The sequence below is a fragment of the Chenopodium quinoa genome, unplaced genomic scaffold (assembly GCF_001683475.1).
Source record: "Chenopodium quinoa cultivar QQ74 unplaced genomic scaffold, ASM168347v1, whole genome shotgun sequence".
Taxonomy (NCBI): Eukaryota; Viridiplantae; Streptophyta; class Magnoliopsida; order Caryophyllales; family Amaranthaceae; genus Chenopodium; species Chenopodium quinoa.
In genome coordinates this window covers 669983-814161 of record NW_018745068.1, presented here as the reverse complement: position 1 = coordinate 814161, position 144179 = coordinate 669983, and the positions used below count along the sequence as shown (strand labels likewise).

The window sequence follows — 144179 nt, the reverse complement described above, 5'->3', positions numbered from 1 at the left end:
AATAATAATAATAATAATAATAATAATAAACCACATATTTCGTAACATACTAATAACAATAATACAAAACAACAACAACAACAACAACAACAACAACAACATCAACAACACCAACAGCAACAACAACAACAACACAACAACAACAACAACAACAACTACAACAACAACAACAACAACAACCACAACAACCACAACAACAACAACAACAACAACAACAACAATAATAATAATAACATTACTATTTTAGGCGGATCCACCTTGGTTCGTTCGGAATTTTTAGGCGGATCCCAACTTTAATTTTTTTTTTTTTTTTTTACGATTTTTAAGGGGAACATCGATCGTACCTGCTCGCCTCCAGTGCCGCCGCCTTGACCTCCGTAGGTCACCCGAATTCGCCGCGGGATTGCCATCGCCGAACTTCTGCCCGGATTTCTGCTCGCCTTCCTGGATTGGTGGCTGTCGGTGGTGGGTTAAGGGTGTTTCTGTTATTTTTTTTTTATATTTTTTTTTACTTTTGTAAATTTTAGAGAGATGAAATGAAAGTGAAGTTATTAGAGAGTTGTGATTTCACAAATCAGTGTCGTAAATGAGTGTCGTGGCTATTTATTTACGAGGGGTAAATACGGAAGTTCATATTAAAAATGCGAGCGGTGCCTAGTAAAATGGGAGCATTGTTTAACAACCCCCAAAAAAAACCCTCCCTCCCTTACCATCGGTTGACCTCTTCTTCCCCCCAACAACAACCCCCCGGCGGCACCAACCCAGTTATCTCGCCGGCCATTCCTACCTCTGTTGTCGTCGCCGTCACCCTCCTCTCCCTTGAACCACCATCACCAAAACTCCATTACCCTCCCCTCAAACCACCAACGAAATCTGAACGTTGGAGCAATGGTGATTGATGCATTGTCGGAATTAGGGTTTTAACTCGCCGGAGTATTGACGATCGTTTACCTTGATTTCATGGGGGAAAAATCATCATCGTCGCCAAAGAAATCATCATCATTGTGACGTTTCCGATTTGAGTTCCGGCAGCGAGTCGTGCAGCGGTGACTCTGTAACACCCCAATAATTCTCTCTTAAAAACCTGTAAATACCTTTATCAATTTGCAAGAGAATTACTGTGCTACCGCCACGTGTTCAAACGTTAAGGCTAGTTTAGAATTTAGCAGCGGAAAAACTAACTCAGTTATAAATAAGTTTCCAAAACCAATAATCAAAACCAAATTTAGTCTTTCAAGTTGGAACCATTAAGGCCCTTATTCAAACCCAATTAAAAGTAGTAAATAAATCAAACCAGAGTTTAATTAAATCCAAACTTATGAAATGTAATAAACTGTGGAAATATTTAACACTCCACTCAAAATCCCACCACCTTGATGCAAGTTCTGATTATATATAAACCTGTAATTAATCTGCTCCCCAATATTACAAGTGTAAAAATTGGATCATTATAGAGTCATTAGAAAGGCGAAGGCCATGACCAAGAAAAAGACATACAAAAGCACGCAATCAGCAACGCTGAGTACATACAACCTACGAAATATAATAAAGAATTCCTTGTTTACTACTAATAAGCAATCAACACACACAATATATTTACTTACTCAGGCACATGTCTCAACTGTTAACATTACTAAGACTTCACTAATTAATAATAAATAATTCATTTCATTCATTGATTGGATTATGCAATAGACCAGGTTGTCCCCCTATGCTCCATCTCGGAACATTAATAAAAGAAAACCCTATGCCTCCTTTGGAAACATTAATAAACATCCAATGGCAGACGGGCGCGACTCCGTGGCCATAGCTAGTATGAGATCTCATCTAACTCCTTATAATTTAAAGAAAACATTTGTAAACAAGAGACTCGTGGATCAGACGGCCTCTAGAAAGTACACGGCTAATACCCCGTGTACCCCAACCCCTGTTTGTCATTACTCTAGATGTGCACAAATCCAGAGTTTTATTGTTCATCCTTCTTGCACTTTACGTGATTTACCAGTTTAAACTTGGTGATGACTCAATGTAAAACAATACAACTAACCATACATCAATCATTCAAACAATCCAAGCTTCCAACACAATTCTTAATTTATTAGTGACAAATAATTATTTATTATTGAATCTTTTAACTAACTCGGTGTATAAACACCTTAAGTGCATAAGGCACCTCAAATCAGTAACCTCGTCTAATAAGACTTTAGTTCTCCATTCGTCTAAAGATGTTTATAGAGTATGAATGACTCTAATTTGAAATGTGATTTGGTTGGGAATAGTATGTTTATAGGTGGATGACTTCATTCGAGGTTCTTTAATGGCATTAGCTGACTATTACTAGTAAATTGCAATCTCAAGTGTCTGGTTATTACTGTATGCATTTTGTTTGATGGGTTTTCAGAGTGTAAAATTATGATTGCTAATATTGGGCTTACAAAGATTGTTCAAGATCATTGCATTGTAAGTTTTAATTCCAGAGTGATTAGGGTTATTAACTCTGTTTTTTTTTATGGTTTAGATTTCGTCCAGATGGAAGACCTCCGTAAACCACTCTTAGACCTTCCATCTGACGGCATGGATACAGTTTTTCCTCCTAACACTACTGCTACTTCCACTTCATCTCCTCCTCCTCCTCCTCCTCCTCCTCCAACTCCTAACACCCACGATCATAACACTACCACTACTACTACTTCCATTTCATCTCCTCCTCCTCCTCCACCTCCTAACACTCACAATCATAACACTACCATTACCACCACCACCACCACTACTACTACTACTTCCACTTCATCTCCTCCTCCTCTTCCTCCACCTCCTAACACCCACGATCAATACACTACCACTACTACTAATACTTCTATTACTACTACTTGTCCTCTTTCCACTTCTTCTACTATTACTCACATTCCTCCTCCTCCTCCTCCCCCTCATAACACTACCACTACTACTATTTCCACCTATGTTGCTAGTACTGCTAGTATAATATCTCCTCTTTTCACTTTTTCTACTGTTACTCATATTCCTCCTCCTTCCCCTTATAACCATTGGCGGAGCCACATTAGAACAAGGGGGGACAGTTGTCCCCCCATTTTCGAAAAAAAAGTTTTTTTTTTAAAAAAAAAAAAATCAAGAAAATACAGTAAAAGGCTATAAATATCATATACTTACAGTAAATATCACAATATTGAATATGGTTTGGTGGTTGAGTCCTTAGTAAGGCTGTGCCTTGGTCTTAGGTTCGATTCCCCACTCTACTATTTTTCAGCTTTTTTGTTTTTTTTTTCCCCTACTTGTTTTTTGATTACTCTAATTTTCAATAGTCTTTTTAATTTTATTTTTCATTTCCTATTTCTTGTTTTAGGATTTTTAATTTTATTATGTGCTTAAACTCTATTTTTTTACATTTCTAATAAATAGATTACTATTAATTAATTGTTTGTAACTGTGTTTTAACTTTTATTAATACATACGAAATACATATGTAATAATATGATTGATTTGAGAAAGTTGAGTTTATTTTTTCGAATGTAACTCAAACCCAGACCCTTCATATCTACCATCAATTTGTTCTAACGATAATTATTTGACTTTATGATAAGGTAATTAATTCGTATATATCAATTATGTGATTACATAACGGGATTTACAAACATAAATTTATTCATTTTTGTTGGATAATTTTCTTAATATACAATAAAACTTTTTTATTCCTCTTTTGCCATATAGAAATAATTGGCATATGTGATTTCAAATAAATATTAAACAATTTAGGTGATCAATTTTTTTCTTGAGATTTTTGCCGAAACTTTAACCTCCAAAATTTGTCCCCCCGAATTATAAATCCTGGCTCCGCCACTGCTTATAACACTACCACTACTACTATTTCCACCTATGCTGCTAGTACTACTAGTATAACTTCTCCTCTTTTCAGTTCTAGTACTGCTCCTGTTTTCAGTTCTACTACTCCTTTTTACAGTTCTGCTACTACTCCTTTTTACAGTTCTGCTACTACTCCTTTTTACAGCTCTACAACTCCTTTCAGTTCTACTACTCCTTTTTCCAGGTCTTCTCTTTATAACACTACCACTACTCATGCTAGAGCTACTACTCCTTTTTTCAGTTCTACTACTTTTTTCAGCTCTACTACTCTCGTGCAAACTCTTGTCTCTAGTTCTCCACATTACACAAATAATGAACCTGCGTGGGAATTCGAACTCACATCTTTTGTGCATTTGCACAATGCTCTACATGTTGAGCTAGTAAGCTAATATATACTACATATAAAACATCATAGCATTCAAGGAAATATCTTAGTTATCTACTAGCTAGTAACTACTAATACGGTAATACCGGTATAAGTTGCTCAATACAAATATTATAGCCATACTTTAGAATGTCATGAAAAAAAAAAAAAAAAAAAAATTGAAAAAATTGAACCAATCTACTACCTCCGTTAACAATTATTTGCAACGATTAGACATTTTTCCTCTCTGCTTTATGTCAAATCGTTGCAAATAACCGTTAACGGAGGTAGTAATAGACATAGACAGAACACAAACACAGAACTGACACAAGTTTGACATGTCACCGAAATGCAAGACAAAGACCAAAAAAATTTAACAGTGCTCAATTGCTCATCATGACTCATGAGTACTCTTGGAAGAGAAACATGTTGAAAGAGAAACTCAATTAGATGCAGAGATTAAAAGTTAGCAGATTTATATATGAATGAAGAGCATAATGGAATTCCTTCCTTACACTCAATGATACCACCATACCTTCAAGACCAAAAAATCCTCTGTTTGTATGAAAAAACACTAAATCTCACACAAGCATGAAATCACAAGCTAGGCTGATTATGCACCCCCATACTGCTAAATGCCAATTTTCCAATAAATGTCAACATGGTGTACCATAATCCTTCTCTCATAACAAAATGTTTTCAACAAAAAAATCGTAAAAGAAAACTGCCAAGATTATAAATCCAAAGAAAATCAAATTAGTTGCTCTTAATATAAACCACATAATCACATAATATCCTCAAGACAATTAAACCTCTTTTCCTCAATAGAACATGCAAGTCACGCCAGAAGCCACTACATTGTGTCATCTATAGTAGCACTTAATACTTGATGGTCGTCTTGTTTGATACACTTAACTCTGATTTGTGGGAAACATCTTTTAAACCCAAGTCTCAAGTGATTCCTTATTCACTGCCCTACTCCAATCTAGCTCTTTAATCTAGCTAAAATATACTTTACTTTAAACATTAGGGACTAGGCTAAAATAATTTGTTAAAATAAGGTTTTTTTTTTCCCCTAAATCATTTCTGCTACTTTTGCTTGTACTAGGAGGCAAACATCTTGTACTAGGGACTCTTAGTTACTAGGAGGCAAATCAGTATATTCAGCCAATATACATTGAAACATGGACACTCGTCTTAGGTGTTGTCGGGCACCTAGCTCTGTATAGAGGACATATTAGATAACACATACAGAAGATCCTAAAATTAAAATTGATAAATTTGCCAAATAAAATCGAAAATTAAAAATCTGAAATCTCGCAAAAAAAAAAAAAAAAAAAAAAAATATCCAAAAATCAATAATATGAAGTCGCAATAACAAAATTGATCTTAAAATTAATGAATTTACAATCATTTATGGGGAAGTTGAACAATAACTTCCCTAATAATTTCTTGATGGAAATCATAACTTCTGCCAGAGTTGAGGAGAGAGAGAGGAAGCTTAAAAGGGAAGTTGATGAATTGAATTTCTTAAATTTTCCCTTTGAGCAAAGTTAATATAGGGCTGAGATTTATCCTTGGTACTACGAATTATAGTTTTGTTAATAAGCCTATTAGTTCAAAAGGTCAAACACTCTATGATTTCATAGAGGATGTAGGTTCGAATCCGGCTATTGGTTGTATTTTGTATGTTTTAAAATTTACAAATATTAATTCTAACTAAGGACAAAAGTGACCCTGGTCAAGGGAAAAAAAATGACCATAATTGAGGCAAAAGTGACCAAAACTAAGGAAAAAATGACCCTAACTAAAGGCAAAAGTGACCTTACCGGAGAGGGAAAGTGACCCTAACTGAGGGGAAAACTGACCTCCACCAAGACAAAAGTGACCTTGATGATTTACGTACTATAAGGGAAAAGTGACTCTAACCAAGGACAAAAGTTATCGTAATTAAGGATGAAAGTGACCTAAGGCAAAAGTAATCCTACCCAAAAGCACTTAAGGCCTTGTTTAGTTCACCTTATTTTTACTTATTTCAGAAAAAATAAGTTCAGATCAGATCAAATCAAAAAAAATAAATTCAGATCAGATTAGATCAGAAAAAAAAAGTTCAGATCAGATCAGACCAGAAAAAATAAGTTCATATCAGATCAAAAAAGTTCAGATTAAATACAAATTATTATTATTATTATTATTATTATTATTATTATTATTATTATTATTATTATTATTATTATTATTATTATTATTATTATTAAATAGCACAAACAATAAACGATAATAATTAAAATTTCATTATAAGCTCCAAATCATAAACGTTTACAAATATAATTTTCATTACAAGAAGTTCCAAATTTCCATCGCTATATTAAGTTGTACTTCATTCATTACAGCTTTACGATTCTCGTTAAACAAATCATAATCTGCTCTTGGTTCGATTTCTATACCACTATCAATGGGTATATCCAACTCATGTAATCGAATAAAATTGTGAAGTGTGAATGTAGCAACCATAATTGCCAATTGATGTTTAGTGTCCATATTTGGCATTATGGTCAATATTTTCCATCGAGATTTTAATTGTCCAAAACATCTCTCGATCGTTGTTCGAAGTGAAGAGTGAAGATAATTAAAAAGTTCAAGTATGCCTTGAGGTGGAAAACATAATACTTTGCTTTTTCCTATAAACACCCTCTTCGGATCAAACCAATAATACTTGATCAAGTGGTTTTAACAAAAATATTTGAATATCTTCTTACAAAATATTACTTTTTTTCCTAAAATAAAAAAAATAAAAAAAATAAAAAATAAAAAGCAATAATAAACGAGCCTAACGTTTCCTATACAAAAAAATTAATATCTTCGTACGACATATTATGTATATTTTCATTTTTTAATTTCATATTTTTGGTAACAAGCCTAACGTTTCCCATAAGTAAAATTTTTTAAATTTCATATTTTCTTTCCTCCTATTCTGTCAAATACTTTTGCTTTATACAATTTTTTATTCTTCCACTTACCTCACAAGCTCGATATATTATTACGTTTACCAATTTTTCCTAAAACTCCCCACATGTAGAAATGGAGAAGGTATTTAAAATCGAAGGGAGTATACGTATAAGGTTTTCAATAATAATAGCTACGCATTACTTTAATTAAAATTAGTACAAAATGACATAGAAAATGTTGCTAGTTCAAACAAACGATAAAATCAAATCCGATACATCATAAATCCCTATTATTATTTAAGAATTAAGGTATTTGAAAACAAGTCAAATCTCATTTTTCTATATAGAAAAAAGCTATGATAAATTTAATCTGTAATTTAGTTTTTTTAGGATCCCCATTTTAATACTTTCTTATAAAAAAAATTCATTTCTGAAGTGGGATATTGTAAATAATAAAATTATCAAATATTCCAATTCTATTACCTTATACTATCTAGTAATTTTAAGACTTATAGGTTTATTTAAAAAATTTGTAGGTCTATACTACTACTACTACTACTACTACTACTACTACTACTACTACTACTACTAATAATAATAATAATAATAATAATAATAATTAAACATTAATATTGATTAACATTAAAAGTAGAATATTGAAATAATTAAAATAAATACAAATCAGATCAGATCAAAAAATACAAGTTCAGATCAGAAAAAATAAGTTTAGATCAGATCAGATCAGAAAATATAAGTTCAGATCTGATCAGATCAGAAAATATAAGTTCAGATCAGATCAGCTTAAATCAGGTGAACTAAACAAGGCCTAAGTGATCCTAACCAAGAATGATACACTTGATACAAGTTATTCAAATGGCCAATATTACACCAACAATAGGACCACACACCAATATGCAAGTGTTATTTAAGCTATGTGGGGCTTGAACCCACACCCTATACACTAGAGTACATTGCTCTACCATTTGAGCAAATAGCCTTGAAATTAGACACTTCATTATATCATAACCATGGCAACACAATCACCATTTAAGATAATATAAGTAGTGGTAGTAAGCTCATTGAAAGAGGGAGAAAGAGATTTCATCATTAACTTTGGCATTATCAGAATAGCTTTTGTCATCCAAATCATCGTCTGAAAATGATTTAAGCACTTTACATAGTTGATGTTAACATCTCATCTATATCTATATACTAAAGTAATCCTCGTAGTTATCCTTAAGTACTCATGTCTTCACCTCATAAAAAAATTTCCACCAATTTATTTTATTTTTTATTTTTTATTTTTTTTTTAATGAAGTTTGTTACTATATCTCATGGAGAAGTTTTGACCTTATATCTAGGGAATGATGCCCAACAATAATAATTTAAATAAAAATTAAAAATATAGTCGTAAAGAATAAGAAATGTTACATGATATAGTAAAAATACTACATGGGATATTATCAAAAGGTATTATTATTATTATTTTAATTTTTTTGTTATCAACAAGAATAACATGAATAGTGAGTACTATTTGATTAATTAAGAAAAAGAATATGCTTTCATATTGCGAATACTAAAAATTCATTACTCCTTCTATCTCACATTAATTGTACTATAAAATTAGACATTAAGATTAATCTTAGGAAAAATTGACAGAAATAATCCCAACTTTGCTCGATTCACTCAAAATAATCACTACTTTTGATTAATTTTTAATAATCCGAACTTTAATATGAATTTGCTTCTAATGGTCCCAACCGGTCATAAAACTTGTTATAAAAAGTCAACTGACACGTGTCAAGATATGATTGGTCAAAAAAATAAAAATAAATAAATTAATTAAAAATTAAAAAAAAATTAACTAGAGTAAAAAAGTAAAAAAAATAATTAAAAAAACTTTAAGAGAATTTTTACAAAATAAAAAATAAAACCTCCACCGTACCAGCCTAGCCAAGCCACAGCTGCCACTAGTAGTGGATAAATCAGTCGTTGGACAATCACCCTAAGCCAAACAATATTTCTACCTAAACCAACCTAAGACAAGTTTAGGGTAAGTAGAGGATCGTATCCGCAGGGAATGGGTAAAGATTACCAAGAGTATGAAACGATTATAAGCTAGTCCGGTTACAAATTAGGATTTTGATTAGTTAACTTCTGTAGAGACGAACGTTAGGGGAAACGGGATTCAACACTAACCAAACCAAATAATCAATGGGTGATAGAATAGGAACTTAACATTGTCTTCTTTCAAAGTCACAACATAAGCATTTCCTAGATCAAACACTAACATGATAAAGAGTAAGTCTCAATGATAGGAAGTGGGTTTCCCGCTCAAGTTTGTCTCTCGATCGTTCCGGGCTAGCATGAAGATAGTCATGATAAAGAGTAAGTCTCAATGATAGGAAGTGGGTTTCTAGCTCGAGTTTGTCTCTCGAGTTTGTTTCTCACCTAATTACCACACTAAAGAATCCTAGTCATTAAAACCAAACATCCATAGTCATGAAAATAGCATAATCCATTTGCAAGGAAATAAACACATGAGCATGAAGTGGCCACCAAAATACACATGCAATAATCAATTCAAGCACAAAGAGACATCAACCCAAAGTAAAACATGAAGAGATCCAAGTCAATCAACCATGGCTTGGTTAGGTTTTCACCCAACCCCTAACTAAGGAACTACTCACTAAATATGGTGGAAAACAATCTAACGATTAAATCTAGGGTTATCATGAATTCAATTAAACTAGGAGAGGGATAAAACAAGGATAGATTGAACATGCAAGAATAATTAACAAAGATCAAACAAGAACTAGAATCAAACAATGATAGAATTCAGAAAATTAATAAACAAAGGAAAGAGAAAGAGGTTACTAATTAATGCTTCAAGATTGAGAACAATTGTTGAAATTGATAGAGCAAACTTCAATTAATTCTTACAAATGATTGAGTTTTTGGAAATCTAAACTAAGGGAGAGAAAAACTATACACTAACTATAAGAGTGAATCTAAGGGAGTTAGGAGACAAGAAGGTTCGTATAAATGAAGCCAAGGGTGGTATTTATGCCCCAAAAATTACATAGGAAAATCCGTCAAGAAAATCGAATTTACAGTGAGGAGCGCCCGCTCCTATGCTTGGAGCGCCCGCTCCTGGTCTTCCTGCGCGCCCGCTCCTCACTGCATTAGGGAAGGCAAATTGTTGGAGCTTGATTAGGAGCGCCCGCTCCTTGAAGGTTGCGCCCCGCTCCTTCTAATGCAGATGGAAGTCAGTTTGTGGCAGCTCGGGGAGGAGCGCCCGCTCCTCCTGTGGTGCACGCCCATTCCTCCCTGAGTTCCTTGAATGGCAGGAACTCAGCAAGATGGAGGAGCGCCCTCTCCTCAGTGGTTACATGCCCGCTCTTCTTATGCTTTGCTTCAATAAAGTTCTTCAATGCCTTAGTAAGTTTGTCAAGTCTTCTCTTACACCTACAAGCATGAACACACACAGAGAGGTACAGGAACAACAAAGACTACGATTATATACCAAAGGGATTGAAGTGGGAGAAAGAGTACAAGATTGTTTTAAAAATGTCGTGATAAGTGGACAAATAAAACACTTATCAAATTCCCCCAAGCTAGCCAATTGTTTGTCCCCAAGCAATTCACTTGGCGCAAAAGAAATTGATAGATTAGTCCGTTCAAAGAAAAGCACATGTAAAGATAAAAGAATCCTTAAGCAATAAAACTCGAGCATGAGGTATATGCCTAAGATCAACCACGCCACCACGGTCATGACTAGCCAAAGCCTAGCTAACCTTTCCTAATGTACTCAACTTTGGTCCATTCAACCAATCTTACCACGTCCCCAACACAAAGTTCAAATTCCCCCTAATGGTAGTGTCTCATGACTCCTTGAAGGAGCAGGAAGAAAAATAGACAAAAGAAGGTTTTAGAACACTCGACATCTCAATGATAAGTACCTTTTCCATATGCGTGTGAACCAACTCCCTCCACCGGCAATGGCTTCAACTACTCTTACTAACATTACACAACTTGAGGATTACGACACAAAGTTAAGGCATAGGGTAAACTAGAAGTATTTGCATTTAAAGTCAAGCCAAGATGTACAACGTTAAGAGCAAACCTAAGGAGGCTTTTAACTTTGACCCAAATCACAAACCATGAATAAACTCGAAACAAAAACGCACCCCCAAGCTTGTTTAATTGCTAGGGTGGTGGCTATTCATCACTTCTTTTTTTTTTCAAACTTGAAAATTTACATTACAAACTACTAATTACAATAAACTAACGCATGAACTAAGGAAACAAGGACGATATGCCTTAACTTTTTGTGAATAAACAATACATAACAACCTTCAACAACACTAAGTGTAGTTTAGGCCGCGATCTTGGGAGTTGGGACTCTAGTTCTCGATATAGGTACTAAATCAAAGAGGATCCTTGCCACTCATTCAAAATGTAGGAGGCTTGAAAAATATTAAAACCTCACTTTTTGGGAACAATATAGGATCAATTACTACCTTTCAGGGTTCAAATCCTTTCGATATAGGCGACACCTTCTTACCACAATCCTAGTCTTTAGGTATCGTAAATTCGGTAAGGTTATTCTCACACTAGCCTAAACTAGCCGGTTCTATGTTCAACCAAGGGCATCTAAACCATGCTCGAAATTTTATTACCAAAAGAAAGCAAATATCCACCACAAGAAATCCAATATCATCATTCAGGACCAATCTAAAGCAAAAAGATAATTCATTTTTCATTTTTTTTAAGGGGTGGGGTGGGGGGGGAGTAAACTAATGAAATAATTTGGATATTAGGGATAAGATGGGGGAAGAAAGAAGAAATTTGGATATTAGGGATAAGCGAAGGGGATATAGAAAAAAAGATTTGGATATTAGGGTTTTGGATTATTAGGGAAAAGAATCACCAACTCATTAATCATCACAACCATCATCATCATAGATATCATCATCAAAGAGAGACCAAAGGCAAACCAACCATGCCATGCATTCAGCCATCAAGATAACCAACCTCAAAGTAGACCAAAGCTAACATAGAATAGGGACTCTCTAATGCACACATATAAAAGAGAAGGTAAACACATCAACATGCAATCATTCTAGCCTAGACATGTCATATAATCATGAAAGAACAACGACCAGCCTAAAGTAGGCAAGCAATCTAGAACATATTACAATATGAAACCAACCACAAGTGTCAAAGGCTAAACTAAGCCTCACATGCCAAACAATCCACATCTAAACTCAAACTTCTCAATATATGCACAAAAATAGCGTCACAAATAAGCACACATACTATCAAAACCAAAAACCACCCCTATGCACAAATACCTAAGACCTCAAGACCCCCCCCCAAGCTAGACATTTGTTTACCGTTCCCATACTAAATTGTACACAATGGGAAACATCTCCCCCCCAAGTAAGAACTCGACACCGGCCTCGGTGTTACAAATGACGGGAAGGAAGAAAGGGAACGACAACTACAAATGTCTACATATCACCCTCATCATCCTCTCTTGGCGGCAATGGCAAATAGTTGTAGTTTGGATCTACATCGCCGGTATAAGAGGGATGATCAACATATGGAGGAAGATCATAGTTGGGGCGGTCCCAGTTAGGGGTGTTCAAAAATACCCGACCTGATTGACCTGATGACCCGATTGATTTAACCGGGTATTTTTTTTTATTTATTTGAAATTAGCAGGTCGGGTACCCGACTCAAGAAAATCAGCATGTTTTTGGGTCGGGTCATTGGCCGACCTGTGAGGGTGGCGGGTACCCGCTGACCCGATAAATCAGTTTTTAAGGGTTAAGGTTTTTATTTCCAACCACCCACCATATTCTCTCTCCTCTATGGTAGCCGACATTCATCCTCAATTCCTTATCTCTTTCTCTCTCCTTTTTTTTCAATTTTTATCTTTTAATTGTCTTTGTTCTTCAGAATTTCAATTCTCCTTGTTCTTCTGAATTTCAATTCACCCATCTACGAGACCACCACTCCACTCTCTTCTCACAGCTTGATCTATAATTTTCTCTACATCTTCACTCCAATGCATGCAAGTAACAAGCAATGACAACATCGCAACAATCGACACCTCACCATTCATCAATTGCAATTTCTTCTCACAGGTCGAAGTGTGTTCGTTTGAGTTGGAGGTTGATTTTGTGGTGGCTTGATGAGGGATGAAAGAAGCTATTTGTGCGAGTGGAGGTGTTTGATTTCATGTCATAATTGATTTTTGGTTTTATAGTTCAATTTGTATAATGAATAATTGAGGTCTTTTTGTGACCTTGATATGGGATTTGAATGTTACACGGTACGAGTAATGATTATACGAAACTTTAACTTAGAAATTTGGATTGTATTATATTAATTGGAGTTGGAGTTACTGAATTGCTTTTTAATTTTCTATGCCTAATTACTCCAAAAATAAAATTTTAACCGGGTATTTGCTAACTCGACCCGGTAAATTCGGGTACTCGATTTTCCAGCGTTGGGACATGGGCCGAGCTTTATATTACCGGAAGATCCGGGTACCCGAAAAAGCGAGTACCCGGATCTGAACACCCCTAATCCCGGTAGTGACCGAAATCCGGTGCACTACTCACGCCCCAACCACCATCATACCCGGGTGGGAACCCAAAGTATCCCCTTAAGGGGTGGTTATCGATCTCCTCGGGAGTCATATTACCACAAGTCTCGGGGACGTGATTATAAGAAGGGTCCCCCTAGAGTCACAACCCCCAGGTTGTGTATAATCATAGGGAGGATAGAATCGTAGCTCCGAAATGGAGCTACGAGGGCCTTGCCAATAGGAGTAGGTGGGTTGGTTGTTGTTCCACCCCGGACCGGCCCTTCTTGAACGGGGCGGTTTGGATAGTTGACATAGGGAAGAAAGTCTCCCCTCTCAACTTGGTTTTGATAAGACATCTCTTGAACGTAGCTTTGGTATTCGTTTTCTTGTAAAATTCGTTAGTTGGTTAAGTTAAGTTGTTGAAAGCCGATTCTAAGTCGAAGGAAGAAGAAGAGGAGGAGGGGCCACCCATAAATCTAGGAATGGTAGAAATGCTATGGCGGCGTGGTTGGGATGGTTGGTCAAGGTCGGGAACACCTGCGGGGAGTGGCTCAATTGGAACTTGCCAAGTGTTCCCCACGGTGTTCATCACCGCCGCATTGGGAAGCATGCAACGGTGTTTACTCTTGACCAACCAAGAGTATTGGGTCACATGACATTTGATTTCAACAAGCATATGCATTGAAGAAAGTCCTTGAATGTCAAGGACATTGGAACCGTTTACTGGGGTCAATTGTTCAAGGTAGTCGGTAAACCCCAATGCCTTGGCAATAATCGTGATCATACCCCCACACTTTATCTCCCCCCTCAAATCCGTACTCCTCTTTATTTCCAAACACCTCTGTATAAACAAATATCCCATATTAACATTACCCTTGAGATCCCCCTAAAATCGAGAAGCTACGAAGAGGCATTTTATCTCCTCTTTAGTTAGCATCCCAAGGTCTTGCTTCGAAAAGCAAGCGTACCCCATAATTCTCATGAATATACGGAGTACGGGGTGGATGATGTGGCTAGAATGACTAGACCAGGTGATAAAGTTGGGGTACCCCTCTATAGTGTTCCACCAAACTTGTTCCTCGTAACTAGAGAGGTAGAAACTATCAGGATCGTAGATTTGGTTGAAGGTCGGCCATTCAAAGATTAATCTCACACTCAAGAGACTCTCCTTCACCATTAATCAGGCGCATGGAAATGGATGAAAGGAATTCTAGAGTGATCGACTCGTAGGTTAATTCCCTTTTTTTAAGGAAATTTAACCATCCGAAATTGTCGGCCACACGTCGAATTCCTTCATCGACCCCTAATAGCTGGCATGTCTTTTGGTCGTAGAATCTTGTTGGAAAGATTTTTCGTTTTGAAAATTTGGTATGGTATTTTTTTTTTAATTTTTCTTGGATTCTAATAGTTGGTGAAGCGGTGTTTTGGTTTTGTGTTTGGCCCTCATTGGATTAGTTTTCATTTATTCGGATTCCGGCATCTTGAGTCTTTCTTTTCTTTCCTCCACCTCTTCTAAGTAGTCTCAAAACCATTTTGACTAGAGAAAGGAAAAGGGGTTTCACTCAATTACACCACACCACACCCACAATTACCAAAATCACTACACAACAACCTCCTTAACTTTAAACCCCCAAATTAATCCAAGTACCTGTTTCAATCAATCAAGATATATAACAACACAACCAGCAAAGATTTCCAACACACAATTACACACAATTAAAATTCACAAATTCATCAAGCTTATGAAATTTTCAATCATACATTAACTACTCCAAATATCATTCACAATTTTTCACCAAAAATTCTGAATAAGCAATAATATTTGTTTAATTTCAACTAATCATGCAATTAACTATACAATTCATATGAAATAAACAAAGTTAAGAAAATTGAAGAAAAACCCTAAGGTTCAAGAGGGGAAGTGAAATAGAGATGAAGATTATACCAACTAGAGTATGAAAATACTCTAAATTCCTCCATGACTTCTCAAATTGCCCCTCCTTCCTCAAGATTTCACCAATTTATAACTGTTCTTGCTATGGAGAGTTAGTGGGTCTTCAGATTCTTGTTCAAAATTGTGAAAATTTGTGATTTTTAGAGAGAGAATTGGATGGAGATTCCGGATTTGTGAATTTTGAGTGAAAAATATGAAGGATTGATGATGTTTTTGAAGTGAGAAGGTAGAGGGAATAAGGGTTTTAGTGTGAGAAAGATATGGGAAAAGAGGAAAGAGAAGATGAATATGGGTAAAATGAGAGGTGGAGGATGAAAGAGGGTGAAAAGAGATTAAAAGGGAATCTCGAAAATCTACCCGGATTGGGTTGGAGCGGGCGTGCAGGCAGGCGGAGTGGAGTGCCCGCTCCAATCGTTTAAAATTCTCACTGAATCCTCTTCGAAGACTGGAGCGAGTGTGCAGTGGTATCCAAGCTCCCACTCCAAATCTGAACTCCAAAACTGATTCTGTTTTCAAACCCAGGAGCGGGCGTGCTGTGTAACTGGAGCGCCCGCTCCTAACCAACTTTTGAGCTTCTGATTATTTCAAAATCCCCTTCTTTTGTTTCCGAGAGTTGATGAGAGGATAGGAGCGGGCGTGCACTCCACCAGGAGCGCCCGCTCCACATGCAACTACAGTTACTGCCTTGTTTGAAGGAGTCTGAAGCGGGCATGTAGTGCCTCAGGAGCGACCGCTCCAAATTAGAATTTAACTATGGCTTATTGACAGAGCGGGCATGCAGGCTTAGAGGAGCGCCCGCTCCTATTCATGCATTTGCTACTGATTCTAAACCCAGAAAGGAGCGGGCGTCTAGCTTACTTGGAGCGCCTACTTCAAAACTTGGCTGGAGAATTTGTCTTGTTTCTTTTCTTCTAGGAGCGCGCATCCAGATTGTTTGAAGCAACCACTCCTAGCCTTGTTAAAGATCCCGTTACCTTTGGCAGTATGGAGCAGGCATGCACTCTACCCGGAGCGTCCGCTCCAAATTATAATGGTGAATCTGCTTAGCTGCTTGAACAATCAAGAGCAGGCACGCACTCAACTTGGAGCGCCCGCTCCTGCTCTTTGCTGTTGATTCTATTTTAAGCTAGCTCAATCAAGAACGGGCGTGCGACTCTTGAGGATTGCCCGCTCCTAATCTGGCTTGTGATTCTGCTGCATGTTCAGTATTGGAGCGCGAATGCACCTCTATTGGAGTGCCCGCTCCTTACTACTATTTCGAATCTGCCCTCCTTTCTCTTCACATGAGCTAATCAACCTACAACAAAAGAAAAATGCAAATAAACACCCAAAATTGTTAAGTGTTAGTTCAAATTCTCTCATCATTTTTTTTTCTAAGGTAAAAACAAAAATACACGGATTGCCTCCCGGGAACGCTTCTTTAAAGTTATGATACGTGTCGTTTACCGTATAAAATTAAATATTTATTTACCTAACTTATCCTCCAAAAATATTAACAACTAGTAAAAGGGTAAGCAAGGGTCGATCCCACGAGGAGATTTTTAACTCTTAAATCAATGTTTAACTAAATTACAATATATTACGGAAATTTACATAGTATACATTTATTCACATATGTACGTAAAATGGGGGGTTTGTTTAAGATAGTACTAAACTAATAAAACAAATACGGACTAAACTAAACTAAACTATTATTGACGACACAACTAACCACTCCATTATATAACTCTTACTTGATTTAGTTATTATTAATGACATACAATTCACCTTGAGTACCACCAATTATAATTACTGACTAAGTGTAGAGCCTAAGATAACAAAGACTCTCTATCATCCCTTAATTTTAGTCAATTACGAACTAAGCCAAATTGACTCTAAACCAATCTAACTTATACAAGTATGATCGCAACTCACATAATTTAGAAGTGGAAGCATTATAAACTAGGAGACATCATTAGTCCTAAATAATCTAATCACATAAATGTTTAGAATAAGTAGATTGAAAATACTCCTAACTTATACGATAACCATAATCGCAGATTTAACATAAGAAGGGGCTACTTCATTATACGATGTAAACTAAGCTAAACCATATAACTAGCAAACATTCACAATCACACACAACGATAGATAACAATCAACCATGTAATTGTAAAATTTATCGCTAATAACAAGCATTTTCAATAAATAATTAAATCGGTAAAATCACTCAGAGTATATTTAACAATACTAACCAAAGTAATATGCTAATAATCAAATCAAAATAAGTCAAAAAGTGTAGTAAAGGAATTAACAAGGTATGTAATTTAAACAATTGAGTAAGAAGAAGAACTTATAAAGTTGTACTCAAGAACACCCGTATGATACTTGGCTTTGACCCCGCGATCCACCGTCGTTCTTGCTCGACCTTGAAATTGAGACTAAGCTTCCTTCAATGGTTGTCTTCTCTTCCAATTGCTCCAATTCAGGGACCCGATCGAAACCTTCACTCTTAATTTCTCAGATTTTTAGTTGTAGTTGTGCGTGTTTTTGAGATGATTGTTTTGGGGTTTTTTATAGCCAAAAACAACGGCCTCCATTGATTTTCTGGGTTGGAAGGATAAAATTTAATATAGAAATTCATCTTCTATTTGCTTGAACTTCGGATGATATTGTTGAAGATGAGCCTTGACGAGATTTTGGGATATCTTTGGTTTTCACGTAACTCCTTTCTTTTCTTTATCTGTTGTAGTTGCTGCTTTCTTATCTTTTCTTTTGTTTTCTTTTTTTTTTCCTACCAAAAACACACAACAAAATCTTAAGTATCAATTATTAAAATAAATATAGCTATAAAATAAAATATTGATTAAAATAAAATCTAAAATAACTACGGTTAATAAATTCATGAAATAACCAATATAAAGCGGCCATTTGACTAATATTAGGGACTAAAAATATAGTATATTATACACTTATCAAGTTACTAGCTTGACGTTCTTCCGATCACATTAATTGGAGTCATTGAATTCTTTCACCTTGATGGAGTGAACCACACCTCTTTTGTCACCCTCATAGTACACCTTGAGGCGTTGACCGTTCAACTTGAACGTTTCAGTGCTTTCACTCCAAACCTCGATTGAGCCATAAGGAAATACTTTCATTACTTGAAAAGGGCCACTCCATCTTGACTTAAGCTTTCCGGGAAAAATCTTTAGTCTTGAGTTGTAGAGAAAAACCTTATCACCTTCCTTGAAGTCCCTCTTGATGATATGCTTATCATGAAATTCCTTTGATCTTGCCTTGTAAGAGCTTTCACTATTGTATGCATTCATTCTCCCCAACTCAGCTCATGCAAGTCTAGCATTCTCTTTTCTCTGGCACTCTTGAGATCAAAATTCAAGGCCTTAATTGCCCATTGAGCCCTGTACTCCAACTCTACGGGTAATGACAAGACTTTCTATAAACCAACTTGTAAGGAGTGGTTCCAATGGGAGTCTTAAAAGCCGTACGGTATGCCCACAAGGCGTTATCTAGCTTTGCCGACAAATCCTTCTTGTTTCTAGCCACGGTTTTCTCAAGAATGAGCTTGATTTCTCTATTAGATACCTCTGTTTGGCCGCTTGTTTGAGGATGGTAGGATAAACCAACCTTATGGTGAACTCCATACTTAGCCAATAAAGCCTTGAATGTTCAATGAGCAAAATGAGACCCTCCATCACTTATCACAGTCCGTGGAACGTCGAATCTTGGGAATATGATCTTTTTAAACATCTTCATCACCACCATTGAGTCATTTTTTGGTGATGCAAGAGCTTCTGCCATTTCGACACATTATCCACCGCTACAAGGATATAGAGTTTACCATAGGATGAGGGAAAATGACCCATGAAGTCGATCCCCCAAACATCAATCACCTCCAATTCCAAGATCGGATTTTAAGGAATCCCATTCCTCCTTGAATTGTTCCCAGTTCTTTGGCACTTGTCACAAGTTTTCACAAAGACCCATTCATCTTTGAAGAGATTAAGCCAAAATAGCAAACAATGTAACACTTTTGCCGCCGTTTTGTTTGATCCTATATGGCCACCACATTGTGATGAGTGGCACATATGAAGCACACCTTGAATTTCATCGTCGGGAACACATCTTCTCAAAAGATCATCCACCCCTATCTTGTACAAAATGGGATAATTCCATATGTACTTCGATTCATGCTTTAGTTTCCTTCGTTGTTGAGGGGTGAACTCCGGTGGAATTGCTTCACAAGATAAGTAGTTCACTATGTCGGCGTACCAAGGTAATGACTTTGCTTGGATGACATACAAAACATCATCTTTTAGCTCATCATTGATCGAAAGTTGATCAATGCCCTCATCTCGGATCTCCAACCTTGACAAATGGTCCACTATTGAATTTTCCGACCCCTTCTTATTTTTCACCTCAATATCAAAATCTTGCAAAGCAAGCACCCATCTCATCAATCTAGGCTTAGAATGTTTCTTGGACATGAGTGAAAGGAATGGTGTCCTTCCAACAAGTGTATTATTCCAATAGAGGGTTCGGAATTATTGGAAACCTAATTCTTCAGTGAGGTCAAGTGATCGGAAGGCCTAGGTGGAGGCCAATTCCGATCAGTAATATTAATGCATCATTAATATTACGGCTTAATCTTAACTGAACCCTTCGGGTCGCACCCCAATCGAATAACCGATCTAAATCAACGAATCAATCTGAAGGATTAGATGAGTCATTAGAGTATTACGAACAAAGACGTCGGATATCGAGCTTAGAGTGACGAGACCGAGCGTTGCAAGTCGAGTCGAATTTAGAATTCGATGAGACGAGGAATTAAGCAAGCAACTAGTTCGAGCCTAGTCGTAGCCTCGCATTGGCCTAGCCATGCGAGTGCTAGGCTAGGCGAGGTCACTAACCTATGGGTTCCTAGCATCTCCTAGCACACGCACATCGCATGGCCCAAGCATCGCAAGATGCGTGCCATGCGTGTGTGCGTGTTGTGGCTGTGCTAGCATGGTTGGGCGTGCTTGCTAGCATAGCAGCACCAGCCATCGCAACATGCTAGGCATGGCCAAGCACAGCCCGCAAGCATCGCAAGGCCAGCAGCACACAAGTGCTTGCTGGGCCTCGCTACCGCAAGCAGGCAACACATAGCACACGCACCGCAGCTTGTTATGCGTGCTTGTGCTATGGGATATGCGTGATAGGCAATGGCACGCACCAAGCACCCTAGGCCTCGCCTATCGCACATCATCACGCACCAAGCAGCAGCGTGCTAGGCATGCTAGGCTGTGCGTGTGTGTGCTAGCAAGCCGCACCAAGCAGCAGCGTGCTAGGCATGCTGGGTTGTGCGTGTATGCTAGCAAGCAGAACCAAGCACCACGCCACTCGCACAGCAGCACGCACCAGGCAACAGCGTATGCATGTGCTGGCTGGCTGTGTGTGCTAGCTGGCTGCGCATGTGCGTGGGCAGGTTAGCCAGCAGCCCAGCCTTGGTGCTAGGAGCCACCTGGCAGACTACAGCCAGCCAAGTGGTGAGTTGGTCCGATTTTTGTGTGGGGACCAAGGGTTGGTGCTTGGCTTGGGGAGCAAGGTGATTTTGTCTCCCCCTTGGGTGGTCCTCACCTACTCTCTCCCTCCTTGTGACACTTGGAGCTTGTTGATTGCCTTGCATTTTTATTTTGTTTTGGATTAAATTAAAATAGAGGAAAATGCAAATCTCCCACATTGATGGGAGAAGGGAGATCAAGTCTCCATTCCCTATAAATACCCAAGTTTTGGGTTTGGGAAAAAAGACTTGAGTGGAACTAAAAGGCATCTCCTTAGCAAAGTGAGAATACCTTAAGTTTTTATTGGTCAAGTCCCGACTAACCTTCGGGATTAAGACCGTTCGGGTCCGATCGAGGGTGCGAGCCGTAGAAGGTCGTCGCACTTGCGAGGCTCGAGCTTTGAAGTAAGAGCTCGTGAATCGAGCGAAGCACGCGTCGAGGGTAAGAATGTCTTTTCTTTTTCTCTTTCTTATGTTATTAATTATGTGATTAAATGTTTAGTTGCTTTAATTACTGAGCGGGTCTTGGGCAGGTTTCTCTTTCGCGTAGCGTTGGATGCTACGAAACCCAACAGTGATTTTGAATTAGTTTTAATCTCGTATTTTACTAATTTTGGCCAACGAACCCAAATTTTAACTCAAAAATAGTGATTTTTGGGTGGAATCGATGTTCTAAATCGTTTTGATTCTTTATAAGGGTTGTCCAGAAGCCAAAATCCACCCAGAAACATGTTTTTCGAGGGGTTTTTCGTTTTTGACGAAAATTTTTAAATCTTTAAGCCTTGATTAATTATAGCATGTTAAAAGTAGATTAAATGTATGGTTGCATCACTAATCTACTGCAATTATAAACCTTATTAAGCATGTTTATGAAGTCATAATTGGTGCTTAATTTGGTGAGTTCATTTTTCACATTTTTGCAAATAAATTGCTTCAAGTGTGAATGTTCATGGTGAACTTGTAATTTTGAAGTCCCTAATATGTTAAAGATCCAATCTTTAATTGTTTATTTGGTTGGAACTTTGATTGCTAAATTCCATGTTGAACTAATTTTTGGATTTAATCATTTTTGAGTTGATTAAAGTCCTAAAAGTTCAAAACTTCTTGTTGAAATTTAATTAATCTTCATATTGGAAGATGTAATTTTTCAATTATGCACAAGTAAGAGTTGGAAATTTTTCATTGGATGAAAGGGTTTAATTTTCCAACCCCTTTAATTTTGTCAAATCTCATTATTAATTTATATTTGGTTAAATTAATTATGAGTGTAGCCCTTCAATTTTGTAGCATCAAGATAGACCTAAATTGATTTAAAGAATGGTTCTTGAATAATTTAGGCTTGTGCACTATTAAAATTGAATTTAATTAAGTTGGACTTGTTTTATTTTCATTTTTCTCTAAATTGGTTCTTAAATAAATTTAGAATTAATTTTTATCACACATAAATCGGGAATTAGTATTAAGACAAGCCAAAGCATGCTTAATCACTTTTTGATTTTTGGGATCTTGGAATCATTTTATTCTCGCCTAAAAGGGACAAATGTTGATGCGTGGATAAAATGCTCAATAAGATTGAAAATTTGCATGAATGCTTTAAATTTCAAACTTATTGGTTTATAAATGGTTTTTCCATTTCAAATTCTTTCAATTGTAGAGAAATGTCTGCAAATAACTCAAACAACCAGTTTTCATTACGCTCAATTTTCGACAATGAGAAGTTGAGTGGGCCAAATTTTCTTGATTGGCAAAGGAACTTGCGTATTGTTCTCATGCAAGAGAAAAAGGAATATGTCCTTGATGAGGAAATGCCCGACACTCCCAATGAGGAGGTTACTCAGGCTGCCCTTAACTGATGGCAAAGTGCCAATCGGGATGTCAAGTGCATCGTGCTAGCCACTATGTCTCCGGACCTTAAAAGACTTTCTTTGAAAAGGAGACGACTTTTGAGATCATTTCTGAACTTTAGAATATGTTTCAAGAGAGGGCCCGAACTGAAAGGTTTGAAACCCACAGGCAGATCCTTGAGAGCAAGCTCAAGAAAGGAAAGCCAGTCAGCCCGCATGTTCTTAAAATGATTGGATTATTTGAGAACATGGAAAGGCTTGATGTTGGGTATTCAACCAAGATGGCAATTGACATCATTATCCACTCGCTGCACAAAGTTATGATCAGTTCAAGATGAACTATAATATGCACAGCATGGAGAAAACTCTCACCGAGCTTCATGGTATGTTGAAGCAGGCCGAGCAAACCTTCAAGGATGAGGGGAAGCATGACATGCTCATGGTGAGAAAGGGCAAGCCATTTAAGCGCTCGGGCAAGAAGAGAAGCTTTAAAGGGAAAAAGAAGAAGAATTTTTCGCCTAAGTCAAATGCTGCTAAGAGCGGCAAGGACAAGAAGGTAGCCTCTTCTAAATCCGATTTCGAATGTTTCTACTGCAAGAAGAAAGGACATTGGAAGCAGGATTGCCTCAAATTCAAGGAAGATAAGAAGAACGGCACCTTTGCTTCTGTATCAGGTATTTTTGTTATAAACTTAAACTTCGCTAGCAAAACAACATGGGTATTAGATACTGGATGTGGCTCACACCTTTGTTCCAATGATCAGGGACTAAGGATAAATAGAAGGCTAGAGAAGGGAGAGGTCGAGCTTCGGGTCGGCAATGGAGCCAGGATGTCTGCCGTATCCGTTGGAACTCTCAGTTTGTCTTTGCCCTGTGGGCTTGTTTTAGAACTTGACAATTGTTATCATGTACCAAGAGTTACCAAAAACATTATTTCAATTTCGGCGTTGGACGCCAAGGGATTTGAATTTCGAATTAAGAACAACAGTTGTTCGTTTTATTTCGATAATGTTTTATATGGTATGGCATATTTAGAAAATGGTCTTTATGTGCTTTCTCTAGACAAACAAGTTTATAACATTAATGATACCGCCAAAAGAGCTAAGACCATCGAGTCAAATCAAACCTACTTGTGGAATTGTCGTCTTGGCCACATTAACATCAAACGCATCAAGAAACTTCTTCATGAAGGTATTCTTGATTCATTCGACTTGGAGTCGTTTGAAAATTGCGAAGGATGTTTATTAGGCAAGATGATAAAGCAGTCATTCTCCAAGTTGGGAGAAAAGACAAGTGACTTATTAGGTCTAATACATACGGATGTATGTGGACCAATGAATTCACCTACAAGGAATGGTTGTCGATATTTCATTACCTTCACGGATGACTATAGTAGATATGGCTATGTCTACCTTATGTCGAACAAATCTGAATCATTTGAGAAATTCAAAGATTTCAGAGTGAAATTGAAAATTAGCTTGGCAAGAAAATCAAAGCACTTCGATCGGATTGAGGTGGCGAGTATTTGAGCCATGAATTCGACGATCACATGAAAGAAAATGGTATTCTTTTACAGTTGACACCTACCGGAACTCCACAATGGAACAGAATGTCCGAAAGGAGGAATCAAACCTTGTTAGACATGGTTCGATCAATGATGGGTCTTAGTGAACTTCCTATCTCTTTCTGGGGACACGCGCTTCTAACCGCGGCACTAACACTGAACCGTGCTCTGTCATAAGCTGTCGAAAAGACTCCATATGAATTATGGACGAAGAAACCTCCACGGTTGTATTTTCTTAAGATTTAAGGTTGCGAAGCATTGATAAGTGGCATTTATGCCACTATTTAGATCCTCTAATCGCGGTATTTTTCTACGTTTGTCCCTTGTTTGTACCCCTTTTGCTCCGTTTCTCCCTTTATTATGTTTTTGTGCTTTTCCTCGTGTTTTGTAGGCTTTTGGAGTTAATTTTAAGAGAATGAAGAGCTTGGAGAATTGGAGTTCATTTGAAGAGCTACAAAGGAAGTTAAGGAGCAAGCAAGCAAGGCCATGCGGACAGCGCGGGTCGCGCTTTTAGAATGGCGCGGGCGCGCCAAACCCAGCGCGGGCGTGCCTAACATTGGGGTCGAAAATATTGGAGGCAGAATGTAGGCGCGATTTGGGCGCGGCTTAGGCGCGGGCGCTCAAGGGCCTGAACTCCAAAACTGACCTTTGTTCACTCTTTTAGCCATAAATTTTGATCTACAAATCGGATTGAGGTGATTCAAGTTGCATTGGAAACTATACTTGAAGAGCTTTCCAACGGTAGGTCGTACGCCCCCAGAAATCTCCTAGAACAGAAGTTATGGCCGTTTGAAAATGAATGTCGCTGCCAGGCCAATCCCAGTGCGCGGGCGCGCAGGCCTCTATCGCGGGCGCGCACGAGCAGCTACGGGTCTTTTAAATGCTTCTTCATCTCCTCTTTTTGGCCAAGTTTTTATGGTGGGTTTCTTTGGGGTTTTCTCTCTACTCTTTGAGGGGTTAAACCCTAACATCTCTCCATCAATCTTCACATAAATTAGGCTTAGATTTAGTTTTAATCTTTGTTTTTATACTTTGTAATGTAGATTAAGAGTAATTTAGGGTATTTTAGAGAGAGAAATTGAAGAGCTTCAATGGTGGATTGAAGAAGATGAAGATGCAAAGTGACATTGTTTTGGATTCCTTTTCAATACTTCAATGAGCATTCTAAACTCTATCTCATTTATTGTTCTTTCTTAATTTCTTGCTTGATTAGAGTAGTTGTTTAGTTTAATTGCTTCTCTTTGTTCTTCTTGTTGGGTTTTGTGTTAGTTGTTCATGATTAGTGAGTAATTCCCTTTACTAAGGGATTGGTGATAGCATGTGGTGAATCTTGAATGTATTAGGCTAGACAAATGTTGGTTATATGTGATTAAATATACCTTGTAACCATGTTTTACTAATTACTCCATGTGAATGGCCAATCATGTGTTGTAATTGGGTGGATTGAACTAAGTTATGACGATAGTGTAACTTAGGGATATCCATTAGGTGATCGATTCTATGAAAAAACCTTAACTTTCACAGCTTATGACGATAGTATGAGCATGTGTTAAGTTCGGAAAGCCTTTGACCCCGATAGGTGGTTAGATGGTATTGTTGGTATTGCCTTATATGAGATATTTGGTTTGCATGTAAACTCATTTCCATTGCCTAACTTTATTGAAGATCATTGTCATGTTTGACCCTCTCCCTTGGTGTTAGTTTAACTTAATATTAATCTCATTTTGTTTATTGTTCTATCCATCCTATCTCTTTAACCTAGCTTAATTGGTGGTGGTGTTGATAGTGTTTATGTCGTCTCCGTGGTTCGACCCTCTACTTACCACTAAACTTGTTTAGTGTAGGTGTAGGTTTATAAATATTGTTTGGTTGAGGGTAGTTAGTCCAACGACCTAATTATCCTTCACCAAGCATATGTCAAGAGATTAATTTCTGACAAACTTCACCTAGAATCTAACAAGTGTATCTTTGTGGGCTACCCAGAAGAAACCAAGGGGTATTACTTCTACAACAAATCCGAGAACAAATTGTTTGTTGCTTGCGATGGTGTCTTTTTGGAGAAGGAACACCTTTCCAAAATGACAAGTAGGAGGAAAATCGAACTCGACGAAATTCGAGAGGTCGAGCAACAAAGTCAACCTGACAAAATTGACAATCAAAGTGCTTTAGAAGCAGCTAATGACATTGGTCAGAGTCAAACCGACAATGCAAATGCTCAACCTATTACCCTGCGTAGGTCGCAACGGCTAAGATATCAACCAGACAAATACCTTGGTATTGTCTTAACCGAAGATCAAGACATCCTAGTTATGGATGGAGATGAGCCAGCGACATACAAACAAGCTATGACGAGCCTCGACTCTGCAAAATGGCAAGATGCCATGAAATCCGAGATGGATTCCATGTCTGAAAATCAAGTCTAGGACTTGGTTAATTTGCCCGAAGGTTACAAACCTATTGGTTGCAAATGGATTTTCAAGTTGAAAACAAACAAAGATGGAAATGTATCTATATACAAAGCTAGACTGGTGGCAAAAGGTTATAGGCAAATTCATGGAGTTGATTATGATTATAAAGGAGAAATTTATTAAAATTAAAACCCACAATAAATTGAAGAACCCTAACAATTTACTAATTCGCATACAACAAATCAGACATCAATTAAACTAATCAATTACCTGTTGTTCGAAATAGTGGTTAGAATACCCCAAACATTTAAATTAGAGAGAAAAGTTGTGCGATTTTAGAACCGTAGGTAGCTGTAAATTGATGAAATCGCCACAAATCCAGCATCAACCCATCAACAATAGAAACTCGAATTCCAGTATTCGACATCGATCAATAAAAAACAAATCAACCCAATTCATGAAATCACAAAACATAAACAAATTACCGAAGAGGGGGAGGAAGAGGAGACAACAAAAATCGCAAACCCTAGACGATGAACAACAACAACAACAATAGCAAGGAACCACAAATCTCATTTAATTTCGAATATTAACACAACAAATCAACTTGATTCACAAACATTAAAACCCCCAAAATCAGAATCAATTCCGAATCAAGCTTCAACTCCGCGCAACCCAACGTAAAATCAATTCGTGAAAGACAACAAATCAACAGATCTTGAATGAACAAAGAATACAAAGCAGCAGATTAAACAAGATGAGATAGTAAAAATGGTGGGATTCGAGCCTCAAAATCGGCTCAAGATTGCAGCCCTCATAGAAGATGAAAAAGAATGAAGGAGGAGAGAGAAGCTAAGGTAGGGCGAAAAAAAAAACGAACAAGTAGGAAACAGAAAGAAAGAAGAAGGGAAAGAGAAAGAAGGAAAAGGAGATCGAAGGAGAGAGAAGGAGTTTGAGGCTCCATTGTTGTAGATGAGAGAGACGGAGAGAAGTAGATGAGAGAAGAGGAGATATCGAGGAAAGAGAAAGAAAGAAGATAAAGACCGTTTTTTTTTCATAGCATTCACACCGATTTGGTTCGAACCAGTGCGATTAACTCATTTTTCGCACCGGTTTGGTTCAAACTAGTGCGAAAACTCTTTCCCTCAATCCCGCCTATTTTTTCGCACCGGTTTATAAAAACCGGTGCAAATTATGAGATTCTCATTTAACTTTTTCTACTAGTGGAAAGAAATGCACATTTGACTCATAAATAAGAACTAAACAATGTAAATTACACGACTAACTCATAAAATAAACACATATAATATGCATCAAAACTTTTGAAGTACATATAGTGCATAAAACTTCTCAAATAAAGCATGAAAATCATTCCTAATGAGTCCTCTGATTCTAGTAGCCTTTACCCTCTTAAGCAGTTAAGCATACACATCATTTCGATAAATATAGAAGCTGAAAGTTGAAAATGCACTAGCAAGGTGAAACAGATTCTGATCGACCCCAATGTCCTCCTACCCCAAAATTGCACATGAAATACCTCCAAGTTCCTAGTCCACCACCCAGTCTGCGAGGTCGCCAGCTAGAAACAGTTCAAACATATGCACAGGTATAAAGCTGCCCACTTCAAACATATTTACATAGAGCAACCCGTCTAGGTGTAGAGTGTGGCATTGACCTGGCATGTCCCATAAATTATCAAATTTTCAGTCATGCATAGTACCTGATCCAGTTTGTTTCGCAGCTTACCTTCCAATTCTTCAATAATTTTTCCTCATTGCCTGCCTGCACACTGCTCCCCTCCTCGCCTGCCCCCTTACTTGCACACTGCCCCTTCCCCTTGTGGCACACCTGCTCTCTCCCTGCCTACACACCTTTCCCTTGCTTGCACACTTAACTCATCCCCAAACTAAATAGCAGCACGAACAGATTCTACACAAAAATATAATCAAAGTAATTACTTTTTACAAAAATCGAATTAAGCTACCATACAAAATTATTAATATTAAACAACACGAATCTGGGAATGAGCTACCATGCGATGTTGAAGCAGAAAAATCGCAAAAATAAAATCTAGACACCACAGCTCAGAATCAATTTCCACAACATTAACACTCTTTTTAAATATGCATGCATTGTCATAAAATGATTCAAAAACATCAAAATTGCATAACTAATTTCATCAGATCATCCAAACCAACAACAATTTCACAGAAAATTAACACAAAAATCCTTTAACCTATGAAAATACAAAATTGACACAAAAATCCTAAAAAAGCAAAATAAAATCCACAGAAAAATCAAAAGAATCACCAAAAAAAAATTAAAAATAATTAATTGACCTATAACCTTGAGATTGATATGAGTAGCTTGATCAGGAGCAGGCTTCTTATCTTCATTAAAAGCGTTGTTACCTCCATTGTTGTTGGTATCAGTTTCTCTAGCCATCTTCTACAAATTTTGAACTATGTTACATCAATTAAACCCAAAATTTAAAAGCATTTAACATGAATAATTGGACCAAAAGACCAAAATATAATGTAAAGCTAAATAACCCAGAAACCCTAACCTTGAATTTCTGATTTTTGGTTTGAAATTGATTTGAATTTGTTGTTGTTGAAGACGCACGCACATCGAATTGATTCAATATAGACGAACCCAGAAACCCTAACCTCCAATATTGTAGAAAGAGAGAAGGAGAAGGAGATCGAAAGAGAGAAGAAAGGAAAGGGAAAGTGGCAGTTATGGAGAAGGAGATTGAAGGAGAGAGAAGGAGTTTGAGGAAAGTGCTGAGAGAAAGCTCAGAAGCCCCTTCAATGGAGAAATTTAAGTACGCTTCAATGGAGGAGAGAGAGAGGAGAGAGAGGCAGATGAGAGAGGAGGAAATATCGAGGAAATGAAAGAGAAAGAAAGAGTGTATCCGGGTTTTTTTTTTTATTTTACAATAGATTTCGCACCGGTTCGAACCGAACTGGTGCGATTAACTCATTTTTCGCACCGCTTTGGTTAGAACCGGTGGGAAAACTCTTCCCCTCAATCCTGCCTATTTTTTTTCGCATCGGTTTTTAAAAACCGGTGCGCATTCTGCGGTGCCTATTCCATTTTTTCTACTAGTGATACCCCCAAAAATTACATAGGAAAATCTGTCAAAAAAACCAGATTTACATGATGGGAGCACCCGCTCCTGTGCTTGGAGCGCCCGCTCCTTGTCTTCTTGCGCGCCCGCTCCTCACTGCATCAGGGAAGGCAGATTGTTGGAGCTTGATTAGGAGCGCCCGCTTCTTGAAGGTTCCTTCTAATGCAGATGGAAGTTAGTTTGTGGCAGATCGGGGAGGAGCGCCCGCTCCTCCCTGAGTTCCTTGAATGGCAAGAACTTAACAAGATGGAGGAGCGCCCTCTCCTCCTATGGTGCACGCTCGCTCCTCCCTGAGTTACTTGAATGGCAGGAACTCAGTAAGATGGAGGAGCGCCCTCTCCTCAGTGGTTGCATGCCCTCTCTTCTTGTGCTTTGCTTCAATAAAGTTCATAAATGCCTTAGTAAGTTTGTCAAGTCTTCTCTTACACCTACAAGCATGAACACACACAAAGAGGTACAAGAACACCAAAGACTACAATTATATACAAAAGGGAGCTAGAAAAAGGGATGAAGTGGGGGAAATAGTACAAGATCGTGTTTAAAATGCCATGATAAGTGGAAAAATAAAACACTTATCAACAACCAACGCCTCTCGGCTGCCGGCACCTAACCCACTCCCCGGCTAGCGGATCTCGCCGACAAATAACTCCTCCCCCGCCGGCGAAGCTCGACCACCTTACCCCTTTCCCCTTCCCACGAACAACCCCAACTCCCCAAATTCCCCTACCCCGACACACGTCGCCCTCCTCCCATTTCCCTTAAATCAAACTCAAAACTACCCAAAAAACCAAAACGAAGCCTATGTTAAACAACCTAGAAAAACCAAATTGGACGGGGAGAGGAGTGAGGTGAGATTCGTCAGCGGGGGAGGGGGGAAATGAGCTAGCGTGATGGGCACTTGCCAGCCAAGGAGCTCGGCAAGGCATCGGCCGTCGGAGGTGGGGATCAGGCTAGGCTAGCGGCGGCGGTTGTTGCGTTGGTGGTTTTTTTTAATATTTTTTTTAAAGTTAATTAATTAAACTATTGAATCAATAATATAAATTAAAATTAAACTTAAACTTTTTTTACCAATCATGCAGTGACACGTGTACATTAAACTTTTTTTAAAAAAAATTACCTATTCATCAGGTTACTGGTCACCGGGGACCATTGAAAGCAAATTCATATTAAAGTTCTGATTATTAAAAAATAATCAAAAGTTGGGATTATTTTGGACGAATCAAGCAAATTTGGGATTTTTCTTGTCAATTTTTCCTTAATCTTATGGTATATCACAATGTTTATTGTACTTTTTTTTTTATGTTTTTTTACCGACAATGTTTTCGTTTTATATAGTTTCTAATAAACAAATAATGAAATATTATTGTAAAACTATGCATAGCACGGGTTTTGAACTAGTTATTTAGAATGTTCAACTCAGATGTCTACTGCAAATGCCTTGCTTTTTTAAGCAATGCAAATGCCTTTCTTTGCAAAATATATCCATAGAAGTAAGGCCTAAAATTTCAATATATCATCCCCTGCATTTTACAACGCTCTTGTATATGTTGTATCAATACTTATTTGGTTCAATTTATAACTTTCGACTGTCTTAAAAGGAAGAACACTGCATCCAGAAGTTTTGAAAGCTACCGAACACAGAAATTTCAATCACTTCTGAGCAAGATTAGTTCTGAGTCTTAGGATGACATCATTATTTTTAAATTTTTTGGTCTTAAGACAAGACTTTATTTTTTTTATGCATTTAAGAAGTTGAGTCTTAACAAAATTTAAAGTAAAGTCTTGAAAATTCAAGACTTAACTTAAACTTAACTTGACACTCTATACACAGTGTTTTCCCTATATACACTTTAAAACACAGTGTTTTGATAAAAAATTATTTAACTTTTTACATTTTAAATACATTAATAATTTGATTTATATACAAATATTGTATGTCCATTGTTTTTTTTTAATTTTTTATATACAAAAATTATTTTTTAATTTTTATTTATATATATGTATATACTACGTATATTTCATATTGTTTGCTTTATTTTATCTTAATTATATACCTATCATGAGTGTATTTAACAACAATAATCAATTTAAATTATCCTATTTTTTGGTATATTTAAGTAGACATCATCAATTACAACGTGATTTGGTTGAACATTTGTGGAGTCATTTTAGGGGAAGTGATATTTGAATTCAAATCATTATTACATTAGTCAATTTTATTTTGGCAAAATTGGCCTTAACACTCTGAATTATGGCTTGGATGCACCCAACACCCTATACTTTGCAGTGACCAAAACACCACAAACTAATGACTTAGGTGCAAAGCACACCTTTAGTGAGTTTTCCGGTCACCATTCTCACCGAATCTGGTGAATTAAATTTTTATTTTTTGATTTGCGTGCCGAAAAATGTTCCGTAAAGGTTTTGGGGGTCATTTTATTCCTTAAGGGCCTAAATTGAGCTCGAAACAAGCAAAAAATAGCGTACGTGATTCGTTTAGCACGTTATAAAATATCTCAATTTGCGTGTCATTGTTTTTTAAGTCGAATTGAGTTATTTACGCTATTTTTTGCTTGTTTCGAGCTCAATTTAGACCTTTAAGAGTCAAAATGACCCCGGAATCCTTTACAGGACATTTTTCGGCACGCAAATCGAAAAATACAAATTGAATTTACCGGCTCCGGCGAGAATGGTCGCCGGAAAACTCACTAAAGGTGCGCTTTGCATCCAAGTCATTAGTTTGTGGTGTTTTGGCTACTAAGAAAAGTACAGGGTGCTGGGTGCACCCAAGCCATAGTTCAGAGTGTTAATGCCATTTTTGCCTTTTACTTTTCATTTACAACTATTTTAATGTAATATGTGTATTTTTTAATTTTCATGTATTTTAAAATCATTTAATTTCATGTAATTTCATTTTAATTTATTTTTCTGCATGATCTGTTACTATTATTTTTTAGCTATGACATTTAAATAAGATTAGCAATTTGTAACACCAATGTGTTTTTCATATAAAATTATATATGTTAAAAGGGAAAAAATTAATAAATCTTTTAAAGAAATCTAAAGAGTCTGAGGATTGAAAAGATAAATCTGTTTGAATCTTAAGAAGTCTTAACATAATTGAAAATTAAAAAAAATAATTAAATGTAATATAATATTTGATGTTGCAATGGATTAAAGTCTTAAGACAAGACTGCGTTAATCTTGCTCTAAAGTATAATATAATTCACTAATGCAGGCAAAGAAAAATCAAATTACGCCTACTTATATACTCACAAATGATTATTGTCACCGACAAATATTCCCAACGACAAATATAAGTAGTGTCGAAGATTACAATATCCCCATATTTATCATACCACTGAACTAATTGAGCCGGACACCAAAATAAGTGCTCTAATTTCCTGTCATGATCGACCTTAACAACGAATTGGAAGTCGGAATTTAATATTGCAATAGATTGGCTACATCATTTCCACAAATTGATTTTCTCCCTTTGGTAAAAAGATTGCGGATATCTTTTTCAAGAAAAGGTAGCACTCCATGCTCCAGATTTTTTTCAAGCTTAACAACATGAATAATTTGTCTTACTGTAAGACCGACTTCTTTTAAGATAATAGTATGCTTCTCATCTTCTTGACTTAACATTCTAATTGTCGGAAGGAACCACGCTTGTGATTGAGATAAAAGAGGATGATTATGCTCTTTTGTAAATGTAGTTACATGCCATTTTTTATCAAATATTTCATTGCATCTCCTCGATATGCAAATGAGCATTGCAATTACATCTACTTTAGTGATTTTTTAAAAAACCAATTTAGAATACACCCGATGCACAATATATAACTTATAGTACACCCAACCATTTTTATAAAATAAAGAATTTCTACTTTTAGATTCATTTGAAAAGTACTTTCTCAAATCACTTTCCTCTTTCCTTTATTATTGACCCAAAAAGTGGTTATATCACGTAAAAGATAATTATATTACCTAAAATCGAAAGGTAATAATTATATCACCTAAAATCGAAAGGTAATCTATACTATTCTATTAAAAGGCGTACTAAGAACGTCTCTGTGCCACGTAGACCACGTCACCTACTTCATCTCTCATTATGCCACATCATCACTACTCAATCAATATCTATATTTTATATTATATTATATTATATTTATCTATACTAATATATTAAAAGACGTTTTTAAAAACGTCTCTACACCATGTAGACCCCCTCACCACGCCACGTCATTAACTCAACTCCTTATTATGCCACGTCATCTACTCAATTCCTCAATATGTCACGTCACCTCGCACTACCAACAATACTCCATGTTGTCTCAACTATGTTGAAAAAAAATATATGGATTAGAAGGTTCGAACACTTGAACTCTTGAAAGCAACATTATTGTTTAACCATTTAGGCCAATAGCCAATTATGCTTTAATGTTGCACGCTAAATAACATTATACTATAAAATTAGCAGTTGCACAACTATAATGGTAGTATCTTGGGTAACGCCCGGGCTACTCACTAGTTAAATTAAAAAGCGTTCCTGAAATAAAATATGTGCCACGTGTCACCTTTTATAAGCATTATGAACGTGACATGTCAGCAGTATGTGTCATGTGTCACATCTTTAAACACTAAAAACATGACATGTCACCTCCATACACATGTATTAGATTTGACAACTAAAAAATGCTTATATAAAGACTTAAACTCGAGAACAACAAGTATTAAGTTGCAAGTCTTACCATCTTAGCTATTCATTTATTATGCTTTTCTATCCAACAAAATTATAGTTAACTTGGAAATGATCATTACTGTTTGATTGATGTAAATTTTGTTTCCATTATACAAAAAGACGATTTAAAAACTTTAATTCCGAAGTTTGAAAAACTATGTATTGTTTTTTCGATTTGATGAAAAATAGTGATTTTATTTTTATGTTAAATAGTCAATATTTGTTGAATATTTTAAAATCATAACATTTCAAATGTTGAATATGGTTCCCCTAATACAAATCTTTTTTTTCAAGTCATGAAATTTCAAGATGATCATCAAAACACTAAGAATAAATAGTCTAACATGATTAGCAAACTAAACAAGTATGGAGTACAAACTAGCAAACCTGGGCATCGCCCGAGCCACACTCTAGTTAATCATTATGCCACGTCACCCAATATTGGGTCATATAAAAAGATGATGATAATGGGATTCGAACACCCAACCTTTTATAAGACTAGGGGAGCCTACGCAAGCGTTGCACGCAACATAACCAGTTTTTATGGTCCAGTTTTAATAGCTTGTCATGACACCCAAACCTTATTGGCTAGGCTTTTGTATGCATCCGCTAAGAAATAAATCGTTGACTATCATACTGTAACACCCTAATAATTCTCTCTTAAAAACCTGTAAATACCTTTAACAATTTGCAAGAGAATTACTGACGTGCTACCGCCACGTGTTCAAACGTTAAGGCTAGTTCAGAATTTAGCAGCGGAAAAACTAACTCAGTTATAAATAAGTTTCAAAACCAATAATCAAAATCAAATTTAGTCTTACAAGTCAGAACCATTAAGGCCCTTATTCAATTCCCAACAAAAGTAGTAAATAAATCAAACCAGAGTTAAAATAAATCCAAACTTATGAAATGAAATATACTGTGGAAATATCCAACACTCCACTCAAAATCCCACCACCTTGATGCAAGTTCTGATTATGTAAAAACGTGTGATTAATCTTCTCCCCAATATTACAAGTATAAAAATTGGATCATTACAGGGTCATTGAAAAGACGAAGGCCATGACCAGGAAGAGACACATAAAAGCACGTAATCAGCAACGCTGAGTACATACAAGCTATGAAATATAACAAAGAATCCCTAGCATGTTACTAAAAATCAATAAGCACACACAAATTAATTATTGACTCAAACACATGCCTCAACTGTTAACGTTACTAAGACTTCACTAATTACCAACAATAATTCATTTCATTTCATTCATTGATTGGATTAAGCAATAGACAAGGTTGTCTCCCCATGCTGCATTTCAGAACATCAATAAAAGAAAAACCCCCATGCCTCCTTTCGAAACATCAATAAACATCCAATGGCAGATGGGCGCGACTCCGTGGCCATAGCTAGTATGAGATCTTGATATACACGTTTTATACATAGATTTATCCCGACTTTTCATTACATTCTTGTATGGATTAGGCTCTTTAGAGCCATTTTCCGCTAACATTCTCTTCTCTAGTGTGTTCGGTGTATTTTTATAAGTTTTACAGGAACTTGGAGTTTCTCGGATGATTCAGACACGTTTCGAGCGTTTTGGAGATGTTAGTGGACAAGGATGTAAAACTGAGCTAAACAAGAACCAAGTCTTAGAAGAATTTGCAAGCAAGGAGCAGTTTTTATACTGTGCCCAGTCGGGCATTGCAAGCCTGGTCAGACCGGGCACAGAAGGACTTCATGGTTGATGCTAATATTGAAGCAAAGAAGCTGATTTATGGTTTTATTCCACGCGCCCGATCGGGCAGCCCATGCCCGGTTGGACCGGGCGCGTGGTGGCTGAGATGTTCAAAGCTACGAAATCAGAAGCAAGGCAGCCAGCGAAGAAGTGTGCCTCGCGCCCAATCGGGCGCCATATGCCCGGTTGGATCGGGCGCCGAGGAGAATAGCAAGGAAGAAGCAGCGTTGTATTTGATACCACATGCCCGATCGGGCAAGTCAAGCCTGGTCAGACCGGGCATAGTTATGCGATTTGCCGTTTTATTATTTTCTTATTTTTACTTCATTAAGGGTATAAATACCCATTGTATTTATCGTTAGGAAGACAGATTATTATCTCCTTAAGTTTTATTTCTCTCTCTAGAACCCTAGTTTCATACTTTTTAGCAATTTAATTCATAGGTTAGATTTGGGTATTGTTGATTAACAATTTGAGTAATTTCAATTGAAGCATCATTGGTATTCATCTCTATTCCTTTCTCTTTCAATTATTTTTGTTTTCAATTATGTTTTCCTTGATTATTATTGTTATTGCTTCTTTCAATATGTGTGAGTAGTTTTCTTATTCCAAGATCTTGGGTAGCCCAATTATGATTGATGCATGAATTAATTCTTTAAATTCTCTAATAACTATTGCAATTGGTTATGCTAAACTGATTGTGATTATGCCAATACTAGATTGAGATAATTAGTATTGTTATTATTCCATAGTTTCAATCATAACGAGAGTTGGGTTTTAACGGAATTGAGTAATTTAATTTAGGGTTTGAAATTCATCACGAGAGTAGTTGAATTTATAATTGGGAAGTGAAGTAAGGTGTTTAATGTCTCTAATTTGCATGATACCATGAGAATAGGCTTGATTGTGGGTTAGGTAAGTCATTGATACTCGAGAGAGGTCCTTGGTATTGGTTAGGGTTTGCTTTTCCCCGTGTTAATTGGAATTGTATGTTAAGGGTAGATATATAATTGCATCGATCGTAATTGTGGTGATACTTGATCTTGGATGTTTTAGCTTATTAATTTATTATATTCGTTTGATTTATTCTAGTTTTCCATACATTAGCTTTTAGTTTATTCCACCTATCAGATCTCGTCTAACTCCTTATAGTTTTAAAAAGTATTTGAAAACAAGAGACTTGTAGATCAGACGACCTCTAAAAAGTACACGGCTAATACCCCGTGAACCCCAACCCCTGTTTGTGAATACTCTAGATGTGTACAAATTCAGAGTTTTATTGTTCATCCATCTTGCACTTTACGTGATATACAAGTTTAAACTTGGTGATGACTCAAATGCAAAAAAATACAACCAACCATACATCAATCATTCAAACGATTCAAATTTCCAATTCAATTCTTGATTTATCAGTGACAAACAATATTTAGTATTGAATCCTTTACCTCAGTGTGTAAACACCTTAAATGCATAAGGCACCTCAATCCCCCCAACCTCGTCTTATAAGACTTTAATTCTCCCTTTACTCATTCCATTTCAATAATCTTGAACGATTAATAAAATAACTCATTCCACATATTCACGTACCTTTGCCTCTAAGCTCATCTTGCAAGTTAATGCATAAATAATACTTACAAGATAAATTAATACGCATTTCTCATACATGAAACAAAACCAATCATCACATTAATCACCAATCAAACTTACTACCATACAATTCCAACCAATCCACAAGTTTCTTAACATGATTCTAAATCTTCCAAGTCCTTAAACATGCTCCTAAAGTCAAGGTTTTCGTATCCTTGTACATACCTTGAGTAAACGAGTTGACTGACCACTTTAGGAACTAGAAATCGCCTTCTACAAAGTCCTCTCCTAAACCAAACAATAACAATTCAATCAATACCCAAGCAATATAATTTACAACAATACCAAACTACTTTTAAACCCCATAAAACCATTGAAATAATGCCTTTAAATTGTTCCCAATAGCCAAAGTTAATAATTTAATAGTTCAACTATAAGTTTATATGCTAAAATCATGAAAAATATAGCTTATAACATGAAATTCCAGCAACATTAAGGTAAGAACATAATCTGAAAATTTAGTTTAAAATTATAAAACAACCTTATAGACATCTCTACTTGAAATAATAATTATGTAGTAGGTTGGTATGTCAAAAACCTAAAAAACCATAATTTAAAACCTTTAAAACCAAGATTAAAAATCTGATAATTTAATTTAATGAATACAACAATCTAAACTTGATATATATAATTAGAATTCAATTAGTTTCATAAAAACTTAATCAAACCTTCAAAATTCAATTAAACAACACTTTAAAACCTTCCTTTTTGCTAGAATTAAAAGCTTATATATTGTTCTTTAAGTTTCCTATATAAAAACCTTAAAATACATACTTATATATGGAATTACAGCAAGTTTAAAGTTTAATAAAAATCTGAAAATTTATTTTATACATGAAATCTCAAAATTATAGTAATCATTAAAACTACCTACATTATATAATTAAGTTAGTAGGCTTTAAACCCAAAAATTCACCAATTCAACGGATTTAGAGGCTTCAAAAACAATAACCTAAAATCTGAAAATTTGTTCTTGCAATTAAACTTTAAAGTTCCAAACTGTATAATCATAAAATAACCACAACCTTTGTTTAATGAAGTTAGAGACTTGAAACACATGAAATCAATACAATTTAAACCCAAGATTAAAACTTTAATTATCTGAAAATTTATTAATCAACAAAATATTTGAGCTTTAACATAAATTAAACATAGTATAATCGAATAACTTTAGCAACACGTTTTTAGGCCCTAAAACCATGAAAATCAAGTTTTAAACCCTAATTTTCTTAACTAAATAAATCAAAAAATTCATTCAATAAATTAAACATAATAATAACCATAAATTTGAAATCTTTAGTATTAAATAAACACTTTTAACTCATAAAAACAACAATTTAAAACCAAAAACTAATAAAGATCAAAGCTTGGAATAAACTAACAAAAGAGAGAAAGAAAAAAGAAAGAAGAGGGAAAAGGGGCTGCCGGCTGTGGGCAGCGTGTCGGAGGTCAGGTGGCCGGTGGCCGATAGTTAGGCAGCGTGGTGGCAGGCGGCAAAACAGAGCAGTTGTGAGGAAAAGTGAAAACCAATCTCACGTAAGGAAGGAGGAAAGAAAAAGAAAGAAGAAAAAAAATGAAGGGAAAAGAAAATAAAGGGAAAATAAATAAAGACTAACCTTTTTGTGTGGGGGAAAATTTGGGAATTCATGGGGTATTTATAGGAGAGAATTGTAGGGTAAAATTGGGCTTCATAAAAATAATGGGCCAATTAAATAAACAAATGGGTTAGGCTTTGTTTTTATGATAATGGGTTATATGATATAGGTTCATAAAATAATTTAGCCTAAAATAATTTTTGACCCAATTAATAATTTGAAACTTTTAAAATTAAATTCTGGAAAAATACAAATAAATATTATAAATAAAATAAAATTTCATTTATAAATATCTAAAAATACGGGGTGTTTAGGGTAAAAATTACCCTAGACACGTGGCCCAATGGGCTGGTGACACGTGGCGCATCACCATTAGTCAACAGGGCTCCAATCCCCTGTTGACACGTGTCCTTGGTACCCTCCATGGGGGATTTGTCTGTCCTACTATAAATAGTGGGGCAAACCTCATTAATGGGGCATTCATAAATACACACACTATTACCGAGCAATATTAATTGCGGAATTCTCCCAATCACCAAGAAGAAATTTACCTATTCCGTATTCTTTCCTCCTATACGTATACTAATTTGATCGTCGGAGGCGAAGCTCCTACCAACTGGAGTCTTCGTGATCTTGTTGGTACAGGCACCGGCAGCTCAGTCTTGGAATCGTAACTCTCCCGCAGGACACATAAAAAAACCCCGAAACATTGGCGCCGTTTGTGGGGAGGGTACTTCTAAGATGACTTCTGATACTGTACCATCGAATCCGGACAAACGGCCCATGGCCAAACCTGAGGTCCAGACGGACCATGAAAGTGGTGATGACTATGAAATCAACACCTACGTGGCCCCAAACGGGTCCTTTAGAACAAAACGCACCCGTTCCAAAGAAATGAAGGAACGAGGTGAGAATCAAATTGCTCCCAACAACACAACCGATATGCCGGTTGGGGAAGCCCAAGTAACAGTGGGATCTGCTCCCGTCACGAGAAACGAATTCATGACTTTCATGAATAGTTTCAAAGGTGAGATAAAGAATCTCATCCGGTCAGCCACCCCTTAGAAGGGTCGGCCGGCCAAGAAGCCCTCATCCTCTAGGAAGAAGGCTCTGAAAGACCGTGTGCCCACTCCTCATCCGAAACCCAAAGTGGGGGAGGGGCCCTAGATCGACTTAAATAGGCTCCGTTTCCCTCAAATGGAGCACATAAAAGCCATCCGGCACTTACAGCCGGATGGATCCAAGAAAACCTTCTCTGATGCCCGGACGTTTCTCTAGGAGAAGAGAAATCAGCAACTATTTGCGTCGGCCTCAACGTCGACCTTTCCTGACAGCCTCCGCAGTGTCTCTGTTAGACACTCGAAAACATACCAAGCTGGTCAGTCTCGCGAACCCTCCGCGCGATCTGGCCCCAAAGTGATCCAGCCGGGACAATATGGTCCGCCATATGTACCGGGTGGATCCCCTTTTTTCGCAACAGGCCTTTTCGGGGGTCATGTGCAGCAGCCGTTCTAGCCCACGGATTGGCAGTTGCACATGCTTAATCTGGGAGAACAGCCAACGGCATTCTCGCCAGACATAACCCAGGCATCACAGCCGCCCAAGGTCAAGAATGTGTTGGTAGGTGCCTATGACGGCACCTCCAACCCGGAAGACCACCTAATGGCATACTCCAGCCTCATGTATCTACAGGGGTTGGATGATGCCGCCTGGTGTCGATGCTTCCCGGCGACCCTAAAGGGCATTGCCTAACGGTGGTTTGGTAATCTACCAGCCGGATGCATACCAGCCTGGGGACGTACGGAGCTTTGTGCTGTAAAGCAACCGTCAGATTTCAAAAAATCTAACAGGAAAGATAACCGGCCACAGCAGCCGGCAAAAAAGGAAGACAAGAGAAAAGGAATCTGGGCGGCAGACCGGTCTGGTCAGCCGACCTAGAAGGGAAGAAGAAATTCTGAACCGTACGTCCCCAAGTACGAGTTCACAAAGGACTACTCCTCCATTCTCATGGAAATCAAGGACCGGTTGTCCCTCCAAAAACCGGCCGCCATGAAAAGTCCCTCTAGCAGCCGGGATAAGAGCAAGTATTGCCAATACCATGAGGATGTTGGCCATGACACTAATGGCTGCTACAGCCTCAGGCGGCTGTTAGACCGTCTAGCTAACGAGGGAGCTTTTAAGTCTTACCTGCCAAAGCCCAAAGGCAACCCCAAAACAAACAAGGGGCAGACGGCAAAAACCGGCCCTGCTAACTCCGAAACGGATGAAGAAACTGTCTTCACAATAGCAGGCGGTTTTGCCAGTGGAGGCCCGACCATCCGGGGAACAAAAGACAACATCAGGAAGTTGGTCAACTCAGTGGATGAGGGTCAGGCGTCGAAAGATACCTATCTTGAGGTCCTTATTTCTGAAAAGGACCGGGGCAAGGTCAGACAGCCTCACAATGACCCCATCGTCATCGAATGCAAGGTTGCCAACCAAAAGGTTGGCCGAATCTTAATAGATACCGGGAGCTCGTCTGACCTAATCAGCTATCAGTGCTTGACAAAGCTCAAGTACAAGCCCACCAGCATGCAGTAGGCGCCTCACCCCTTAGTTGGTTTTGGGGGAGGAGTGGTGCATCCGGTAAGAAGCATTGACCTTCCTATCCAGTTGGGTGAAAAGGGGCAAGGACGCCACATGGTCGTCAAGTTCTTAGTTGTGGAGGAATTGACTGCCTACAACATGATATTTGGCCGTCCGACCCTCAACGATTCTAAGGCTGTCATTATCCCGTCTCTCATGCTGGTCAAATTTGAGAAGGATGATGGTACTGTCGGTTCCTTAAACGGGGACCAGAAGACGGCTAGGGAGTGCTATCTCTCTGACGTTAAGCCAACTATGGGTACAGCCGGTCAAGGTGAGCCCATAGATGTTGATAACTGCGATCCGGCAGTCCCGGCTCCAAGGGCAGCCGGTAAGCAAAGAAAGGCGAACCAACTGGCACCCGTCAAAAAAGAAAAGCAATAGCAATCACATGCCGGAGAAAGGTCGAATGACTTTCGACCCCAACCGGCAGGAAAGAGCGTTGATGTCGTCCTGGACGACAACCGGCCCGACAGAACCATCAAGGTTGGGACGATTTCTTTTAAGGTGTTGGGGGCAAATTTGCTCAAACTGCTGAAGGAATTCAAAGACATTTTTGCCTTTGAAGTAGAAGAGATGCCAGGCGTAAGCCCTGATCTAGCTGTCCACAAACTCGCCGTGGATCCAAAAAAGAAGCCGGTTAGGCAGAAAAAGAGAAATCATGGCGAGGAGAGATCTCACGCGGCAGCCGCCGAGGTCAAGAACCTGTTAGACGCTGGGTTCATTCGGCAATGCTACTACCCGGATTGGGTAGTAAAGGTTGTCCTGGTTAAAAAGCCGAACGGAACTTGGCGGATGTGTGTAAACTACATAGATCTGAACAGAGCATGTCCAAAAGACAGTTACCCGCTTCCACAGATCGATAGCCTGGTCGACTCTACAGCCGGTCATGCTTTGATGAGCTTCATGGACGCCTACTCAAGCTTCCATCAGATACCCCTCTGGAAAAAAGATCAAGAAAAGACGGCATTCGTCAGTGATCAGGGGCTATTCTGTTACACTGTGATGTCGTTAGGGTTGAAGAATACGCCTGCTACATTTCAGCGAATGATAAACACAGTTTTCCTTCATCAGATAGGCAGGAATGTAGAGGCGTATATCGATGACATGATAGTCAAATCCAAGATACAAACGGATCAACTAGCTGACCTCCGAGAAACGTTCACCACACTCAGGCGGCACAAGGTCATGCTTAACCCTAAGAAGTGTGTCTTTGGTGTTGAGTCTGGGAAGTTCCTTAGATTTCTGATTGATCAAACGGGAATTGAGGCTGGAAAAGGTACAGGCGGTAATCGACATGCAGTCACCCCGCACTGTAAGAGAAGTCCAAAAACTCACCGGTTGCCTGGCGGCATTGGGGAGATTCCTCAGCCGGTCTGGCGACAAATGCCTCTATTTCTTCCAAGCAATTAGGAAGAAGTCAAGGTTTAAATGGGGAGAAGAGGCTGAGGCGGCATTTCAGAAGCTCAAGCAGCATCTGCATTCTTTACCAAGGCTAGTGAGCCCTCTACCCCAGGAGGCTCTCTATATGTACCTAGCCGTCTCAGGTCACTCTCTTAGTGATGTTCTCCTTGCTGAGAGAGACGGCAATCAACTCCCGGTGTATTTCATGAGTCATGTCCTTAGAAATGCTGAGCTCCGGTACCCTATGATTGAAAAATTTGGGTTGGCCCTCTACAAAGTAGTCAAGCGGTTGAAGCCCTATTTCCTGGCTTATCCGGTAACTGTATACACTAATCAGCCACTCAAGCGCCCAATCACCACCATAGAGTCATCCGGTAGAATGATCAAATGGGCTGTTGAAATGCAAAGCCTGGAAATAACCTTTGAACCCAGGCGGGCAGTGAAAGGTCAGGCGTTTGCTGACTTCATTGTTGAGATGACTAGGCCGGTGCAACCGGAAAATCCTGATCAGGTTTGTAAGTTGTTTGTGGACGGTAGTTTTACAACAAACGGCTGTGGTGCAGGCGTTATTTGCCATTCTCCGGAAGGGGATAAGTTTGAATATGCACTGCGGTTCAAGTTCCAGGCCTCAAATAATGAAGCAGAATATAAAGCCCTGCTAGCCGACATGCGTGTGTGTAAGGCAGCCGGAGCAAGGAAAGTTGACGCCTACTCAGACTCTCAATTTATCGTGAGCCAATACCACGGTGACTACGAAGCCACCCATCCGGCAATGATCAAATATCTGCAGGCGGTCAGGGAAGAGGCTGCGTCACTTGAGTCAAGTGCCACGGTCTGAAAAAAATCAGGCGGATGCGCTCTCCAAATTGGCGTCATCCACCTCCTGCGATGTGCCGAGGACAGTCTTTTGCGAAGTCATGGATAAAAGAAGCATAGAGCATGATCCCATTGGAATTTTGGACCGAAGCGCCACCTGGATGGATCCCATCCGGGCTTATCTAACAGACAGCTCTTTGCTGGATGTCCCTTCAGAAGCAGCTGCGCTCAAGAAGCGAGCTTTGAGATTTGTTATGCACCGAGGAGAACTTCTCCGGAAGGGACACTTACAGCCGTTTCTGAAGTGTGTAACCCTAGAAAGGGGAAAGGAAGTCTTGGAAGACCTGCATGCGGGCTTTTGTGCCTCGCATATAGGCGGCAGAGCCCTGGCTAAAAGAAACAGGCGGAAAGGATATTTTTGGTCCACTATTGAGGCGGATGCCATGGACCTGGTAAAGAGGTGTGATAAGGGCCAACGGTTCGGCCGGTTGATTCATCGTCCGGCAACGGATCTCACAGCTATACACAGTCCAGTCTCGTTTGCAAAATGGAAGATGGATATCTTGGGACCTTACACGCCTGCTTCAGGCAGTCGGCGCTACATCTTGGTAGCCATAGACTACTTCACCAAATGGGTTGAAGGAGAGGCGGTCAAAGGCATAAAGACCAAGGATGTGATCTCCTTCATCTAGAGAAACATCATCACCCGGTTTGGGGTCCCTATGTCTATGGTCTTCGACAATGGTCCTCAATTTGAAACGCCTGCGCTCAAGGGCTGGTTGGGGGATCAAGGTATCTCCCATTGCTTTGCGTCTGTAGGCAGGCCCCAGGAAAACGGACAAGTTGAGGCCTTGAATAAGATTATCTCAGACGGCATTAAGAGGAAAGTTAAAAGGGCCGATAGTCTATGGGCAGAGGAGTTGCCTCATGTCCTTTGGGCTATCAGAACAACTGAGAAAGGGGCAACCGGTGAAACCCTGTTCCTTATGACATACGGCTCTGAGGCTGTTCTCCCTATTGAGCACTATGAACCAACTCTCCGAGTCATGTTGTATGATGAGGAGGCCAACTGGGAGGCCATGCGTCTTGTCCTGGACGCTCTTCCAAAGTGAAGGGGCAACGCCGCCTTACGACAAGAGGTCTACCGTCTGAGAATGACTAGAGCCTACAACAAGCAGGTACACAAGCGGCCCTTGAAAGTAGGGGACTTTGTACTCCGCAAATGGAGGCAACCGGTAGGGAAAATGAGCAGGGCAAGCTAACCCCAAATTGGGAGGTCCCCTACCGGATTTTTGAAGAAGTTAGAAATGGCACATACCACCTGGAGACCCCAAGCATTGAGGAAGTTGCCTAGAACTTGGAATGTAGACAACTTAAAAAAGTACTACTTCTAAGAACTGTAAATCTCTTGTAATTACCGTGTGATTAATGAAAACAGTTTGGCTCATTACGTTTCTATATACCTATGCCATGTCTTGTGCTTAACACAAGCGGCCTTCATCATCTAACTTTTCATATGCCAGGTCTTGTGCTAAACACAAGCGCCTTTTATCATTTAATTTTCATGCGCTGTCTTGGTCATTACCCAAGCGGCGCATCCGATGACGCCCATACGGGTGAATTCACTAAAGAGAGCATCTCCCTTTTGGGTGGTAAATTGTTCTAGTGATCAAACCTCAGGCGGGTATAATAAATGGAAATCAAGCCGGTTATTTCCGCTTGAATGATCTATTGCATCAAAGAATAGCTAATAGCACTCCCAAAAGTAAAGCCGATAGAAGCTAGCCTTGAAAAAGGCACCCGGTACTCCCAGTACATCTAAACCGCCGTCTGCCCCCTTCTGATGAGGCAGGCGCAAGATAAATATGTTAATATTAACTCAATTCTACGCAAAAGCACCCCATACGGCTCGCCATTAATTCTAGCGTTGAGCACCTAACGAAAAAACGCAACCGGCACCCTAGCAAAACAAAATCTACACGGTATTTAAAGCCGCGTTCTCACCCGGGTTGTACGTGTTTAAATATCATCGGTCCCTAACTGGGGGCATACGGATAGTCGCCTGGCTAAGCTTAGCTCTACCAGTCACCTATCCGGGGGGCAATATACCCAACCTCACCCCGTCTCCGCTTCGAACGGCAATAGTACTTGAAGAAATTTCTAAGAAAAATTTAAAGTGTAAATAAGGAGAAATCATTCAACAAAACCGGTGCAGCCTGTGGGAAAATAAATATATTAATAGTCAAAGAAAAATACAATGGCAGAGTAAGCCGACTCATCCGGCACGATTGCAAGATAATGCACGGCGCGCAGGCCGGGAGGTCGTTGCTATTCTATCTGCACGGTCACCCGGTCCTCTGGAGCCTGAGTCCCTTCCGGGTGTGACGGGTCAACGATGGGGACGGAGCCAGGAGCAACTTCATCTTCAATTGCCTCCTCGTTAGCAGCCGCTTCCTCCTCCATCCTCTTGAACTCCGCCTCAACCCATTTTTCATAGAGTCCAGGCCCTAGCTAACCCTCCTCTTCAGCCAGAATGGCAAGATCTGCATATTTGTAGGCGAGCTCCCAGACGTTGTAGTCTGTACCCGGATGGATAATGGAGAATGCCCTCTTCATTCTATTCTGCAGTCTTGCTCATTCTCCTCAATGAGCCGGCTCTGTTCTGCTTCAAGGGTGGTCTGGAAGTTGACCTTTGCAGCAGCCGCCTCTTTGATCAGGCGGTCATTCTCTTGCTGCAGGCGGGTGCTGGTCTTCTCCGCCTGATCTAGCCGTTTGAGGGGCTCCTTATGGTCCTTGAGCTCCTTCTCGGCATTGTCCAGCGCCACCTTGAGATTGTCCAATTTGGTTTTGGACTCATTGAGGGCTTTCTGGAGGGTCTTGATCTGATCCGCCTATCGCATGATTATAGATTTAGTTTCTAAGTCATGCACAATCATTGAATATTCAGCAACATTATGTGCGTCATCCGCAGAACGTTTGACTCTCCTTACCTCCTCTTGTTTGCGTATGTAAGCCTTTTTTAGCCCTTCCACGCGCAGCAGTGCCTGCAACAATACAACCGGCATCATTAGAAAAACCGGATGTGCATACTACAAATAAAATGTCGGGTGGGTACTTTCAGCTTACATCAGCTAGCTCGACCATTACACGGTCGGCGTTGAAGGTGTTGATTCCAGGAATCGTCTTTGGTAGAGACGGTGATCATCAAAGGATCACCCTTAGATTGCCAGGAGGGTCTCTCCTCTTCCTCGCTATCGATGGATGGTGTTAGGTAGCTAGAGTTGTTCTCCACAGGACCGAGAGCAGAGCCGGAAGTGGAGGAGGAGGCCTCCTGGGATGAGTTTCTTCGTTCTACGGAGGCGGCTTCCTCACCGCCTCCCTGATCAGAGCCTAGAATGTTATCACTAGGCGTGCTGGGATACCTCCGGGAGATCCCACCACTGTCTCATTAAGGGCCCTCTCATCAGGCGGCAACTCGTCAGAGCCACCGCCTCTGTAATTGGGGTCCACAACCGTCTTCCTGGTTTTGGCCATTGTGTCCTGCACAGACACGGAGACGGTCGGATTGGGAGATAGGAAAATCCCAGAGGCTACAGTCGGTGTTTCTAGTTCTAGACTCAACCGTACTAATAGACTGGCTGGTCTCATTATTATGTTCCGGATGGGGGTATAAAGGGTCCATCTAACTATGGGACAAATAAACGAGAAAATAAACAAAAGACTCAAGCAAAAATACATGGAAGAGCTTGAAAGAATAGAGGTGGTACCTAAAAGAAAGAAAGAGAAAACCGCTTGGTCGCTGAGAATTTCTTGGGATTGCTTGCAAAGACACAGGCGTCTCTTGAGCCGGCTGTGTTGTCTGATGTGCAGGTGCAAATTTAGTTTGCTATCAAACCCCTCAGACAATTGTAAATCGGATGATCACGCGGTGTTTATCTCAGAAATACTCTCAAATACCGGCTGCTCTCGAAAATCAAAAAATTCTCAAAGTTTGTAAATGAGGGTTCGGGGAGGGGACTTGCCTATTTATAGGCCCTTCCTCAGAAGGCGAAGAGTCTCGACTCTTCACCTTCTGCTTCTCCCGCCTTTTCACCCAAACAGCCAGAATCCAAGAGATTCAAAAAAAAAAAAAAAAGAGAGAGAGTTCTTCACAGGTGCCACGTGGCACAACCACGTCAGCACCTGTGAGGGGCAAATGTTTAGGGTAAAAATTACCCTAGACACGTGGCCCAATGGGCTGGTGACACGTGGCACATCACCATTAGTCAACAGGGCTCCAATCCCTGTTGACACGTGTCCTTGGTACCCTCCATGGGGGATTTGTCTGTCCTACTATAAATAGTGGGGCAAACCTCATTAATGGGGCATTCATAAATACACACACTATTACCGAGCAATATTAATTGCGGAATTCTCCCAATCAGCGAGAAGAACTTTACTTATTCCGTATTCTTTCCTCCTGTACGTATACTAATTTGATCGTCGGAGGCGAAGCTCCTACCAACCGGAGTCTTCGTGATCTTGTAGGTACAGGCACCGACAACTCAGTCTTGGAATCGTAACTCTCCTGCATGACACATCAAAAAACCCCGAAAACACGGGGGATTACACATACCCTTGTGTAGATACGAAAATGTAACACTTGAAATATATATACACTATTCACACTTTAGTTGAAAGCTTTTTGTGTTGCAATATGGCTTTTGTTATGAGTTATTATAAGAGTTTGGAAAAGATTAATTTTTTTCATTGAGAGCAAACCAGCTATATATAGCGTACAAGATAACTAAGGAAGATAATTAACACAATTATTCTAGCCTAGAATTAAGCCATAATAATAGGAAACTAAGTAAGGCAACATTGACTAAGGAATTAAACAGGAAAACAGACTATATACATAGTTACAAAATAGGAGAGAAATAATACGGGGATTATTCCTTAACATGCCGCCGCAAGACGGGCGGTCGGGAGACTAGGCCTGTCATGGAGCACAAGTCAGTAAAACGTGAAACAGCAAGAGGCTTGGTTAGTGCATCAGCTAGTTGGTCATCACCAGGAATGTGCTGAATTCTTAGACACCCAAGCTGAACTTGCTCCCTAACAAAGTGAAATGCCAATGCGAGATGCTTCATTCGGGAGTGGAATACCGGATTCTTGGAGTAGCTGATTGCGCTTAGATTATCGCAGTATATGCTAGGAATGTTGGGCAGCTGAACTTTGAGCTCAAGGAGTAATGATAGTAGCCACAACATTTCGGCAGTGGTGGAGGCAACAACGCGAAATTCGGCTTCAGTGGAGGAACAAGCAATGTCTTGCTGCTTTTCAGAACTCCATGAAAGGGGGTTCCTTCCTAGGTAGACAATGTACCCCATAGTAGAGACAAAGCTATCCTTGTCACCAGCCCAATCTGCATCGGTGTAGGCATGCAATGCTAAGGGGGAGTTGCGATGAAGAGTAATGCCACGATCAATAGTGCCATTGAGATACCGTAGTAGTCGTCGAAGAGCTGCCCAATGTAAATCAGTAGGCTTGTGCATGAATTGAGATAATCGGTTTACAGCGAAGGCTACATCACTACTAAATTTTTGATCTAATGCAACGTTATAAAATTAGCTAATACAACGGCTAATTTCATACTGTTGTATTAGCTTAGGCTAATACAACGGTTTATACTAAAACAGGTTTAATACAACGGTTTAGACTAACCGTTGTATTAGATGAACCAATCCGTTGTATTAGATGAGCTAATCAACGGATTACTCATCTAACACAACGAAGTGTATTCCAGATACCTAATCCAATGGATTTGGTAAAAATAAATCTGGGTTATAATTAAACTCTCAATCTCTATCTCCAATCTCTCTCGTCTCTTTCACTCTCTCTCTCGTCTCTCTCCTCTTTCTCCTCAATCTCTCAGTTGTCTCTCTCACTCTCCTTACTCTCTCAATCGTCTCTCTCGAGCCTCAATCTCTCACTCGTCTCTCATTCTATAAGGTATTGTTTCGTTTTTCGATTCGTTTTCAGATCTTTTTCTGGGTTTTCAGATCGTTTTTTGGGTTTTTCATATTTTTGTTTCGTTTTTTAGTTTTTTTGTTTTTCATTTTTCAGATCTTTGTTTCATTTTTAGTTTTTCAGATCTTCGTTTTTCGTTTTTATGTTTTTTTTTTGGTTTTTCAGATTTTTCAGATTTTGGTTTTCCAAATTTTGGGTTTTTCATATTTTTGTTTCGTTTTTTTGTTTTTCATTTTTCAGATCTTTGTTTCGTTTTTCATTTTTCAAATCTTTGTTTCGTTTTTTGTTTTTCAGATCTTCGTTTTTCGTTTTTGTGTTTTTTTTGGTTTTTCAGATTTTGGGTTTTCCAGATTTTGGGTTCTTCGGATTTTTGTTTCGTTTTTCAGATTTTTCCCATTTTCAATTTTTCAGATCTTCATTTTCCAAATTTTTCAATTTTCCGTTCTTCGTTTTTCGAATTCAATCAATTCTGCTTCTACTAGTGTCGCCGCAAACGATGATAGTCGATCTTCCCGCTCTAAATCAGACTTTGGATTCGCATTCAACGATAGCAATTTCTCCGATCGTATTTTAAAGCTTGAGAGTGTTCCTGATTTGCCCAATATTAAATTTTTCCTAAATGCTCCTGAAGCTGGACATAATAATGATAATGATAATGATAATGATAATGATAATAATAATAATAATAATAATAATAATAATAATAATAATAATAATAATAATAAGGTCTTGAGATAAGGTGCCGACAATGGCACCAAAAACCAGACGATCTTGGCGAAACCAGGAGAGAGCAGCAGGGTTAACCACCGAGGCACCATCAGTGGTGATCGAGGTGGGTGGTGAGGGGAAGCTGCCATCCATGAATTTCCAAAGATCATAGCCAAGGAGGGTGGCCTGTATTTGAGTTTTCAAGGCTATATAATTAGAGGGAGTGAGTTTGATGCAATTATGAACATGAATGAGAGTGTAAGGTTTGCTGGGATCAGCAAGGTTAGGGATGAAATCGTTCATGGTTACGGAAGAGTGAGATCTAGAATCTGATACCATATAAGAGTTTGGAAAAGATTAATTTTTTTTCATTGAGAGCAAACTATATATAGCGTACAAGATAACTAAGGAAAATAATTAACACAATTATTCTAGCCTAGAATTAAGCCATAATAATAGGAAACTAAGTAAGGCAACATTGACTAAGGAATTAAACAGGAAAACAGACTATATACATAGTTACAAAATAGGAGAGAAATAATACGGGGATTATTCCTTAACAGTTATAATATACATCCTCTTCTTCTTCATGTGGCTTATCTCAGCAGGTGCTTTAATGGAGGACTCCTTTGCTTCAATGGAGGAGAGAAAGAGAGTAAGGAAGTAAAGGAGGAAGGAGAGAGAAAGGGGGGTTTAAAAGAGAGGAAAAGGTTGGAAGGGAAGGAAGACTAAAGAAGAGAAACAAATACGGGAAGCATAAACACACTTAACAATTTAATATGACATAAATGGGTATAAATAAATAAACATTTTTAGGGGTAAAAAATGTCATCACACTACTCATAACTTCATAAGAGTTCTTTTGAACTTTTTATAAGGTAGGGAATGATGGTTATTTAACCATCTAAGCTAATTATCAACTATATTATAAACATGAAAATAAATGTATATAATTGATAATCACAAGATCTAATTAAAGAAAAAAAGACATTATAAATATCAAATACATATAATCACAAGGAATAATTAAAGTAACAACCCGGTGCAACGCTCGGGCTACAAACTAGTTATATCATTCGAAAAGTGATTATAACATTTGACATGTAAGTACATATATCATCCAAAAAATTGATTACGTTATATAGAAGGTGACTAAATTATTTGAAATGTAATTAAATCATTCAAAAAGTAAAAGTATCATTCAAAAATTACTTATATCATTCAAAAAGTAACTATATTATCTAAAAGATAATTATATAATTTGAAAAGTGATTATATCATCTGACTAAATTATTTTAAATATATCTATAGCATTCAAAATGTGACTCACAGCATGATAATTATATAATCCAAAAATAATTATATCATCCATAAAGTGATTGTATTATTTAGAAATGTTAAATTATTGGGTCTATTGTTTACCAGATTTATACAAGAGCTTCTAAAAGAATGTTTATACGGAACATTCCCTATGTCCCTATTTTTTTTGCCCCATTTGACTTTTCACGGTTTCCAAGATTCGCCTTAAAACGTATATAACTTCATTTATAAAATTTGATATTATAAAATATACAATGAGATGAACCTAACAAGACCCACATGACTATATTATCTTTTGTTGATTAATGAAAATATATGGTCACAATTTTTAAAAGTTGACACATTTATTTGCAATAGAGGCCAAAAAAAAAAAAAGAGGATAGAGGGAGTACAAGTACATAGTATGAGACTATGGGGATATTTAGTAATTAGGGTTTTGACCAAAAAAGAGCTTATTTGACCAAGTTAGAGGTTTGACTACATAAATCATCTATTTTGGGTGTTTGGTAAAAGAGTTTTTTAAATAAGCTGATTGGGACAAAGCAGCTAATTTGTAAAAAGCTAAAAAAAATAGAGTTTTTTGAGTTAGCTGATTGAATAATTGAAATCAAATTACTTTTTTGCCATTTTAATTTTTTACCCCTAATCATTCCAAAACTTTCAAGCTAGCATTCCAATCGTTCGTTTTTTTTTTTCGCTTCTCCTTCTTTACTTCCATGGAGCTATTGAAAATGTGTGGAAGTTAGCCCACTAATAAGCATCTTCCAATTTCATTATCCATAGTTTCACTAAGGTAAGCTAATTTCCTGTCCCTGTTCATAATTTACATTCTATGTTTTAATTTTTTAATTTCTTTTTATTTTAGTGTTTTATAATCATGAATTGCATGGAAATGAAACATTACTTGAAATTAATTAATATTTTCATCTTACAAAAATCACTTGGGTACCCACTTTAGTTTTGTTTTCAATTTCTCATTTTATTTCTCCTACTTTCTATGACTGCACAAATATTTCTCTTTTTATTGCTTTCTAAAAAATTAGCGTTTTTTGGTAGATACATATTGTATCATAGTTTGCAATGGTATTATCATTTACAAGTTAAAAAATTGCAACTAAATTATCATTTCATGTGTTCAACTAAAAACAACTACAATTAATAAGCTAAATTTACCAAACAACTCTATATGATAAGCTCTTACAAATCAGTTAGTCACAATCGCTCATGCAACCAACTAGTAAAACCTGCTAATACAAACAACTATTACCAATCAGCTAACCATTAATTACCAAACAAGGCCTATGAGGTCTCCGTATAATAAAAAGCGCGGACAAAAAAATGTTTGAAAACACAGCGAAGATGACATATTACAAGTATTAGTTGGTATGAGTTGTCCAGATGATTACATACTCCGTATTCATCATATGCCGCAACAACAACAACAACAAATTCACTACTCTCCTACACCACGTGCGCTTCTCTATCCTTCTTTCTACCTCTTTCTTTACTCTAAAAATACCGTAACAATAGAAATTCGAACCATCCCAAAATTCTTGGAAATTAAAACCCCTTCATTTTACATACAACCCCCAAAACGACGTCGTCCCCTAATTAATCTAATCCAATCCAATCCAATTAATTAATTAAAAATAAATTACAAGACCTCAAAATCCTAAAACCCTAATCATTTAAATACCCACCGCTTTCTCTCTCTCTCCGCAACCTTCGTGCTCTTCTTCTGCCTTTGCGCACTTTTTTCCACCATTAAAATCCCTTTTCATTTTCTCTCTCCTCTAAACCCTTTGAGCTTTTCCAGCTCTAGGGTTTAGATTCATTTTCATTTTCCCCCAATTTTTTTTTTTTGTTTGTTTGAATTTTGATTTTGTTCATTTTTTTTTTTTGATTAATTTTGGTTTTGATTGGATTGAGCTCAGTTGGTGGTACTGTACTATTGCATTTTGATTTTGATTTTTTTTGGGTTGAATTTTCGATTGATTTTTTTGGGGAAGAATTATGGATCTTCCGAGTTTGGCTGTGATTCTTCGTGCTGCTCTTAGTCCTAATCCAGATGAACGCAAAGCTGCTGAAGATAGCCTAAATCAGGTTAATTGACGAGTTTAATTTTCGAATTTTGATCAATTTTTGTAATTATTTTGATCAAATTAGCTGAATTTTATTCGTGAAATCGCGCTGTTGCTGTGATCTGATTGCTGAATTTATTCATTTGTATTGCTTGATTGTGTGTGAATTAGTTTTCTGATGTGATGTTTGCATGTTAGAATGAGTAATTTGATTGAAATTTATTGGGAATATGATATGATGGCAGTTTCAATACACGCCGCAGCATACGGTCAGGCTATTACAGATAATAGTCGATGGGAATTGCGATATGGCTGTGAGACAGGTTGCTAGTATCCATTTCAAGAACTTTATTGCCAAGAATTGGTCGCCTCATGATCCCGGTTTGTTTCCTTTCGTGTCGTGTTTAAGACTTTGACTTTAATTGTCGTAGCTCAGTCATTCGATATTGATATTGTATGCTTGGTTATATTTTTAATTTCAGAGGAGCAATCAAAGATCTCACAGGCTGATAAAGCCTTGGTGAGAGAAAATATCCTTGTGTTTGTGGTTCAAGTTCCACCGCTTTTGAGGTATGGCTACTTGCTGTGCTATTGTTATCTATGTGAGCTATCATTTCCGAAACTCAATTTTGACGGGCGTTTGATGTCTTTTGTGGCTGCCATTTGTAGGGTGCAGTTGGGCGAGTGCCTCAAAACAATTATCCATGCTGATTACCCTGAGCAGTGGCCTGGCCTTCTTCATTGGGTGAAGCATAATTTGCAAGATCAACAGGTCTATGGTGCTCTGTTTGTTTTGCGGATTCTCGCTAGAAAATATGAGTAAGTACATGATTGCTTACCCCCAACATGTACTTGTAATTGTGGCTGATTATGTATTGTAATTGTATGTTGTTTTATTCTTTTGGGTTTTCTTTGATTCTGGTTGCTCCCCATGAAGTAGGTGGAGTTGCTTACCTAATTCTCTATTGGCTAGTACAGTCAAAAGTCTAATTTAGATAATATGCTAGCTTACAGTGTATTCACGTTTCAACGAGCACAATCTTTGATTTTACAAAAAGTTTACATGTTTCTTTCTCAGCAAAGATTAGGCCACAGCTTTGTACTAGACCTAATTTCCATGTCCAAACCCTTTATTTGAACTTGGCTGAGTACAATTTTTAGGTACCCCTAACTTGCATATACCTGATCATACTAAGTGAACTACTGCTGTTAATATCAAACTTAATACTTCCTTCAGTTCCTTAAAATTGCAACTTTTTGATATTTGCACTATTATTCAATAATTGCAATCCATTGTAACTTGTCAGTGTGAATGCCATTTTGGTAATAAACTTTTTAATGTGTATGCACATTATGTGTTTTGGAATGGAAGGAGCAAAAAGAAAGAGAGAAATTATAATGCTCTGTAGCCTGCGTCTCAAATTCTTTATACCTAACTTTTTTTGTTTTCTCAAATTCTCTAGTTCTTGGTAATCAATAGTCTGACGTGTTGTCTATGAATCTGTATTTAACCCTTATATATATGAAGGGATATTGAGCAAATGCTTTCCAGTTTGACCAGAGCATTTTCTTCTTTGTTACATTTATAGTATATATAAGTACATCAATTACACTAAGTGATCCGTATAAATTTTTTGTGTGGGAAAGAAAACAAAAGAATAACCATAAGGAAAGAAACACTTGACATAACTAGCAGTTGCACCACTGGCATTATCATCTATAGTTCTGTTGACCTTAATTTGTTGTTGTTTGCAGATATTGGTTATTCGTTTTTGCGTTTTCAAATATCGAAGGCTTTCTTATCTGGTCTAACTTGTGGATCAATAAGTATTTACCCCCTGCTGATATTTTTTTGCAGGTTCAAGTCAGATGATGAGAGGACACCTGTGCATCTAATTGTTGAGGAGACTTTTCCTCCTTTGCTCAACATATTCAACAAGCTTGTCCAGATTCCCAACCCTTCACTAGATGTGGCAGAACTCATAAAGCTTATATGTAAAATATTTTGGTCATCTATCTATGTATGTTTCTTGCTCTTAGTATAGTGGGCATTCTTTCTTTGACAGTTTTTTACCATGTCTTTAGTATCATCTCCTTGTTATTTTTCGTTGAGGTAGATCTGTAGATGGCATATATACCTGTCCTAAATTACTTAGATTGCAATATCATCAGTCTTCATTTAGAACTCACAGGAGCTCACCTGTTCCCTTCTCAGTTGGAGATTCCCAAACAGCTATTTGATTCCAATTTGTTCAATGCTTGGATGGTTCTTTTCTTGAACATTTTAGAGAGACCTGTTCCTGAAGAAGGCCAGCCTGCTGATCCTGATCAAAGGAAATCCTGGGGTTGGTGGAAGGTTAAAAAATGGACAGTTCACATCTTGAATCGGCTATACACAAGGTTAGTATATATGTTAGCATAATTGTCTTGTACAATTTTGGAATCATTTGGCAACTTTGATGTTCATATAAGGAGAAGGCATTTGAGTTTTGTAACCACTGGTTAATTAATTAATTTGTCTGATTTCTGTGCTATCTGAAATTTGTCAACAGATTTGGAGATATGAGAATCCAGAACCCTGAGAACAAAAATTTTTCCATGATGTTTCAGAAGAGTTATGCAGGGAAGATATTGGAGTGCCATTTGAATTTGTTGAATGTGATCCGTGCTGGTGGCTACTTACCTGATAGAGTTATCAATCTTGTTCTGCAATATCTAAGCAATAGGTTTGTAAAGCCTTTTTGACATATGCCAATTTAATCCCATGGGTTTAATTACATTAATCTATGAAGTGTTTTTCCAAGAAGGTTTCTGATCTTTTGATGTTCCTTTGATGCCAATGTATAGTTTTGCTGTCCATCTCACACCTCTGATTATGTTAGCAAACTGAGCTGAATTAAAATGTAAATACTGTCATTGAACCTAGCTGAGATGTGAACTAGAAGCATAGTATTGTTGGTGAGATGGAGCTCCCAGTTTTCTCTATATGTATTTAATCCATGTTGGGCTGGATGGTGAGTTGTACCCTTTTAGTGCCACATAACTTGTTTCTTATACTGATAAAACAAATAGATCTTCCTTTGCTACATTCACCTATTCAAATTGGACTTATAGGGTGGCACTTGCTTCCAAATTGGAATTTCCAAGGGGAGCAAGGTTGGCTAGCAAAATAAGGTTAAAAAAATCTTTTGAAAAGAATATTGATATGTTTGAGAGTGGGTTACATATCTTAGATGTTAGGTGTAAAAATCGAAATTCGAGGCAGGGCAAGTGTAAGTATATGTAAAATGATGGTCAAAGTCTGAGGCAGGATTGTGCAATTATACTTTGCTGACTAATTTGGCTAGAAAACTGCAGCCTGTTTGTATTGGTCTAACCATAATTTTTTTTCATTGTGGCAGCATCTCAAAGTCCAGTTTGTATCAATTGTTGCAACCACGACTTGATGTTCTCCTTTTTGAAATAATTTTCCCCCTGATGTGTTTTAACGACAACGATCAAAGACTTTGGGATGAAGACCCTCATGAATATGTAAGAAAAGGCTATGGTGAGTATTATGGGCTTTTCTCCATTTCTTTTCAAAAAAGTTTTGTTTGTTTTTGTTATATTGGCTACTGACACTAAATGGTTATGTATCTTTTTATATTGAGTAGATATTATAGAAGATCTATATAGTCCAAGAACTGCAGCAATGGACTTTGTCAGTGAGTTGGTCAGAAAGCGTGGCAAAGAAAACTTGCAAAAGTTCATTCAATATGTTGTTGAGATTTTAAAGAGGTATATATTTCTTCTGTTTATGTTATATTTGGTTCATTATATTTGATTTATGCTGGTGTTATTAACTTTACAGTTGCTATAATGATCACTCTACTTTCAGGTATGATGACTTCCCAGTGGAACACAAGCCATATCGGCAGAAAGATGGTGCCCTTCTTGCTATTGGTGCACTTTGTGATAAGCTGAAACAAACTGCACCATACAAATCTGAGTTGGAGCGAATGTTAGTGCAATACGTTTTTTCCGAGTTCAATAGCCCTGCTGGTCACCTAAGAGCTAAGGTTTGTAGATTTTTTGTATCTTTTTCCTGGTGAGTTGTAGCTAATGTTTTGGGAAGATAGCCATCTGTGTAGGTTGTAGCTAATATTTAGGGGAGATGACCATCCTTAATGTAATTTCTTACATCTGGACCATGCCACCTGGTAGTTTTCTTAAATTATTCATTGTGGCTAATATGGACAAGCTGTAAGTTTAGTAAACTAAGTTTGGAGAGTGGACTATAATTGGAGGACAATCCTAATATAAGTGTGCTCTGCTATGTAGAAAAGCAGGGAGTTACCTTTTTTCTGTATGGTTTCTTTATTATAATGTTTCAACTATATTAGATTTTAATGGTCTCACAAAGTTCTGAATTTGATTCTGTCTCATTGCTGCGTAATATCAGGCAGCTTGGGTTGCTGGCCAATATGCTCACATTGAATTCTCCGACCAGAACAATTTCCGAAAAGCACTTCATAGTGTAGTGGCTGGGCTGCGTGATCCGGAGCTTCCTGTTCGTGTGGATTCAGTCTTTGCACTGCGTTCTTTTGTTGAAGCTTGCAAAGGTTCTTTTTGCCTGGTTGCTGAGATCTGTTATATGTACTCACTCTGTTCTTCATTAATGGCATGTCAAGAGTAAATGTTCTCTTATTTAAATTCCAATTTTGGATGCAGATTTGGGAGAAATACGTCCCATTCTACCACAACTACTGGATGGTACGTAATATTTAGATACCTGGTTCATTTTATATGTGATGTTTTTATTTACAACATCTTCTCATGAGCTTTTGTTCTTTTAGAATTTTTTAAACTTATGAACGAGGTTGAGAATGAAGACCTTGTATTCACTCTGGAGACTATTGTTGACAAGTTTGGGGAAGAGATGGCACCTTATGCTTTTGGACTATGCCAGAATTTGGTAATTAATTTCTAAATGTTTTTTGACACTTCATATTTATTAAATGGTCAGCTTAATGAATACTTACCCCTTGGTTAGGCTGCTGCATTCTGGAAGTGTATGAGTACTGCTGAAAATGACGAGGAGGGTGATGATCCAGGTGGTGCATTGGCGGCTGTTGGTTGTTTACGAGCTATAAGCACAATTCTTGAATCTGTCAGCAGACTTCCTCATCTATTTGGCCAAATTGAGCCTACTCTTCTGCCTATAATGCGGAGGATGTTGACTACTGATGGCCAAGGTCTGGCTTTAGTTTAGCAAGTTTCATTTGTTTCATTCTTGATTCTACATTTATATGATTTTGGGCTTAGGGAGGGAAGGGTGGGTGTTTGCGTTTTAAAATGAGAAATTTAATTCTCCATTTGTGAACTATCACTCGAGGAAATAGATATTAATTTGTTGAACTAGCTCTCTGAATTCATATCTCCATCAACTAGGAGAATGGTTGTCATGGAAAAATAGATATCAACATGTCTGTGGAAACTGTGTGAGCTGTAGAGAGATTATTATTTTGATTTATCATATGGTTATAATTTATGTATATTTATAGTAGAACCTTGAAAATAGTTCAGGTTTGTGAAATACTCTATTGACATGTGTTACATGAAAAGAGCATGCTTGCGTGGATGCTCCGTATCTTATTGGTGAATGCTACAACGGTACAACCTCCCTCCCATAATAGGCTTCCTAAGACTTTTGGGCATAGTAAGACTAAAAACCCGGCCTACTGGGAGTACTTAATTTCCTTATAATGGAGAGACATTGCGTGCCTTAGAAGAAATGAAAGGGAGTAGAACATTATTATTTAAGAATGGAATAATTAGTTGGATCAGATCAAAGTTGAAATATGAGAAAACTATTAATGGATTGAGTGAGTATACTCACCTTTGTTATTAACATCACGATGCTCACCTTTGTTATTAACATCACGATACTCTAATCTTGGCAATTTACTTTACCCCCTTCAAATGAAGAGCACAGCTGCACAGGCAATGTGTATCCTAAAGCATATAGAAGCAACTACCAAGTCCTAGTTACTAAATGTCTAGGGCAATTGTTTTACTAGCTGCTGCAGGAGAAGAATATTTAAGTTAATCTGAAGCCTTAATACTCTATGGTCTATTGATCATATCATGTTTATGTTTTTACATATCCAAGGATGCCAACTTTGTGGAAGATGGAAGAATTCCAATGATGAACAATTCACTGGGGGATGTTTTTTTTTTATTTTTTGCTTGGGTTACTTTAGTTACTGAAAGGACAGAGTTTGTTTTGATGTCTTCAGTTTCTAAGATGTTAACATCTAAAAACCATAGATAAGTTTTCAACACAGGTATTTAATTTTGTGTTAAGCGTCTAAAATTTTATAAAATGAACTGAAAGTTTGAAAGGTCTAATGTGGGGAAAATGTAGGTTCTTGTCTACTAGTTTGCAGATAATATTATGTGTTAGTGTTACTTTGTTCTTTGACCGCCAGCCTTCATTATCTTAAGTTGGTGGTTACTTGATCTTGTAGACATTCGTATCGATCTTGATGGCAGGGATTGACTTCTCTAAATGTATCTTATTGAGGGTAGACATAAGTAGGTTGGCTTGATTTTGGAGACATTCGAATCGATCTTGAAGGCAGGGATTGACTTCTCTAAATGTATCTTATTGAGGGTAGACATACATCAAAAATTTTCTTTGAGAGCTTGCCTCGTTGAGGCTAAAGTGGATCACTTGAGTGCATGGTCTTTGCTGCATAGTATAACCTACTAATTGATCACTAAATAAGTTACTTGTCCAAGTTAATTGTTTTTTGGCTTGCAGTATTTTTAAATATTGGTTAAGCATTGTCAAATTTCTTATCTGTAAATATGGTGGTGGTCTTTGCAGAGGTCTTTGAAGAAGTTTTGGAGATTGTGTCCTATATGACTTTCTTTTCTCCTATGATATCTCTGGATATGTGGAGTCTTTGGCCGCTGATGATGGAGGCACTGTCAGATTGGGCTATTGATTTCTTTCCAAGTAAGCGTTGTGCCCTTCTCTTGCGGCTTTGTAACTTGTTTAGTAAGCTCGATCTCCAAATAGATCGATGGAGGAACTTCCATTGATGTGCATTTGACTCAGCTTACCAACTACATTAAAGTTGGCTAAGACTCTTCCACTGTGGTTGAGTATAGAGTTGCAGACAATGTTTTCAGTTTTGCAGGATATTGAGACTGTAACTTAACTTTTAAATACAATGTTTTCATGGTTTATTGCTCTTCCTTTAATGAGGCTTCTTGGTACTAGGCATGTGTTTCCTATCATTTTTTTATTGGTTTGTCCCTCATCTTGTTGCTTGGAAGCGATTTAGATTTTTAAATCTTGTGAAAGGATGCAATAGTGTATGTGTTTCTTTGGATTAGATGAGATAGGTCAGCAACAATAATTCGCTTGCTAAAATGATGGTTTACTATACTAGATGGTTGTAAATGTTTATTAGGATTAGAGTAGATGGTTCAGCAACCAAGTCATTAGCTTGCTAAAATTAAAGTACTAATGGTTTGATGATGGATTGATCTTGTAAAGTTGTATTTACTCAAAAGCTATGCATTAGAAAACAAGAATAAATTGAAAGTGACTTTTGTGTAAAAGAACAAAATACTGCTTTGTTTTACACTTTGTTTGGATAGGAGGATTTGGAGGGAAGGGAAATAATAATGCCATGAATGTTGCTGCTTTTGTTTCACAAGCCTTGTTCATGGAAAAATCATGTGTAATGCCTTGTCGGATTTTACCTGTCCCTCCTCTCCTGTCTAATCTAAACAATGGAATTATTTTCTTATTCTATCACCCTTTCTACACCCCTTTCCCCTTCTTCCTTTTTGATTTCCTATCCAAACACACTGTTAGTAATTGTTACTTTAGATCCTTGATCAAGTAACTGAAACTCCAACCAAGGATCAATATAAAAAAAATTGGTATGATGAGAAATGTCTAGATGTTAGGAATTTAGATTCTGTTGCTAAGATCTATGAGCATATTGAGATATCGGATCATTCTTTTCAGGCCCTTACATTCCTAGAGAAAATTGTAGCTGCAAATTATTATCTAGTAAATTACTAATGCCCAGGCAGATGTCCGCTTCTTGAAAATCAAACTGTTTTAATCCTGGTTGGTCTTTGGTCAAACTTTGTTGATTGAATTTACTGCCTGTTATCTATTAGGTTGACATTTTGGTGCTGTGAAATAGAACTAACTTATTTCATGTTGCCACTATCTAGGTTTCCTACAAAGTCAAATCTTTTGCTAGACTGCTCCAAACTTTTTGAGAGAAAGTATTAAATAATTGTTCATATATGAGTTAACTTGAGCCTTTGTTGGGTGACGTACTACCTAATATGTAATTATGTAACAGGCATTTTGCATCTAAGGCTTGTTGGTTTAGAAGGAGAAGAGCTAAGACAGATGTTAAAAGTTTGGACCAAGGATGCTAGCTTGTATAGCGCATTGAAATAGGAGAAAATTATCATCTATATGTTTTGATGTTTGGTAGGAGGTTGTCAAATTATGAGTTATAAATTACTCTTCCTCTCCATGACTTAATTTCAGTTATATTTTGTCAATGATTTGACCTTTATTATCTGAGTAAAGGCTTTGTGCGATGAAAAGATATTTAATAAAAATTATTTTCAGCCAATTTTGTGCTTTCCCTAGATCATGTCATTGACCTGTTTTGGTTATATCACCTTCATGAATTTCTCATGTGGTGTAGAAGAGGCGTCTCGTTTATCTCGGGCTTCTATATTTGGCTATTTACTGTTTGATGAATGTTTTATGTATATATTCGTTGTAATTTATGAACTTATTAGTAATTGTATTTGCAATGGATGATTTGATGCAGACATCTTGGTACCTTTGGACAATTATATATCCCGCAGCACTGCTCATTTTCTGACTTGCAAAGATCCAGACTACCAACAAAGTCTATGGAAAATGATATCCTCTGTGAGCTTCTATAACCCAACTACTTGTCATCTTAACCTAGTTGATGAAAGTGTCATTATTGTTCAATATGATGTTTATTTATGAAGTCATCCTTGGCATATTTTATATACACTGTATTTCAGTGTTTGTTGCTGATGTTTGATGGATTTTATGTTTATAGATAATGTCTGATAACAATCTTGAAGATGGTGATATTGAGCCTGCACCAAAGCTCATCGAAGTTGTATTTCAGAACTGCAAGGGTCAAGTTGATCACTGGGTTGAGCCTTACTTGAGGATAACTGTTGAGCGACTGCGTAGAGCTGAGAAACCATATTTCAAATGTCTTTTGATTCAAGTGGTATGAATATTGGTCAAACAATTTGTTTGTGTTATTGTTAGTCTGCTATCTGCATCATCGATTAGTTTCTTGTTTGGCAGTTTAATTAATGGTTTGCATGTATAGCACCTAAAGAATTATTTGTATGATATATTGAAGAGTTTGTAACGAGTTATTTGTATGATATTACTTAATTTTTCTTCTTATATTAGCATGCATGAAAATGCATTGTGCTCTAGTTGTATCTTGTGGATGTGCTTATCATTTTGCTTGATTAGTGGAAACTTGTTAATGTCTAGCTTTGATGCGGCGATTACCTTTATTGTTGAAACTTGAAACTCTTTTGTGAAAGTCTAATTTTATTTAGTGGTAGTATGTAAACTAAATTGTATTACAGTGGTGATTACAATACATGTTTAAACATACACTGATTTGTATCTGATGCATTTCTTCCTGCAGATTGCTAATGCTCTTTATTACAACCCGAGTTTAACATTGAGTATACTCCATAAGCTAGGTGTCTCTGCAGAAATATTTAATCTTTGGTTTCAAATGATACAGCAAGTGAAAAAAAGTGGTTTGCGTACCAACTTTAAAAGGTAGCTCCTTTTTATTTATTATTTATTATACTTCTTAATTGCTTTCCATTCAAATTATTTTGCTCTTGACTTGGGAGAAATTGTTACCTGGATGTTAGTATCCTTATTGAAAATTTAAATGGATTATTTCTCTTTCATTTTACAGGGAGCATGATAAGAAAGTGTGTTGTCTGGGATTGACGTCCTTGTTAGCACTTCCTGCTGACCAATTACCAGTGGAAGCTCTTGGACGTGTTTTCAGGGTTACTCTTGAGCTGCTTGCTGCATACAAGGAACAGGTTGCAGGTATGTCTCCCCTCATATTCTGGTACTTGCATGTTGTAGGAGAAAGTTGCCTTTATCTCTATCACCGATCTGAGAATTTTGATGTATATATTTTGTGTAAATGGTATTTTATTTGATCTTCGTGTTGCAGAAGCTGCGAAGGAGGAGGAGGAGGCTGAAGATGATGATGTTATGGATGGTTTTGATTCTGACGGTGAAGATGAAGGTGATGGCTCTGACAAAGAGATGGGAGTTGATGAGGAAGAAGGGGATGATGCTGACAGTAATCATCTGAATCGATTAGCGGCACGGGTGAGGTTTCCGGTCTTTTAATGATGGCTGGGTGCTGGTTGGGTGATCTCTCACTGCACAATTTTTGAAGCTAGAAATTTATTAACACAATAATGGAGTCTCCTTTCTGTTTTGAAAATTTGTTACAAACCGGAGCAATGCAACACAAGTTTGCTATAAAGCTATGGTTTTGAATGACCTTATGTGAAGCTACACACACACCATGAAAAGGAATAAACCTAAATTCTCTTTGCATTGCTGCCTAATGTTGTTGGTTCCCTTGAGAATTTAATCTATCCCCACAAAAAATAAAGTAAAAAGGAAACTGAATTAAATTGTCGAGGGATATATATATACCCAAAAAAATGAACTCCTGAGTAGTGTTTAGTTTGGATTCAATGGGAAATGTGATTGCAATGTAATTTTTCCAGAGGAAAATGCTTGCAGTTCCTTCTATCCTGGGGGTGTTAAGTCTGGATTTGCTATGATCCATGTGTGCTTGCTATGTGCTCTCCCAAAAGTAATCATACATTGCAAGGGCAAGGAAGCTCTTCTGCATCTCGATATTATAATATTAGGCTTTTGTGGAGCACCAAAATTTCATGTTGTCCTTTACTTTTTTGAGTTTGTGACCTCCATTTTCTTTGTTTCATTTTGTGTTCTTGTTCTTTATATATTTCCCTGGACAGGAGGAAGAGTGTGGTGATTGTGTATCTGCATATTAATTATAATACTTCATTTTTTATTAGATGCATCACTTTCGAATTTGCGGACTCCTAGGCAATTTTTGGAGTAGAGAGAGATAGAGAGAAAAATTAAAGAAGGCCATGTGATATGAGAGAGATATAATGAAAAGAGAAAGTGATGCATCTAAATTGAAATTTCCATATATAGAAAATGATGCATCTAATAAAAAACGGAGGAAGTACAAGTTTTCTTTCTTTCACAAGCTGAATTGGTTTTTCTTTGTGCTATTTTCTGTAGTTTGGATGGTAATATTTGATCAATATTAATTTTGCATGTCCAGGCTAAAGCCTTCAGAATGAATGATGAGGATGATGATGATGATTCTGATGATGATTACAGTGATGATGAAGAGTTACAATCTCCCATTGACGAGGTTGACCCTTTCATATTGTTTGTTGATACAGTCAAAGGTAAGTGACATGGCACGCTCCAAGCACACAAGCATCAATTAAATGTTTCATGTCTAGTGTATATATATACTTTTCTTTGCTGACTTATTTATTGGCTATGAAGTGATGCAAGCTTCAGATCCTTCAAGGTTCCAAATTTTGACTCAAGCTCTAGAATTCCAATATCAAGCACTGGCCAATGGAGTTGCCCAGCATGCTGACCAAAGACGGGTAGAGATTGAGAAAGAGAAATTGGAGAAGGCAGCAGCTGCTTCCTCGTGATTTCATATTGTGGGAAGGCAAGCAAATGGATACTTGGTTTTGTATAAGAATTTCCATTCTTTTGCCTATTCCATTTGTGATGCATCCAGCGTCATATATTGGGACAGTAATGAAGTTAAATGGTCAGGGGTATGTGTTGGCAAAGTGTTTGGATTTTGTTCTGAGGTCGCTGATGGAAAGCGGTTATGAAACTTGGAAAGTCTCACACATACCTCTGGGGTAGGCATTCCTGGTGTAAAAGGTGCCTGGTGTCTTGCATTCCTGGTAAAAGCTGCCATTGCCATGGTTTGCAACAACCCTTTTGGGGTTTGTAGGTTCCAGAAACGTATTGTCTACTTTTATGGACAAGAGGAGATCTGCGTGTAGGGTGTATAATGTGCATTCTTTTATGTATCTATTTAGGCATCAACTAGGGTGTCCTAGGTTGTACTCACAATTTTGCGTCTGAGTATTGGCCCATTTTCATTTTTTATTTTATTATTTTTTATTTTTTTTTTCCAATTTTATGCATTCAGCACTATATTGATTGGTTGGGCCTTTTTTCCCATCTTTCCAGTGAGGGATGTTTTCAATTTTGGCTATGATGCAGCAGGTTAAGGTGACTTGCTGGTCGATGTAAGACTTTTTTGATTTTTGTATCATATCAAATACACTTGAGTTGAGATATGCGGCTTTGCATCCCTTGAATGTGCCCCTTTGTAAAACCTTGAAACTGATGAGTGAAGAAAGAGTTTTCTGGTGGCGGTTTTTATCTGTGAATGGACCAGAAAGTTATATGCAAATGAAATTAGATTACTGTACAAATTGAAGAAACTATCTAGTTCAGGGGCGAACTAACATAACTTTTACAATCAAAATTATAATTATTTACATGTACGGCATAGTTCACACTCCATCGCTTTAAGTTTGATGCGAGCAGTGATTTACGATCTATTTTTCCAAGTAGATTCTTTTGTAATTTGCGCTAATGTTTTGATTGTAGAGTTAATGACAAATTCTAAATCCATATGAATTCAAATCGAAAAATCCAAAAAAATTGTCATATCTGAATTTGTTTTATTATCCATTGAATTGTCAAATCTGAATAAGTAGTCATGTTTATTTTCAGCTTTTTGTTTTATCATGCATTGAAGAGTTTTATCATTAATGCTAGCGTTGTGTCTTTTGTAGTGATTTGTTTTATTGAGCATTGTAGAGTCATATCAAAAAAGAAGTGGTCGTGTTCCTTGTAAGCCTTTTAATTATGCATGGAAGAGTCCTTACACATTTACTTATGACCAGACATTGAGTTTCGTTGCTATATGAAGATATTTACGCCAAATTTGAAGAACCACACCAAAACACATTCATATAACAGCAACAAATATATTCCATATATAAGCTCAAGCTCAAGTTTATTTGACTCTTATCAATATGAGGAATTTGATCATCTAGTTCATGATTTCTTCACATACTAATTACCAAATATAATGCTTCCCAACCACCTTCACCACAAATCAAACCTGTAAATGAAATTGAAAGCGTCTCGGAGAAAGGGTATATTTAGTTGTATTATGATTACTTCAAGGTTAAATCAGTTTACAATCAACGACAATCAATTCCGTCATAGATTTCGAATGCACAAACCATTCTTCTGTCACATTATGGATAAGATGGTTGGGGGGGATCAATTCTCCTAACAACGTAGGAATGTAGCTGGAAGTCTTAGCTTATCACGACTACAAAAATGCACTGCAGCAATAAGAATGTTAGCTTATGGTTTGGCTCTGAATGTCGTGGATAAATACATACGCATGAGTCAAACTTCCTTTAGGAAGTCATTGCAATATTTTACTCAATGGGTGATCAAACAGTTTGAACCTGAATACATAAGAAGTCTAACATATGGTGATTTAAGAAAAATCCTTCACCAATTAAAGCAATTTGCAGGTCGTAGAAGAACGCAACCCTAATTTAGGAAACCGTGGCAGGTCAAGATTTATGGATTTGACATGCATTAATTTGGAATCCCCGACCCTTGTAATGATCTTAACGTCCTTTACCGTTTTTTGACATTCGATGATGTTCTGCAAGGTCGAGCACCTCTAATTAATTTTATGGTAAACGATCATGAGTACAACATAGGTACATAATGAAAGCTTGTATCATTATGTACAAAATGACCGACGAGGTTTTAAAAAGGTATTACGAATTACAATTTTACCCCAATATATAGTATAAAATGACAAATGCAACCTCTTAATGCACAAATTTCGTCAATCAAATACGGAGTAGATTAACTTGTATTTTCTCCTAGATTTTTTCATATTTCATCATATATTATCATTTCAAAATTATTTTTAAGATTCCCAAGATTTCGGACATCCTATTTTAATAAACCATCCTCACATCTCTTCCCCTCCGACGTTTCCGTCCACCATTTTCCAGTTTCTGAACATTTTTGGAGGAAAAACAAAGAACCCAACTTCCCAAAAGAAAAAAGAAAAAAAAAATTCCATAAAAATTTCTCAAGAAATTCTAGGCATTTTCCCAATAATTTCTGGGTAATGGCGATTCATCTGCGTCTGAAGGGGACGTTGCTCCTCTTTGTTGTTGGTTTAGCCATCGCTTTTGCTGCCGATGATGCCGTTTCTTCCAAATGCAGCAACAAACCTCGAAAGGTCAGCTCAATTTTTTGTCAATGGTATCTCAATTGTCTGTTTTGGATCTCAATTTTGGTTTAAAATTCAGTTTGATCAATTTATTGTTCAAATGGGTTTGGTAATTTCTGATTTCAATGCGTTGATTGTATTTTTTTTTCTTGCAATGGAAATGGAATTGTTATTTGTTTGCTTTGAATTTGTGTTTAATCTAGTTTGTATGAAATGGGTTATATTGTTAAGAATTATTGATTATTAGATTCTAAATTCATATGCCAAAGGTGAAAAAGGGTTATTTTTTTTAGCAGATTTGTCTGTTTTTTCGTGGCTTAAATAAATTTTCGATGTCGGGTTATAATTGTAGAGGTGTGCTCAGCTCAGTGGTTGAAAGGCAGTTTTACGTCGGTCTTTACCTTTGTAGATATCAGTGGCGGAGCCAGGATTTGTAATCCGGGGGGACAATTTTTAGATGTTTAATAATCGACAATAATTATAAGAAAAAAGAAATTGATCACATAAATTGTTTAATATATATTTGAAATCGCTTATGAGATACGACAATTATTCTTATATGGTGAAAGAGGAGTTGTTAAAAAATTAATTGCATATTAAGAAATTTATTAACCAAATTTTTTTTTTTATGCTGGTAAACCCCAATTTTAAGGTATGTAATCCTTAATAATCGATAAATATGATTTATCAAATGATAAGCATTTACACAAATTGATAGTAGATGTAAAGGGATTTGGGTTACATTTTAAAAAAAAAAAATAATAATAAATAAATAAACTTTCTTTGACTAAAAATAAAATTGGAAACTTAGTTCCAAACAAGCTATAAAAAAAATAGAATTTAGGCACACATAATTAGAGAGATAAAAAAATACGGAGACATGTGTTCATTACAAATAGTTTAATAACACATTAGTAATCACTATCAACAAGGCGATACTTGATTAAACAGTTAAATGAGAGTAATTAGAGGTTTGAAGACTTATAATACTTTGTATATATAAATTACATACTATATAATGAAATTTAAAAACTAGTAAAAAAAAATGGCAAAATCCAAAAACAAGAAAAAGAAGTTAAATAGGAGCACTTTGTATAAACTATAAAATGAAATAAAAATAAAGTCCAAAAATAGCAAAAAGAAACAAAAAAAATGATCGGGTAAAGAATCGAACCTAGGATCAAAGAGAAATACAAGCTTTACTCAAGCCCATCAACCACCAGACCAAATGTTGTCTTTGTTATATAAGGTATACATGTAAGGTATTTATTCTTATTTACAGCATTTATTTAAGCTAACATAAATTAAATTTTTTTTTGGAAAAATGGGGGGACAACCGTCCCCCTTGTTCCTACATGGCTCCGCCCCTGGTAGATATTAGCATACAGTATCCAGGCAGTATTATTTAATTCGCTAGTTTGAGATTCGGGTTCACAATTTGCTACCTAGTTTGTTAAATTGGGCCAATTACCATGTCACTAGTATAATTAGCTTTGCCTTTCTGATTCGTGGTTCGTTTGAGGTTGGGGCGAATCAGGTAACACTCATCCAGGGTCTTCAAAATTTCTAAAGGTCTGTTTAGCATTCCTACAAAGTTTTGTTTTTTGGTGCAATTTTGATTGACCTAATGAATGTGCTTTAATGTTTATGCAATTGAGGAGCTATACTTTTTGCTTTTCAGAGAATTGAAGTCAATTTAATTAAGATCATATCCTTTTTGATAGCTTAAGATTTAGCTTAAAAAAATGGATTTGATTCCTTGTACATTGTAAAATCTAGCTCGTGAGTACTTAAAAGTTCATCTTGACACAAAAATTATTGTCAACTTAGCTCAGTTTGGCTCATGCTCCACCTTGAAAAGCTATGACACTATAGTAGACAATGTAAAATCTTTTCTTTTTGTTTGAGTACAACTTTAGGTATTAAGGGGGCGTTAGGTATGGGCAATCAAATTAGGGAAAGAGACGAAAAATTAACAAAAGATTAAAAAAAATCCGATGTACTAATTTTTTTCCCCCATACTTTAAATGTAATTAAATTCAAAAGGAGATAGGAGGAAGAAAGGAGATAGGAGGAAGACTTTTAGGGTAAATATTGTCAAATAGTTATATTTTGCCATAATCATTAGTTGTTGAAATTTGTTAAAAAATATATCAAATACTCCTTCCGACCCTAAATGTTTGTCACTTTTGCCATTTTAGGTGCCCCTTAATGTTGTCACATTTCATATTTTTATAATTTTTAAGATACAAAAAAAAAAAAAAAAACTTTTATACCCTCATTTTTTTGTCCTTATTAAGTTCTCTTTCTATTTTACCCTAACATTTGTCATAAAAATTGTGCCAATTTAATTTTTGACTAATTTAATTTTTTACAATTTCTCAATTTCTCTTTTCCATGTATTTTAATTATTTTTTAAATTGGGAATTTCTCTTTCCCATGCACTTTTATTACTTTATTGGCCGGGAATTGTACTTTCCTATATACTTTCATTACACCACATTGTCCACCTTAATTCCCGTGAATTTTAATCAAAAGAGACAAAACATTTGGGGATGGAGGGAGAAGTTTTATTGCTAAATGTTGTTATCAATCAATATCAAAAACCCAGTAGAGGAAATATTAAAAAAAAATTATTTATCTTTCCAATTCCAAATTTAACAGAATATTAGTAATTTTTTTTTATCTATCCTATTCTATTACTTGATAAATATCCATGGATTACATTATATTCATTATGGAAAATTATGGTAAATAAAAGAAATCTAATTAACATTGTAAAAAAAAAAAAAAAAAAATCCAATAATACTTGCATTTAAGTGGTTGTTTTTTATTTTTTTTTTAACTCATTAAAACTTTCTTTAATAGATTTTTTTTTGAAATAAAAAATCAAGGACACTCTAAGAGATGACATATGTGTCTTTTACCATAAATTACTTAAAGAATATGTAAGTATATGTTAATTAATTTGTTATTCACATTGCTTTATTGTAGTTTCCAATACTTAATCAAACAAATATTAGGCAAAAGATCTGAATGATATTTTTTTCTTGTCGTAAAACATGTCACATCTTATTTAAAGATTTTTTAAATTTTATTATAGTCATCATATATTCTGTTGAAAAAACATGTCAAATCCTTTTGTTTATAGTATATCAATAAAAAGTAATTAAGATTTGTTTCTTAAATACACATTTTCTAGATAATCAAAGGATATACTAAGAGATGACATGTGTCATTGTTGACGTGTCTTTTAGTATTACCTCTGTTTCACATTTTTTGCAACTTTGATGGATGCACGAACCCCTAGGCAAAATTTATTAGTGAGTGTAAGATAGAGAGAGAAAAATAGGAATGCATGTGATAAGGAGAGAAATAGAGAATAATGACAACCAAAAAAGGAAAGCAAACATTAGTTGTAAATAATGTGTAGCATCCATTTTTGGCAAAAGTTGTAAAAAATATGAAACGGAGGTAGTATATATTTATGGATGATTAATGATATATTAATGGTGAATCAAGAGTTTTAGGAGTTAAGGTAAATTACAGTCCTTAAACTTTGGTATCATAGTTTAGGGACCTTGGTGCACATGTGGCAACAAATTTAATGATTTTAAATGCAAAGTTTAGGGACCTTGAGTGGATGAGTTGGCATTAATTAAATTACAAATGAAAGTTTAGGGACTTATAGGGTGAGGTGGCTAATGTATTTATTATAGGCCAAAGTTTAGGGACCTATAGGGACACATGGTGCTCCCATACAAGAGTGATTATAAGTTTTAACCCATAAGTGTAATTTAGTTCAATTAAACTAATTTAATTTCAACTAAACCAATTTAATTTTAGTAAAAATTATTTGCTTTATAAAAATATATAAGTGAGATAATTTAAGTGTGAATTTATGGTCGTCACCATTTACTTCACTTAAACACATTTAGTTAATAATCTAAGGCAATTATTATTTTCTCCTAGATATTAACACAAGAAAAAAGAAGGAAAAAAAAAAGGAAAACCCTTAAAATTTTCTCACATAAAACCAAAAAAAAAATTTAAAATCATTTAGAACACAAAACATAGAGAAAAAAAACCTTGAAATTGACACACAAAAACCCAAAAAATTAAAAACATTTTAGAACATAAACTCATGAAAAAATAAATTGTCAATTAATGAGAAAATTGGGGTGGTATTATTTTTATTCTAGTTTCATAATTTTATTTAGTTTTATATTACAAAGTTTGGGTTTGTCTTACTCACTTTGAAAACAAATTATATTTTTTGGTTTTTTTTTTTATTTTTTTTTATTTAAATTTATTTTGGTGTGTGAAATATATAAGGGATTAGGAGTTAGGATTTGAGGGATGAGTTTAGTTGGGATATAGTGTAAAAAATTTGATTACGAAAAAATGGTAGGAAGTAAAGGAATGATAAAAAAATATAAAATATATCATATGATTATCAAATTTTATTAGTATTTTTATTCTTGCCAACTCACTTTATAAATATTTGGTTAAAAAAAACTCACTTTATAAATCCCTAAGCTTTTGTTTATATTTAATTTAATTAATTGACTTGTGATCTAACAAGTCCCTAAACTTTTGCTTGAAAAAAATAAGTGTAGTCCCTAAACTTTTGTTGACTCATCGCTAGAAGTCCCCTGACCTTTGGCTTAGTTGGCATTGACATTCCTAAACTTTGCTGACTAGGAAGTTCCTCCACCATTCAGGCAAGGGTGGTTGAGGGACCTTGTTGCCTCATTTCAAAGATGAGGGACCAAATGTGCTACTAATGGCAAAGTGGAGGGACCGTATTTTAACTTAACTCAGAGTTTTAGATATACATTTGTGGTAAAGTAAGTCTTGTTGTTGGGGATTCCAAGTCCTTTTGTCTTTACGTTGGCATTAAGAGCAATGTAACTCATCGGCACAAAAAAAGTTCCCATCACTCCTTCACTACCCATTTTCTCACTCTTCCACATCATTTTTCTATGGGCATTTATAGTAAGTAAATTTCCACCCCACTCATGGACAAAAGTAATTTAGCTTGATACTCTCCTTTTTGAAATATCCCACTACACTTTCTCTAACCTACATATATGCTAAAATTATTTTATTTTTATTTTAATTAATATTGTTAACCAATTAACTTTTAAAATGTGGGACCCATATCAATTTCAAGAATGCTTATCAATTGCCCACCATATGGCCATTTTATGAAATGCCTTTCCCCATCATTGTAGTCCATTATTTCTATTTTTTAGCCCATGGTTGACGTTACTCTAATAAAAGTCATCTAATATATGTGTTGGCATAAAATTTCTTAAGGTTATCTCGTGTTGAAATTTCAAATCTTGTTTCATGTCTTTTTACGAGATTAAATAAACTAAATAAAGGAATGATGATTTTGTTGTATCTCGGTGAAAAAGAATAAAATTTGGCACTTGTTTTTCTTATACTTCCTTAAAGATATCTAGCTAGTCATGGTGAAGTAATACATATGAACAAGGCAGTGTAGTCTTAGCATCCACACTTTTGAAGCATATCCTTCCCAATGCTAGCGTCAATACAAAAGCTACCGTCTAAGAAGGACCTTCGTTGTTTGTTTACATGGTTGTTCAACAAGAAGGTGCTTCTCTATTTGAGAATTAATTACTACTCCCTCTATCCGTTAAGTCTCACTTTGACATAGATATTGTAAAAAAGTGTATTTATATATCTCTTGTAATATCATTGCCTTGGTTGAACAATTGTGGTACATGGAAGGATCGTAATAATTAGATTTTACTAGTTTGTAATCGAAGTTTTTATTTGGGTGGGCGATATTGTATGGAATCCAAAGTCGCAAAGTAGTATTTATAATAATTTGTACCCATTGTATTTGCACCAATAGAGTTTGCAAATGTATTTGGACATCCACATATGGTAATCAATTATTTATGGAACAGATGGTGTACTTGAGATCATGGAACTAAAACCCGGATTTTGAATTGTTGTACGTCAAATCAAAATCCTAGCACATTATACCATGGCAAAAGTTTGTTATAAACTAACCTTAGGAGGGGCAATTTGGGAAGTCTAGTATTATGAGGTTAATAGTCTTTAGTATAAATAGAGAGAGAGGAGAAAAGAGAAGGTGGGCAGAAATTGGTATTGAAGGGAAACCTTTAGAGAGCTATGGCCTCAAGCCATAGTGAGATAGCCTAAAGCTATTTTGAGAATTATAGCCCTAAGCTATTAACCTTTCTTTTTTAAACCTTTTCATTGTCAATCAATATTCATGCTTCCATCTTTATTGTTTCTTCTTATTAAATCAATTTACCAAAAATCAGCTTATTTAGTTTAACCAAAGAACCCCTCTTTCTCTCTATTTTACTGTTATTTGCGTAAGTTAAAACTTAGTAGTACTCCTAGTCTATTACAAAATCACGTCTTCTCCCTCATTGTCTGTTATGTAATCATGACTCACATAAGAACAATTTTTTTTTATTTTATTTTTTTTATTTATTTTTATTTATTTATTTATTTATTTTGTATGTGTTGCATCCATACTTTTATTAATTTGCCGAATGATATTCTAATATTCAAGGCATAATATTTTAAATAAATTTTTTAGAAAAAATTGGCATTATTAATCCCAATTTTGGGCCATTTACTTTAATTAATCTTAACTATCAATTATCCCTGAATAATCCGAACTTTAGGAGTATTGACTTTTATCAGGTCCAAAGTGATTTTTATTTTTTTGAATTGCCACATGTCACACATTAAATGGTCCCAAAAAAAAAACTAAATTAAAAAAAGAAACTGAAACCACCCCTTCCCCTTCTCCTCCCAGCTAGCCAGCCCCTTTACCGGCAAAGAACCCAGCCCACATCCGCCTCCCACCACTAGCCGGCAAGCTAGTCAGCGACCTCACTCTCACACACCAACCCACACAACCACACAATCCCACCTCGCCTTGCCACCATTTCGTCAGCACAAACCTCCACCACTCACTTGCCATTCAACGCACTACCTCACAAACCCACGCAACCAATCACCTCTCTCCCCAAGCACTGCAACACCCTCCACTCACATCGTTGCAGCCGTAAAACAGAGCCACCAGCCGACACACCCACCCAATCAACAACCACGAAATATCACAGCATGCCCAGCCAACACACCCACGTACCCAACAACCATGAACCCCCACGATTTCACTGCCCGGATTTCACGAAACACTGCCACCAGCCACCGAAATCATCTTTCTCACCTTTACCCCTCCTTTTCTCTTTCGAATTGGGTGGCTCAGTGGGGAGTTCGATCGAGTTGGATGGTGGGATTTTGTGGGTAGGCTTTGGGTTGGTTGGGTGGGACTAGAATGACGGTACGACTGATTCGAACCGGCGGCTAGGGAGGGTGGGGTGCGGCTAGTTTTGGGGGAACGGAGGTGGTTTCTGGTGGGCTAGGGAGGGTCAAGTGGCTAAGGAGGGGGTGTTTATTTATTTATTTATTTTTTGGCTAATAGGGTGCTGTCACGTGGCAAAGCCTAATAAAAGCCAATACCCCCAAAGTTGGGATTATTCAGGAATAATCGATAGTTGGGATTAATTAAAGGAAATGGCCCAAAGTTGGGATTAATAATACCAATTTTTCCAATTTTTTTATAACAAAGTATGTTACCCACCCAAAATATGATAGTTTGATCTATGTTACTCAGGCACTCATGGGTACGTTTTCAAGTATCCTACCGGCTATTTTGTGAAAAAAAATCTATGGTTTTGAATAGGGGTGCTAATTGAGCGAGTCGATCCCGAGCTGAGGAGTGCTCAAAATGGCCCAAACTCGATTGAAAAACTTTTTACATGTGCTCAACTCGTATCGCTAAAGTTTCGAGTCAATAAAACTTGCTCGACTTATGCTCGTTAAAGTTTTGGTCATGTTAAAATTATAGGCCTTTATTTATTTTTGTTCACTTTATATGGTTTTCTTTTTTATTTATTCATTATTAAAGATTTACTCTTTTTTTTTTATTATATAAATTAACTCTTATTAAGTGTCAAATTATTTTAAACATGGTAACTTCTATATGCTAATAAAATATATAATTGAGTTGCTCACGAGCTTATCGAGTTGAGTTAGAGCTTGCTCAACTCGTGCTCGTTAACATATCGAGTCGAGTTTTGACCGAGTCGAGTTCGAGTTGCTCGTGAGCCGTTCAACTCGGTTAGCACCCCTAGTTTTGATCCTAAAATGAATTGTCCAATTGTCATACCATGTCTGAGTGTCGAGGGTCCGACACGAGTACTTCAGTAACGGTTATATTATGTTGATTTTTTTTTCCTCTGATGTTAAAATAAAATCACACAACATTAGGTTTGATTGCTTTATTCATTTATTCTCGGAACCATGATCGCATCCCTCCTTTTGTTTGTTTGTTTGTTTTTTAGTGTTACGCTTACCAAATGTGGCCATTTTTTTTATAAGTGTTACACTTCCATTTTTGGCAAATTATTTCATTTTAATTGTATCTCTCTTCTCCCATGGTCTCCAATAAAACCCACAACTCCTTTTATATCATTTTTAACCTCTCACATCTCGTAATTTTCAATAAATTATTAATAATATTAATTGCACTATCTTTTCTTATAATTTTTTAATACCCCAACTACCCCACTTACATCGTGTGTTTTTTTATTTATTTTTATTTATTTAAGTCAATTAATTTACCTAAAACTATGTGCCGGTCAAAGTAATACTTTTACTAGTAGGGTGTTTGCTAGAATTGTACATTCCCCATCCTTGAACACTCGCGACTCTTATCATAACACATACTATTAGGAGATAAATTGTTCTTTGATTATCAATTTTTATTTTATTAAAAAGTAGATGTGGTTTGAGATTAGTGGGGTGCTTTTTTCATTGAAGGAGCGAGAGTATGTGTGTGAGTGTTTGACCCTAAATTGTTAGTAGTGGGAAGAGATAGGAATTCAAATTCTGGTGGGGTTGTTCCCAAAGCAGATTTGAAGAGTGGGGATGAATTGAAAAGGAGAGTGTAAAGGTTATTTTGGGATCGAGGGAGTCCATAACATGCAATTTCATTGAATCCAGTATGGATATTGTTTGGTCGAATTTTGCATATCTTCTATTCTAGTCTAACATCTCCTGGTCTGAATCATGTACATTGCGTCCAATATATATAAGCTTCTAAACTTTTATCAGTGCTTATACAATTTCCGTGCTGCTACTTTTTTTTATGTGAGTATTTATGTATGTGTTTGGTGCATTTATCTCTCCAGGTTAAGGTGAAATACTGGGTCAATGGTGTTGAAAAAGGTCTTTTGAAGGCAATAACTGCAGATTTTGGCCCTTACCCTCCTCATGAGGAAAAAAGTCCTAGATTACCAGCTGTATTAACAAATCCCTTGAATGGTTGCTCTAATTTAACATCGAAGGTCAGTGCTGCATTATGTTTGAACATAGCTAAGCACTTCTTCCCCTTTGCCTTCTTTAATATCTTTTTTTCCGGATGATGAAGATGGGTAGAAATGAAGACAACATTGGTTTTTGTAGAGCTTTAAATTTAGCAATGAAGTCCTTTGTACCAGCAATTTTGATGTGTACGATCCTGCAGTTTTTTTTTTTTTTTTTTTTTTTTTTTTTTTTTCCAATTTCACTATCAAGTTCTCTAGGCCCATCAGTGTATCTGTGATGTATCCTATACTCAATTGCTAATTTGCTAGTAGTCACATCAGTACATTAATTGACTGAAGATAACTGATAATTGTTTTTGATTAGCTCTCTGAATATGACTACACTGGTGGTTGTGTCAGCCCAATTATTAATGGGACTGTGATTTGGTCTAGAAGAAAACCTAAAGACCAGATTGGTGAAAAGTCAAAATCTAGTTAGTAGCTTGAGTTACACTTTGGCTTGTGCAACCAGGAACTGACTAGTTGGTTGATGTGTTTAGGTGCTTGAAAGAATTGCAAAAATGCTCAAAGTTGAAAATGAATGCTGAAGCTTATAAGGAGAGTTCAAATCCTTTGTCCCATTCTTATGTCTCATAACTCTCATTTATGTACCACTTGATGTTATTGGCCTTTGGACCACATCATCATGTTTGCCCCATTTTATATTAAAAATATACAACTAATAATTTAAATATCTCTTATTTTTTTAAATCTTCACTACCTCTCCTCTTTCTTGTAAACCTTCACTGATGACCACCATGAAACCCCTTCATATTCACATCCTTAAATTTATAACCGAGCACAAAATTACTGTCTCCATCAAATTCTCTCTCTTAAACTCCTTCTCAACTAGAGTAATTTCCTTCACAACCTCCACATTCAAACTCTCAAACAGAATTTCCCACCCTAGAATATAGGGGGAGTCTTGGATTATTATAATTTTCTTAAATTGTATTTTACTTTATTTTGTTTTTTATATAAGGGGTTATAAGTTAGATAGATTTAGCTGTTTAGAGGATTTTCCCACTAGAGATGAATCGAAAGATGACTGGTAGAGGGTGGAAGGAAAAAGAGGGGGGGGGGGCGGTGGAGGATAGGTGTGAAGGTTTTTTTTTCCTCTCAAATTGAACGCAACAATGAAAAGAAAAAATAAAATTAATTATGTGACATAGTCCGTTAGAAAAAAATTGGCACACCTAGTGGTGCAGAGAAATGGCACAGAGGATTTCAATCCCTTACAAGAAATGTTCACTCTTAGTGCATGTTAGTGTCTTTTAGAGTGTAATAAAAATAGAGAGTATTTTTTTCTTTTCTAGAGTTTTGTAATGATTAAGTAGAAGCTGTTGATGTTATTTTAGTCACTTCTGTACATGAAGGTTCATCTAATAAAACCATAATCTGGCTGCATGATGGAAAGAATTTATTTTTCTGTTAAAAATTTGTTGAAGTTTGAGGTATTGACAACCGATATTTTATCATTTTCAAACCCTATAACTTTATACCCAAAAAAAGGGAAGCAAATATATGGTATATATAGCTCTTTTGAGGGTTGTTTGTATCCCCCATTCATGTCCACCAATTGAATTTCTATCAATAAATACATATTAGTACTTTACTTTTCCAGTTGCCAAAAAGAGTGATTATGAATAAGGTTGTATAGTAGGACATCTGTATGTAAGTATCAAAAGGTGAGCTACCTCATTTTAATTTTTGTAAAACCTCATGCCACCTCAATGAAATTTTCCCTGTAATCAATTAAAGGCCACAAACCATTGAAATGTGTTTTGCATTGTGGGATTGAAGAGATTGGGGAACATTTGTTTTTGAATTTTGTATGATGTTTACTTTGGTAGGCATGAGAGTGGTGACGACTGTTTGGTGGTTGGTTTGTGCAATAATTATGATGGTTTAATGTTACTCTGATTCTTCATTTCGCTTCCTATACTCTTGTTGGAATTCGGACATTGATATAGCTATTTCAGACAAAAAATTCAGAAAATGGCTGTCTACAGCTGGACATGTACCTATGTTTTGACACTATTAGCCGAGTCTGAGTTACATGAGGATCTAATCTGATAGACATCAAGATGACTAAGAAAATGTGAGAACATATATAGATGAGTAAATATGAAGAATTGAACTTGATGGGGAATATGTGAAGCAGTTTCCCTTGCTGTATTGTTTGTTCTCTCTTGTTTGTCTTTCTTAAAAATATTATTGTAACTGTATAATTTATTTGACTGAGACAATTTTTATTTTCCAGGTGAGTCAATCAGTTGCACTTTCTAATCGGGGGGAATGCGAATACACAATCAAGGCAAAAGTTGCTCAATCCGGTGGTGCTGCAGCTTTGATTGTCATAAATAACCAAGATGGTTGGATTTCCTTTTCACTCTCTCTCTTTTTTAATTAGCTTGCAGGGTGTCAATCAGTTTTTGTCTGTATATTTTTAATCTTTTGTTTCTCTTACTCTTTCTAGTCAGTGTGTGTTCTAGTTGATTTTTTGCGAATGAAAAGTATATGTTGATTGAAGATGAGCTATGCATAGAGAGACAGGAAAAAAAATATACAATTATTATGAAGATGAGCAAGTAAAATACACAATGAACGCAAATACTGTCTTTTTGTTTGCAATAGTGGCTGGAAGAAATCTATCTATGCTACATGTTTCCTTCTTTTTCTACGACTTATTTTTAGCTATTTACTGGCTAAACTGTTTCTCCCAAAAGGGTAGCAGCATTAGATGTACTTGTGGTGATGTTGTTGAGCACAATTAATGTTTTGTTGATTTTTCCTTGAGTCCAATATGTTCAAGGTCATGTTTTATAATTGCTGAGTGGTATGGATTGTATTGGGAAGAAGAAGAGAGAGAAGATGAGCTGTTAAGCTTCCTTTATTGAAACAAAGGAGGAAACTCTGGGGTGAAAAATGTCATGTTTATTAACAAGAAACCCATTACTAAGGTTTACACTGCAAAAAATGTAGTTTAATCTTAGGTCTAAAAGCAAAGAAATCTATAATTAAGAAATTGCCATGTATATTGGTACGATTGTTGCGTGTCTGCCAAAATTACCCATCTTCAACATCCTAATCATGTATAGGGAAAGCTAGGGTCGATTGCTTAAAGATTGGATTGGATTGGATATATCTGAACCCTATGATATAAAAACATTAAGTACTAACAATCCGAATCAATAAGAAGGAAATAGTGTAGTAAATTATGAATCTAAGTAGTGAACAATCGATAATAATGAATGCATCTGTTCCCGACACTTCAACTTACTTATTCACTCACTTTAGACTGGCCAGACTCTTTTTTTTAGGAAAGGTTAAAGGTGGATAAAGTAAAAAAGAGTGGCTGGAAAGGTAGTGAAAAGGATTTGTAAAAATGGAATAAAGTAAAAGTGAATCAAACTTCTGAAACACTGAATATACAGAAAGTGAGTTGAGCTTTGGGAACAGAGGGAGTAACTTTAATTACACCATTTCATTCTCACAATTCAATAATTTATTGCTTAAAATATCTAAATACCTTACAAAATACAAGTATTAGCCAATCATATTAAGAATCAAGAATTGAAAAAACAAAACTCTAATTCAAAGAATTGTCTAATTTAATAACATGTGAATATCAATGTAATGAAAACAAGCAATCTGTAAATATTATTCAATAACCAATTCGAATAGCAATTGCATGAATAGTTTATAATACAATTGAATGAAAAATACCAAAAAACAATTCCATTAATGGTTTAAAATACAATTAAAAGATAAATACTCTGAAACTATTAGATTGCATCTTTTTTTTTTGACAGAAACTATTAGATTGCATCACCTAAGGAAAGTACAAAGAAAAAGGAAGATGGTTTCTAACACTAATGGAAAAAATTCAAGAGCAATCACAATTGAAACCAAGTTGCGTCGACTTCTTGTTGGACTGCTAGTCTCTTCTTCTTCTGTTCGCTGTTCGCTGCTGTGCATCTGCTACCATGGATTCAGATATGATACTGATTTAGTGAGATGCTACTCCCTGAAACTTTTTTGATACTATGCTCCAAAATTGACACCGCTAAATTAGCCATATCTTCTCAAAGAACCCCATTGTTATGATATTCTCCTATCTCTTTTTCTTCTATCTCTAATTTCTTGAATATTTCACCGTCTTCATGAACTCTTGCTGTTGTTGCCTTGCTGCTTTGAGCAAAAATCCACCAACATTTGTGACGGTGCTATACGTGTAGGAAATTTGAGTGTTGGGCTTCTTTCACATCCTTGTTGGATTAACCGGGGTGTTCAAAAACCCAGTCCGCACTTGATAAATAAAATGGATTAGAATGAAGAAAACCGATCCGGTCTATTTGAGAAATCTAATTTTCTGGTCTCTAGTTTTGTTTGTTCCAAAACCCTTTAAAAGCCGATCTTGGACCAGACTGGTATGTTGTTTAAAATCATACATAAAAAAATTTATAATGATTAATATTCTTCTTTAATACCCCCCTCCACAACACTTCCCTAAAACATTAGATTTTCTCTCCTACCCCACACTTCCCTAAAACATTAGATAAAGAAATATTACTCCCTTTGTTTAAGAATAAGTGCAACAATTTGAACTTTACACTATTTTGATACTAACTTTGACGTTGGGGGAAAGAACACATACATGTATAATTTGTATCAAAGCAGTTCAACAATAATACTTATCATCAACTTTAACTACCCCCCCCCCCTTCCCTGCTGGAAATTAAAAGAGTAAAAGAATAGTATACTTAAAAGCAGTGGCGTATCCAGGATTTTAAAGCACGGTGTGCACAATTATAATAGGATTCAATTATAACATTCTAACATGATAAATCATTGTATAATTTAGAGCAATAATACATCATAAGTTATACTAAGTATAAGAAACAATTTTTAAAATAAAACCCAATACAACTTAAATCAAAAACCTTGTAAAGTAAAAATTTACCAATTACAAACTTCCCTTTTCTACCAATCTTTCATGTGATAAGGTGATGTTTCCTTAATTTTCTTTAAGAAAAGAAAAGAAAATAGGATTGTATTTTCCACCAGGGATATGCACTTGTATATTATGTCTGCCACTGCTTACAAGTCTGCTCCTTTCTCTTATTATTTCTCCCTTTTTTTTCTTAAGGCCCCAACATACAAAAATTTAAAAAATAATGATAGAATTTTGGGTGGATTATACGCAAAGAACCTATATTGAAGCCATAACCTTGAGTATTGGAATTTATTGCCTGTGTAACCATGACCTTTCCATCATTTTCCTTTTTCCAGTTTCTTCTCCATAACCTTAGGTATTGGAATTTATTGCCTATACAAGCTATTTTCTTCCTCCATTTCATATTTAAATGAATGAGCAGTCAGTGAAACCATATATACTTATATTCAATATTGCAAATTAGAAGAAGTTTGAAGGGTAAAATAACTAACACCTTAATTTTGTATAGTGACATTATGAAATAAAGCTGTATGTCTTATATAAGTTAATATGGAGTATTTTTCTTTCCTTGCAGAACTAGATGAAATGGCTTGTTCCAAGAATGTAACTGATTTGAACATTGCTATTCCTGTCGCCATGATTTTAAAATCCGGAGGAGACGTTCTTAGCAAAGCTATAGAAGCAAGGAATCGAGGTACTTGTAACCTTTTCATAAATGAATGTTTGGACCAAAATAAGGGTAAATATGTGTTATGAGGGACAATGAGTTAGCCTTTGCCAAATTCCAGTAGCAGTTAGGATAACTATGGTTAAAGCTGGATGATAGTCTTCTGCTGCTTAACCACTTTAACCTATACTAATATCCTTTTCCCTTTTTTCTTAATGGGGATTTATTTCCAGTGGAGCTGCAAATAGACTTGCTAAAACCTCCAGTTATTGATCTTCCTAGGACCTTATTATGGGTTATAGCTGTTGCAACACTTACAATTGCTTCCATCTGGCCGGATCTATGTGTACAAGAACAGATTGATGAAAGCTATGATGAACTGTCACGAAAGGTTTACTACTTAAATCTCATTTCATTTTGAACTACTGTGCTTGTCTTGTCCGGAAGTATATTTTTTCGTGTGTAGTTTTACCTACTACTCAAATTACATATTCTATGATGACAAAGTAGTCTACATAATGTTTGGATATAAGCTCTTTTTTGTTCTTGGAATTTTATGAATGGCAGGAAGGGCAACCTTTTTCAAAAAATAGGCTGATTTTAAATTATCTCTTGCCTCTCTATAACAATACAAACATAAGTCTTACTTCAGTATAGTAGGGTTATCCTTTGTACATATCTTCTCTGTTGCTACTTACTGTTGTTTGTCAATTTCAAGCAGCCTATAGTGTAAATTTAGTATATGCTTGATAGAAAATAAACAAAATCTAAAGTTAAGGTTCTCTGTTATATATTTATGATGAACAGATGGTTGATTTCAAATTGCTTTTCATGGGTTTTGATATAAATAGCTACTCCCTCCTTCACTTTTTTGATTTGCCCACTTTCTATTTTAGGCCGCTCTTTTATGTTCTACTCACTTTGCTTTATTCTATTTATGGCATACCTTTTTACTATCTTACCCCTTTAACCCCTCAATAATTACACATTTTCATACTCTCTCACTTTATTCACCTTTTTATTTACACAACCCACATTTTTACATTCTCTCTCTTACTTTATCATACATCTACTCACATTCTTCAACAATTTTTTTAATAGCGTATCTATAGTAAGTAAATAGAATGTAAAAGAACAGAGGTATTATTACCCCAAGACAAATGTTATGTATCATTGAAAATCTCATTATTTGTTTGGATGATTAACTCTTGTTTTACAAATGTTTATTTTTTTGTTGGGAAAATAACTCGTATTTTTGTACAACTTGGTTAGTTTTACTAGTGTCTTAGGGTTAAACTAAGTATTGTCTTTTTTTTACATTTATTATTTTTATTTTATTCTTAGATTTCTATTATATATGTTTGTGTAGTTTGTTGTAATGTACTACAACCAATCTTATGGTGAATGTGTTGGTTGATGACATTTAGCGAAATGATCAGAAGGACATTATGTTTTAGCCTTTTGAAGGCTTAAGATAAGTTAGAGTTTCTAAAATAAGGTATTACATTGTAAAGGATTTTGGGATTAAATAAAAATTGCTGTTGGGGTTTTTCTCATAGGCTTTCTTTTTTGTAATAGTTAATGAGTAGCCCAGAGGAGCTGGGTTGGATTTGTGAGGTATGCAGCGAGGGTATCCTTTCTTACCTTTCTGGTTTACTTAGGATGCTTGGGTGTCTTCTTGTTATGGATAAGATTGCTAGTATCCTAGTAGCGTACACTCAGTACAGGGCCTTAAAGTAGGAAGGGATTTCGCTTATGTTGTTTACACAAGCAACATTATCGGTTTCCCAACTTTTAGAGTTTGAGCATGTCCTTGCTATTCTTCAGGCATTTCGCTTGGTTTCAGTCTTTAAACTTGGGAAAGTACTCCACACCTTTCTTATCTTGCTTCATTTCAATTTCAACCACTGGTCATATTCATACGGATGGAAGATAGCACATTTATCTTTCGGTTGAAGAAGTATTTTTATGATGCTAGTAATTTACAATTTGGAAATACAAGAGAACTAAGCTGTTATGGTAGGTGTTTTGCTGCTGTCTCTTGGGTATCGTAATCTATAAGAAATGGTTGAAATATTTGAGGTCTGAACATCTAGTTAGGTAGCTTCAGGATAGAGTGGAAAATCAATTAGCTACCTTGCCCTTTCTTCTAACTAACTTATTTCATTATTTCCACCCCCTCACCCCCTTTGCCATTACGAAGAATAAGGTTTGGGCTGAATGGGGAGTTCCTGTAGTTGAAGGGCTTTATTCATTGTCATGACTTATATTAAGAACTGATATTAGGATGACCAGTTATAAGAAAAACTTTGTAGTGCTTCAAGAGTCCAAATCTTGGTTGCTTTCGGATTTGGAGTTGTTTCAACTATGACTTTATGTTCTAGTGTTTATTATGCTCTAAAGTTGGCGTCGTATCTTTAAGTTATAAATATTATATATTTAAGAAAACTTGGAGTCCAAATTTTAAATGTTTTAAAGAAGATTGGGAGGTCAATATTTTAGACCTTTATCTAAGGTAACATATCATTTAGAAAATTAACTTGGAGTCTTCTAAATGTTCTAATTGTTCATCCTCCTATAAATTGATATCTTGGAATGAATAGTCTATATTCATCAATTAAATCCTTTGTACTTTTTTTTTGAAATCCCTTTGTAATCTTTTTACGACAGGAATCTTCTGCAGCCAAGGATGATTCTGAGCTGGATACACTTGACATAAATGTGATGGGTGCTGTGGTGTTTCTCATTGTGGCTTCAGCGTTCCTGCTGCTACTATATTTTTTTATGTCATCATGGTTTGTCATTGTGCTGATTATTATGTTCCTCATCGGAGGTTCTGAGGTAATATCTGGTTTCTGACAATTCTTATATCTGCTATTGACTGCTAGAATTTTTTCTTGGCTAGTGCTAGAATGTAGAATACTACTTGACTTGAGATTTTCTTCCCTCCAGCCTTGGGTCAATATATGGATACTTTGTTTAACTCTAAGGATATATATAATTGTCTACTTTCTATGTGAATAGCAGAACTTGTGTGCACATGTATCTGCACTTGGCTTTCCTCTTGCACACCAAATGTCTTAGCAAACTATGAACAATGTTATTACGAAGTATAAATTACAGAGATCAAAATTAATACTTTTGCATAAATTACATAGGTCATTTAGATTATAAATTATGGAAATGTAAAAATTTTGGATGCTATAATTTTAATAAATTGTCTTATGGTTCGGGTCAGGTGCACTTATGAAGAGTTTTAGTAAGGGAGTGTAGGCTTTCATCTGGATTATTTATGCTAATTTTATGAAATTGTGTGTTATATTTATGAAAGTTTAATATTCTTGTTAATCATTTCAAATTTGTTTGTATTGAAGGTGATTTTTCCAATAATTGTCAAATATACTTCCTTTGTTTTTAAATGCCACATTCTGGACTCTCTCACCTAAATTTTACCGAACTTTAATTATTTTTGTTTCATGTAAAATATTTTTATTGATTTTCTTACTTAAATTTACTAAATTTTATTGATTAAAACTTATTTTTATTAATTTGCTATTATATTGTTCTTTGAAGTTATTGAATTTAACTAATATAAACTTACTTTTACTGAACTTAAATTATTTTCATTGAAAATTACTTTTAAAGATGAATAAGTGAAGCAAACACGGGCTTACTTTCCTTAAAATTCTACCCTATTTTAATTTTATTCAATTTTTTTCTCCTCGCTCTCTTCCTTACCCTACCAACAGCAATGCCCATGTTTCTTGTTGAGGGAATACAAGTTCTACAATACATGTAAATAGTAAAATTAAATAAGGATATAACTTTTTGAAGTTTAGTTCACTTGTTTTGGGCTTTGCATCAAAGTTGTTTTTTAATCTTTATTTTTTATTATAAAATTTTTGTCAAAGGTTATTCACAATTTGTTTAGTAGAGCCTATTGTACCTTGCTAGACCCATTTACCATCTATCCAGCCTTTTTACCACCATCTCTTATTCCCTTTCATTTTATTACCACTGAAAAATACAAATATCTAAAATTTATTACTTCCTCATTTTTTTTAAGTGATACGTTTTGACTTTTTGCACTATTCACCTAATCCACTTTGACTAATGTGATTTATACATAAAAAAAAAAAAATAGTCTTGTGGGTACTTGTTCGAATCGTCTCAATGAATTGATAATCAATATTCAATTGTTATAATTTTTATTTATTAATAATTAAAGGTTTTATTAATTAAAGTCTTACATAAGCATAGACAAACATGAGAAACGTTTCACTTCAGAAAATTTACAAAGGGAGTGTAGAGTTAGATTTTTCTCTCGTCCATCATTTCACCGCGCATTTTTCTCTCATTTGAGCAGGATTCTAGGAAACCCCGTGTTTGGGACTGTTTACAAAGCGTATATCTTTTCTTTAGAAATTATTGCAGAAGTGAAGAGATCAAAGCATACCCATGAGTATTGCTCGTTTAATAAAATAAGGAAATTATAAACTATATGAAAATTGACTTTCATGTAGTTTGCTCATTCTAATGAAATGAGCAATTTCGACTTCCATAAATTTTTCTCATTTTGATAAAATGAGAAATTTTTTGGAAGTGAGTTTCTTTCATATATTTTGCTCATATTATGAAATGAGCAAATTTAAAATGTCAACTTATACTGGTTTCCATTAATCATGCTCATTTCCTTAAGTGAGCAATTTTTTGAAAATCAGTATAAACCAACATCCATATAATTTGCTCATTTTATAGGAATGAGCATATTTTAAAAAAGTCGGTTTGTATTGACATCCATATATTTTGCACATTTCGTTAAAATGAGCATAGCTACCATATATTTTGCTCATTTCATTAAAATGAGCAAATTTTTGAAAGTCAATTTATACCGGGACCTGTGGTACGGTGCATACTTTGGAGGTTATTATAGTTTGGGAACTATGCAGAATATAGATATATACTCCCTCTCTCTCCATTTTTTTTTTTGGTTCTACTCACTTTCCATTTTAGTCTATTTTTACACAGACTCACCACCTTCTATATTTTCTTAAGTTACGTATCTACAAAGTAGAGCATAATTCTGCCAAAAAAAAAGTAGAACATAAAAGAACATATAGTGACAATTACAATTACTCACTTTAGTAATGAGTTATCAATTTATGCTTTAGCATAATGGCCAGAAGCAGATGCAGAAAAAATATTTAACGGAGTCAAAATACATTTGATAAATTTTAATAGGGTCAAGTGGGTAATTTTATAGGGAAAAAACTCAACTTTATAACAAAAATAATTTATTTTATATGAAAAAAATTTATTTATTTTGTTCAAATGGGGTCACTTGACCCTCCTTGCTACTACATGCATCCGCCTCTGATAATGGCCATAGTGTGTTTAAAGCCATGTTACTGTATAATCATTTGTATGACAAGTTTCAAAACATTTTTCTAATTCCATTGGTGCGTCTATACTCTATATGCATAACATTGTCTTGGCAGCTTTGTATTCGTGAATTTTACCATCAGGAAAGAGAAAACTAGCTAGTTTACCTTCATAGGATTGCATTCTCTTACATAATGTTGAAGCTTACAAGAGTTAGGATGGTTATTAGTGTGGACTGTGGAGATTGAAATTCACATTTACATTTTGTATGTTGAAGCTTACATGAATTAGGATGCTTATTAGTTTGGAGACGGAAAATCACTGTTCAAAATGGAGGCTAAATTTGATTATATTATTTGTCTTCTATGCACAGCAAAGCCATTTTTTTATTATTATTTTTTTAATTTATTTTATTGAGCTAAAATCCAGAATCTCTAGTTTATACCTTCCATATTTATTTATGTTGCTTTAGTTTGTGGCTTCTCTTATAGGGTTAATTGCTTAATTCACTATGAAAATTCTGTGTTCTGTCTACAGGGAATGTATTATTGCTTCACAAGTCTTTTGCTAAGGTAGGTCTTACATATGCTTTTCTTTGTGGACATTACACAAACTTCATGTACAAGTTCTGTAAATTTTTTTATAAAAACAACATATTGGTTTATTTTTCTGAATGTTTGTTTCTGTTTGATGTTGCTAAGCAGACGATGTGGAAATGCCAGACAAATACATATTAAATTACCTCTGGTTGGGGAATTTTATGTTATTCGTTGTTTGTTCTGGTTGGCTTGTTTTGGCTTTGGAATTTTTTGGGTGGTGACTCGACACAGATCATACTCGTGGATTGGTCAAGATATTCTAGTAAGCCCATAAATATCTGTTTTTGTATCAATTTCATATTGATAGTCTTGTGTATGGGACTTTAATGCTTTGTGAGTTCTGGACATCCAATTTTACAGAATTTAATGCATGTATGATAAATTTTGAAATGTGAATAACCTTCATTTAATATGCCTGTAGTGTATTTGTTTTACTACAATTTGTCATTTAGTATGTAGAGCATATCTTTTGAAACATGGCTACATGTCAGATAGATGCTAGGTATTGGGTTTAATTTGACTTATATTTTTCATCCACATTTGAGGGGAAGTGTTCTTGGCTTATCAAAACCAAAGTCCAGCTTCTCTGCCCACATCAAAACTAATCCAACCCATTTACAATTATGTCTGCTGTGCACTAAACAAAGAAATCAGAAGTTCTTTTTTTCCTATTTGATATATAAGCTCCTTTTTTTTTGTTATTAACTTTTAGGAAGAGAGCATAGCTTTCCATTCATGCTATGTGCATGGAGTACACACTTATTGATGGTGATAGGTGCTAAAATTAATACAGAGTAGATTTTATCTTATTTTTATGAAATCATATCTACCTTTCATGCATAATCTTTAGGGTTGAGCTATATTTTATTAAAATCCTGTTCCATTTCTGATTTAATTTGTTGGACATACAATCCAAATCTTGATTTTGGATAATTTGGGGTCGGATGACCAACTAGAAAATTCATATATTAGATACCATTTTGGGTATCGAATATTCAAATATATTCATATAATTCAATTATGATTCATATTGGTTATAAAAAAAATCAAGTAATTGTGGAAACTTTCAAACTTGTTAAAATTCCCCCACTTACCTTATAAATGAACCCAACATAATTTCCTCATTTCCTAGTCTCCCCACATTTTAGTCTACGATCTTCCTCTCCTCATTCTCCCATACCTCTCACCCATTTCTCTCCCTTTTTTATTTATTCTTTGTTGAGCTTTCTTATTTTTCCAAGACTCCCTAGCCAATTCGAGCCTCATCTTGGACATGAAGTAAATATTTTATTAATTTCAAACTCCAATAATTCTGGAAAATGGAGGTGAAAACATGATACCGAGCAACGAACGATGTGAAGTTTTTGTGAAACGAAACTATGGCACTAAGAAGCTGTAGCAACTTACTGATTTGTATTATTGCTTTTAACTTTTAGATGTAGACTTTTATGTTTATGTCTTGGAGTGATTATCTGATTTGTTGACACACTGTATGTAGAGTAATGTATAAAAAAGCTCAAGGCGCGCTGAAGCAAGAAGGTTCATGCAGCGCCTAGGTGCGCCTAAGGTGCGCCTCAGGCACCTCTTTGAAGTGAGGCGCACTGTACAAGCAGTTAAAAAATTGGCAGAAATTTCTCCAGGTGCGCCTCGGGTGCGCCTCACTTGCGCCTCGGGTGCTCTTTGTGCGCCTAGGCTGCGCCTTACCAAAAACGCCTCGCCAGACCAAGTTAAGCGCTTACCCCATTTCGCCTTGCGCCTCAGCGCCTTAGGCGCGCTTTTTCAAACACTGATGTAGACTTGTCAATTTTTGACTCGACTCGAATCCGACCCATTTTTGTGGGTCTTGAAAAAATTAACTTTTACCCGAACTCGTTTAACCCGTAAATTTGCGGGTTAAACCGCCCGCCGACTCGTTGTTATTACTACCTCCGTTACATATTAGTTGCAACTTTGGGTATTATTTGTGAGAGATAAAATATTCCAAAGTTGCAACTAATATGTAATGGAGGTAGTAGTTTTTTTTCCTTTTGAAAATGAAAACCTAGTTCTTTGATTGAGTTTGATCATTTTTCTAACATCCTACATTCTATTCACTTTTTTATATCTATCTATCTATCTATCTATCTATCTATCTATCTATCTATCTATCTATCTATCTATCTCATATAACTCTCTTTCAGATCCACACCAACCATCGACCCACACCAATTGCATCCGCATAACCCAAATTATTGTCATGCCACCGACTACTATTAGATAGTTTTTAGTTTGAATTTTGTATGGTCAACGTCTTTTATACTATATCTTTTTTTTTTTTTTTTTTATAATTAAATGAAAAATTATATTGCATTAATAAACTTTACATTATACTTCGTATATACTAATTAGTGAAGATAACACAATGCTATAAGTTTTTTGTTTTGTTTTTTTTTAATAAAACATAATGCTCTTATTTAGATGAGGGATATAATAGTTGACTTTTAGTTTTAATTAGTTAGGAATTATGTGCTTTGGTGACGATTTAAATTATATTGTAGACATGTAATGGCTAAAAGTAATATTGGTAAGAATATTCGATTAAATGAAAAATAAATAGCAATGAAAGCTTGAAAAATCATATATTTCTAAAAATTAACCAAAAGTAAATTAAATAAAAAAAACTATTCTTAACCCGTTGGGTTGACCCAAACCCGAAACTTTGGGTTAGGGTTGAGCATTTCTTTACCCGTGACCTGAATTGACTGGCCCGAACCCGACCTGACCCCCTCTCTCTCTCTCTCTCTCTCTCTCTCTCTCTCTCTCTCTCTCTGAGAATCAAATCGTTGGTTTGACCGACAAACTACGTGGGAAAATCTCTCTCTCTCTCTCTCTCTCTCTCCTTAGCATATATTCAATCACCCTTATGGATCTTTGGATCCATTCAATTGAGTGTAGTAATAGATTATCTAGATCAATTGCATTTCTTTTGGCTTGAAATTGGATTTTTATATTGAGATTTACTACTTAATCATTGGTTAATCAACATAGGTAGTTATTGTAACTTTTGGGTCACAATACTAGGTCTTTATTCATTAATAGCATTGGATATTGAATATACGGTAATTTTCAATCTGAAATTTTTTGGATATTTGATATCTTAAGTTTTGGGATTGGATTTAGATATTAAAGAATATAATTATCGGATATCTGAATTATGCTCTACCTGAAGTGACCATCTTCACTTTGACCGTGTGATGCTACCTGTTTCTTTCCTTAATAGTTGCCCATAAAATGCTGAGATATCACTGTACCCTGGGAAATCTCTGTTTACTTCGTTTTGCTGCTTTCTTTTTGTCAAATTTAAATGATCTTAAGAAATCAATATTGGGAAAATGTTCACCTAGTGGATACTTGCTTTTTGAACTGTTCGGATCTTTCTTAAAAATAATAAAGTTGAAATAAAATGTAGTGATTTTTATCATTTTAACTTACATCAATGTAATATATTTTGTCAGGGAGTTTGTTTTATGATCAGAGTTCTGCAGATGATTCGGTTGCCCAATATAAAGGTGCAAATAATTCTCTCCTATTACATTTTATCTACATATGGAAGCATACTACCCTGACCAAATTTCTAGTTTATCCACAGGTTGCAACAGCGCTATTGTGTTGCGCGTTCTTATATGATATCTTTTGGGTCTTCATATCAAAAAGTATATTCCAGCAAAGCGTCATGGTTGTGGTGAGATTTTTCATTACATGCTTAGGACTTCTGTGCTATTTTTTTTTTTTTTGCTTGATCATGCATCTGACTTCTCTTGATCAATGGTATCTTCTATCTTGTATTGCCTACCATACTTAGTTTGTTTAGTGTCCAAAATTAATCTTTGATAGTTTCATCCTATACATATAGAAAAGAGAGGTGTAGAATCCTGTCATGATAATCATCTCAATTTGTTTTACTCGTAGATTAGTCTCTTGATTGTTGTACATTGGAGTAACCTCTAATTATATAAGTCCTCCTTCTAACATTGTTGCATGGTATTTAGTTTTATTCAATACATGGTATGGGAAGGGAATCATGGGACATTTTGCACTATAAATTTGGTACTCTAGGTTTGTATTTATATGTAAGCTCTCTATTGAGCAGAAAAAAATAGTTAGAGATAGGTTCCTAACACCTAGCCCACAAAATTACAATGACTATTGGAGATGATGAGGTTTCCAGAAGGGAAAATAATTCGCTGGTTTCTAGGTTCCATCGGAGAAAAGAGCTAAGTCTCATTTTGCCTGAAAGATATTGTTGAAGAGCAATTTTATCATCTTATGGTTGCTGGCAAGGCCAATGGAAGTTGTATCTACTTTGGACAGCATAATGGATTATGACCTTATGATTAGGAGTCTTGATATGTTTAACTTAAGTTTGGTAGTTTTAGATTCATGAAAAGACATTTATTTTTGTTAGTTACTCTTAGAGGGTATTTAGGCTTGATTGTTACAATTACAAATAGGAATGCATTGTTTTGGATTTATCAAGGCATCAGTTTGTTTTATCACATGTTTTGCTTATCAGTAAATAAAGAATGATGCAGTTATATTATGTCATTTTGGAAGGCTTTTCTTTAGTTTTAATTTTAATTTCATCATATATTTTATTCTTCATCATTTTGGTAAAATAAAAGTCTAAAAAGTATTATCTGGGATTGATCATGATACACTGATGTTTTAGTCACTTTTCCAGGCTATTACAGATCTTTTTTTCCACAATACATGCACTGACCTCAAGCAGAAAATCGAGGCCTTCATTACACCCATGTGAAGAAGGCTTTATTATTTCTTACTATTTAAAGTGCCCTAATAACCTCCCCTCCTCTCCCACACACAGAAAATGGAACAGAAAAGTATTGGCCTGTACAAATTGTTTTCTTTTTATGAGTAATGGAAACAAATGTCTCTATTCAACTTCCACTAGTTAGAGATAAGGTTATGTTCATGTTAATCAAGGCTTATAATTACAATTTCAACCCCCAAATCGTACATTATGAAGTTCTAGCTTGCAAGTTTGTGGTAGCCCACATAAATCTATGATGGAGTTCTAGTTGCAAGTTTGTGGTAGCCCACCTTCTCTGACTTGTTTTCTTGTTTAGGTCTGGAAATATGTAAACTCTTAATTTCTCTGTTTTGAGTTTCTCATCTGTGTGAAAAATTGTTGGTTAATATTATACATTGCTCGTAACCTCATTTAGCTATCACCCTTGGCTTATTACATAATCTTTAAAAGAGTTACAATGGTAGATACACCTCCAAAGAATTAAAATAATACCAATGAGTGCTTTTGACTTCATTTCATACCTCAATCCTTCTAATAGCTGTATGTATTTTAAATATATTTATTATTGTTGATTCAAATTTTAAGGTTTTGTTATATTACTAATTTCATGCAATTTATAAGGTGCTGAAATTTAAGACACCTTAAATAATATTATCTGTTTAGAAAACACCTAGTTTAAAATTTTATGGTGCTGATATATATAGCTCCTTATAAAATTTAAGCTACTGAACAACTCGTTAATTATGCACCTTATAAATTTCAACTATTACCTTTTCAATCAACTTTGTCTTGGTTCTATTTCAGTTAGTGTTGTCAAATATAGTCTTAGTGTATATGTCATCAGCTACGGTCCAAACCATTTGATCACTGCCACCACTAAGCATTTTGTCCTTATATGACCACTTCCCTTTGCCTTTTTAACTTACCACATTTTGTCTACCCTAGCCACCAACTTCTACCCTGAAAGGATTCACTGGGGAGAGAGAGTACAGATGATACAAGCCTCATTGGGGTTAGATATGTACTTCGTATATTTTGATTGAAAAAAGTTACACATCTATAGGAAATTTCTCATTGGATCTCTTATATCAATTGAGAATACCTCCCTTGTGAGTAACAACTACTTATGTGAAAACAATTCTTAACTCTTGATATTTATGATCTGACAGTCCAATTTATACAACTTGTGGTATAAATTGCTCATTCCACGGTTTGACTCACTGTTTGTCCCTCCCATTTTCTCTTCAAATCAACTACTCAAGATATCTGTGGCAGCCAAACTGCCAAAGGGACGAATGATGAATTTAGAGGCTGGAGAGCCCAATAGACAACCAACCTCTCTCTCTCTCTCACACCTTTCTACTGCTGGAAAAGGCAAATGCCCCTGCTACTCTACATGAGTTTGTGTCGATGTTATACTGTGATATTGGTGGATGGATTATGTGTTACCATGTCTGTTCTTTCTTTTTGTACACACATACGAAAAGAAATTATTGTCCATAATTTTTGAACTGAATATGCAAATTGTTTAAGTACTGAACGTGCATGTATCTCAAATTACTCTCATGCAATTCCATTCTCATATACGGTGGTATTCTCACTGCTACCAACCCTTTTTTTTTTTTTTGATTTCTATCTTCATTTTTTGTGTCTTTTTTATTTGAGCTGAAGACTCCCCTATGTGCATTTTTTATTTATCTCTAGGTTGCCAGTGGTCAAAATAGCGGCGGCGAAAATCTCCCTATGCTTTTGAGAATCCCTCGCTTTAATGATCCATTTAATGGTTATAATTTGCTTGGCTTTGGAGACATTCTTGTTCCTGGTTTACTTGTCTCATTTTGCTACAGGTATTATTATCTTGCTCAAAATTGTTTGGTTTAGTGCTTCTTTTACTTGATTGAAGGCTCTATGGAGAGACAATTGCTATTGTGAAGTCGTGAAGATTAACTGTTTACATTTCTTTGTTTGAAGCGTAGTAATAAGGTTAAAATACATATGTTTCTTCCTTCTAGATTAATTCAGCTATCTTACTTCGCTGAAAACAGATTCGACAAGGCACATAAGAAGGGCTTAATCAATGGATATTTTTTCTGGTTGGTGATTGGTTATGGTGTTGGTAAGTAGCAATTAAATGTTCTTATTCAGGCTTCTGTTGAACTTCACTCTAAATGGTTTGATTCTAGCTAATTTTATTAATATGCATGTGACTATTGCTTATAAAAATAATTAGCGCATTGAAACCTGAATATTCTTGTTGCCCACCCGCATAAAAAAAGAAGGAAAAATTTTAACATGCCTGTAACTATGCTTATAAAAATAATTAGCGCATTGAAACCTGAATATTCTTGTTGCCCACCCTTTTTTTAAAAAAAAAGGAAGGAAAAATTCTAACCGAAATGGAAATTAAAGCAACAAGAAACAAATTACGAGCTCCCAAGTGCAGCCTCTTGGGTGGCCTCTCTTACTATTGGGGTTTAGGGCCTTTAGGTCCCTTCCCCCACCCCTGAAGAAAGAATGCTTGGAGACTACAACAGTGGGGCCGCTGTATCTCATCAAATGGATTGTTATGCCATGAAAGTTCATGATTCTTGCACTTCATAAATATTTATTTTTTTGTTAAATCCTTTGCAGGGCTCATCTTCACATACATAGCTTTGTCCCTGATGGAACAGGGTCAACCTGCGCTGTTGTATCTCGTACCTTGTACATTAGGTAAAAATATGTCAATAATAGTACACTGCCTACCCTTTTATGCCTCTTGTTAAGCATATCATCCTAATGTCCATGAGTAATCTGTTGTACAGGCCCGGCAGTTATATTGGGTTTCTTCAGAGGTGAGCTGAAAGATCTTTGGAATCGTGAATCTGAATCAGAATCAGATGGACAACAATCTGCTGAAGTGTGAAAGGCCAGTAATTAGCCAAAATTGTATTTCAACACTGGTCGATATATGTAGGCTACTCATGATCGATTATTGTGCATAATCTTTTCTGCTTTATTATGTTTAATTTTGGGAGGGATACCATACAGTTGGTGTATTGTTATGTTGTACAAAATGTATAATTCACGATATAGGACTAAAAAAAGTATAGAAAAAAATGTTAGGCAGCGCATCAGAGAGCGCAAAATTACTTCATTCTATATTTGTTCGCTCTGTTCTAGGACTATGATCAATACAGCAGCAATAGTACTGTCCATTTCTGCTTCTATGACATGACTCCTTCCCCCACCCCACCCGAGCATTTCTCAAGCTCTAGTACCTTTACTCCTTATGGACTCAAAGAATTGCTTTTTGGTAATTTTCTTGTTAATTGAAGAGAAAGAGAAAAGCAGTGGGCCCCCCTCCTGCACATTGTCTGATTGTGTTAAAAAATGAATTTTAATAAATAAAAGAAAAGGGTAAATGAAAGGCAATTGTAAAGTAAAAAAAAATATGGGATTGCTAGAGGAGAGAGAAAACATAAGAGTATTGTAGAGTAAAAGGTCGATGAAAATTGCGAATGTATGAAGGTGGTGATTAAAAAGGTTGCGAACACCAGTTTGCGATTTGAGCTCCGGCGATTTCGAAGAGTAATCCCGCTGTGTTGGGTGACTTACTATGCTCATCCAACGAATGTCGGGAGGAGTTCACAAGTTAGTAGAGGCATGGGATAAAGGGCAAGGGAAATGATTTACCTCAATACAGTGTAATTTGTAAATATTTTTGTGGTTGAAAAAACATGTGTAGGTGATGATGGTAGTAGGTGATGCTAGTACTTTACGTTTAGGCACTATCTTTTGCTATTTCAGTGGTACTATTTCAGTCCATGTTGGTATACCATAATATGGTTTGATGATTTTGTTAGTATGTATGTCAAACCTTGGGTACATACCAATAGAGTGGCTATTGGTTTGCACTTTGACTATAGGTATATCACACTTTTGTAAACTATTTTATCGTACAAAGTAAATTATATTTTCCTATTAAGGAATTATTATTATTATATGCATGTTCATACATTACAACAGCTGCATCATTATATTAGGATGCAAAATATTTGTCATAAGGATGTTGAGGCTCCATCTGTAGGATCGACAAGGCCTTTTGCTTTTATACGAAACATACATCGACGTCCTACTAGGTTGACATCGCGGCAAGTAGTATTTCCCCAAAATCTATCATACTTATTACTAATTACACCGCATTGACAACGATCTATTTCTATTTCATCATAAACTTCATTGACAACTACGAAAGCAATGTCATAAGTTGATGCAATCCCCTTTACTCTCTTTACCCACAATCCAAAGCCATTAGCAGTGTTTGACAGTTGTGTTCAATTGTGCTAATATTAGTTCACCCTGCTACGATTTTTTAACGTGTTGGTAGTACTACAAAGATCATTTTATACCATGAAAAACTTAGTTGGTATATCAATGAGTTGCTGGTATATATAGTTGAATGATAATATGATATACACCATCGACCAAGTTAATGGTATGTAAATATATACCAACAAAGGTCGTTTAGTTTCCTACTCTTTAAGATACTCTAATGTAACATGACCCCTGCAACATGAGTTAATAATATGTTGTCGAGGAGGAGCAATATGAAATGAAAGCAGTTCATTATTAAATAACTAGTGTATCCATACCAACTCAAATATAATTGTCCCACTTCTAAATCAAACTACCACACTATAATGAGGATAACAACGTTGTTGGAGTTATTCCAGAAAATCTATTACCCATATTCGACCCCAAGCTAGCATACCAACTAGAGCAGATTCTTTTATATGCTATACCAACAAAGATAAGCCCTATCTTCATCGATTCATTCACTAATACTATCTATGTTATGAAATTGTCTACGTTAGCCACTGGTGTATTATGTTATTAACGACAAAAGACATCTTCGTTTCCATATAATTAGAGTAACAGCTTCTTTGGCATCATCCCGTAACGATGCACCAATTATAACCCGGGGAACAAAAGTTGCTTGTTGGAATACCTGAGGGATGAACCGGCCATTCTTCGTATGTCACCTGTACGCAATCCATAACAAACTTCACCCTACGGTTTTCATAATAACTAAGGTCACAATCCGTTGAGAGGATCTAATGCTCATAAGTATATTCATGCATCCCTTACAGTTTGAGTACGAGATCTACGGACCCGAAGGTTGTCCCGGGGGTGTTGTCATTTTATTATATAAGACAACTAGAAGGCATGTAGGCGCAGAAATTCCCTCCAAAATATTTGGTCAAAACTTGTGTTGGTATGACAACATGTGTTGTTGGTACTTCATTGGCAACCACCCAGTCACAATAACTGAAAATATGGTTTTGGGTAGTATGTAATTTATGCAAAGGTCTGAAGGGTTCGTTCTTTTACAACACACACAATTATAGACAAACACATCTGTAGTATCAGTTTTTACGAATTACGATTTAACTAAAACGTAAATTTGCGCGTTCGATAGTAATTCATACATGGATATGCATTAGACACTAATTCCAGTTTTGAAATTTAAAGGAGGAGTTCGAATTTAAAAAACTTTAATTGACTGAAACTGATATTGGTAACATTCATTGAAATTTACCTCAACATAATTTGTTTTTGGATATTATACTATTAACAATTGAATTAGAATATACCTACAGAAGCAACAAATGGTCATGTTACTGTGATATACCATCAAAGGATATATTGGTATTCACATCATGTACCATTTCAAGTTAAACTAGTATTATTAGATATACCATTTTAGAATACGTTGGTAGTAATAAAACATACCAGCATATTTACTGTTGGTGTTATTATGACATACAATCAACAATATTCTTGATTTTAATATAAACTAAAACGTCATAACCTGTTATGATTAAAAATAAGACATACATTATCCAAACTACTAAATTACTACACGGTCCAACAACATTTAACAAGCTAAGTAAATATCAGCCATGTTACCATATATAGCCGGAGAAGTCATCGAGTCCCATGTTTGGAACATGTCCAGCCATAAAGAATTGTGCTCTTGGATCACCGTAATGGACTTGGATGAGGCACCAAGGGGACATTCCTCGATGGAGTCACACACACTCCTTCATCACCTTCCTGTGCAATCTGATTTAAGTCAATCCCATCACCCCCTACATGATTCATGTCATTACCATCACCCCGTACATGATTTCTATCTATACCATCACCTCCTACATGATTTAAGTCTATACCATCACCCCCTACATGATCACAAACATCACTTTCTCCCGAACTTTCATCATTTGAACATGACTACCAATTTGCTCTACAACTCGATCCATGGCCGTCCCCTGAACATCAACATAATTTCCCTAGACAATTTTACTATACAATTAACTCACAATATTAATCATCACAGCATATAGCAAGTCTAATACTGTGTTCTAAACAACAACAATTTCACTTTCACATACACCTTGTATAAACATCTTAACAATCATAAATAGAATATCAGAACGAAACAATTCAGTTCACAAATGGTATTATTAGCGAATACCAACTAATCAGTAATTGGCACAAATTGTATTAATATCAAATACGAACTAATCAGTAATTGGTATATAATGCTACACATTTAATCAATTAAATCACTAATTGGTATGATTCTCAATTTCATACTAGAGTAGAACATCCTCTACAATTATACAGGTGCGCTAGATGCTATATACTTCATTAAGTATACAATTTCAAAATCCAACCTAATATATCACTACCATTAATTCCGCAATACAAATTAACACTAATTATTGCTATTCATTCCAACAATTGCTATTCAACAACACTACTAATTAATGCTCATAATTTTACTCAATAATCCAACTACTTACATCAACAATTTCGACCTTATAATTGGTATTCAACAACACTACTAATTAATGCTTATACTCACTGAGCATCTTCATTCAACTGTAGCTACCACACAAGTATTTCACCTTCTAAATCTGAGAAAATTAAATCCAAAGAGAGCAAATTCAATTTTGGTTCTCAAATTAAATTTAAAAAACTCACAACAATGACTTATAAGGAATTCAATGGTAAAAGAAATTATTATGGTGATTTTTATTGTTTGCAAAAAAAAAAAAAAAAAAAAAAAAAAAAAAAAAAATTCAGAATCAAAAAACTTGTGAATTTGGGGAAAAGATTGAGAAAACTCGAGCTACAAAATTGTTTTTGGCAGAAGAAACAACAACTTCAGGGACAAAGTATGACACAAGGGACCACATTATTGTCTTTTTTTTTTGTTAGATTTCCTTTTTTTTTTTAAAAGCCAAGTCATTGAAAATGCTGATCAAGGTGGGGCCCACTGTTTACTAGAGGCCTCTAGGACAAAATTTCCTAGAGCTTGAGCATTTCTCCCCCCAACCCCCCAACAATCAAGCCAAACATACTTGCGTCATTTACTACACGCTGCACACGAGACCAGCTAGCAGTTTATCCACCCTTGCAAAACGAAGCACATCACTAAAAATTACACAAAACAGTTACCACACTGCATCTGAGACCAGCTAGCAATTCACCTACCTTTGTAAACGACATACATCCTAAAATTAAACATAACAGTTATTACATGGTGCTTCAGATACTAGCTAGCAATTTATCTAGCTTTGTAAAAACAACGCACATAACTAAAATTGAACAAAAACGACTTCTATAAATCTTCATTACTGATATGTTCATTTTATATATGTTTTACCCCCGTCCCTTGGTTATATTTAGGAGTATTTTTGGCTCTTCAGAGCCACTTTTATTACTAATAGGCGTTTTATAGTGTTTTCGTAGATTTGGTACTGTTTTATAGGAAATTGCAGATTTGGAGCATTTTCCAGGACTTATGGGAGCCACTACGAGCATTAGAGATATATGACCATTTTTCCGTAGCCCAAGACCGGTTAGAGTTATCAAATCGGTGATTAAGGGCTCGAGCAAAGAAGAGACCAAGGCATTGGACCGAGCTACAAAGGCCCCAAAGAGGTAATCGGATTGGGCCAAGAAAATGGCCCAATCAAAGATGATCCCTTGCCCGAGAGCTCGCCCGACCGGGTAGTGGCCTCGCCCTAAGGCGCGCCCGGTCGGGCGAGGAAGAAAGAAGAAGAACGCTTCGCCCTGTCTCGCGCCCAACCGGGCATGAGCGAGACTCCACTCAAGCAAAAAGGCAGGCCCGGCTAGGCGAATTTGCCCGACCGGGTGCGTGATTCTGAACAGGATTTCGAAGATTTTTTACTTTGTTTTTAATTAGGATTTTATTTTATTTTATTTTATTTATTTATTTATTTATTTATTTATTTTTAGCTTAAGTAAGAAAACGTTTTGTTAAGTTAGATACGGGTACCTCTTCTCATTAGTTAATTTCTCAGATTTAGCTTTAGGCTTTGGATTATTACTATTGTTCTCTCTCCACACTTTTGGCTTATGCAATTCATTATTTCCATTTACTTTGGTAACAATTTCTTCCCCTTTTATTTTTAGTAATTTAATTGCTTTGCTTGATCATGTCTTGTTTATTTGCTTTGCTTAGTTTAAAATTTAATTATGTGTGAGTAGATTTATTTCTAGGGTTGTGTGGATCCATAAATAATATGAAAGGGTGAATTATTATTGTTGATTTTCAATGCTTTGATTGATTCCTATTGATTGATTTAATGCTATGAAATTAAATTAGGCCTGGTTTAATTGTATGAGTTTTGCAATATTGATTTGAGAGATGAGAATTAATGTTTAGGCTTAGTTTCAATAGGTAGGTTAATTTATAAATGGTTAAGTCAAGATTCGAGAGATGCGTTTTAATACCGGTAGATTAATTATGTGATTGTAATAAGTAGCGAAAGCCCTCTATGATCTGATTAATTGATGCATTAATGATTGATTACTATGTTTATTTTACCTTAGAATATTATTTATTGATGAACCTTTACCCTAGGCTTTGTTTTGTTGTTATTCTAATAATTCTTAACCGTGTTAATTTAATTAGTTCCTTTAGTTTAATTCCCCCAAAAAATAAATTAGTTACTTAATAGTTTAGATTATATTAATTAATTAGGAATAGAAACACTTGTTTCCCTGTGGATTCGACCCTATTTCCCTATCTGCTTTAGTTAGAGGACTTAGGTAATTCTTTTGATTAGGAGATACGGCTTTATCTTGTCAATTACTCAGGAAATTTAATTCTCACAATTTCTCCCTCGTCATTTTCCACTTCTAAACCTCTAAATGTCACTCTCATTCTCTGCTATTGATATGTTTAATTTATTTGAATTTTCTTAAAAAAAATATTTATGTGACCTATTTCAATCAATAAGGAGCCTCCAAAACCCCAATTTAGCTTTCTCATTCACCTCACCTAAAAAACTACTCCCTCCTTTTTCTCCAACAAAAACACCCAAAATAAAAACAATAACACATTGCTATTTTATTTATTTATTTATTTATTTTTTTATTTATTTTTTTGGTTTGTTTAATAATACCAATAACAACCATCTTTTTTTTTTCGGTACTTATTTTGTTATATTATCCAATAATTTTCTTTTTAGAATCTTCAAATTGGAAGGATTTTATATTAGAATTGCACAAGTTTTTCTAACTTTTTTGCACAACACTTAAAGACTCCAATCTTTAAATTATGTGCGCTTAATTTTTTTTTTTCTCTTAAAAAATAGTATATAGCCCCCACAAGTTCCAGTATTTTCCTTTAAAAAAATCTTCCAACATTTTTTATTATTATTATTATTTTTAATATTGTACAAAATTTATTCAATAACTACCTTATTAAATATTCAATAATCATCAAAACAAAAAAATATACAACATGCTTTTTGAACGACTAGCCTCACCGTGTGGCAGTTTGCAAAGTAACCTCTATAGCAATGACGGAGTAATCCCTATAACATTGACCATATAACCCTATAACACTGAACAGGTAACCTCAATATATTTGACAAAGTGAGAAATTATTATATACACCCAAGTACACCGTACACCCATGAAATTTTGTTCTCATTTTGATGATTATTTTTCATTTAATCATCAAATGAAGAGCAAAAACTACATTTAGTTGGTTGGGTGTATGGTGCACTCAGATGTATATAACAAATTCTAGACAAAGTAACCCCCATAATAGCTGGGGCCACAATGTGTGACCATCCACATATAAGAGTAAGTTATTATATTAAAATCAACCCGCATTTGAAATATATTTTTCTTATATTATATTAAAATCAACCCGCATTTGAAATACTTCGTATATTTTACTTATATTATATATATATATATATATATATATATATATATATATATATATATATATATATATATATATATATATATATCCCGTGCATTTTGCACGGATACACTCTAGTAGGGAGAAATTAGAAGATTTACCTCTAATTTGAATAGTTAAAATATTCTAAATTATGGAATAGAATTAAATAAATAAGTTTAATGAATGATGAAACAACTGGAAAATGAAGATGTTTAAGGAAAAAAAAACTTTTGAAAACGAATATAATAATAAATCATTTTAAAAATAATTTAACATCTATTACAACATGACAACATGTTGATCTACAATGAGTGTATTATTAATCTTCTATAATCTAATATAGTAATAATAATCTTTTATCATCTACCATGAGAATATAATAATATAAATTCGTATTTTATATGGGAAATTTGTAATGGTCAATACTATATATAATACTAAATACCATGTATTTTTCTTATTTTCTTTGTTGTAATATTTTTTATTTAAAGGCTTAAGTATTGGAAAAATTGAAACTAATAATCCCACCTTTGGCTCATCTTCTCAAAACAATCCCATCTTTGCGTATTCTGGAAATAATCCCATCTTTAACACCCATCTTCTCAAAACGATCCTTTTTACCTTTAATCGGTTTTACAAGTTAGATTATTATTATTATTATTATTATTATTATTATTATTATTATTATTATTATCATTATCATTATTATTATTATTATTATTATTATTATTATTATTATTATTTATTTATTATTTATTTATTAAAAAAATCCCTATTCTCCCACTCCATTAAGGCTAAAGTCGTATCACCTAATCAAAAGTAATTCCTAAAACCACTAACTAAAATAGATATAGAAGTAGGGTCGAATTTACAGGGGAAACAATGTTCTTTTATTCGTAATAAATTATTATAATCTAAATTATTAAGAAACAAGTGAGAATTGTGAGAATTATACTATAACAATAATTAAACTAAAGGAATAATCAATAATAAAAGGCCTAGGGTCATAGGTTCACCAATAATTAATATTCCGGGATAAAATATAACAATCAGTTATCAATGCATAAATTAACCAGATTATAAAGGGTTTTCGCTACGTAAGCCCTTTATAATCACATAATTAACTTAGCGGTATTAAATCGCATCTCTCGAATCTTGATTTAACCATTTATAAATTAACATGCTTATTGAAACTAAGCCTAAACATCAATCCTCATCTGCCGAATCTCGAATCAATATTGCATAACTCATACAATTAGACCTGCGCAAATCTAATTGCATAGCATTATAACAATCAATAGGAAATTAACCCAAAACATTAACAATCAACAATAATAAATCATCCCTTTATATTAATCATGGATCCCAAAAACCCTAGAATTAAACTACTCACACATAATTAAAACTAAACTAATCAAAACAATTAAATAAAGCATAATTATAATAAGATGAATTAATAATAAAATAAACTAAATTAAAAACAATCAACGGAAAAACGTAAAGCACAACTCAATTATTACCCAACGAAGTAATTAATAAAACTAAAACATGAAGACCAAAACTAAAATGCTCCAAACTACTTAATGAAAGCTAATTATAACATTCTAAAATTGAATTGCTAAACAACACTCCCATTTTACAGGACATCGCTCCTTTTTTGACATGGAAAGACGATATTGCCCTTTGTGTAAGTTGTAGTATATAATGGTATAATATCATTTACGACCCCTCCACTTACTACCACGTGGTAAAAAAATTCCTGACCTCACCACATTCGATCCAACACCAAATATCCGAATTTTTTTAAAAAAAATTTATTAAGCTTTAGCGATGGATTTAGGACGATGAACGACGACAACGATCGTACACCGGAGGCATCGTTGGAGAATAAGTCCTCATACTTTTTTTTTTTGAAATAAAAACATCCGCCTAAAGGTGGATCTGCTTAAAATTTCCGGATCTTCCTAGGTGGATCCAGAAATTTTAAGCGGATCCACCTAGGTGGATTCGGAAATTCTGAGCGGATCATTTTTTTTCTTTTTTGATTTTTTTTAATTGATTAGTTAATCAAATTTATTGATGTAATCTTTGTATTATTATTATTATAATTTTTATTGTGATTATTATTAATTTCGTGATAAATTGAGTAATTAGTATTATTATTGTTGTTATGATCAATGTTGTAATTATTTGCTTATGTTGTTTGCTCATTTAATCTCTCTAAAAAAATAATCAAATTAAGTAAAATTTGACAAAAAAAATTAAAAAAAAAGGGTAGAGTTCCGCCTGAAAATTCCGGAAGCACCAAAGAGGATTCGGAATTTTCAGGCGGATCCACCACCGAACATCCGAAAATTTAAGGCGGATGGGTAGAGCCGCCTGAAAATTTCGGATCCTCCTTGATACTTCCGGAATTTTCAGGCGGAACTCTAATTTTTTTTTTTTTTTCCAAATTTTACATAATTTGATTTTTTTTAGAGAGAAGAAATGAGAGTGAGGTGAGTTGTGATTTCAGAATTGAGTGTTGTGAGTGTCGTGAGTATTTAGGGGTAAATACGGAAGTTTATATAAAAAATGCGAGCGATACCTAGTAAAATGAAAGCGACGAACAACCCCCTTCTTTTTTTTTTTCTTTTTTTTTTTTTTTTTGTGTTTTATTTATGCAAAGAGAACGTGTGTAAAGAAATTGAAGCCAAAACATTGACAAATGCCATGCATGCATTCATGCAACTAAGTGCCTCATCACTTGCATGACTGCCAACAGTATGTTGTATCCTATCAGTCATCACGTGTCCAAGTACGTTTTTTTATTTTTTATTTTATTTATTTTTGGTTTTATTTATGCTTTTTGTTATTTGCCAGCTATGTTGTATCTCATCATGTATCGACCTTCTTCCACACGTCACATCACCACCTCCTATTATTTTTCTTTTTGATGATAATTCTCACTTCTCTTTCCTATTTTCTGTCTCATCCATAAACAATACTACAAAAAATACAATGTATGACCCATATTTATCACTTTATATTGTCTTTTATTTTGTCGTTAATAACACATCAACTTGAAATTAATTTGATTTTACCTTTTAACTTTATTACTCTAGATAATAATGAATGAAATTAAGAAGAGTATATTCAACTTATCTTACAATTAAATTGTTAAAGCAAAAATAATTAAACTTGCATAAGCACAAATCATGGAACTTCTGAGTATTCATTTTTTTTTCCTGCCAAATATTTTAATTCCTACATTGTATCATTTTATTTATGTAGGAGGGATCCTTGTGTACCGAAGGCTATCACCACAGAAATTCTATAATTGAATATTTTAGAGATCCAGTTGTTGTAGGTAAGTTTTTAGTTTTATTTTCCGTTGTTATATTTATAATATTGTTTTGGATTATAGCTATGGAAATAATTTATATTCTCCATGGATATTCGTTACTTATAAGCATGCTCATATATTTTAGGAGTTGTAAATTGTTTATTAGTACTGATATATAATCTATATTTATAATTTTTGTTCTTACTTGAAAGATGGAAAAACAAATAAAATGAGTAGTAATGAAAAAGTAGGACAAGTTTTGTGATATATTTTTCTTTCCGTCTAAAATATTTATGTAATTAATTTTTATGAAAAATGAACATATACTATGATTTCTCATCGTGAGGAAAAAAAATGTTAAGTTCATTACATTTTAAGATAGAATTATGTATAGATTGCAATTTGTTAATGTCACCTACCTTTGTTTTTTTTTTAAAATTTTTTTGGCTTATTGAGTATCAACTTAATAATTCCCTAATATATATTTTTGAGGATAAATGATTAATTTGAAAATGTACCTTCGCAAATATATTTTATCATCCAACAAGAGGTGTACCTAGGCCTTTAAGACGAATACATCGAGTAACTATTGTAATCTTCAAATCTGAAGCGATAATTCCCTGTGAAAAAAAAAATAGAATTTAGATTATGATTTATGTTGTATGCAATATAGAAAGACATATAATAGAAGAAATAGACGAAAAAAAAAAATGATAGAAGGTAAAAATGTATGGAAAGAATAAGGAAGCTAACTATTATTTATTTTACTCCGCAATGACATTCTACATGAGACACGCATGCTCATATGTGAATCTCCTTTAAAAATTGAGTTTATACCAACATCTTAACCATTGTAAACCATTAAATAAATTATTATAATATATAACAACACTAAAGTATATAAACACTTACAATATAAAATTTGTATTAAAAATCAGCGTATACTTAAATAAAATAAAATAAAAATAATATACTCTGGGCAATAATAAAGATGACCTGGGTCGCTATTACCAAAGCTTCTAAGCTGAAATGACACCTTTTATCAGCCAATTCATCAAATCTATCAACAATTTCCCCCAATTTTTTACCCAAACAAGAGAGTTTGTACCTTTCTCTTCTTTTCCTTCTATTTGCTTCTGTCCAAACAAAGTATAAAGGTCTAGAACTTCTACATAATATTCAGTTATAATTGGAAATCTACAGTAACATTTTCATATAAAAAAGGCAATAAAGGAAAAAGCACAAACATATGGAAATAGAAGGAATTTAACAATACCTGAGCTGTATCATTGCCATTCTTGAGCTTTTCCTGCACTCTCTTATGGATGAACTCCAAATGGGCATTTGGGAGAATATTACTTGACAATTATTATAATTAACTATCGTCGAGTTTCAGTTGAGCCTACATTCTCAAATCTAAGTCCACAATTCCATTAAATTACCACAAAAAAACCATGGCCTACGAAAGCTTAGAAATTAAGTTAAATAAATAAAATTAAAATTAAAATTTACTCCTAATAATAGTAAACTACCCAATTTGTGGTTCGCAATACACATTCTTGCAACTAGTACTACCACCTTCCGAAATAACATCTAAAATATTGTAAATCATTTTTTGGCTTTACTTTTGTTATCTTTGAATTTGGCTTTTTTTTAATTATTTTTTTTGTGGTAGATTTTTATATAGAAATGGTAATTTTATAAGTATGGTTGTTTGAATGATTTCGGAAAGGTGGTGGGTTTCTTAAATGAAAGAAATTAAACAAAAAATAAGGTTTAAAGGAAAATATAGGTGCCTAGGTTGACAGAAGAAAGGAAAATAGGAAACGGAAAGATGAACAAAAAGAAAGGTCTATGACATATTAAAATATATTTTAAAATTAATTCTACAACTACATTATAAAGAAAGTATGTATACTCATATATCTACAATGTATTTGACACGATGATACCTCATTATTTGCCAAGTAAATAAACAAAGTCAAATGAGTAGATGCATTGGCCAATGCTAAAGGTGGGCATCGTGTCGTGCCGTGCCGCCGTGGGCCGTGCCTAGCGGGCCACGGTCAACGGCGTGTCGTGCCGGTCGTGCCGGCGTGCCCAAAACTTCGTGCCGTGCCGTGCCGGACATTTTCACAGGCCAGCCCACGGCCTGGCACAGCCCTCGTGCATTGCGAGCTCGTGCCGTGCCTGCCACGTGCCGGCCTGGCGGGCTGGGCAGTTTCCAGATTTTTTTTTTAATAAGTTATAAAATTATAACTTATATTATAATGTATATAACTTATAAAAATATAAAATTATAATTATAATTTATAAGTTATAAAATTATAATTATAACTTATAAGTTATAAAATTATAATTATAAGTTTTATAAGTTATAAGTTATAAAATTATAAGGTATAAAATAAATTAAATTATGATCTGAATAAGATTATCAAATAAAGATAAAAGAATAAGATTATGATCTGAATAAGTACGAGGAAGATGAATTACCTGAGAGTTAGGATAGGTGTTCAACCAACTGGGATTCCCAAGCGCCCTGTCCAATCGTTCCCGAATTAAGTCATCTCCTTCTCTAGCATTGTGCCAAGTGAAAGGATTACCAGAGAAACCAAGATCCACCAAGCATGCAACATCAGCTATTTAAATCAGTACATTGAGATTGTCTAAATCTCAGCCCTCCTGATTTCTCAGAAGGACCAATAACTTCATTTAAATCCCCTAAAAATAAACATGGAGTATCATCAGGAGGGAGGGAAGCCTGAAGATCGTTTTAAAGTTTGTGACGTTCAGAAGTAGAAGAAAGGGCATGCACGGCTGTAAGGAGAACATCCTTGGCCTCCGGACTAAACTTAGAAATAGCATGGAAATAATTCCTAGTATGGCCTTCCAGAAAATCAATTAGCTCGACCGATTACTTATAGAGAAGCCAAATCCCACCTCGTAGGCCATTAGGATTGATGAACTTGGAATGATCAAAACCGAGAAGTTTAGAGACTTCGGCTGCACGACAACCATCACTCTTAGTTTCCAAAAGGATGAAAACACTTGGCTTGTGAGTCATAATGACATCCCATGCAGGAGGGATAAACTCATTCCTAGTTGCTCCTCTAACATTCCACATAACAATTTTCATATTTAAATCCCCAAAACTTCGTGCCGTGCCGTGTCGGGCATTTTCACAGGCCAGCCCACGGCCTGGCACGGCCCTCGTGCATTGCGAGCTCGTGCCGTGCCTGCCACGTGCCGGCCTGCGTGCTGGCCTGGCGGGCTGGGCAGTTTCCAGATTTTTTTTTTTTTTAATAAGTTATAAAATTATAACTTATATTATAATGTATATAATTTATAAAAATATAAAATTATAATTATAATTTATAAGTTATAAAATTATAATTATAACTTATAAGTTATAAAATTATAATTATAAGTTTTATAAGTTATAAGTTATAAAATTATAAGGTATAAAATAAATTAAGTTGAATATTTATGTTTTATAATTTTGTATATTCAATATTTATATCTATATATTTACTTTATACTATTACTTTAAAATTTAATGTTTATAATTTATTAAATATAATTTTGTATTAGTAATTGCCTAATTGGTAAAATTTTTTATTTTAATATGAATTTACAAATTATAACAAAACGGGGAAAAAGGCAAATTGGTCTTTGGATGTGAATAATGCGTACTTCATATTATTATTACTTGAGTTGAGAAAATTGTACAATGATAAAAATCGTACAATGATGGTATTAAACAAAAATTGGAAAATGATAATATTGATAATGATTAAAATCGTACAATATACAAAAATTGTCTATTCTTCTTGTTGCTCGTCTTCGTCTTCGTCGTCGGCTTCGGCTTCGGCTTCATCGGCTAGTTGGATAGATTGGGAACTAGCCGAACCCGAACGGTCGGAAGCGGAGGTTCCTTCATCGTTGTCGTTGTCCTCGTAAGAACGGTCTTGTGAGCGATTTTCCGCATCCAACCAATCTTTGAAACACACGCACATTTCTAGTGTTTCGAGTTTTAGACTTGTTCTTCTATCGTCCAGAACCCTTCCGGATGCGCTGAAAGCTCGTTCGGAGGCAACAGAGGAGACTTGGATACCAAGAATGTCTCGTGCCATTGCCGCCAAAGTTGGATGCTTCGAGCTTTGTTGTTTCCACCATGCAAGGAGGTCGAGGCTGTTTATCTCATCGTCGTCCATGCCTTTGGTAAAGTCGTAACTCAGGTACATCTGCAACTCCGAGACGTCGCTTTGCGTTCTCCTGATTGATGAATCACCTAAAAACCTTGAAATCAAGTTAGTAGCTTGTGAAAATAAATGTTTGGCCTTCTTACTTATGTTTTTGGATGGTTGGGAAGGCCCTGAGCGAGGAACGGTGCCATATTTGGCTTCATAGACTATATAAATAAAAAAAATGATCCTTCACATAGTCTTATAGTTTTCTACATCATCGTCAAGAAGCATGCATTGAAAGTAAATGTCAACTAACATAAATGTGTTATCATACTTTTGTCTAGGATCTAATATGGAAGCAAAAATATAAATCAAAGGAATTTCACTATAATATTTACGCCACTTTGTTTCCATTGCTGGAAGATACTGATCATAATCACTTTGGTTGCGATGATCAGCGAAAAGTTGGGCGAGTAAACATGCATTAGAAAGAAAGTTTTGAGTACAAGGATTGTAAACAGAAGAAAAATAATACGTCATGTTATATAATAACTGTAAAAATTGCATTTATCTTTCACAGTTATACCAATCATCATCATATAAAGCAGTTTGTGGAAATTTTTGGTTGTAAAATATTGTTAACGGGCCCTTGTACTCAATTGCCTTGGTTAACATGTCGTAGGTGGAATTCCACCTAGTTGGGCAATCGGTTTTGATTTTTATTGCCCTTATCTTTTGTTGTCTTAGAAAACTCTTCCATTCTTGGTACCTCATGTTTGAGCTATTAATAGACATAATAGCATCTCTGATTTTGTTGTAGTATGGGCCAATTGCCCGAACTCCATCCTGTACACATAAGTTAAGTACATGGCAAACACATCTAGTATGAAGAGCATCACCGTCTAATATTACATCGATTAAGTTTTGTTTGACAAGATCAGCTGTGTATGTCATAGAGGTTGCATTGTCAAAAGTCATAGACATCATTTTATCTCGAAGGTTGTATTCGTCTATTGCTTGCATTAAATGGTGAGCAATGTTAATGCCGGTGTGTGGGTATTCCAGCATTTTGAAATGTATTATTCTTTTTTGTAACAACCATTGATCATCTACCCAATGACAAGTCACACATAAATAGTGGTATTTATAACCACTATCCCAAGCATCGGCTGTCAAAGACACCCTACAGTTAAGGTCCCTCAATTCGGCTTGTAATCGCAATTTGTACTCTAGGAAGGTTTTCATGGCGAACTACTTATATTGAATAGGTTACGCAAATAAAAATGACTGTGAATTATTGAATACAGTGAATCTTTTTTTTTTTATTAAATCTTATGATAACACACAACAAGTTCATCTATTTCATCAACATCATTGAGTTCAGTTAAGAAAATAGTCAAAAAATCAGGACCAAAGCTTGTCTCGGTTCTACGTCTGATTTTATTTGACATATTTATATTCTTAAATAACAGAAAAAATAGATAAACAAAAGCAAATGATTGTGAATCTGATTTTATTTGACATATTTATATTCTTAAATAACATAAAAAAAATAGATAAACAAAAGCAGTACATAAGATTTTTAAAAAAAAAAGATTCACTGTATTCAATAATTCACAATCATTTTTATTTTCTTAACGTAACCTATTCAATGATGTTATGACTTTTTATGAGTTCACTTGACAAGAAATGTAGGAAATAGGCATCCTAGTAGTCAAAATGGCCTTACTCGGGCCATTTTGGTTGAAATTGCGTTCCAAAACTCCTTAATTGCTATTTTCTTGTAATTTCAAGCCTTGTCCACCTATAAATAAGTGATAAAGACATTTTATGACTATTTATGAGTTCACTTGACAAGAAATGTAGGAAATAGGCATACTAGTAGTCAAAATGGTCTTACTCAGGCCATTTTGGTTGAAATTGCGTTCTAAAACCCCTTAATTGCTATTTTCTTGTAATTTCAAGCCTTAGTCACCAATAACTAAGTGATAAAGACATCTTATGACTATTTATGAGTTCACTAGACAAGAAATGTAGGAAATAGGCATCCTAGTAGTCAAAATGGCCTTACTCGGCCATTTTGGTTGAAAATGCATTCTAAAACCCCTTAATTGCTATTTTCTTGTAATTTCAAGCCTTGGCCACCTATAAATAAGTAATAAAGACTTGTTATGACTATTTATGAATTCACTTGACAAGAAATGTAGGATATAGGCATCCTAGTAGTCAAAATGGCCTTACTCGGGCCATTTTGGTTGAAATTGCGTTCTAAAACCCCTTAATTGCTATTTTCTTGTAATTTCAAGCCTTGGCCACCTATAAATAAGTAATAAAGACATGTTTTGACTATTTATGAGTTTACTCCTACTAACTTACGTTTTGTGTATGTATTCTAAGTTTTGCAAGGGACAAACGGGAAATCTGTTCACGAGCGAGGAACTCAATGTAATTCGAGACATGTTGGCGCCCTACATCACATTTAATTTGTAAGTATCTTTTGTTTCTGTTTGAACTAGCTTAATGTACAACATTATTACTAATTAATTATGTTTGTTTGTAGTTATGACACATTTTTCTAATTAATATCATATTTTGGGATTGATATCAATATTTATGTCCTTGTTATTATTTTCAATTATTATTATTATTATTAATATATTAATAATACTAATTATTATTAATATTATAATAATAATAATTATTATTATTAATATTAATATTATTATAATAATAATTATTATTATTATTAAAATTAATAATAATAATAATAATAATAATAATAATAATAATAATAATAATAATAATAATTATTATTATTATTATTATTATTAATTCTCGGTATTATGTACATGATCTCATTATTATTATATTTATTAGTATTAATATTAATATATATTATTACCGGAAAAAAAAAAACAAGTCAAAGGCACCGGTTCATGCTTAAAACCGGTGCCTATTACATTGAATTTAATATAAAAAAAAACTGGCGCTATCGCCAAATTTTTGAGGATTTGGCATCCCTCAAATCCCCAACGGTTCAAAACCGGTGCCTTAGGGGGGGTTTGAACCGGTGCCAAATTACCTTTTTCGTCTAGTGACGTCTTTAATTCCTAGTCTAGTCTGTAATGGTCATAAATGTGGAATCTGTGTTGAAGCTAAACATTCCTAGAAACCATTCAAACCTCTTATTAGTAGACAAACTGAATTGCTTGAATTGGTTTATACGGACTTAGCTCACTTTAAGAATGTTGTAAGCAGAGGCGACAAAGGGTATTATATTACCTTTGTTGATGACCATTCTAGATATACCAAAGTGTATTTGTTAAGAACTAAAGATGAGGCGGAAAACATGTTTTAAATTTATAAGGCAGAAGTTGAGAATCAATTGGACCTTAAGATTAAAAGACTTAGGTCAGATAGGGGGGAAAGTATGGAACCACCTTTTTAAAAGGACTTTGTGAGAAAATGGAATTATCCATGAACTTTTTGCTCCCTATACTCCCCAACAAAATGGCATTGCTGAAAGGGAAAATAGAACCCTTAAGGAAATGATGAATGCCATGTTGATTAGTTCTGGTTTACCTGATAATATGTGGGGGGGAGGCCATTCTTTCAGCTACTTATGTGTTGAACAAAGTACCTCATAAAAAACTCGATAAAACTTCCAATGAATTGTGGAAAGGCCATGTGCCTAACCTTAAATATTTGAAAGTGTGGGGGTGTCTTTCTAAAGTTTCTTTACCTTCCTTTAAACGGGAAAATATTGGACCTAAAACCTTTGATGCTATATTTGTTGGTTATGCTGCAAAGAGTGCAGCCTATAGGTTCATGTGCTTAAATGATAAATCTATGTGTGAATCTAGAGATGTTGAATTCTTTGAGCATGTTTTCCCTTTGAAGAAAAGTAATGTATCACATGATGTGACTTTATCTGTTCCTTCATCCTCTTCTATGCCTGTTCCTTCTCCTGTTGTTCAAAATGATGATGTTGTACAACATAGGAAAAGTAAGAGACGTAGAACCGAGACAAGCTTTGGTCCTGATTTTTTGACTATTTTCTTAACTGAACTCAATGATGTTGATGAAATAGATGAACTTGCTGTGTGTTATCATTTGTTTGATGATGACCAGACAAATGATTGTGAATTATTGAATAGCAAACTACTTATATTGAATAACAGAAAAAGTCTTAAAAATAGCAAACTACTTATATTGAATAGGTTACGCAAATAAAAATGATTGTGAATTATTGAATACAGTGAATCTTTTTTTTTTTAAATCTTATGTACTGCTTTTGTTTATCTATTTTTTCTGTTATTTAAGAATATAAATATGTCAAATAAAATCAGAATAAACAATATGAAAAGACCTCCAAAACGTGCATACGTTTTTCCTGTGCCAATGCTTTGTGAGCATTGTGGAGCAAAATTATTCAGAGATGAAACAATTAACCTATGTTGCAACCAAGGGGAGATTCGACTTGCTCCTAACCATATACCAGACAATCTGCGTAACCTATTTATGTCATTAGACAACAACTCTGAAAGTTTCCGCAAATACATTATTCTGTACAATAACATGTTTGCGTTCACATCTTTGGGTGTGAAAAAGACAAAGAATTAGCACAAAGACATCGTGGTATTTACACTTTTAGAGTTCAAGGACAAGTTTATCATTACAGAAATGACGAGCAACCACGATATCTACAACTATATTTCTACGACACAGACGTTGAGTTTCAACTCGGGTATCGAATTTTACAAATCTCAATCCACATGTTATTGGCCAATTAGTGTGATTAATGGAGCTAAATCCGTATGCCCAATTTTTTCGCTCGCTCAAGGATGTTAACATGACTGACACAAGTCACATTATAATCCGATCAGATCCAAATCAAGATCAACGCACTCACAATGCACCTACTTCTTCCCAAGTTGCAGCAATCTAGTTGGAAGATGCAGGTTCATCTGCTCCACTTGAGCGCGATATTATAGTTCGTGCACACTCAGGTGCAAACCATCATATACTACATTACTATGGATGCTATGATCCATTACAGTATCCGATTTTATTTCCTTACGGTCAAATTGGTTGGCATCGACGGATATACAGATATAAAACAAAGTACCAAAAACGACAAGAATGTCCTACGGTTCCGATTAATGAGGTTCTGGTCCAGACTGTTGATGATCTGCTTGAAGCTGAAGAACAAGGTGCAACTATTATATTTAACAATTTATGCGTAAACAAAGTTTCTTTTCATTAACAAAAAACATCACTTTAATTCAATCTTTTGTTTTGTTTTTTTTTATGTAGGAATTCACTCTTCTGTATCTGAAAAAAGGTTTCCTGCAGAGAGTATTACTGCTACCGATTACAGATTCGCATAAAAGATTCTTCCTTTCTTTTGAGATGAGGCCGTTTACTATAGCAGTTCATTGTTGATATGTATATCAGAATTGAAACTTCGCGTTTGGATTTTATTCACCGTAATCAGGATACAATAAGGCATTCTCGACAGTTTGAACACCGGTATCTTGCACGGCTCAAATATTGGACGTGACTTTATTCTCCTTTCGTCGTTTATTGGTGGTCCTCGAGATATGTGGCGAAGATATCTTGACGCAATGGCTTTAGTTCAGTATTACGGCAAACCTGATATTTTCTTAACCATGACTTGCAACCCATCATGGCCTGAAATCACAAACGACTGCTATCAACCGAAGAGGCGCAAAATAGACCTGATCTAATTGCTCGAGTTTTTCATGCAAAATTAGCAGAACTAAAAAAAGATATTGTTCAAAATAAACTGTTTGGCGAGGTTGCAACATATGTTTACGTGATTGAATTTAAAAAGGAGGATTACCACATGCACACTTTCTTATCATTTTAGATTCATTCGCTAAGAGTAGAACTTCAGATCAATTCGATGAACATGTTTGTGCAGAAATACCCGAACAAAAACATAATCCTCATCTTTGTGAAGCTGCCTTAAAGCATATGATGCACGACCCTTGTGGAAATGATAACCCATGAAATGTATGCATGCGAAATGGAAAGTGTAAAATTCATGACCCTCGAAGCGTTTTGGAAACAACATCGATAAGTCACAACTCATATCCTATATATCGGCGACGTGATGATGGAAAAAAACAGTTGGTACGAAAAGTACATCTTGATAATAGGTGGGTAATACCGTATAATCCATATTTACTCACAAAATACGATTGCCATATAAACGTAGAAGTGTGCTCTACAGTAAAAGCAGTTAAACATTTGTATAAGTACATATACAAAGATCATGATTGGGTTGTTTTCGCATTATCTAACCCCGACGACATTAGCATGGTAGGTGACGAGATATCTTCATTTCAGAAAGCAAGATGGATATCACCACTAGAGGCTGCTTGGTGGATTTTCAGAATTCCTCTGAATAACATACACCCACCCGTTGTTTCTCTGCAAGTGCATCTGCCAAATATGCAAACAGTGACATTCTGTGCAAAAGAAAACTTACAGAATATTGCATCCGCTTCAGCCAGCCAACTAACTATACTAACCGCTTTCTTCGAGATCAGTCAAGTTGATGCTTTTCCTCGCATATTACTGTACCAAGAATTCCCTCAGCATTATACATGGCATCCAAAAAAAAGTGAATTTTTTTGGCAACGACGTCGATCGACAGCTGCTGCGATTGGTCGCATTGTACATGCACATCCCTCAGAATGTGAACGCTGTTATTTGTGGCTATTGCTCGCAAACATTTGTGGTCCAACCTCTTTTGATTATTTGCTGACTCAACAACATAAAATATTCTTCATTCCGAGAAGCGGCATTCCAACGAGGTTTAATTGAATTAGATGACTCTATAGACAAGTGCCTACAAGAAGATTGTCAAAGTCAAATGCCGTTTGCCTTGCGACGACTATTTGCTACATTGTTAGTATATTGCAATCCTGAAGACCCTAACTGTTTGTGGGAAAAATATTACCCATATCTTTCTGAAGATTATAACCATAATTTCCCTTCAAACGAAAAAAAGGCTCGTAAACTAACAATAAAAAGCATTTGTTACCTTGTTAAATCGATGGGAAAGTCTTTCAACATTTACAATTTTTGCTTATTAGATCTCGAAGAAGACGACTTTGAAATAGGAATGAAAGAAATTGAAGAAGAGCTTCAGATTCCTATAAGTCCACAAGAAATAAATGCAGTTGAATTACTTAATAATGAACATAAACTTGCATACGAAACAATCTATAACAAAGTGCTGAATAATAAGCCAGCTGCTGTCTTCGTTGACGGCCCTGGTGGTACAGGAAAAACCTTTTTGTATTCTACATTACTTGCTAATGTAAGAGCAAAGGGAATGATTGCTTAAGCAGTTACGAGTTCTAGCATTGCTGCATCGGGTCTGTCTGAGGTAGAACTGCAAATTCTTAATTCAAAATCCCTCTTAATGTTGACGAGATTCCAAGTCCCAGTATTTCCAAACAAAGTGCTCTAGGACAACTCATTCGTCTTGCAAGACTTATTATATGGGATAAGCGCCAATGGCAAGACGTCAAACGATTGAATACTTTGACAAATTGCTACAAGATGTCTGTTTGAATCAATAAAAATTTGGAGGAAAGGTTGTTGTATTTGGTGGTGATTTCTGGCAAGTATTACCTATCGTACTGAAAGGAAGTCTGCGTGAAGTTGTTGCAACGAGTTTTATGATGTCCCCCTTATGGCATGAGCTCCAGAAAATCCACTTAACACAAAACATGAGAGCAATTAATGATCTACCTTTATGTAACTTTGTGTTACAAATCGGAAACAACATGCCTCCTTATGAAGATGGGAAAAGTATAGAGCTACCTAAACCATTCGTCATTCCGTAGGACAATGAACAGTCTTCTCTGCATCTCTTAGTAAATAGTATCTACCCTGTATAGCGAATACGACTTCTGAATCCTTCTTTGCAACAAAGAGAGCTATTTTAACCCCCAAAAACAAACATGCTACAAAAATAATCTCTCTGTTATCCAACAACAGCCACGAAGAGCTTATGAATACAAAAGTTTTGACGGTTGCACAGATGACTCGAGCGAACAATACCTAACTGAATTTCTCAATAGCCTTTGTCCGTCCGGTCTTCCACCTCATCATTTAACTTTGAAGGTAGGCAGTCCAATAATTTTACTTCGAAATATAGACCTGACATCAGGCTTATGAAATGGAACAAGATTAGTATGCAAAGAATTTTTCCTTAATGTTATTAATGCCAAAATTATTGTTAGACATCATTGTGGCCAACGGGTTTTTATACCTCGAATCCCGTTGCAGCCGTCAGCTACAGATAAGTACCCATTTAGATTTACCCGTAAGCAATTTCCAATCAATATGAGTTTTGCAATGACCATCAACAAGTCTTAAGGTCAAACACTTGATAGAGTTGGCATTATTTACCACAACCGGTTTTTTCTCATGGTCAGTTATATGTTGCATTGTCTCGTGCTAAAAAAAGTAAACATGTTCAGATATCGATAAAGCCCACTACGGATGAATCAAATGGATGGAAAAGAACTAAAAATGTTGTATGTTATGAGATTTTAAGGCGCGCTGGAATATTGTAGACCATTTTTAAAGATATGGTACTAGCACAAAGTTAACAAACTTATTTTTCCTTGTACTCTACATTATACAATAATATTGTTATTTTACCGCTTACAATGTTTACTAACAACACATTAACGACAGGTTCAAATCATATTGCAGAACAACACAATGGTTACTCAACGACTTCCCCTTGCTAGACTGACAGACCAGAGCCGAAACTTTATTACAACAGCTACATTAATAAAGAAGCACCCAGCTAAAAAATCTCGCGGCGGCGGGACAAATTTACAGCAGCTTATTTTTGAAGACGCAGAGGTATATTATATACAATTTATATAATATTAATTATCTTAACATATTTAACGATCTTTTAACAATGAAATTTCCAAAAAACACAAATGAAGGTTGTGATCTTTGAACGAGATATTGAGCTATTTCATAATCTTCTTGTTCAAGAGAGAGAATACAACATTACCAACCTATCATAACTCGCACACCTGACATGTTTGTTAGAGAAAACCAGTTGTACAAGATGACGATCAATTCTGCAACAAGAATTTCTAAAACACGACAACAACCTGAACCAAGCTCATACTTTGTCCCCCTTAATCGGGTTATGGATTTTGTTGGCAGATCTGATCGAATGGGTAAATATTACTTATTATTTATTAAAATGTTGTAGTTATTGTAGGTGCATCGTAAATACACATGAATTAATCCACATATAATTAAGTTCTTTGTTTTACATTTTTCTTAGATATCATTGGAATTGCTATTCACATACATGATATAGCAACCACTCGCTCTAAGAGTTCTGGACTGCCTAATGAAGTGCATAGGATTGAGATAATAGATTCCAAGTATGTGTATATATTACAATAATATAAATTGTTTTCCAATACAGAAGTAATTTAACTTAATTATAACTATTCTTATTGAACATTTAATTTCTTCTACTTTTGGCAGCATGGAGCCTGTCAGTGTGGAACAATTTGGTTACTCACGAAGCTCTTGCTGTTGCTGAAATTATAGACACGATTGCCTGTTATAGAAGTTTCTCGCGTCAAAGCATAAACTTTCGACGGTATATGATATAAACAAATATTTATAAAATAAGGATTAATACTGTTTTTTAATCCCAAATTTTACCAATTTAGTTTCATTAATCCCAACTTTGGATTATTCCTCAATAATCCCAACTTTAAGGTGGCCTATCATTCTTCAATCCCAAAATCCGGTTACCAGTTGAATGGGTTATTTTTTTTTTGGTTAAAGTGACACGTGTCACAAATTAATTGGTTAAAAAAAAAAAACAAAATAAAAACGAAAAAAAAAAACCACCCAGCCCAACCACCTTCCACGGCCACGCAGCCCCACCAGCCCAACCCCTTGCCTGGCCCCAGCCGGAACGTCGTGCCAACCACCCTCCCCCTCCCCCTCCCCCTGAACCGTCGACTCCCCTCCCCCTGAACCGCCGACTCCCCTCCCCCTCACCCTGAAACCACCAACCACCCCCGAAACCTCTATGCAACCGCCAATAAAACCCCTCCCCCTTTTCGAAAACTTCTAACCACCACTCCAGTTACCCTGAAACCCTAGCGGCGAGGGTTTTCGACGGTGAGGAAGTGGCTTTTGGGGGTTTTCGGGAGTGGGGGAGGGGTTTCGAGGGTGTTTCGAATGGTTGGAGAGGTTTAAACGGAGTTTTGATTGTGGTTGGCGGAAAATCGAATCGAAAAAGGAGGGGATTGGGGGTGGAGGTGGGTCGCAGCACCGACACAGGGGGATTGGGGGGAAAGCGGCGCAACATTGGGGCAGGAGAAGGGAGGGGTCGGTGCGGACGGCTGGCGGCAGGTGGTGGTGGTGGTGGAGGTTACGTGGGTCAGGTAGGGGTTACGGTGGGGAGTACGAGTAATTCTGGGTTTTTGTTTTTTTTTTTTTTTTAATTTTCAGACCAATCCAAAGGAATTTTTTTCTTTTTTTTTTAAAAAAATTTGGTTCAGTAAAAAAAAAAAAAAAATTGGACCACTCACGTGGCGACACGTGTCCAGCAACCTAAAATAGAAGGTTGTTGACTTTCGTTGACCGGTTTGGGTATGAAGAATGATAACCCACCTTAAAGTTGGGATTATTGAGGAATAATCTAAAGTTGGGATTAATAAAAATAAATTGGTGAAAGTTGGGATTAAAAAACAGTATTAATCCATAAAATAATGAGTATGCTTTCATTAACTACCTATGGTACACATGTTTATAGATGGTTCATTCAACACAACCTTTTTTTCTATACTGAAAATTAACCTAAGTAATCTAGAAGCACAACTTCTCCGAGATTGGTGAACAAAACTTCTCAAACTGATTCTATTTGTGTATTAATTATTACTTACCTAACATTGTTGCTTTATAGGGCGGTGAATAATAAGGACCAAATTCGAATCCTTCAAAATTCATTCGCAATTGAAATAGCATAAAGTTCTCAGAAACCTGAATTAATGATTCCAATTTCACAATTATCTGAGCAAGAGGTAAATTACATAGTATGTTCCGCTATACAAATTAAAGTGAACAACATATTGTTTTGTATAACTATATCATGCATTTGTTTTTGTACAGGTTTGGAAAAACAGTACGAAACGTCGGACACGTCATTGACATTACAAACAAAAACAGTATAGTTTACAATGCTTGCAATGTCTGTAGCAAACGATGTGAAATTGAAAGAGGATCAGTGTTTAACTGTCGTGCTTTTAGCTCCCCACACGTAGGGACGTCCGAACCACGGTAATTGATATACCACTACTATTAACATAGCATACAATCACTCCTTTTCTTTATCCTGTTAAATATCTAAGCATGCTTAATCATAGACATTGTAGAACTATGCTGCATATCACTTTTGCTGACGATAGCGGTGACATACCGATCACACTTTTTGGTCATCTTGCTGAACAACTGATAAATGATGACGCTAATCATATGGCTACGCTCATGCTACAAGTATGTATGCTTTAACTTATTACTATTACCTAACAATTATAGCTTATATTAAACTCAAAACTACAAATTGTTTACAATAATCATTATATGGATAAAAAAATTCATTTTATACACAATTGCAGGAACAACGGTCTCTTGTAGACAGTTGCATTGCAACTTTGAAAGAAAAAGAGCTGACCATAAAGATGAACACATACATGTTGGGAGAAGGATTTCAACAGCTCCGCTGGAAAGCTAAACGCATTATTGGAGCTTAGATGTATAATGATTTTCAGACATGTTTATGAATGTATGTATGTGTATAATTTCATGCTTTTATTATGAACTATATTTCCCTAGAAAATTCAACTTTAAAATGTATAGTAAATAATGTTTATTTGTATAAATATGTACTTATACATGTAGATTTACATAAAATAAATTTTTATTTTAAGTATTTATCATTTTAATGCTTAACTCTATAGCATAGTAAATCCTGTACAATTTATTGGGATACCAACTACATAGGATTAATATGATATATTCAAAGCACATAGGATTAAAATAATAAATTAAAAATGAATACATAAATACACACACACACGTGTAAATTGTACAATTTACACTATAGTACACTTGTACAATATACATAAAACATAATACATGTCTGACATGTGTATTATAAAACTTTTTGGGTTTTAACACGCATATTTGAAAACTCAATACGTAATAAAATAAATCACTACAAGGTCTTTGAAGTATGCCTATAAATAGAAATAGAAACTGAAATTTGCTCTCAAAACAATAACTACTGTAGATTAACTTCATACGTAATAAGTTCTTTTCCTCACATTAAAATACTAAGTCCTTAACCAGCATATAAATGGATGAACCACGGAGAGTTCTAGAAACAAATATCAAAATAATTCTACATGATATACTACTTCAGCTAGGATTACCTTAAGCAGAATTCAGTATATATGCTGTCACCGATGATGAAATAAAAGCTTTTATAGATATAAATGGTGTTCCTAATGTCCCATGTCCTATACAATTTATTGAGACATTAGCCACCCGAATTGGTCCATCACAGCAAAACGCTGCTAGATAAGCACTCAAATTTCTTCAGCAAACTTACAATATAGATGTTGGTGACTATAATTATTATCAATTGAAATTAGAAGAGCACAATCATAAACAACTTTTACAACAAATGTCAACAAATTTTACTAAACTCAAGCTTTAAATTATATTTATACATATATTTGTCTTTAATAACGAATGTATATATATATATATATATATATATATATAATCTCTAGAGTTTATTTTATGTATAATATATTTATGTATGGACTTTTATAATATATATGTATTTAGGTTCATGTATGTATATGTATCTATACAGGTTTTACAACATTTTGTACTGCAATAAGCTTTACTTATGTAATACAATAGTTGTACTGTAAAAATAAAATAATATATTCAGTTTGTACATCTATACTCCTTTTCTCCCAACTCTTTCATATTTTGTAAATATTTGTATAATACTTAAAATTGTCAAACATCAGTTGACAAAAAAACTTAATTAACTATACTTTTATATATACTAACCAAGTTGTTGCCCGCGTGCGTAGCACGCGTCGCCACAACTAGTCCATAAAAGAAGGAAAGCTGCGTAAAAAACTAAACAAAAAGTCAACTAAGCTAAGGAATCTAAAGTTTCAAAAGCTGCCTAAAAAAAGAAAACTAAATTAAACTCCTATCTGTTGAACCACGTCCACGATTAAGGGCATATTTATAGAAATCCCAACCGACTTAACTCTCCTTGCAAAACACTCGCCCGATCGGGCCCGCCAAAAGTCACGTCTGTTATGTAATATGCTTATTTAGTACAAATACTAACCCTAAGAATTTGAGAAATATGAATTTACAATGTAAAATATAATCAATTACACCAACAAACCAAACACCAAAAAGTCTAGAAAGTAAATTACAGAAATACAATCTAAACTACAAGTATGAAGAAAATCACTTGCCTCACTCCAAGCCAATGAAACAACCAAGAACACGAGAATACCATGGATCACGTGAGTCTTTGATACTTGATACTCGTCTAAGGCGTGAGAACACTTTCCTAAAGCGATAATTTCCCCCACAACAGTGCTTGGGTTGAACTAGAAATACGCTTTGAGATAGAATAGACGAACTCTACACTTTAAGCACTTAAATGTATAGAAAGATGATCAAATTCTCAATCAATTAACTTAAATGATAGAGGATTAAGGAAGAGATTGCAAGTTTCTTCAATAATGGTGTAGAGAGGAGAAAATTTTAGAGAGGGAAGATATATTTTTCTGTGTATAAAACCGAAGGCATCCTTTCATTATAATGGAAATAACCGCAAAACCGAAGATGAGGGAGGCAGCGCAGGTGCAAACGAGGAGGTGCGGGCGCGCCACCCTCCGGCGCGGGCCCGCCACCCTCCGGCGCGGGCCCGCCACCCTCCGGCGCGGGCCCGCCACCCTCCGGCGCGGGCCCGCCACCCTCCGGCGCGGGCCGCCACCCTCAGGCGCGGGCGCGCCTCCTTCGTGCGCAGGCGCGCCTCCCCCACTTTGCCAAACTCCAAATTTTTCCAGTAAGGTACGCGGTTTTAGCGCGGTCTAGACGCGGGCGCGCCTAACGGTGGCGCGGGCACGCCACCAGAAGGAGCGGGCGCGTCACCAAAATCAGCCAGATTTTCTAGAAAGGTGCGCGGTTTTAAGGCGCGATCTCTGCGCGGTCGCGCCTATAATGCGCGGGCGCTTCTTCATGGTCGTGAGCGCGCAACCATCAACACTCTAAATATCTAACAACGTCCAGCACTACAGAACTCGTGTCTTGCGTTGGGCTATCTCTTGGGATTGGGTAAGCAAGTTTGGCCCAATCCTAAACTTGCTTATTTGTATACTAGTTTGTTAAATTTGGACTCCTTCACTAAAATTGAGCCCTTATTTACCGAACCAGATTCCTTTAACTCGGTTTTAGGCTTTAAATTTACGATCATAGAATACGATCCGACTTTAATGTTTCGTAGTGGCTCAATAAGCTCGGGAATTATCATAATTCTGCAAATTCATACAAAATAATACCAACTCTACAAAAACATTAGGAAACGTATATTAGTAATAAAAATAGCTCCATAGAGCTCAAGTAAGCACAAATATGACCGTGGGACGGGGAATAAAAATATATATAAAATAGACTCATCACCCACCCATCTATCACCACCACCATATTGCCACCAAACTGACCCCATGTTAACCACCATGATCAACAACCATCCATCCATGTCCAAACATCACAACCCGAAACCCCCGTCTAACTCCCAACCCGAAACCCCTACCTAACGTCGCAAATGGTGAACAGACTCATTCACCCGGCCAACGTCTGGGATCGGAAGCGGAAACCCCTCCTCCCCATGGAAACTACCTTCCTCTGGAACACCCCTGATTTGGGTTGGTTAGTGGGTTGTGTTGTGAATTTTGGGCAATATTTTTGTTCGAATTGGTGGCTGTCAATTTGGTGGTTGGTGGCGTGTCGTTGAGTTGGTGGTCATACGGCAGTTTGTGGCCTATTTGCGAGTCTACAACGGTATTGGAGGTGAGAGATGGTGGAGATAGTGACGAGGGGGGTGGTTTCGGTGAAGCCAAGTTTGACAGGAAAGGGAATTAAGCAAAGGGAAAGAGGAAGGGGATTGGAATTCCGACAGGTTGCTGGGTTTGGCTACTCCGGCCGGTGGCAGAGATGGTGGTGATAGTGGCGAGAGGGGTGGGGAATTTATTTATTTGTTCTTTTTTTTTTTTTTGTGAGGGTGGCTGGTTGTGGTGGTGGTAAATAGGTGGGAAGAAATAAAGGAGGGCGGCTGGCCGACTAGGTCTGGCTGTTTCGGCGGACGGCTGGTTCCGACTGGTCGGTGGTGGCTGATCCAGCGAGGGAGGGGCTCCAGCAAGGGAAGGAAGAAGATGTTTTTTTTTTTTGTTTTGTAAATTCCATTTTTTTAAAATAAAAAAATAAAAATAACCACTTACAAGACAACACGTGGCAAAATATCTTCTAAATAGGTTACCAATTTCACTAACAGGTAAAAGGCATGTTTTGAGAAGATGGGGTGTTAAGGTGGGATTATTTCTAGAATACGCAAAGGTGGGATTGTTTTGAGAAGATGAGTCAAAGGTAGGATTATTAATTTCAATTATTCTAATTTGAAAATCAATTACCATTATGAAATTTTATATTTAAAGGTTAAAAAAGTCAGTATAATTGAAAGGAAATCATGTAATAAAGATTCACATAATTAAAGAAAGTTGTCGAAATTAAATAAAAAGTTTTAACTTTGTATTTAGAGACGGAGCAAGGTTTTCAACAAGTGGATTCAAATTAATTTAAACTAATTCTTAATCAAATGTAAACGAATTTATTATTCTAAATTATTAATAACTATATTTATACTACAAACTTTTATGACTTAAAAATTGTTGTTCGAGGGGAGAAATAGAAAAAGATAAGATGGAGAGGGTGAGAGAGAAAGATGTGAGAGAGAGCAATAAAAGAAGATAAGATGGAGAGGAAGAAAATGAGGCGCGGAAAGAGAAAAGCTAGGGTAGAGGAAGTAGAGGAAGAAGGAAACCAAAAGAAGAAAGTTGTTTCTCTGTTATCCGAAGCCATTACTGGATTGAACAAAGTGAAATACTTCAAGAACTTCTCCTAGATAAACCCGCATTTATTTGGGGTTCCAGATTGAAATTAGGGAGATTCTCCTCTTCTTACACTCCTCAAACAACAATCAGACGATATTTTTTTTCAACTTTTTTTTTTAATATTTGTTGATTTTAGAACAATATTATTATTACTACAATTATTATTACTACTACTATTATTAGTACTATTATTATTAGTACTACTACTATTATTATTGTATGGGATAGTTTCCGCTGAGCTATCACAAGGTTCACGGCCTCACTCACGGAGTGCGCACTCATCGAACTGAAGAACACTCAGAGGGGCTTACCAGCCCGATAGAGTTAGCTCGCAGGCTGACCACGTAGGACTCCTCTTAAAGGAGATCGTACACCTACAAATAAGAGATAAAGTACAACATAAAGGAGGTTAGATACACAAGTTATTACACTCTCTCTATCTCTCTAAGTGTGCTTTCTTACTCTAAACACATTCTAACTTAAGCATCGGAGAGGGGTTCCTCGAGCAATGGGAAAAGGAAATCAGCATGGAAAATTGTCAGCCAACTAGGAGGGCCCCTTCCTCATCTAAGTGCTTTCCTCCTCTCTGACCAAGAAGGTCAAGTCTTAAGGAACAATTTCAATGCCGATGTGTTAAAGAAATATTTTGTTTAAAGTCGTATGACCAAGTAGAAACACAGAAATACGAGCCTCTACGTGAGGAGTATCCTACATAAACTAGTTTAAACATGTTTATTTATTACATTATGCTTTAGCATTATACACTAACATGCAAGAAAATTAGAATAAACTTAAAGTCCATGTTAACGCCAAAAATACCAAGGCAAGACATGGGAAGACACGTTGACACAAAGGGTTGATCTCAAAAATCACCCAGGCTCAAGAAGTAAATGTCGTCACTGGCTTGTTCAACCTGCCAACTCAAAGTAAAATAGGGCACGACCTCGGGGATGCCTAAGTGGGCTGCCTAACACGTTCAACTGGAGCTGGTAGGAGTGAATAAATGACGAAAAACAGAATTGAGTGGGAAACACCAAGGCTCTCTTGGTCTCACCCAACTCATTTTTCGTGGGAGTAAGAGGGATTAAGCACCAATAAGCTCTTACGCAAACTAAGTAAGAAGCATAGGCAAAAAACCATAGCCAAACAGGCTGAATGACATACTGACAAGTCCTTACAAAACTAAGTAGGCGACATAAATGCAAGCCCTCGTCACAAAAGATGTGCGGCACAAACCTAAGTCCTCACCCAGCTAAGTGAGTGACAAGGTTTAAAGAGTCCTCAGAAAAACGAGAGACAAAACACAAGTAACGCCATGTAGAGCCAAAAGCTCAGTAGTAAAGCCCCATACAACTAAGTAAGGGAGCAAAAAGGTTAAACGCAGCAGAATATGCAAGCCCACGCTGAAAAAGAGAGTAAAGAAAGAATAAAGCAAAAAGTCTTAAAACAACTAAGTTAGTGGGTAAGCATAGCAAGAAAGACAACGAACGCTAGAAAAGAGTACACGCTCCCCAGCCAGTACGGGAACCTAACCTAAGTGATTTCACCTGGAAGAAGAGGGGGAATGCTGAGTTAGGGTCTAGGTACTGCTATACCACAACTCAGCAAAAAACCTAGCAAGGAAGCAAGCAACAAAAAGCAAACAATAAACAAGGTAACAGTAGAAGTTACCAAGATACATACATATTATCAAATTGAACCTCCACCCCCTCCACCCACCAGGGTGAAGAAACATTTAACCAAGAGTTAAAGCAATCATAGACTGAACCCTCACCCACCAGGGTGAGGAGACATTCAGCCAAAAGTTGAAAAAACAGAAAAACCAAGTTAAGCTGGCAGACCCAGCAATAGAGAAGTAAAAGTGTTAAATACAAACACATAGACAACATAATCTTTGGTCGCTATACACCCCAAAGATAGAAACAAACACTACCTAGTAACTACTGATCTAGGTGAGGGGAACTCCGAAGAACCACTGGAGGATGAGGGAGACTGTAACACCCCCAAATCTGCCTCTACGGAAATACCAGTATAATACATATAATTATACCGCCGCGTGATTATGCAAGGCTACTCAAACTTACTAACCAAAACCAATACTTTGCAGCGAAAACTTCAATACTTTCTTTATTAATAATAATATAAATAGTAACCATAGTCATGAGTACTCATAATTGAACAAAGACCAACATTCCTTATCCAGGTGAAGAACATTCCCGGGACTCCCTGTAACACCCCCAAATCTCTCTCTCCGTAGATTGTAGAAAAATACGTATAAATACCGTAGAGATAGATGATGGGCGTTAGAACGGTCGTACATTCCACACTCAATAAAACACATTTATTAACAAACACCTTACAAACCAAGCATAATGACAAGTAAAAGTTCGGTCCACAAGGAACGGGATATGATTGCCAAAGATCTTTACACTAAAGCTAACTCGAAGTCAATTGGTGAATTGGGGTTCGTCAAGAAGACAAACAAACTATGGTTCTAAATCAATGAATTAAAGATACTAGGGAATGAGATCCACTCAACCAAGGCAAATAGGCAAACGGGGAGTAAAATAGACAAGATATAGCAAGGACTATATGTAAAATCAACCTCATGCAATTAGAAAACAACTCACACTACTAAACTTAGATTCCTCATTAGTTTAGCAATAGATGATACATAATCAAATTACAATAAGTAATGACGTACTTAATTTACACTTCCATGTCAAATTAGGCATATCATACTATCAAGCTCCTTAGTCAAGGGTAGCTAAACCTATCATGAGGAACTAACAAGCAATCTCATATAATCAATTTAATTGCAATACAAACATCAATGCTTCTCCCACATTTGCATAGTTAACCCAAAAGGTCGAGCTTCACCCAACCCCTAGCAAGAAGACTACTCACAACTCATGTTTATCAACATGCAATCAAGAATTAGGGTTCTAAATACTTCAATAATTGGGGAAAAGTGGTTAACAATTGAAATAACTATCATCCAATAACAAATTACCAAGAACTAAGAAGATTTAAATAACATGCAAATACCAAATAAAATCTGAAATTAAAAGGAAGAAGGTTGGAGAAATTACTAATTGAAGCTTCAAATGTTGAATACAAATTGCCAAACTTTGAGAATAATTCTTGAATTTCACTAATACAATGATTTGATTTGATGAAAACTAAGCTAAATTAATCCTAAGGAATGTTTCAAACTAAGAGAGGTTTCTGAAAACTAGGTTACTGTCTTTCTTCTTTTTCAAAAACGATCTCAAAAGGACCTTAAATAGTCCGTACAAAATTGGCTGAGATCGGGAAAAGGTCCGACCGAACTCTGGGTAGGTTCGGTCGGACTCAGGGTAGGTTCGGTCGAACCCTATGTAGGTTCGGTCGAACCTCCCTGATCCTTGTTTGGTCGAACTTTTGAGGTTCGACCTCTCCTGCAAAATTGCTGAAAACTGGTTTGACACTGCCTTCACTGCACCCTGGAGGTTCGGTCAAACTTTTCAAAAGTTTGACCACACCTAGGTTCGACCGGACCTTTCAGGGGTTCGGCTACACCTCCTCTTGCACTTCCTTTTCTTGCTTCCTCTCCTTCCCTTTTGCTCCTCTTGCCTTTGTCCATGGCTTCCATACTTGGCCAAGGGGCCTCCCACCGTGCATAGGACCGTCATGGAACCTGCAGAAGATACCAAAGTTCACGAGAGCATGGGGATGATAAAATAATGCATAAAGATTATCAAAATAAGCGCAAATAAGCATTACTTTTCATCAACACATAAAGAAGCCATAAGAGGATAAATGAGGTGGAAAAACCTAAGAAAAATAAGAGGAAAAAGACCTAAATACTACCCCTAAGAGTGACATAAATGTCACTCATCAAACTCCCCCACGCTAAGCCTTTGCTCGCCCTCGAGCAAAGCAAAGGAAAATGAACAAGGGAGAAAGAATTAGTTATTCAAACATGCAAGGAACAAAAGAAAAACCGAAATTGCTTTTAGCAAAAGCAACAAGCCATTTAAACCCCAAGGTCGCCGATGAGGACGAGTTGTGATCTCGTGAGGGTTTCCAGAGAGCATACCCCACAACTCTTACAAAATTGTGTTCAAGACAAACCAAAAAAAAGGGAAAGAGAAACAACAAATCCAACACAAATCATAGCCAAATCGAGCTTTTGGAGATAACAAACATGAATGAGTGTCAAACTTTCTGAGTAGTAGAAGTGAGCATGCAAGGGGATGCCGAAAGTTGATTGAAGGATAAGTTATGCTAAGCATAGAGAACTCAAACATGCACCACTCCCCCCGCATTCCATACAATCTTACCGCGTTCCCTCGTCTAGATTCAAATCCGCCCTTGGAGATAGCATCAAGTGACTCCTCGAAGGAGCCGGAACAAAGATAAAACACTGCAAAATAGAGGAACCCGACATCTCACCAAGTCATGCCTTCTCCATATGCTTGAGTTCCAGCTCCCTCCACCGACTAGTGACTCAACCAACCTAGGTCAACAGGGCATTGAAAGGGTTGTAACGTTGGCTAGGGGGTAAGGGTGTGGAGGAATTTGGAAATTGGTGCTTAGCCTAACCGTGAAGCAAAGGGTGATCAAGCCTCTTTTTCAAAATCAATCATCAACCAATTTTCAAACTACGTTGCCACAATCTTGAACTATAATGCCAAACACTTTTGAGCTTTCGCTTTCCTCTTACATCTTCATTCATCAACTCTTCGTTTGTCACATTCTCTCTGTTTTTTTTTGTTTTTTTTTTTATTTTTTTATTTTTTTTTAGCTTCAAAGGCTTTTTCTAGGATTTACATTTGCTTTTCTTGAACACATATTCACAAAAACACTGCTTCACTTTCCAAGTAGAACCATTCCCTTCCAAATTTCAAATCAAAACTACAATAAGCCCTCATGGCTTGAGCTTCACGATTCTAAGGGTGAAAGTAAAACAAAAGGGCCATGGGCTTGCAATGTGCTATAATCAAGGAGGGGAAGACTCAACATGGTAAGGGCAAATGCAACCCAAAAATACAAAAGATAAAAAAAAAAAACTAATACTAGAAAACAAAAATAGTCACCGAATGAAGAATGCCTTTGTCATTCGTAGGTTAGTTCGGTCTCGATCTCGGGAGCCAGACACCAAGTTCTAGATCTAAGCATGCCTTGGTGAGGATCTTACGCCGCTCATACAAGTAATGTTGGAGGCTTGAACAATAAAGCTCACATCGGGTTACAAAAACCATCTCTAAGGCTTCAAATCCCCTAATGAGAGCAACACCTTCTTACCACAAACAAGTGAATTTGGGTTCGATGGGCCTAACGAGTTCTAGAACAACTACCTTAGCATGAACATGTCCCAGAGTCAACCAATGGCAATCCTGAAGCATGCAAACTTATAACACTCAAGAAGCAAAGCATTCAAACACACGAGTCAACATTATTATGCTCGAAATGAAAATGAAACAACTAAGATTTTCGTGGTTTGCCATGAATAAAAAGGAAAATCTTTTTCATTTTTTTCACATTTTTCGAATTTTTTTTTAATTTTTTTTTAATGCAAGGAGTACAAGAGAGATAAGAGGCTAATAAACATATAATTCTCAATCGACAAACAAAGATCGTTCGGCATCAATACCAACGATCACCAGATTTCGTGGAATCAAATGCAAACAACCTCGAACAATCAACTCCATTCTAGTCTAAACTAACTATGCACACAAAGAAAAATAAAGGAAAGTAGGGAAAGATCTCATCAAATGCTGCTTGAAATAGAACACAAGGAAAAATTGCGATCTCACCAAGGTTTCCGGAGCTTGAGTTGCTCCTTATTCCATCATTTTGTGCTTCCGTTTTCAAGCTACAAGGAAAGTGAGCCAAAAGAAAAGAAACACTACAACTATACAAAGAAAAGTTAGTGAACAAAAGGAAAAGACTAGAATTATAAACAAAAGAAAATGATTGACAAAAAGCTATCTACAAAATTTGGATTAAGGGATTTGGATTTTGGGATTTGGATTATGAGATTTGGATTATGGGATCAAGAGAGAAGAGGGAAAAACAACTTCAAAAATATTTTTTTTTTTTTTTTTCTCTTTTTTTTTTTTTTTTTTTTTTTTTTTTTTTTTTTTTTTTAAGAAATGAAGCTTCATAACATCATCATCATAAGAATATTACCAACCAAAAATCATCTCTAACTACAATAAATTCATTATCCCTGATGGTTCTCCATATGCACAAGCTACCATCCTACCACACTACCCTCCTATGTACACTTCAACCAAAAGGAACATCCTCCCCCACGCTAGTCTTTTGCACGTCTCGAGCAAAAGGAATAGGCATGAAAGTCCGGGGGGAAAAGGGAAGGAGAGAACCCTCATTGGGGGTTTCTATCCTCCCGTTCCTTAGGAGGGTTCATGAAATCAAACCCCGGGCGATCCATGAATGGATGGAAAGGTTGGTTAAAGTGCTCATAGGGCCACCCTTGTGTACCTGACAGGCGGTATTTTAGGTCGTCACTAAGACACCTCTATCAAATGATATTTGTAGTCCTAAACATGCAACTAAAAGTGTATAGAGGCAAGTCAAGGGTCGAACACAGGGAAACGATTAAGCACCGCTATTTATCTCCTAATGTTAATCTAATTCGATCAAGAAGTATGGTGGGTAAAGTAATGACTAAGAGGGATAGAATAACAATTAAAACAAGCACTAGGGGGAAGGATCAAACATGCTATGAATTCAACGAAGGTAGGCATCGGAAAATAGGTTTACATGTAACCCAAGCAACTCATACAAGGCAATATCAAGAATACTCTCTAATCACCTATCGGGATTAAGAGCTTTCCTAGCTAGCATACACTCACACTATCGTCGTAAGGCATACAAGCTAAGGTCATGCAATAATCAATCACCTAATGACTATTCCTAAGTCGCACTATCGTCACGATTTAGTTTACGTCATTCAACCACAACATGCGTATGGCCATAAACATGGAGTGGCTAATAAGTATAAGCACAAGGAAGATTTAATCACAAATATTCCAAATTAACCTAGCCTAGCATACATCAAACTCAAAGCATATCTTCACCAAACCCCTAGCAACAAGAAACTACTCACTAGTCATAACTACAACTACAATCATACTAAGCAACATTATAACCAATGAAATAGTAAGAAAGACAAAGTTTTTATCAACTAAACTAACAAAGGTAGAAACTTTAATCATAAAAACAAGAGAAAAGAGAGAAATATATCAAAACCTTCATTGAAATCCAAATAAAGAGCCATACATCATTCAATCTCCAAGCTTGACCATACATCAATGTTGCAAAACTACTTCTTCAAAAACTAAGAGTAAAACTAATGTTGATAGACAATGAAAATTACACTAAAAACTATCAAGATTGTTCAATACAAAAGTGGCTAAAACAAAACCCTAGAAAAATTCCTTCCAAAAAAACTCTCCTCTAAGGTTCTATGCTAAAATAAATAATATCCCTATGATAGAATGTTGTCCCCCCCGTTAGCCGTTTTGCCTCCCTCTTTTAACTTGGGCTGAAATCGGGATTTGAATCAGCAGCAGACAGGCGCGCCCGCGCCCAACAATGGCGCGACCGCGCGTTAAATGATGGCGCGGCCGCTCCTCGAAATGCGCGCCCGCTCCAAAGTGGGTATTTAATGGTTGGTCCAGCTCATCAACGCGCCCGCGCTCAAGGGATGCGCGCCCGCGCTTACAGGTGGCGCGCCCGCTCCTCTGGTGGCGCGCCCGCGCCATTTGTCTGGTCTGGATTTCTTCCCGTTTAGCCCTTGTTCCTTCCATCTCCGAATCAACGGCATACACCTGCAATCATGGAACAGGAAGGCAAGGCGTAATACAACGAAAGAGGAGGGGAGTATAAACTACCTAAACCACATGAATACACATTACGCGCCACAAAGGTAGAATACTCGAAATGGGCGGATCATAGCAAAAACATATTGAAATGGACCGAATTATTACTAAAACTACTAGAAAAGACTATCCTAAGAGCGACATAAATGTCACTCATCAAATTCCCCCAAGCTAAACCTTTGCTCGTCCTCGAGCAAAGCTAAAGGCAAAGAAGATTGAGAAACGATTATCCAAACACAAGCAAAATAGAAAAAAAAAAAAAATCAACTACAAACAAGCATAGATGGATGGCAATCTTTCTAAGCACTAAGAGTAAGCACGTTTTTGGATGCCAATGGTTGATTGAAAGATAAGTTATGCTAAGCATAGAGAACTCTAACATGCTCCACTCCACCCGCATTCCATACATTCTTACCGCGTTCCCTCATCTGGATTCAAATCCACCCTTCAAGGTAGCATCTCATGACTCCACGAAGGAGCCGGAACAAATGAAACAAGGGTGACCCGACATCTTACCAAGTCATGCTCTCTCCATATGCTTGAAATCTAGCTCCCTCCACCGACTAGTGACTCAACCAATCCAAGTCGAAAGGACTTTAAAAGGGGTTGTAATGTAGGCTAGGAGGTAAAGGTGAGAAAAAAAAAACATGAAAATTTGGTGGTAAATCCTAATTGTGAAGCAAAGAATGGCGCCAATTCTCGAAAACAACGTAGAATATCACCAATTTCCAAACAAAAATACGTCTCCCCCAAGCTTTTTCAACTCAATCTCACAAAACTATAAATGAAATGCGTAGAATCTCTCCCCCAAGCTTGAATTGAGCATTGTCCTCAATGCGCAAATTAGGGAGGACACTACATGAAAATCTGTTTGCAAATTGGCAAATTTTTTTTTTTTTTTTTTTTTTTTTTTTTTTTTTTTTTGGTTTTTTTTTTTTTTTTTTTTTGTAGCTCAAGCTTTTGTCAACCTTTATTAATTTGTCCGTGCCTTTTATAACTATGGACGGCTTTTTCTTTGAATTCACATTTGCTTTTATTAAACACCAAAAATATCGAAAACGACCTTACTTTCCATACCAAACCATCATCGTCCAACTTACCAAACCAAAATCACAACAAACTTTCTTGGCTCAAACTTCACAATTCTACGGAGGAAAAATGAACTAGAAGGGTTATAGGGTTTGTAATATGCTACAAACAAGGAGGTGTAGGCTCAACATGGCTAGCAAGGGGGATATGCAAATGAAATTACAAGGAAGCAACAAAAGAAAAGCTAAACCCAGAAAAGCAAAATAGTCACCGAAGAAAATGCCTTTGTCCTCCCTAGATATAGTTCGGTCGCGATCTCGGGTAGCTAGACAACAAGTTCTCGATCTAAGCATGCCTTGGTAAGGATCCTATGCCGCTCATACAATAAGTGTTGGAGGCTTGAACATTAAAACTGACATCGGGTTACAAAAACTACCTTTAGGGCTTCAAATCCCCCAATGGGGCAACACCTTCTTACCACAAACAAGTGAATTTGGGTTCGGTGGGCCTTACGAGTTCTAGCACAACTACCTTAGCATAGACATATTTTAGAGTCAACCAATGGCAATCCAAGAACGCGGAAACTCTTAATCTTTAGGAATAAAGACATTCAAGAACGCAAGTCTATTAAGTTAATCTACCCTTGACAAAATTTCTAGATCTCCTACAAAATCAACATTACCTCAAAAATCATCGAACCATATATACATACCTGCACTGGTCAATCGCCATGTCGGCGAACACCAGTAATCATCATCATCATCATCGACAGGAAAAACGGGGGGCGGACTCACCGGTATCCATCAAACCGAGAGAAGCGTCCCCAAAACAGCATCATCATCAAAACCACATCGAAACTCATCAACAATATTAGTGAACAGGGGCAAAATTAACCAAAGAAAACAGTCATGTAACTTAGCAGAATCAGCAGCATGAAGGTACAGGGAAAACAATGAAAGAACGGCAGGCGAGCAAGTAAGAATCCCAGCCAAGTCACTCCCTACCAAGAGTATATCTCCTACTCATCAAAATGAGCGTACAAAAGCAGGGGAGAGAGATGTACTCAAGGACGCAGCCTACTGGCCACTAGAGCTGGGCTCACTAGGTGAGCCAAACCGACGTGGCGGCTCGTCATAAGTGAAGCCACTAGGGGGGCCGAAAAGGCCCCAACCACCGTCAAAGCCCGGCGGCCAACCGTAGTGACCTCTGTAAAGATCCTCTTGCCAACTAGGCAAAGGATCAGAGGGAGCGTCCTCGGACTGGGAATACAGAGGGGCGGGGTGATCAGGATGCACATAGGGGTAAGCAGGGTCCCCTCTAAAGTCACACCCGCCGGGCACACGATAATCGTACTGCCCGTCCTCTGGGAAGCTGCGGAGCTCCCTACTAGGCTCGGAAGGACCTTGCCAGTAGGGGTAAGTGGGGAGATTGTTCCCCCCCCCAAGAAGGAACAGGGCCGTGCTGAGGCGGCCAATTGGGGTAGTTCACGGGGGGAGCAATCTCTCCTCGATCCACAGCTGAGTCATAGAGGGCCTGCTGCTGCAGATGGTGGCCTTGCTGTGACTCATAAATTGCTTGCAACTGACTAGCTATATCAGATAGCTGAAATGTACCTGTACCTGCGGGTTGCTGGGTAACCGGCTGCTGCTGCTGCTGCTGCTGCTCCTCCTGAACCTCCTCCTCATGACCTATCCCTACCTCATCGTCCCCATCAACATCGGGCACTCGCCCGCTATCTCTCAAAACTCTCCACACATTAGAGGACTGACGCGTGAGGGAGGTGAAGTGAGGCTTAGGGAGGAAACAATGGTGGGCTCCTCTAACTAGCCACCGAAAAGCATTGGGGTTTGCCGTGGGGGTAATAAAATCAGAGCGGCGAAGCTGGTCCAAGTCAAGGTAAATATCCCCACTACTACCTACGGCCGTGCATAGAGGTAGAAGGTCAGTGTAACCTAATTTGGTGGCCAACCTAGTGACCATCGCCCCGCAATGTATCTCCCCTGGCTTTTTCCCTTTTGCTATGGCTTGGCAAGTTTGCATGAAGAGGAAACCCAAATTCAACCTCCGTGCATGCTCTTCCTTTGTGGCTATCCATAGGCAAAGGACCTCTTCCTTAGTCAGTTTTCCTAGGTCCTGTTTAGAAATGATAGAATACCCTAGTAAACGGTGTAGGATCCTAAGGGCAGGGTGCCAAATCTCACTGGCTATGGAAGTCCGGGTGTAAAACTCATTTTTACCTGAAATGGAACGCCACCAAGCGTACTCACTATACTCCCTAAAGCTCTCATAAAGAGGGTAGTGAATGTCGGCATCAGGGTGAAAGTCGAGGGCTCGGTTGAACTCTGCCAATGACATGGTGTGGGGGTTGTTGAAGAGTTGGAAAGAAATTCGAAAGTCGTTATTTTCTAGACTATCCACTTGAAAAGACGAGAAAAACTCTAATGTGGGTTCTTGGTAGGTCATGAATGAGGAGTTTATAAATGACCCTAGTCGAAGGTTGTCAAAAAGAATCCACAGATCATCATTTATACCGAGTTTTATCATGTCTCCACGATGGTAGTGCCTAGAAGGTCGCAACTTACGTTTTTTCATTTCGGAGTAAATGGAGGAGTGGCTTTTGTTTAAGAATTTTAGGGTGGGTAAGGCATTGGGTTGGTCTGACTCTGGGTTTTGGGACGATTGTCCCGATTTTGCAGTTTTTCTCTTCTTACCAATCCTTAGACTCATGACTGCCCGCCTCTCTTTTTTTCTGTTTTCACTCCTTTTCAAAGCCAACTCCGGCTATTTCCACCCTTAACCTCCACAAAACTACAATGTACCTGTTCACAAGCAATAATAATCCAACCAACGCAACGAATATAGCCTAAGATAATAACCAACAACAACAATTTCAACAAAATCCAGCAGTAATTTCAACAATAATCAACCAAATTTCGCTAATAACCTAAGATAATCAAAATCCTTGCTTAAAAATTAATCAAAAGAGAATAATTAACGAAGGAAATTGAATACCTTTACCCTTATGCGAAAAATTGCTGTTTTGGTGTCGATTTGGTGAGGGTTTTGAGTAGTAAGGAGTTCGATGCGGTTGGTGTTGAGGATGACTAATTGCTTTCTTTGATGATGAACAAACGGAGAAGATGAATGATTGAAGCTTGAGGATGATTGATTTATGAGAATGATTGATTTAAGAGGATGGAAGAAGATGATCTTGAGTATGGTGGTGAGGAGCGGCCGCGAAGGGAGAGAAAGGCAATGAGGGGTTTGAGTTATGTTTGTGAGGGTTTAAGGGAAATTGCGGGAACAAAAGACGAAACCGTATTTTTTTTTGATACCCAGAAAGGCGCGCCCGCGCCCTACGGAGGCGCGCCCGCGCCTCAGTGAAAACGCGGCCCGCTCCTAAATCGCGATAAAATCGCTCCAACTCCCTGGAAATCAGACCAAGCTATTGTCGCGCCCGCGCTCTGCATAAGCGCGCCCGCGCCACTTTGGTATCGTGGGCCGCTCACAAATCGCGACAAAATCGCTCCTATTCTCTGGAATTGGATGAGTATTAAGACCAAAGAGCTGGCGCGCCCGCCTCTAAAACAGGCGCGGCCGCGCCTACTTTATGACGCGAGCCGCTCCTCAATCGCGCCTAAATCGCTCCTACTTTCTGGAATGGGAGCAATTTACATTCATGTAAAAGGCGCGCCCGCGATGGAACCAGGCGCGCCCGCGCCTTGCTGCTCTTGCCGATCGCGCTTCAGCCGCGTCCAAATCGCGCTGAGGTTCTGTCTCTTTAGTATTCATTCGAGCACAATTTCTCAAAATTCCTCATTTTTGCTTTACTCTTGTCTCTCTTTCCTCGTGGACACACACAATCACACCTACATCAAAATTGATTGGGAAAAATGTTAGATGGATTAGTTCAAGCGATTTGAAAGAAAATAAAATCAAAGAGGTTAGAAACCGGGTTGCCTCCCGCAAGCGCTTCTTTAACGTCACTAGCTTGACGTACTTCACACGGAATCATGGTGACTTGAAAACATCAATGAGAGATAAATTTTCTGGCTTCTCAATTAGTTGACCCTCATAGTATGGCTTGAGACGGTGCCCATTCACTTTGAATGGAGGGTACTTGTCATTGAATATCTCAACTGAGCCATAAGGAAAGGCTTTGGATACTTGAAACGGACCGCTCCATCTAGACCTCAATTTCCCGGGGAAGAGCTTGAGTCTTGAATTGTAGAGTAGGACCTTTTGTCCTTCCACAAATTCCTTCTTGGAAATTTGAGCGTCGTGCCATGCCTTGGTTCTTGCTTTGTAGAGGCTTGCACTGTCATATGCGTTCATTCTCAACTCTTCCAACTCATGAAGCTCTAGAAGCCTTTGCTCACCCGCATTGTGGAGATCAAAGTTGATTTGCTTGATTGCCCAATGCGTTCGGTGCTCCATCTCTACGGGTAAATGGCAATTCTTCCCATAAACAAGCTTATAGGGGGTAGTCCCTATAGGAGTCTTGAAGGCGGTCCTATATTCCCACAATGAATCAATGAGCTTACTAGACCAATCCTTCCTTGTTCTAGCAACGGTCTTCTCCAAGATGACTTTCAACTCCCTATTTGTGACCTCCGCTTGACCACTTGTTTGGGGGTGGTAAGCAAGGCCTCGCTTGTGCGATACACCATACTTTGAAAGAAGCTTGTTGAATGCATGGTGCTTGAAGTGTGAGCCTCCATCACTTATGATTGCCTTAGGAACACCGAATCTTGGGAAGATGACTTTCTTGAACAAATTGATGACCACCTTTGAGTCGTTGGTGGGAGATGCCACGGCTTCCGCCCACTTGGAGACATAATCAACGGCAACTAGAATGTGCCGGTTTCCTTGGGATGAGATGAAAGGGCCCATGAAGTCAATTGCCCAAACATCAAAAATTTCTAGTTCAAGAATCGGATTTTGGGGCATCTCATCACGCCTTGATATGTTCCCCGTCCTTTGGCACCTATCACAAGTCTTAACAAATTGCCAAGCATCTTTGAATAGAGACGGCCAAAAGAGCATGCATTGCAAAACCTTGGAAGCGGTCTTTTGAGCACTCATATGACCACCACAAGGGGATGAGTGGCACATTGAGAGCACATCTTGGAACTCTTCATTAGGAACACATCTTCTCAAAAGTCCATCCACCCCTCTCTTCAACAACATGGGGTCATCCCATATATACTTCTTTGCTTCATACTTGAGCCTTCGATGTTGTTGAGGAGTGAAATCCGGAGGTATGGCACTACAAGCCAAGTAGTTCACAATATCCGCATACCAAGGCTCCGATTTTGCCTCAAGAGCATATAAGACATCATCCATAAGGGCATCTTCAATTGGCAAATCGTCTTCATGTATTCTTGCACCTCCCAACCTAGAGAGGTGGTCCGCCACCACGTTCTCGGCTCCCTTCTTATCTCTCATTTCGTAATCAAAATCTTGAAGGACCAACACCCATCTCAACAACCTCGGTTTGGCCTCCTTCTTACTTATCAAATATTTGAGAGCCGAGTGATCGGTATACACTATTGTCCTAGAACCAATGAGGTAGGTTCTAAACTTCTCAAATGAGTGGATAACCGCCAAAAACTCTTTTTCGGTAGTTGTATAATTCCGTTGAGCATCATTGAGAGTCTTGGACAAATAGTATATAACGTGAAGTTTCCCATCCTTTCTTTGTCCTAGAACTGATCCAATGGCCTCGTCGCTTGCATCGCACATTAGCTCGAATGGTAGAGACCAATCCGGTCCTTGGACTACGGGGGCGGTGCAAAGAGCCTTTTTCAACCTGCAAAATGACTCATGACAAGCTTCATCAAATACAAATTC

At 36.2% G+C, this 144179-nt stretch overlaps 3 protein-coding genes and 3 long non-coding RNA genes across 7 annotated transcripts in view; 3 read left to right on the top strand and 3 right to left on the bottom strand.

The window, feature by feature from the left end:
* Positions 1 to 10085: 10085 nt before the first annotated feature.
* Positions 10086 to 18558, bottom strand: LOC110709457. Its single transcript, XR_002508946.1, has 2 exons — positions 18103 to 18558; positions 10086 to 17043 (listed from the first exon to the last, which is right to left on the bottom strand). It is a non-coding gene; the product is annotated as an uncharacterized LOC110709457 (long non-coding RNA).
* Positions 18559 to 54522: 35964 nt separating this feature from the next.
* On the top strand, positions 54523 to 67528 carry LOC110709455 (importin beta-like SAD2). Its single transcript, XM_021887668.1, has 22 exons — positions 54523 to 54940; positions 55164 to 55299; positions 55401 to 55488; positions 55588 to 55737; positions 56777 to 56939; positions 57134 to 57318; positions 57471 to 57644; positions 58320 to 58465; positions 58572 to 58695; positions 58796 to 58976; positions 59360 to 59519; positions 59629 to 59670; positions 59754 to 59872; positions 59951 to 60152; positions 61790 to 61921; positions 63783 to 63886; positions 64047 to 64226; positions 64665 to 64804; positions 64950 to 65089; positions 65220 to 65380; positions 66387 to 66516; positions 66620 to 67528. Exons 1-22 carry the CDS (start codon positions 54851 to 54853, stop codon positions 66775 to 66777), a joined length of 3105 nt encoding a protein of 1034 aa, XP_021743360.1. The 5' UTR covers positions 54523 to 54850; the 3' UTR covers positions 66778 to 67528.
* A 798-nt stretch (positions 67529 to 68326) lies between these two features.
* On the top strand, positions 68327 to 98504 carry LOC110709454 (signal peptide peptidase-like 5). Its single transcript, XM_021887667.1, has 14 exons — positions 68327 to 69437; positions 78704 to 78859; positions 81141 to 81252; positions 84412 to 84531; positions 84738 to 84895; positions 87175 to 87345; positions 90424 to 90458; positions 90591 to 90747; positions 93980 to 94033; positions 94114 to 94206; positions 97000 to 97142; positions 97341 to 97411; positions 97927 to 98007; positions 98100 to 98504. Exons 1-14 carry the CDS (start codon positions 69324 to 69326, stop codon positions 98198 to 98200), a joined length of 1566 nt encoding a protein of 521 aa, XP_021743359.1. The 5' UTR covers positions 68327 to 69323; the 3' UTR covers positions 98201 to 98504.
* Positions 98505 to 101096: 2592 nt separating this feature from the next.
* Positions 101097 to 110912, bottom strand: LOC110709452. Of its 2 annotated transcripts, none has more exons than XR_002508943.1 (4): positions 110176 to 110912; positions 109896 to 110035; positions 109418 to 109519; positions 101097 to 101630 (listed from the first exon to the last, which is right to left on the bottom strand). It is a non-coding gene; the product is annotated as an uncharacterized LOC110709452 (long non-coding RNA). The 2 variants fall into 2 exon arrangements; XR_002508944.1 differs by having other exon boundaries at positions 109896 to 110032.
* On the top strand, positions 107858 to 121973 carry LOC110709453. Its single transcript, XR_002508945.1, has 3 exons — positions 107858 to 108923; positions 115484 to 115572; positions 121832 to 121973. It is a non-coding gene; the product is annotated as an uncharacterized LOC110709453 (long non-coding RNA).
* A 20364-nt stretch (positions 121974 to 142337) lies between these two features.
* The window catches only part of LOC110709478, a 5853-nt gene continuing 4011 nt past the window's right edge, over positions 142338 to 144179 (bottom strand). The window contains exon 3 of the mRNA XM_021887701.1: positions 142338 to 144179. This exon is cut by the window's right edge and continues 263 nt beyond it. Within this exon, the coding sequence (XP_021743393.1) occupies positions 142338 to 144179 (1842 nt within the window).

Bases quoted from the DNA above. Each gene is read 5' to 3' on its own strand.
- LOC110709455 (XM_021887668.1), top strand. From the start codon at position 54,851: ATGGATCTTCCGAGTTTGGCTGTGATTCTTCGTGCTGCTCTTAGTCCT. The intron at 55,738-56,776 runs GTAAGTACATGA...ATTTTTTTGCAG, and splicing joins ATTCTCGCTAGAAAATATGA to GTTCAAGTCAGATGATGAGA. The intron at 59,671-59,753 runs GTACGTAATATT...TTGTTCTTTTAG, and splicing joins TCTACCACAACTACTGGATG to AATTTTTTAAACTTATGAAC.
- LOC110709454 (XM_021887667.1), top strand. From the start codon at position 69,324: ATGGCGATTCATCTGCGTCTGAAGGGGACGTTGCTCCTCTTTGTTGTT. The intron at 69,438-78,703 runs GTCAGCTCAATT...TTATCTCTCCAG, and splicing joins GCAGCAACAAACCTCGAAAG to GTTAAGGTGAAATACTGGGT. The intron at 90,748-93,979 runs GTAAGCCCATAA...ATATTTTGTCAG, and splicing joins GGATTGGTCAAGATATTCTA to GGAGTTTGTTTTATGATCAG.